General features: G+C 48.4%; 4 protein-coding genes across 7 annotated transcripts; 3 read left to right on the top strand and 1 right to left on the bottom strand.

The window, feature by feature from the left end:
• Positions 1–1,418: 1,418 nt before the first annotated feature.
• On the top strand, positions 1,419–30,112 carry tmem178 (transmembrane protein 178). The gene is made up of 4 exons (XM_038714723.1): positions 1,419–2,132; positions 17,178–17,291; positions 28,949–29,086; positions 29,535–30,112. Exons 1-4 carry the CDS (start codon positions 1,601–1,603, stop codon positions 29,774–29,776), a joined length of 1,026 nt encoding a protein of 341 aa, XP_038570651.1. The 5' UTR covers positions 1,419–1,600; the 3' UTR covers positions 29,777–30,112.
• A 23,004-nt stretch (positions 30,113–53,116) lies between these two features.
• Positions 53,117–111,526, top strand: LOC119899870 (son of sevenless homolog 1-like). Of its 2 annotated transcripts, XM_038714681.1 has the most exons (23): positions 53,117–53,921; positions 56,645–56,674; positions 56,765–56,890; positions 61,430–61,561; positions 61,643–61,807; positions 61,881–62,090; positions 62,183–62,326; positions 67,792–67,902; positions 68,293–68,391; positions 68,963–69,090; positions 72,810–73,471; positions 75,488–75,569; positions 76,086–76,202; positions 79,366–79,469; positions 82,223–82,445; positions 82,529–82,648; positions 82,999–83,161; positions 83,896–84,013; positions 90,332–90,504; positions 90,590–90,706; positions 91,101–91,374; positions 110,288–110,409; positions 110,495–111,526. In XM_038714681.1, the coding sequence occupies exons 1-23, from the start codon at positions 53,835–53,837 to the stop codon at positions 110,966–110,968; spliced, it is 3,981 nt and encodes a 1,326-aa protein (XP_038570609.1). In that variant the 5' UTR covers positions 53,117–53,834; the 3' UTR covers positions 110,969–111,526. The 2 variants fall into 2 exon arrangements, with proteins under 2 accessions (XP_038570609.1, XP_038570610.1); XM_038714682.1 differs by lacking the exons at positions 110,288–110,409; positions 110,495–111,526 and adding an exon at positions 93,051–93,115 and having other exon boundaries at positions 53,118–53,921.
• A 3,927-nt stretch (positions 111,527–115,453) lies between these two features.
• gemin6 (gem (nuclear organelle) associated protein 6) lies at positions 115,454–117,637 on the bottom strand. Its single transcript, XM_038714730.1, has 2 exons — positions 117,474–117,637; positions 115,454–116,143 (listed from the first exon to the last, which is right to left on the bottom strand). Exons 1-2 carry the CDS (start codon positions 117,602–117,604, stop codon positions 115,744–115,746), a joined length of 531 nt encoding a protein of 176 aa, XP_038570658.1. The 5' UTR covers positions 117,605–117,637; the 3' UTR covers positions 115,454–115,743.
• Positions 117,638–117,643: 6 nt separating this feature from the next.
• On the top strand, positions 117,644–135,573 carry LOC119899896 (reticulon-3-B-like). 3 transcript variants are annotated; one of them, XM_038714727.1, is made up of 9 exons: positions 117,661–117,782; positions 120,227–120,470; positions 123,153–123,303; positions 127,723–127,779; positions 129,102–129,240; positions 134,765–134,834; positions 134,911–134,957; positions 135,274–135,332; positions 135,432–135,573. In XM_038714727.1, the coding sequence occupies exons 2-9, from the start codon at positions 120,383–120,385 to the stop codon at positions 135,478–135,480; spliced, it is 660 nt and encodes a 219-aa protein (XP_038570655.1). In that variant the 5' UTR covers positions 117,661–117,782; positions 120,227–120,382; the 3' UTR covers positions 135,481–135,573. The 3 variants fall into 3 exon arrangements, with proteins under 3 accessions (XP_038570657.1, XP_038570655.1, XP_038570656.1); XM_038714729.1 differs by lacking the exon at positions 120,227–120,470 and having other exon boundaries at positions 117,644–117,782; XM_038714728.1 differs by lacking the exon at positions 127,723–127,779.
• Positions 135,574–142,082: the final 6,509 nt, after the last annotated feature.

The following is a 142,082-nucleotide window of genomic DNA, read 5'->3' on the forward strand; positions in this document are numbered from 1 at the left end:
TGCTTTTAATTAAATTTTACACAGTGAGAAATGAGTAGGTAATTGAGTGAAAAGATAATGAGAGTGAGATTGAACAGAGTGAAGGAAGTGGTCTTAAATCTCGCGCCTGAGTGATTTGCAGGAACCTCTGTCCACCTGTAAACAAGTGGGTCCAGAGTATAACTGGATCACAGCGGCCTGCGGACAGACATGTCCTGGTTTCTCTGTAGTGTCCGAGGGTTTTTGGAGTTTCAGTGGACCCAAAGATTGCTCTGGACCTGAGTGCAGACTAGCTAGAGAGAGTAGATTAAGTGTACTTCTCTGTTTATTCTCTTTTCAGAATAATTGTAACTCAATTATTTGCTCAACCCCTCAGCCTGTTTTTATTTTCCATTTAACTCTTTTAACCCTGATTGTACACTGCACTGTAACTTTTATTATTTTTTAAATGTGTGTTTTTTCAATTTCCCTATGCTGCTTTTAAACTTTTTTATATTTCCCTGTTGCCATTATGTTTTATGTAAAGCACTTTGAATTACCTTGTCGTTGAAATGTGCTATACAAATGAACTTGCCTTGATTGATGAGTAAACATTTTTTGTGAGACACAAAGTTATAAAACAAATAATAAACCAACATTAATATTTTGCGTGGTCGGTCACTTATTCTTTCCAGAAGACTCCAGCGCATAGGTGCCATTTACACTGGGCACGGTGGGGACCGCCCCCACACTTTTCAACACTAAGTGACCGCGGGAACACACCGAGAAACTCTACTGGCAGAAACGCTCCACGGTGCAGAGCTTTAAACCTGGAATCAAATTATGAAGGTTAATTATTATATTATTATTGTTGTTGTTGTTGTTGTTACAGGCTTTTATTTTACTTATTAGTAATCAGTGGCTGAGGACAGAGAGACATAGACACCAGAAGGAGAGAGAGAGTCCACGCCCAGCTCGCTGAGGAGGCTCGACACAGTCAAGTCAGCTGCGGTGATGGCACAACCACACTTCCGGTCTCTGATTTCAAAGTAAAACTCACTGATGAAACGTCAGGAATGTGAAGTTGACGTGAAGACCATGGACGGTGTAAAACGTGGACGTCACCTGCAGGGTTCTGAAGAGCCTTGTGAAGCTCAGTGTGGCGGGCGGCTACCGGCCGTGGACTAGTTTTTCTGCATCATTTTTAGACAGGATGTTCCTGATTTTCGCAATATTACGTCGGTGAAAAAAGGCGGTCCTTGAAATTTGCTTAATGTGGGACTTAAACGACATGTCCTGATCAAAGATAACTCCAAGCTTCCTCACAGTGGTGCTGGAGGCCAGGGCGATGCCATCAAGGGACAATAACTTCAGTTTTATCTGCCTTGAAACCAGAGTGAAGTAAAATAGCATGTTTTCATGTTGTTGGGTTCTGTGTCAACATGTCAATCTGTTCTGTTTGTGTTGGAAATGGAGTTATTTCTGAAGGGGAACTCTCTTATTCTGAAGGCCGCCTTGGTGGACTTCCGGTCCTGCGTGCGGTACCTGCCTCCGCCCTGACGCAGCCCCGTCAGTCGGCATGACAACACGGTCCCGGGAGCAGACGGGGAGCGGCTGACGTGCACGAGGATGGCAGCAGAAGATGCTCAGTAACGGAACCAGCGGCAGGAACCGAGAGAACAGCGGCACCGGGACCAGCACCGGCACCTGTCCCGGGAGCGACCCGGTCCATGTCCCGGCCATGGAGAGAGCCCGGCCGGCCACGGTGACGGTGTCCGCGGTGAGCCTCGCGCTCAGCGCGCTGTCCCTGCTGCTGCTGGTCACCGCCATCTCCACCGACCACTGGTACGAGACCGACACCCGCAGACACAAGGACAACTGCGACCGCCACGGGTCCGACTCCAACGACCAGAAGAACCGGGAGATGCCCATCTACCACCTCCCGCTGGTGGACACGAGCAGCGGCGGGGCTCGGCAGCGGGACGTGGCGCTGATGAAGCCCGTGCATGTGGGCAGCAGAGAGGAGGAGCTGCTGGAGAACTGGCGGGCCATCCTGGGGATGGGCATCCTGGAGACCGAGTGCGGCAGGCCGCTGTTCTCCACTCACTCCGGCCTCTGGAGGAAGTGCTACTTCAAGCGCCTGGACCCGGACATCGACAAGCTCATCGACCGGGGTCAGACTGCAGGACAGTACACAGTACATATATGTTTACAGTACATATAGTACAATATGCTGTACAGTATATACTGCATAATAATATATATAAACAGTACCATGCACAAATACAGGCTACAGTAAACATGTAAACAGAACTATAATGTAGTAAAAATATGTCCAGGTGATGCACTTATATAAACATCCTGTATATACTGGTTCTAAAAACATTATCAGTGTATTAATGTGCATCAGCAAGCTCGCCTTCATCGCTCAGACTGCGCGCACTCACACACAGTACATATACGTTGTATAATAACCACATGAATGTATTAATGAAGGTGGAGCGACAGAGGTCAGCGTGCATACTGATACACACTGTACACACAGTGTACTGCTGTTCTAACAGTACAGGTTCTGTGATCAGGTTCTGTGGGACTGAAGGTGGACACAGTGACATCATGGTGGATAATAATATTCTAACAGAAAGAAAAAGTACTGTATTATGTGCTGATACTGCAGTCTAAAGTACTGTTTATTGAAGGTGAAGCCTTGTTGTTGTTGTTGAGCTGTTGTTGAGCTGGAGATGAGAAACTCTGGCTTTCCTGTTTCAGAGACGGAGCTCACATAAACCCTGGATCAATAACTCCAGTAACCTGTGCTGTGAAGTTAACCTGCGCAGGTGTTCCTCTCTGACTCCTCCCCTCCCGCGAGCCACCGGGTCACTTCCTCATTCACTCGGTCGATATCAACAGATGCGTTCATCTGCAGAAGGTTACTGGAAACATTGAAATCCCTGTTACATATTAGTTTGTCACCCGAACACAAAGCTAATTAGCTGTAAGCTGTGTGAAGCTGTAACCGATCGCTGATCAATCAGCTGTCAGCTGCGACCAGTCACACTGATGGAACAGTCCTGTCACAGGGATCAGCTGAAACTGGTTCATATTTCTGTCTCCGCTGGACTCAAATGGAGGCTCCGCCTTTATTGATCCGTTGCCATGGTGAATCGTAGTATCAGCTTTTTTTCATCCTAAACTCAGTTTTACAGGTGGTGGTTCAGTACAGACAGGTGGTGGTTCAGTACAGACAGGTGGTGGTTCAGTACAGACAGGTGAGACAGGTGGTGGTTCAGTACAGACAGGTGGTGGTTCAGTACAGACAGGTGAGACAGGTGGTGGTTCAGTATAGACAGGTGGTGGTTCAGTACAGACAAGTGAGACAGGTGATGGTTCAGTACAGACAGGTGAGAGAGGTGGTGGTTCAGTACAGACAGGTGGTGGTTCAGTACAGACAGGTGAGACAGGTGGTGGTTCAGTACAGACAGGTGGTGGTTCAGTACAGACAGGTGAGACAGGTGGTGGTTCAGTATAGACAGGTGGTGGTTCAGTACAGACAAGTGAGACAGGTGATGGTTCAGTACAGACAGGTGAGAGAGGTGGTGGTTCAGTACAGACAGGTGGTGGTTCAGTACAGACAGGTGAGAAAGGTGGTGGTTCAGTACAGACAGGTGAGAGAGGTGGTGGTTCAGTACAGACAGGTGGTGGTTCAGTACAGACAGGTGAGAGAGGTGGTGGTTCAGTACAGACAGGTGAGACAGGTGGTGGTTCAGTATAGACAGGTGGTGGTTCAGTACAGACAGGTGGTGGTTCAGTACAGACAGGTGAGAGAGGTGGTGGTTCAGTACAGACAGGTGGTGGTTCAGTACAGACAGGTGAGAGAGGTGGTGGTTCAGTTCAGACAGGTGGTGGTTCAGTACAGACAGGTGAGACAGGTGGTGGTTCAGTACAGACAAGTGAGACAGGTGATGGTTCAGTACAGACAGGTGGTGGTTCAGTACAGACAGGTGAGAGAGGTGGTGGTTCAGTACAGACAGGTGGTGGTTCAGTACAGACAGGTGAAACAGGTGGTGGTTCAGTACAGACAGGTGGTGGTTCAGTACAGACAGGTGAGAGAGGTGGTGGTTCAGTACAGACAGGTGAGAAAGGTAGTGGTTCAGTACAGACAGGTGAGAGAGGTGGTGGTTCAGTTCAGACAGGTGGTGGTTCAGTACAGACAGGTGAGACAGGTGGTGGTTCAGTACAGACAAGTGAGACAGGTGATGGTTCAGTACAGACAGGTGGTGGTTCAGTACAGACAGGTGGTGGTTCAGTACAGACAGGTGAAACAGGTGGTGGTTCAGTACAGACAGGTGGTGGTTCAGTACAGACAGGTGAGAGAGGTGGTGGTTCAGTACAGACAGGTGGTGGTTCAGTACAGACAGGTGAGAGAGGTGGTGGTTCAGTACAGACAGGTGAGACAGGTGGTGGTTCAGTACAGACAGGTGAGAAAGGTGGTGGTTCAGTACAGACAGGTGGTGGTTCAGTACAGACAAGTGAGACAGGTGATGGTTCAGTACAGACAGGTGAGAGAGGTGGTGGTTCAGTACAGACAGGTGGTGGTTCAGTACAGACAGGTGGTGGTTCAGTATAGACAAGTGAGACAGGTGGTGGTTCAGTACAGACAGGTGAGAGAGATGGTGGTTCAGTACAGACAAGTGGTGGTTCAGGACAGACAGGTGAGAAAGGTGGTGGTTCAGTACAGACAGGTGAGACAAGTGAGACAGGTGATGGTTCAGTACAGACAAGTGAGAGAGGTGGTGGTTCAGTACAGACAGGTGGTGGTTCAGTACAGACAGGTGAGAGAGGTGGTGGTTCAGTACAGACAGGTGGTGGTTCAGTACAGACAAGTGAGACAGGTGATGGTTCAGTACAGACAGGTGAGAGAGATGGTGGTTCAGTACAGACAAGTGAGACAGGTGGTGGTTCAGTACAGACAAGTGAGACAGGTGATGGTTCAGTACAGACAGGTGAGACAGGTGGAGGTTCAGTACAGACAGGTGGTGGTTCAGTACAGACAGGTGAGAAAGGTGGTGGTTCAGTACAGACAGGTGAGAGAGGTGGTGGTTCAGTACAGACAGGTGAGAAAGGTGGTGGTTCAGTACAGACAAGTGAGACAGGTGATGGTTCAGTACAGACAAGTGAGACAGGTGATGGTTCAGTACAGACAGGTGAGACAGGTGGTGGTTCAGTACAGACAGGTGGTGGTTCAGTACAGACAGGTGAGAAAGGTGGTGGTTCAGTGCAGACAGGTGAGAGAGGTGGTGGTTCAGTACAGACAGGTGGTGGTTCAGTACAGACAGGTGAGACAGGTGGTGGTTCAGTACAGACAGGTGGTGGTTCAGTACAGACAGGTGATGGTTCAGTACAGACAAGTGAGACAGGTGGTGGTTCAGTACAGACAGGTGGTGGTTCAGTACAGACAGGTGAGAAAGGTGGTGGTTCAGTACAGACAGGTGAGAGAGGTGGTGGTTCAGTACAGACAGGTGGTGGTTCAGTACAGACAGGTGAGACAGGTGGTGGTTCAGTATAGACAGGTGGTGGTTCAGTACAGACAGGTGAGAGAGGTGGTAGTTCAGTACAGACAGGTGAGAGAGGTGGTGGTTCAGTACAGACAGGTGAGACAGGTGGTGGTTCAGTACAGACAGGTGGTGGTTCAGTACAGACAGGTGAGAAAGGTGGTGGTTCAGTACAGACAGGTGGTGGTTCAGTACAGACAAGTGAGACAAGTGATGGTTCAGTACAGACAGGTGAGACAGGTGGTGGTTCAGTACAGACAGGTGGTGGTTCAGTACAGACAGGTGAGAGAGGTGGTGGTTCAGTACAGACAGGTGGTGGTTCAGTACAGACAGGTGAGAGAGGTGGTGGTTCAGTACAGACAGGTGAGAAAGGTGGTGGTTCAGTACAGACAGGTGGTGGTTCAGTATAGACAAGTGAGACAGGTGGTGGTTCAGGACAGACAGGTGAGAGAGATGGTGGTTCAGTACAGACAGGTGGTGGTTCAGTATAGACAAGTGAGACAGGTGGTGGTTCAGGACAGACAGGTGAGAGAGATGGGGGTTCAGTACAGACAGGTGGTGGTTCAGTACAGACAAGTGAGACAGGTGGTGGTTCAGTACAGACAGGTGAGAAAGGTGGTGGTTCAGTACAGACAGGTGGTGGTTCAGTACAGACAGGTGGTGGTTCAGTACAGACAAGTGAGACAGGTGATGGTTCAGTACAGACAGGTGAGAGAGATGGTGGTTCAGTACAGACAAGTGGTGGTTCAGGACAGACAGGTGAGAAAGGTGGTGGTTCAGTACAGACAGGTGGTGGTTCAGTACAGACAAGTGAGACAGGTGATGGTTCAGTACAGACAAGTGAGAGAGGTGGTGGTTCAGTACAGACAGGTGGTGGTTCAGTACAGACAGGTGAGAGAGGTGGTGGTTCAGTACAGACAGGTGGTGGTTCAGTACAGACAAGTGAGAGAGATGGTGGTTCAGTACAGACAGGTGGTGGTTCAGTACAGACAGGTGAGAGAGATGGTGGTTCAGTACAGACAAGTGAGACAGGTGGTGGTTCAGTACAGACAAGTGAGACAGGTGGTGGTTCAGTACAGACAGGTGAGAGAGATGGTGGTTCAGTACAGACAGGTGGTGGTTCAGTATAGACAAGTGAGACAGGTGGTGGTTCAGGACAGACAGGTGAGAGAGAGATGGTGGTTCAGTACAGACAGGTGGTGGTTCAGTATAGACAAGTGAGACAGGTGGTGGTTCAGGACAGACAGGTGAGAGAGATGGTGGTTCAGTACAGACAGGTGGTGGTTCAGTACAGACAAGTGAGACAGGTGGTGGTTCAGTACAGACAGGTGAGAGAGGTGGTGGTTCAGTACAGACAGGTGGTGGTTCAGTACAGACAGGTGGTGGTTCAGTACAGACAAGCGAGACAGGTGATGGTTCAGTACAGACAGGTGGTCAAACTGCTAATGCTGGGAGCTGATATCAGTTTTGTGATCTGTTTACTTTGTTGGGAGTTTTTCAGCACGTCTGGTTTTAGGATGTCATCAGGCTGGTTTCTGCAGATTGGTTACAGGCTGGTTTCTGGATGACCTCAGGCTGGTTTCAGGATGACCTCAGGCTGGTTTCTGCAGATTGGTTACAGGCTGGTTTCTGGATGTCATCAGGCTGGTTTCTGCAGATTGGTTACAGGCTGGTTTCTGGATGTCATCAGGCTGGTTTCAGGATGACCTCAGGCTGGTTTCTGCAGACTGGTTATAGGCTGGTTTCTGCAGACTGGTTATAGGCTGGTTTCTGGATGACCTCAGGCTGGTTTCAGGATGACCTCAGGCTGGTTTCTGCAGACTGGTTACAGGCTGGTTTCTGCAGATTGGTTACAGGCTGGTTTCTGGATGACCTCAGGCTGGTTTCTGGATGACATCAGACTGGTTTCAGGATGACCTCAGGCTGGTTTCAGGATGACATCAGGCTGGTTTCAGGATGACATCAGGCTGGTTTCTGGATGTCATCAGGCTGGTTTCTGCAGATTGGTTATAGGCTGGTTTCTGGATGACCTCAGGCTGGTTTCAGGATGACCTCAGGCTGGTTTCAGGATGACATCAGGCTGGTTTCTGGATGACCTCAGACTGGTTTCAGGATGACATCAGGCTGGTTTCTGCAGACTGGTTACAGGCTGGTTTCTGGATGACATCAGGCTGGTTTCTGCAGACTGGTTACAGGCTGGTTTCTGGATGACGTCAGGCTGGTTTCTGGATGACATCAGGCTGGTTTCAGGATGACATCAGGCTGGTTTCTGCAGACTGGTTACAGGCTGGTTTCTGGATGACATCAGGCTGGTTTCTGCAGACTGGTTACAGGCTGGTTTCTGGATGACGTCAGGCTGGTTTCTGGATGACATCAGGCTGGTTTCTGCAGACTGGTTTCTGGATGACCTCAGGCTGGTTTCTGCAGACTGGTTTCTGGATGACGTCAGGCTGGTTTCTGGATGACCTCAGGCTGGTTTCTGCAGACTGGTTTCTGGATGACGTCAGGCTGGTTTCAGGATGACCTCAGGCTGGTTTCTGCAGACTGGTTTCTGGATGACCTCAGGCTGGTTTCTGCAGACTGGTTTCAGGATGACATCAGGCTGGTTTCAGGATGACATCAGGCTGGTTTCTGCAGACTGGTTTCTGGATGACGTGAGGCTGGTTTCTGCAGACTGGTTACAGACTGGTTTCTGGATGACCTCAGGCTGGTTTCTGGATGACGTCAGGCTGGTTTCTGCAGACTGGTTTCTGGATGACGTCAGGCTGGTTTCTGCAGACTGGTTTCTGGATGACCTCAGGCTGGTTTCTGCAGACTGGTTTCTGGATGACCTCAGGCTGGTTTCTGCAGACTGGTTTCTGGATGACCTCAGGCTGGTTTCTGCAGACTGGTTTCAGGATGACATCAGGCTGGTTTCAGGATGACATCAGGCTGGTTTCTGCAGACTGGTTACAGGCTGGTTTCTGGATGACGTCAGGCTGGTTTCTGCAGACTGGTTTCTGGATGACGTCAGGCTGGTTTCAGGATGACCTCAGGCTGGTTTCTGCAGACTGGTTTCTGGATGACCTCAGACTGGTTTCAGGATGACCTCAGGCTGGTTTCTGCAGACTGGTTACAGGCTGGTTTCAGGATGACATCAGGCTGGTTTCAGGATGACGTCAGGCTGGTTTCTGCAGACTGGTTTCTGGATGACGTCAGGCTGGTTTCAGGATGACCTCAGGCTGGTTTCTGGATGACCTCAGACTGGTTTCAGGATGACCTCAGGCTGGTTTCTGCAGACTGGTTACAGGCTGGTTTCAGGATGACGTCAGGCTGGTTTCTGCAGACTGGTTTCTGGATGACGTCAGGCTGGTTTCAGGATGACGTCAGGCTGGTTTCAGGATGACCTCAGGCTGGTTTCTGCAGACTGGTTTCTGGATGACCTCAGACTGGTTTCAGGATGACCTCAGGCTGGTTTCTGCAGACTGGTTACAGGCTGGTTTCAGGATGACATCAGGCTGGTTTCAGGATGACGTCAGGCTGGTTTCAGGATGACCTCAGGCTGGTTTCTGCAGACTGGTTACAGACTGGTTTCTGGATGACCTCAGACTGGTTTCAGGATGACCTCAGACTGGTTTCTGGATGACATCAGGCTGGTTTCTGCAGACTGGTTTCTGGATGACGTCAGGCTGGTTTCAGGATGACCTCAGGCTGGTTTCTGCAGACTGGTTTCTGGATGTCATCAGGCTGGTTTCTGCAGATTGGTTACAGGCTGGTTTCTGGATGACCTCAGGCTGGTTTCAGGATGACCTCAGGCTGGTTTCTGCAGATTGGTTACAGGCTGGTTTCTGGATGTCATCAGGCTGGTTTCTGCAGATTGGTTACAGGCTGGTTTCTGGATGTCATCAGGCTGGTTTCAGGATGACCTCAGGCTGGTTTCTGCAGACTGGTTATAGGCTGGTTTCTGCAGACTGGTTATAGGCTGGTTTCTGGATGACCTCAGGCTGGTTTCAGGATGACCTCAGGCTGGTTTCTGCAGACTGGTTACAGGCTGGTTTCTGCAGATTGGTTACAGGCTGGTTTCTGGATGACCTCAGGCTGGTTTCTGGATGACATCAGACTGGTTTCAGGATGACCTCAGGCTGGTTTCAGGATGACATCAGGCTGGTTTCTGGATGACATCAGACTGGTTTCAGGATGACCTCAGGCTGGTTTCTGCAGACTGGTTATAGGCTGGTTTCTGCAGACTGGTTATAGGCTGGTTTCTGGATGACCTCAGGCTGGTTTCAGGATGACCTCAGGCTGGTTTCTGCAGATGGTTACAGGCTGGTTTCTGCAGATTGGTTACAGGCTGGTTTCTGGATGACCTCAGGCTGGTTTCTGGATGACATCAGACTGGTTTCAGGATGACCTCAGGCTGGTTTCAGGATGACATCAGGCTGGTTTCAGGATGACATCAGGCTGGTTTCTGGATGTCATCAGGCTGGTTTCTGCAGATTGGTTATAGGCTGGTTTCTGGATGACCTCAGGCTGGTTTCAGGATGACCTCAGGCTGGTTTCAGGATGACATCAGGCTGGTTTCTGGATGACCTCAGACTGGTTTCAGGATGACATCAGGCTGGTTTCTGCAGACTGGTTACAGGCTGGTTTCTGGATGACATCAGGCTGGTTTCTGCAGACTGGTTACAGGCTGGTTTCTGGATGACGTCAGGCTGGTTTCTGGATGACATCAGGCTGGTTTCAGGATGACATCAGGCTGGTTTCTGCAGACTGGTTACAGGCTGGTTTCTGGATGACATCAGGCTGGTTTCTGCAGACTGGTTACAGGCTGGTTTCTGGATGACGTCAGGCTGGTTTCTGGATGACATCAGGCTGGTTTCTGCAGACTGGTTTCTGGATGACCTCAGGCTGGTTTCTGCAGACTGGTTTCTGGATGACGTCAGGCTGGTTTCTGGATGACCTCAGGCTGGTTTCTGCAGACTGGTTTCTGGATGACGTCAGGCTGGTTTCAGGATGACCTCAGGCTGGTTTCTGCAGACTGGTTTCTGGATGACCTCAGGCTGGTTTCTGCAGACTGGTTTCAGGATGACATCAGGCTGGTTTCAGGATGACATCAGGCTGGTTTCTGCAGACTGGTTTCTGGATGACGTGAGGCTGGTTTCTGCAGACTGGTTACAGACTGGTTTCTGGATGACCTCAGGCTGGTTTCTGGATGACGTCAGGCTGGTTTCTGCAGACTGGTTTCTGGATGACGTCAGGCTGGTTTCTGCAGACTGGTTTCTGGATGACCTCAGGCTGGTTTCTGCAGACTGGTTTCTGGATGACCTCAGGCTGGTTTCTGCAGACTGGTTTCTGGATGACCTCAGGCTGGTTTCTGCAGACTGGTTTCAGGATGACATCAGGCTGGTTTCAGGATGACATCAGGCTGGTTTCTGCAGACTGGTTACAGGCTGGTTTCTGGATGACGTCAGGCTGGTTTCTGCAGACTGGTTTCTGGATGACGTCAGGCTGGTTTCAGGATGACCTCAGGCTGGTTTCTGCAGACTGGTTTCTGGATGACCTCAGACTGGTTTCAGGATGACCTCAGGCTGGTTTCTGCAGACTGGTTACAGGCTGGTTTCAGGATGACATCAGGCTGGTTTCAGGATGACGTCAGGCTGGTTTCTGCAGACTGGTTTCTGGATGACGTCAGGCTGGTTTCAGGATGACCTCAGGCTGGTTTCTGGATGACCTCAGACTGGTTTCAGGATGACCTCAGGCTGGTTTCTGCAGACTGGTTACAGGCTGGTTTCAGGATGACGTCAGGCTGGTTTCTGCAGACTGGTTTCTGGATGACGTCAGGCTGGTTTCAGGATGACGTCAGGCTGGTTTCAGGATGACCTCAGGCTGGTTTCTGCAGACTGGTTTCTGGATGACCTCAGACTGGTTTCAGGATGACCTCAGGCTGGTTTCTGCAGACTGGTTACAGGCTGGTTTCAGGATGACATCAGGCTGGTTTCAGGATGACGTCAGGCTGGTTTCAGGATGACCTCAGGCTGGTTTCTGCAGACTGGTTACAGACTGGTTTCTGGATGACCTCAGACTGGTTTCAGGATGACCTCAGACTGGTTTCTGGATGACATCAGGCTGGTTTCTGCAGACTGGTTTCTGGATGACGTCAGGCTGGTTTCAGGATGACCTCAGGCTGGTTTCTGCAGACTGGTTTCTGGATGTCATCAGGCTGGTTTCTGCAGATTGGTTACAGGCTGGTTTCTGGATGACCTCAGGCTGGTTTCAGGATGACCTCAGGCTGGTTTCTGCAGATTGGTTACAGGCTGGTTTCTGGATGTCATCAGGCTGGTTTCTGCAGATTGGTTACAGGCTGGTTTCTGGATGTCATCAGGCTGGTTTCAGGATGACCTCAGGCTGGTTTCTGCAGACTGGTTATAGGCTGGTTTCTGCAGACTGGTTATAGGCTGGTTTCTGGATGACCTCAGGCTGGTTTCAGGATGACCTCAGGCTGGTTTCTGCAGACTGGTTACAGGCTGGTTTCTGCAGATTGGTTACAGGCTGGTTTCTGGATGACCTCAGGCTGGTTTCTGGATGACATCAGACTGGTTTCAGGATGACCTCAGGCTGGTTTCAGGATGACATCAGGCTGGTTTCAGGATGACATCAGGCTGGTTTCTGGATGTCATCAGGCTGGTTTCTGCAGATTGGTTATAGGCTGGTTTCTGGATGACCTCAGGCTGGTTTCAGGATGACATCAGGCTGGTTTCTGGATGACCTCAGACTGGTTTCAGGATGACATCAGGCTGGTTTCAGGATGACATCAGGCTGGTTTCTGCAGACTGGTTACAGGCTGGTTTCTGGATGACATCAGGCTGGTTTCTGCAGACTGGTTACAGGCTGGTTTCTGGATGACGTCAGGCTGGTTTCTGGATGACATCAGGCTGGTTTCTGCAGACTGGTTTCTGGATGACCTCAGGCTGGTTTCTGCAGACTGGTTTCTGGATGACGTCAGGCTGGTTTCTGGATGACCTCAGGCTGGTTTCTGCAGACTGGTTTCTGGATGACGTCAGGCTGGTTTCAGGATGACCTCAGGCTGGTTTCTGCAGACTGGTTTCTGGATGACCTCAGGCTGGTTTCTGCAGACTGGTTTCAGGATGACATCAGGCTGGTTTCAGGATGACATCAGGCTGGTTTCTGCAGACTGGTTTCTGGATGACGTGAGGCTGGTTTCTGCAGACTGGTTACAGACTGGTTTCTGGATGACGTCAGGCTGGTTTCTGCAGACTGGTTTCTGGATGACGTCAGGCTGGTTTCAGGATGACCTCAGGCTGGTTTCTGCAGACTGGTTTCTGGATGACCTCAGACTGGTTTCAGGATGACCTCAGGCTGGTTTCTGCAGACTGGTTACAGGCTGGTTTCAGGATGACATCAGGCTGGTTTCAGGATGACGTCAGGCTGGTTTCTGCAGACTGGTTTCTGGATGACGTCAGGCTGGTTTCAGGATGACCTCAGGCTGGTTTCTGGATGACCTCAGACTGGTTTCAGGATGACCTCAGGCTGGTTTCTGCAGACTGGTTACAGGCTGGTTTCAGGATGACGTCAGGCTGGTTTCTGCAGACTGGTTTCTGGATGACGTCAGGCTGGTTTCAGGATGACCTCAGGCTGGTTTCTGCAGACTGGTTTCTGGATGACCTCAGACTGGTTTCAGGATGACCTCAGGCTGGTTTCTGCAGACTGGTTACAGGCTGGTTTCAGGATGACATCAGGCTGGTTTCAGGATGACGTCAGGCTGGTTTCAGGATGACCTCAGGCTGGTTTCTGCAGACTGGTTACAGACTGGTTTCTGGATGACCTCAGACTGGTTTCAGGATGACCTCAGACTGGTTTCTGGATGACATCAGGCTGGTTTCTGCAGACTGGTTTCTGGATGACGTCAGGCTGGTTTCAGGATGACCTCAGGCTGGTTTCTGGATGACATCAGGCTGGTTTCTGCAGACTGGTTTCTGGATGACGTCAGGCTGGTTTCAGGATGACCTCAGACTGGTTTCTGGATGACATCAGGCTGGTTTCTGCAGACTGGTTTCTGGATGACGTCAGGCTGGTTTCAGGATGACCTCAGACTGGTTTCTGGATGACATCAGGCTGGTTTCTGCAGACTGGTTTCTGGATGACGTCAGGCTGGTTTCAGGATGACCTCAGGCTGGTTTCTGCAGACTGGTTTCTGGATGACATCAGGCTGGTTTCTGCAGACTGGTTTCTGGATGACGTCAGGCTGGTTTCAGGATGACCTCAGGCTGGTTTCTGGATGACCTCAGGCTGGTTTCAGGATGACCTCAGGCTGGTTTCTGCAGACTGGTTACAGGCTGGTTTCTGGATGACGTCAGGCTGGTTTCTGCAGACTGGTTTCTGGATGACGTCAGGCTGGTTTCAGGATGACCTCAGGCTGGTTTCTGCAGACTGGTTTCTGGATGACGTCAGGCTGGTTTCAGGATGACCTCAGGCTGGTTTCTGCAGACTGGTTACAGACTGGTTTCTGGATGACGTCAGGCTGGTTTCTGCAGACTGGTTACAGGCTGGTTTCTGCAGACTGGTTACAGACTGGTTTCTGGATGACCTCAGGCTTTTTTCTGCAGACTGGTTTCTGGATGACCTCAGGCTGGTTTCTGCAGACTGGTTACAGACTGGTTTCTGGATGACGTCAGGCTGGTTTCTGCAGACTGGTTACAGGCTGGTTTCTGCAGACTGGTTACAGACTGGTTTCTGGATGACCTCAGGCTTTTTTCTGCAGACTGGTTTCTGGATGACATCAGGCTGGTTTCTGCAGACTGGTTACAGACTGGTTTCTGGATGACCTCATACTGGTTTCTGGATGACCTCAGGCTGGTTTCTGCAGACTGGTTACAGACTGGTTTCTGGATGACCTCATACTGGTTTCTGGATGACCTCAGGCTGGTTTCTGGATGACATCAGGCTGGTTTCTGCAGACTGGTTACAGACTGGTTTCTGGATGACCTCATACTGGTTTCTGGATGACCTCATACTGGTTTCTGGATGACCTCAGACTGGTTTCAGGATGACATCAGGCTGGTTTCTGCAGACTGGTTACAGACTGGTTTCTGGATGACCTCAGACTGGTTTCTGGATGACCTCAGACTGGTTTCTGGATGACATCAGGCTGGTTTCTGCAGACTGGTTACAGACTGGTTTCTGGATGACCTCATACTGGTTTCTGGATGACCTCAGACTGGTTTCTGGATGACCTCATACTGGTTTCTGGATGACCTCATACTTGTTTCTGGATGACCTCAGGCTGGTTTCTGGATGACATCAGGCTGGTTTCTGCAGACTGGTTACAGGCTGGTTTCTGCAGACTGGTTACAGGCTGGTTTCTGCAGACTGGTTACAGACTGGTTTCTGGATGACCTCATACTGGTTTCTGGATGACCTCAGGCTGGTTTCTGGATGACATCAGGCTGGTTTCTGCAGACTGGTTACACACTGGTTTCTGGATGACCTCATACTGGTTTCTGGATGACCTCAGGCTGGTTTCTGGATGACATCAGGCTGGTTTCTGCAGACTGGTTACACACTGGTTTCTGGATGACCTCAGGCTGGTTTCTGGATGACATCAGGCTGGTTTCTGCAGACTGGTTACAGGCTGGTTTCTGCAGACTGGTTACAGGCTGGTTTCTGCAGACTGGTTACAGACTGGTTTCTGGATGACCTCAGGCTGGTTTCTGGATGACCTCAGACTGGTTTCTGCAGACTGGTTACAGACTGGTTTCTGGATGACGTCAGGCTGGTTTCAGCAGACTGGTTACAGGCTGGTTTCTGCAGACTGGTTACAGACTGGTTTCTGGATGACCTCAGGCTTTTTTCTGCAGACTGGTTTCTGGATGACCTCATACTGGTTTCTGGATGACCTCAGACTGGTTTCTGGATGACATCAGGCTGGTTTCTGCAGACTGGTTACAGACTGGTTTCTGGATGACCTCAGACTGGTTTCTGGATGACCTAAGACTGGTTTCTGGATGACGTCAGGCTGGTTTCTGCAGACTGGTTACAGGCTGGTTTCTGGATGACCTAAGACTGGTTTCTGGATGACCTCAGACTGGTTTCTGGATGACCTAAGACTGGTTTCTGGATGACGTCAGGCTGGTTACACACTGGTCCTACAACATTAGATCCTGACCTGAGACCAGCAGACTAACCCCTATAGGAACCCGTCTCTGCAGGACCTGGTCCGTCACCATGACGTGTGCACTTTGTGTCTCTGCAGTCTCTGGCAGCGTGCCGACCCGAGACCTGGAGGTCAGAGTGATGGTGAACAGAGAGGACCTGGACCCCGACAACACTCGGACCGCACATCAGATTACAACACTCCAAATCACATTACACTGCATTATGTTACATATCATTGCAGCGCATTAGGCCGGAGCCTGAGCTCAGATCAGATTAGATCAATCGATCCCACTGGGGAGGATCAGAGTGGAGGAGAGGATCCAGGCACGGTCACAGTGAGCCCTGGTGCGAGGAGTCTCAGACCCTCTGAATAACACCTCGGACCCCCAGAAGATGTCAGAATCTAATTTTCTATTGATCTGTGTAGTGCGATGGATCCTCCGCATGTTGAAATGTGACTGACATCTGGAGTCGGGTAGAAGATTTAAATAATGGATGAAGGTTTGCTGTGTCAGCTCTGTGTAATATTACTGCACCTTTTACTTATTGATCCGTGTATTAGGAACATTTATTTACAGCCGCTCGGAGCCGGTTCAGAACACCTGGCTAACGAGCGTTTTGTGTTAACGGGTCGTGTCCGGCAGAGATTCAGCAGGTAGTGTCAGGGCGGTTCTGATGCTCAGCTCCGCAGGACTCTGCAGAAGATGAAAAAGGTTCTGTTTATTTGTTTATTTGCATTTTTTTGCTGTATATCGTGTGGCTCATGATAAGATACACAACGCACCATACCAGAGATTTAGTCGTCGATCCCTCCTACAGTAACAGGTGCGTCGGACATTCAGTTCTTATCATCTCTGGTGATTCTGAGTTGACACAAACTGTAAACCGTCTGTCTGAATCTCTCAACAACCCAGAACTGGGAGAACTCCAGGCGTTGACGCGGAGCTGCTGAAGGAAACAGAAACTGACTTCACCCGGTTTCCGAACTCTTTTCTGTTGGACGAGCCGAGGCGGAGCCATCACCATCTTCTACGTGTTGGATCTGCGGGACCTTCAGGGAGAATCTGTGAACCAGATGAAAAGAGAGCTGCTGCTGTGCTGGTTCATTATTGCAGCTGAGGCTCCTCACTATTAAATCTGAGCAGCACACGATCCTACATTTCCCATAACGCACCAGGGTAGTGTCTTTCATTAGAGCCTCCTTGCCTGGTAAACAGCCACGTCAACACCTGCGCTTTGTAACTCCAAGCCTGATGACATCAATATGACATCACCAGAAGACATCATACACCCGTTTACAGAGGCTCAGAGGAGCCATCCATTTTCCTGGTCCTGGTTCAGCCTGAGGAGGACTCACTAGGACCAGGAACTGGACTTTGTGTAAAAGTGGTGGACTGTCCCCTCAGACGTGTCTCATACCTGGTGACACAGCAGCTGTAGTTGTGATGGTCAGGTGTAGTTATCAGCTCAGGTACCCGTGTTTACGTGGACTTCTCAACTGTCTCTTCACTGCAGGTATCGCAGATCGATGCACAGCTGTGAAGTATCACTTCTCTCAGCCAATCAGACTGCGGAACATCCCTCTGAACCTGACCAGGACCATCCAACAGGACGAGTGGCACCTGCTGCGTGAGTACTCACAGTGTTTCCAACCACTTCCTGTCAGCAGACTCACGTCCTGTCAGCAGACTTACGTCCTGTCAGTAGGTTCACGTCCTGTCAGCAGACTCACGTCCTGTCAGCAGGTTCACGTCCTGTCAGCAGGTTCACGTCCTGTCAGCAGGTTCACGTCCTGTCAGCAGACTCACGTCCTGTCAGCAGGTTCACGTCCTGTCAGTAGGTTCACTTCCTGTCAGCAGACTCACTTCCTGTCAGCAGACTCACGTCCTGTCAGTAGGTTCACTTCCTGTCAGCAGACTCACGTCCTGTCAGTAGGTTCACTTCCTGTCAGCAGACTCACGTCCTGTCAGTAGGTTCACTTCCTGTCAGTAGGTTCACGTCCTGTCAGCAGGTTCATGTCCTGTCAGTAGACTCACTTCCTGTCAGTAGGTTCACTTCCTGTCAGCAGGTTCACGTCCTGTCAGTAGACTCACTTCCTGTCAGCAGACTCACTTCCCTGTCAGTAGGTTCACTTCCTGTCAGTAGGTTCACTTCCTGTCAGCAGGTTCACGTCCTGTCAGCAGACTCACTTCCCTGTCAGCAGGTTCACGTCCTGTCAGTAGGTTCACGTCCTGTCAGCAGACTCACTTCCTGTCAGTAGGTTCACGTCCTGTCAGCAGACTCACTTCCTGTCAGTAGGTTCACGTCCTGTCAGCAGACTCACTTCCTGTCAGTAGGTTCACTTCCTGTCAGTAGGTTCACGTCCTGTCAGCAGGTTCACATCCTGTCAGCAGACTCACGCCCTGTCAGCAGGTTCACGTCCTGTCAGCAGACTCACTTCCTGTCAGTAGACTCAAGTCCTGTCAGTAGGTTCAAGTCCTGTCAGCAGACTCAAGTCCTGTCAGTAGGTTCAAGTCCTGTCAGCAGGTTCACGTCCTGTCAGCAGACTCAAGTCCTGTCAGTAGGTTCAAGTCCTGTCAGCAGACTCACGTCCTGTCAGCAGGTTCACTTCCTGTCAGCAGACTCACTTCCTGTCAGTAGGTTCACTTCCTTGTCAGCAGGTTCACGTCCTGTCAGTAGGTTCACGTCCTGTCAGCAGGTTCACGTCCTGTCAGCAGGTTCACGTCCTGTCAGCAGACTCAAGTCCTGTCAGCAGACTCAAGTCCTGTCAGCAGACTCACGTCCTGTCAGTAGGTTCACTTCCTGTCAGCAGACTCACTTCCCTGTCAGCAGACTCAAGTCCTGTCAGCAGACTCACGTCCTGTCAGCAGGTTCACGTCCTGTCAGTAGGTTCACGTCCTGTCAGCAGACTCACTTCCTGTCAGTAGGTTCACTTCCTGTCAGCAGACTCACTTCCTGTCAGCAGACTCACGTCCTGTCAGTAGGTTCACGTCCTGTCAGTAGGTTCACGCCCTGTCAGCAGGTTCACGTCCTGTCAGCAGACTCACTTCCTGTCAGTAGGTTCACGTCCTGTCAGTAGGTTCACGTCCTGTCAGCAGACTCAAGTCCTGTCAGTAGGTTCAAGTCCTGTCAGCAGACTCACTTCCTGTCAGCAGACTCACTTCCTGTCAGTAGGTTCACTTCCTGTCAGTAGGTTCACGTCCTGTCAGTAGACTCAAGTCCTGTCAGTAGGTTCAAGTCCTGTCAGCAGACTCAAGTCCTGTCAGTAGGTTCAAGTCCTGTCAGCAGGTTCACGTCCTGTCAGCAGACTCAAGTCCTGTCAGTAGGTTCAAGTCCTGTCAGCAGACTCACGTCCTGTCAGCAGGTTCACGTCCTGTCAGCAGACTCACTTCCTGTCAGCAGGTTCACGTCCTGTCAGCAGGTTCACGTCCTGTCAGCAGACTCAAGTCCTGTCAGCAGACTCAAGTCCTGTCAGCAGACTCACGTCCTGTCAGTAGGTTCACTTCCCTGTCAGCAGGTTCATGTCCTGTCAGTAGGTTCACGTCCTGTCAGCAGGTTCACGTCCTGTCAGCAGGTTCACGTCCTGTCAGTAGGTTCACGTCCTGTCAGCAGACTCAAGTCCTGTCAGTAGGTTCAAGTCCTGTCAGTAGGTTCAAGTCCTGTCAGCAGACTCACGTCCTGTCAGCAGGTTCACGTCCTGTCAGCAGGTTCACGTCCTGTCAGCAGACTCAAGTCCTGTCAGTAGGTTCAAGTCCTGTCAGCAGACTCACGTCCTGTCAGCAGACTCACGTCCTGTCAGCAGACTCAAGTCCTGTCAGCAGACTCACGTCCTGTCAGCAGGTTCACGTCCTGTCAGTAGGTTCACTTCCTGTCAGCAGACTCACTTCCTGTCAGCAGACTCACGTCCTGTCAGTAGGTTCACTTCCCTGTCAGCAGGTTCATGTCCTGTCAGTAGGTTCACGTCCTGTCAGCAGGTTCACGTCCTGTCTGTAGGTTCACGTCCTGTCAGCAGACTCAAGTCCTGTCAGTAGGTTCACGTCCTGTCAGTAGGTTCACTTCCTGTCAGCAGACTCACGTCCTGTCAGCAGACTCAAGTCCTGTCAGTAGGTTCAAGTCCTGTCAGTAGGTTCACGTCCTGTCAGCAGACTCAAGTCCTGTCAGTAGGTTCACGTCCTGTCAGCAGACTCACGTCCTGTCAGCAGACTCACGTCCTGTCAGCAGGTTCACGTCCTGTCAGCAGACTCACTTCCTGTCAGCAGACTCACTTCCTGTCAGCAGACTCACTTCCTGTCGGTAGGTTCACTTCCCTGTCAGCAGGTTCACGTCCTGTCAGCAGGTTCACGTCCTGTCAGCAGACTCACTTCCTGTCAGCAGACTCACTTCCTGTCAGTAGGTTCACTTCCTGTCAGCAGGTTCACTTCCTGTCAGCAGGTTCACGTCCTGTCAGTAGGTTCACTTCCTGTCAGCAGACTCACTTCCTGTCAGTAGGTTCACTTCCTGTCAGCAGGTTCACGTCCTGTCAGTAGGTTCACTTCCTGTCAGCAGACTCAAGTCCTGTCATTAGGTTCACTTCCCTGTCAGCAGGTTCACGTCCTGTCAGCAGACTCACTTCCTGTCAGTAGGTTCACTTCCTGTCAGCAGGTTCACGTCCTGTCAGTAGGTTCACTTCCTGTCAGCAGACTCAAGTCCTGTCAGCAGACTCACTTCCTGTCAGTAGGTTCACTTCCTGTCAGTAGGTTCACTTCCTGTCAGCAGACTCACTTCCTGTCAGTAGGTTCACTTCCTGTCAGTAGGTTCACTTCCTGTCAGCAGACTCACTTCCTGTCAGTAGGTTCACGTCCTGTCAGTAGGTTCACTTCCTGTCAGCAGACTCACTTCCTGTCAGTAGGTTCACGTCCTGTCAGCAGGTTCACGTCCTGTCAGTAGGTTCACGTCCTGTCAGTAGGTTCACGTCCTGTCAGCAGGTTCACTTCCATGTTACAGTAGTGTTACAGTAATATATTACAGTAGTATTACAGTAATATATTACAGTAGTATTACAATAATATATTACAGTAGTATTACAGTAGTTGACCTACCACCATCTGTGGTTGACTGTGTTTATGTATTTCAACATGGCCGCGCCAGGTACAGCAGGGGTAGTTACAGCTCTCTTCATACATGTACTTCTCATGAGTCTTTCTGCCTTTTCCGACACCGGTCAAATACTGACAGATTCCTATGATTTGAAATCGTCATCCTCACACATGTTAATAACAAAGCAAGCAAACAAGCACTTTGGATTTGGAAAACATGCCCTGGCTGCCACGTTCATTCATCCGCACCTCTTCGGCCGTCCCTCAACACATACCAAAACTACGCTTAAACCACAACAAACCCTCGCATTTATCATCGCAATCTGCCTCCTGCTATCCGGGGACATCCACCAATGTCCAGGCCCGCTGAACTGCCCAACAGATGAAAACCATGTCAACACCACTGCTAACAACAGGAGCATCATCGACAACTTACAGGTATTCTCACCTTGTTCATTTCACACTGCACTACAACAATCTCATCTCCGTCCTTGTGTTCCTCCTGTGAGCGATGCGGTGTCACCGGAATCCAGGACAGACGAGGCGGTCAACAGGACGGAGCCATTGGAGCCCGGGAGCGGCGTGTCTACCTGGGACAGACCGCGCACGCCAGCCTCGCTGCAGCGACATCCCGGACCATCACATCACATCCGCGTAGTGGAAAGCAGGCCCCACCGCCGTCGACCCCAACCTGTATGCAGACCGTCCAGATTCGAAAAACTCGGAGACTCCATCAGCTCGTCTCCACCTGGACCTCACCCTCACCGGCTGCATCTCCGCGGCGCTCACCAAACGCGTCACTGGCAATTACGTCATCAGAACACGACAAACACAAGGACCAATAAAGGGCTGCGTCAGAACGGGCAACACCGGAGACATGGAAAACGTGGAGTGGATTTCCGCCTTCTCCGCACTCTTCCCAAATGTAAGATCATCTCAGAAATAAAAATAGACCTTTTCAATACCCAGTCACTGACAAACAAAACCGGTTTAATATCTGAACATATTCTTGAAAAACAAATAGACATGATGTGCCTCACTGAAACTTGGCACAAACAAAATTCATATCTCGCACTAAATGAAGCCTGCCCCCCAGGATACACATACCTGGAGAAGGCCAGAACCACCGGCCGGGGTGGAGGTCTTGCTGTCATCCATCGCAAAGACCTAATTGCCACCCCCCTTCCACTGCCAGAGCTGACCACATTTGAGTGTCTTCCATTCAAACTCAGATCACATAAAGAAGTAATAACAATACTCCTCATCTATCGCCCCCCAAAACCACACCCTGGATTCATCACTGAGCTGCAAGATCTACTCACATCTTTCTGTGCAATTACCCATAACACACTCATTATGGGAGATTTCAACCTTCATGTTGACTCCCCCACAAAACGCCCTGCTGCAGAGTTCCTTGAACTCCTGGACTGCTTATATCTCACACAACATGTCACAGTACCCACACACACAGAAGGCCACACTCTTGACTTAGTCATAACAGACACCGCCACCATCACCAACATGAGAGTCTATGACTTGGGCGTGTCTGATCATAAGGTTATCTCCCTGGAAGTGCCCCTAGCAAGTCCCTACCATAAAACAAAACGTCAAATCCGGTTCAGAAATTTAAAAGCAATAGACACCACCCTCTTCAACCAAGACATACAGCAAATTTCACTAGTCACACAGTTCGCATCAGTTAATGGCTCTGTTGACCACTATAATTCCAGCCTCTACAATATTCTTGATTTACATGCACCAATCAAAACGAAAACAGTTACTTTTTCCAGGTCAGCCCCTTGGTACACAACAGAGCTCCGGAGGATGAAAACGGCTGGCCGTGCCCTGGAACGGAAATTCACCTCCAGTGGCCTACATGTACATCAACAGGCCTACCGTGAACACCAAAAATCATACTGAAAGCACTCACCACAGCCAGGTCTCAATACTTCTCTCAAAAAATCTCAAAGTGCTCTGGAAATTCAAAACAGCTGTTTGCATCAATAAATTCTCTTCTCAAACCTCCCACATATGCACATTTTGACACCAGTACAGACCAGTGCAATAGGTTCATGGACTTTTTCACCAACAAGGTAGCTTCAATCCGATCCAACCTTTCTGCCACAGTTTCACCCTCCTCAAAATTAGTCCCACAAACCCATTAAAGACATTTTCTGTTTTCTCAGGCATTTCTCAGACAGAGGTGGAGAGGATCATAAGGTGCATGAAATCCACCACATGCTCACTGGACCCTCTCCCCACATCATTATTAAAATCCAACATTACAGCCATCAGTCCATTGATCACAGCAATCCTCAACCAGTCACTCAAATCCGGTCAGGTTCCTCCAGCTCTCAAAACTGCAGTTGTCCGCCCCCATCTGAAAAAGCCGTCACTTGACCCCGACATCCTGGCTCATTACAGACCCATTTCAAACCTGCCGTTTTTGTCCAAAGTCCTGGAACAAGTTGTTGCAGCCCAACTCCACAATCACCTTCACATCCATAACATATATGAAAAATTTCAGTCCGGTTTTTGAGCAGCACACAGCACGGAGACAGCCCTGGTCCGCGTCACAAATGACCTACTTATGACTGCAGACCAGGGCTTACCATCTCTCCTCCTCCTACTGGACCTGTCGGCCGCCTTTGACACTGTGGATCACAACATCCTGCTTCACCGTCTCCAGTCTATGGTAGGACTTTCTGGGACCACACTAGGCTGGTTCCAGTCTTATCTCACAGCCAGGATGGAGTATGTGGCTCTAGGACAGTCCCAATCATCACCCCACACAGTCAGCTGTGGAGTGCCACAAGGGTCCGTCCTTGGTCCAACCCTTTTTACCATCTACTTACTACCCCTCGGTCACATCATCCATAAACACAAAGTTTCATTCCATTGTTACGCAGATGATACACAACTATACATAAAAATGGACTCCACACTCCCCTCAGCTCTGCCATCTGCACTTCAGGTTTGCCTGGAGGAGATAAGGGCATGGATGGCTGACAACTTTCTTCAACTAAATAGCAGCAAAACCGAAGCCATCCTGATCGGTACCCCACATCAAACCCAGTCCTCCTCCCTCAGCAGTATATCCATTTTTGGTCATCACATTCCCCAGTCTACCTCTGTTACAAACCTTGGAGTCAGACTTGACTCAAATCTCACATTCGACACTCACATCCGTCACCTCTGTAAGGTCTCCTTCCTCCACCTCAAAAACATCGCCAAACTCCGCCCCTCCCTCTCACAACTAGATGCTGAGAAGTTGATCCATGCCTTTATCTCCTCCAGGTTGGACTACTGTAATGCCCTCCTCGTCGGGATCCCTGGCAGGAGACTGCAAAAGCTCCAGCATATTCAGAACTGCGCTGCCCGGGTCCTGACGAGGAGGCGCAAATATGACCATATCACTCCAGTCCTGAAATCCCTCCACTGGCTGCCCATTCAATACAGAATTCAATATAAAATCTGTCTCCTTACCCACCAGTGCATACATGGAACTGCCCCTGCCTACCTCAGTGAACTCCTCACCCCACTCACCACCTTAAGAAACCTCCGCTCTTCCACCTCTACCCACTGCCTCCACCAACCAAGGACTAAACTCTCCACCATGGGAGACAGGGCCTTCCAGGCAGTCGCCCCACGGCTCTGGAATGCCCTCCCAGAGCCCCTAAGGGCCCCACAAACTCTGGAGGTTTTTAAGAAGGGCCTAAAGACTTTTCTATTTCAAAAGGCCTTTTAACAGTCATGGTTTTAAATCTTTGTTACGGTGTTTTATTGCGATTGTTATTTTCTGGAACTGTTTTTAACCCCTTGTTGCTGTAGCACTTTGAGATTTCCCTGAAATGTAAAGTGCATTATAAATAAAATTTATTATTATTATTATTATTGTTTTAGAGTAGTTTTACAGTAATATATTACAGTAGTACTACGTTAGTATTACAGTAGTACAGCAGTAGTATTTTACAATAGTATTACAGTAGTGTTACAGTGGTATAACAGTAGTATTACAGTAGCGTTACACTAATTTATTACAGTAGAATTACAGTAGCATTACAGTAATATATTACAGTAGTATTACAGTAGTACTACAGTAGTATTACAGTAATGTATTACAGTAGTGTTAAAGTAGTTTTACAGTAATATATTTCAGTAGTACTACATTAGTATTACAGTGGTACAACAGTAATACCTTACAATAGTACTACAGTAGTATTACAGTAGTGTTACAGTAACATTACAGTAATATATTACAGTAATATTACAGTAATATATTACAGTATCTTTACAGTAATATATTACAGTATCTTTACAGTAATATATTACAGTAATATTACAGTAGCATTACAGTAATATATTACAGTAATATTACAGTAATCTATTACAGTAGCATTACAGTAATATATTACAGTAATATTACAGTAATCTATTACAGTAGTGTTACAGTAGTTTTACAGTAATATAATACAGTAGTACTACAATAACATATTACAGTAGTATTACAGCAGTACTACAATAACATATTACAGTAGTATTACAGTAGTACTACAGTAGTATTACAATAACATATTACAGTAGTATTACAGTAGTGTTACAGTAACATTACAATAATTTATTACCGTAGCATTACAGTAATATATTACAGTAATATTACAGTAATATATTACAGTAGCTTTACAGTAATATATTACAGTTATATACATTAATCTATTACAGTAGCTTTACAGTAATATATTACAGTAATATTACAGTAATATATTACAGTAGCATTACAGTAATATATTACAGTATCTTTACAGTAATATATTACAGTAATATTACAGTAGCATTACAGTAATATTACAGTAATCTATTACAGTAGCATTACAGTAATATATTACAGTAATATTACAGTAATCTATTACAGTAGTGTTACAGTAGTTTTACAGTAATATAATACAGTAGTACTACAATAACATATTACAGTAGTATTACAGCAGTACTACAATAACATATTACAGTAGTATTACAGTAGTACTACAGTAGTATTACAATAACATATTACAGTAGTATTACAGTAGTGTTACAGTAACATTACAGTAATTTATTACCGTAGCATTACAGTAATATATTACAGTAATATTACAGTAATATATTACAGTAGCTTTACAGTAATATATTACAGTAATATTACAGTAGCATTACAGTAATATATTACAGTTATATTACATTAAGCTATTACAGTAGCTTTACAGTAATATATTACAGTAATATTACAGTAATATATTACAGTAGCATTACAGTAATATATTACAGTAATATTACAGTAATATATTACAGTAGCATTACAGTAATATATTACAGTATCTTTACAGTAATATATTACAGTAATATTACAGTAGCATTACAGTAATATATTACAGTAATATTACAGTAATCTATTACAGTAGCATTACAGTAATATATTACAGTAATATTACAGTAATCTATTACAGTAGTGTTACAGTAGTTTTACAGTAATATAATACAGTAGTACTACAATAACATATTACAGTAGTATTACAGCAGTACTACAATAACATATTACAGTAGTATTACAGTAGTACTACAGTAGTATTACAATAACATATTACAGTAGTATTACAGTAGTGTTACAGTAACATTACAGTAATTTATTACCGTAGCATTACAGTAATATATTACAGTAATATTACAGTAATATATTACAGTAGCTTTACAGTAATATATTACAGTAGCATTACAGTAGCATTACAGTAATATATTACAGTTATATTACATTAAGCTATTACAGTAGCTTTACAGTAATATATTACAGTAATATTACAGTAATATATTACAGTAGCATTACAGTAATATATTACAGTATCTTTACAGTAATATATTACAGTAATATTACAGTAGCATTACAGTAATATATACAGTAATATTACAGTAATCTATTACAGTAGCATTACAGTAATATATTACAGTAATATTACAGTAATCTATTACAGTAGTGTTACAGTAGTTTTACAGTAATATAATACAGTAGTACTACAATAACATATTACAGTAGTATTACAGCAGTACTACAATAACATATTACAGTGGTATTACAGTAGTACTACAGTAGTATTACAATAACATATTACAGTAGTATTACAGTAGTGTTACAGTAACATTACAGTAATTTATTACCGTAGCATTACAGTAATATATTACAGTAATATTACAGTAGCATTACAGTAATGTATTACAGTAATCTATTACAGTAGTTTTACAGTAATATAATACAGTAGTACTACAATAACATATTACAGTAGTATTACAGTAGTACTACAATAACATATTACAGTAGTATTACAGTAGTACTACAGTAGTATTACAATAAAATATTACAGTAGTATTACAGTAGTACTACAGTAGTATTACAGTAATGTATTACAGTAGTGTTACAGTGGTATTACAGTAGTATTACACTAATTTATTACAGTAGAATTACAGTAACATTACAGTAATATATTACAGTAGTATTACAATAACATATTACAGTAGTATTACAGTAGTATTACAGTAGTACTACAGTAGTATTACAATAACATATTACAGTAGTATTACAGTAGTACTACAGTAGTATTACACTAATTTATTACAGTAGAATTACAGTAACATTACAGTAATATATTACAGTAGTATTACAATAACATATTACAGTAGTATTACAGTAGTATTACAGTAGTACTACAGTAGTATTACAATAACATATTACAGTAGTATTACAGTAGTACTACAGTAGTATTACAGTAATGTATTACAATAGTGTTACAGTAGTTTTGCAGTAATATATTACAGTAGTATTACAATAACATATTACAATAGTATTATAGTAGTACTACAGTAGTATTACAGTAATGCATTACAGTAGTGTTACAGTAGTTTTACAGTAATATATTTCAGTAGTATTACAGTTGTATTACAGTAGTATTACAGTAGTACTACAGTAGTATTACAATAATATATTACAGTAGTATTGCAGTAGTATTACAATAGTACTACAGTAGTGTTACAATAACATATTACAATAGTATTACAGTAGTACTACAGTAGTATTACAGTAATGCATTACAGTAGTGTTACAGTAGTTTTACAGTAATATATTTCAGTAGTATTACAATAACATATTACAATAGTATTACAGTAGTACTACAGTAGTATTACAATAACATATTACAATAGTATTACAGTAGTACTACAGTAGTACTACAGTAGTATTACAGTAATGCATTACAGTAGTATTGCAGTAGTATTACAATAGTACTACAGTAGTATTACAATAACATATTACAGTAGTATTGCAGTAGTATTTCAGTAGTATTACAGTAATGCATTACAGTAGTTACAGTAGTTTTACAGTAATATATTACAGTAGTACTACATTAGTATTACAGTAGTACAACAGCAGTATTTTACAATAGTACTACAGTAGTATTACAATAACATATTACAGTAGTATTGCAGTAGTATTTCAGTAGTATTACAGTAATGCATTACAGTAGTTTTACAGTAGTTTACAGTAATATATTTCAGTAGTATTACAATAATATATTACAGTAGTATTGCAGTAGTATTACAATAGTACTACAGTAGTATTACAATAACATATTACAGTAGTATTGCAGTAGTATTTCAGTAGTATTACAGTAATGCATTACAGTAGTGTTACAGTAGTTTTACAGTAATATATTACAGTAGTACTACATTAGTATTACAGTAGTACAACAGTAGTATTTTACAATAGTACTACAGTAGTATTACAGTAGTGTTACAGTAGTATTACAGTAATGTATTACAATATTACGGTAGTATTACAGTAGTATTTCAGTAATATTTTACAGTAATATTACACTAATATATTACAGTAGAATTACAGTAGTGTTACAGTGGTATTACAGTAGTAATTTACAGTAGTACCACAGTAGTACTTCAGTCTGAAGGCGGCCTCCTGACAGTTCCAGATGATGGATTATTGATTATTGATTTTTTCCCTGCTGATCTGATATCAATATTATTTTCTGGCTGCTTGTCATTGGGTGCCATGGAAACGGCGTGATAGCGTTATGTAACAGTACAGTGTGGGGGGGAGTCGCTACGGTAACACTCTGTGTGTTTCCTCCTTTAGTTTAATTTAATACAGTTGTGTGTGTGTGTGTGTGTGTGTGCGTGTAGACCTGCGGCGCATCACAGCGGGGTTTCTGGGCATGGCGGCGGCCGTCCTGCTGTGTGGGAGCATCGTGGCGTCGGTCGGATTCTTCTGGGAGGAGAGTCTGACTCAGCACGTCTCCGGCCTGCTGTTCCTGATGGCAGGTAACTCACCTGTGTGTGTGTGCTGGATCTGTAGACCTGAGTCTCCCCCTGCTGGTCAGCACTCACAACAACATGAAGGACACTATGACACAGAGTCTCTGATGACAAACTGAAACAGAACAGCCTCTGACCTGGTCGCTGGTCTCTGATCTGATCTCAGGTCTCTGACCTGGTCTCTGGTCTGATCTCAGGTCTCTGACCTCGTCTCTGGTCTGATCTCAGGTTTCTGACCTCGTCTCTAGTCTCTGGTCTGATCTCAGGTCTCTGGTCTCTGATCTGATCTCAGGTCTTTGATATGGTCTCTGGTCTGATCTCAGGTCTCTGACCTGGTCTCTAGTCTCTGGTCTGATCTCAGGTCTCTGGTCTCTGATCTGATCTCAGGTCTTTGATATGGTCTCTGATCTCTGGTCTGATCTCCGGTCTCTGATGTGGTCTCTGGTCTCTTTAGGGATCTTCTGCACCATCTCTCTGTGTACGTATGCAGCCAGCGTGACCTACGACCTCGCCAGAAACCCTCCCTTCATCTACGGTCTGCCGGCCGACGTGGATCATGGTTACGGCTGGTCCATCTGCTGCGCCTGGGCCAGCCTGGGTCTGACCGTGGCCGCCGGTTGCCTCGGTACCACCTTCCCCTTCCTGAGCCGGGGTGGAGCTCTGCGATCCAAAACCGCCCGCGAGTCCTCTGTCTGAGCTGCCGGCTGTTCGTCAGACAGAGGAGGAGCGCGAGGGGTTAACGACAGAACCCTCAGTGTTTGGTGAACCAGCTTTATGTGACGTGGTTCTGGACGGACTTCCAGTTCAGTACCTGTTTCTAAAATGTGTTCGATGAGTTCCACTTTTATTCTGAAGCAAAGTGTTTGTAGGACGGACGAGTGCAGCCAAGCGCCCCCTGCTGCCGGACTGCTGTCCATGATGCACACAGTTACACACTGTAACACACACTAACACACAGTTACACACAGTAACACACTGTAACACACAGTAACACACTGTAACACACACTGTAACAGAGTTACACACAGTAACACATAGTAACACACTGTAACACATAGTTACACACAGTTACACACAGTTACACACAGTAACACACAGTTACACACAGTAACACACTGTAACACACAGTAACACACAGTAACACACTGTAACACACACTGTAACAGAGTTACACACAGTAACACATAGTAACACACAGTTACACACAGTAACACACTGTAACACACAGTAACACACAGTAACACACAGTAACACACAGTTACACACAGTTACACACAGTAACACACAGTTACACATAGTTACACACAGTAACACACAGTTACACACAGTAACACACTGTAACACACAGTAACACACAGTAACACACAGTAACACACAGTTACACACAGTAACACACTGTAACACACAGTAACACACAGTAACATACTGTAACACACACTGTAACAGAGTTACACACAGTAACACACAGTAACACACAGTAACACACAGTTACACACAGTAACACACAGTTACACATAGTTACACACAGTTACACACAGTTACACACAGTAACACACAGTTACACACAGTAACATACTGTAACACACACTGTAACAGAGTTACACACAGTAACACATAGTAACACACTGTAACACACAGTAACATACTGTAACACACACTGTAACAGAGTTACACACAGTAACACATAGTAACACACTGTAACACATAGTTACACACAGTTACACACAGTTACACACAGTAACACACAGTTACACACAGTAACACACTGTAACACACACTGTAACAGAGTTACACACAGTAACACATAGTAACACACTGTAACACATAGTTACACACAGTTACACACAGTTACACACAGTAACACAGTAACACACAGTAACACATAGTAACACACTGTAACACACTGTAACACATAGTTACACACAGTTACACACAGTTACACACTGTAACACACACTAACACACAGTTACACACAGTAACACACTGTAACACACAGTAACACACAGTTACAAAGTTACACACAGTAACACACTGTAACACACACTAACACACAGTTACACACAGTAACACACAGTTACACACAGTTACACACTGTAACACACACTAACACACAGTTACACACAGTAACACACTGTAACACACAGTTACACACTGTAACACACACTAACACACAGTTACACACAGTAACACACTGTAACACACACTGTAACAGAGTTACACACTGTAACACACATACAGTTACACAAAGTAACACACACTAACACACAGTTACAAAGTTACACACAGTTACACAATGTAACACACACTAACACACAGTTACATACAGTAACACACTGTAACACACAGTTACACACAGTAACACACTGTAACACACAGTAACACATAGTTACACACAGTTACACACAGTTACACACAGTAACATACTGTAACAGAGTTACACACTGTAACACACAGTTACACAAAGTAACACACACTAACACACAGTTACACACAGTAACATACTGTAACACACACTGTAACAGAGTTACACACTGTAACACACAGTTACACAAAGTAACACACACTAACACACAGTTACAAAGTTACACACAGTTACACAATGTAACACACACTAACACACAGTTACATACAGTAACACACTGTAACACACAGTTACACACAGTAACACACTGTAACACACACTGTAACAGAGTTACACACTGTAACACACAGTTACACAAAGTAACACACACTAACACACAGTTACAAAGTTACACACAGTTACACAATGTAACACACACTAACACACAGTTACATACAGTAACACACTGTAACACACAGTTACACACAGTAACACACTGTAACACACAGTAACATACTGTAACACACACTGTAACAGAGTTACACACAGTAACACATAGTAACACACTGTAACACATAGTTACACACAGTTACACACAGTTACACACAGTAACATACTGTAACACACACTGTAACAGAGTTACACACTGTAACACACAGTTACACAAAGTAACACACACTAACACACAGTTACACACAGTAACATACTGTAACACACACTGTAACAGAGTTACACACTGTAACACACAGTTACACAAAGTAACACACACTAACACACAGTTACAAAGTTACACACAGTTACACAATGTAACACACACTAACACACAGTTACATACAGTAACACACTGTAACACACAGTTACACACAGTAACACACTGTAACACACAGTAACATACTGTAACACACACTGTAACAGAGTTACACACAGTAACACATAGTAACACACTGTAACACATAGTTACACACAGTTACACACAGTTACACACAGTAACACACAGTTACACACAGTAACACACTGTAACACACAGTAACATACTGTAACACACACTGTAACAGAGTTACACACAGTAACACATAGTAACACACTGTAACACATAGTTACACACAGTTACACACAGTTACACACAGTAACACACAGTTACACACAGTAACACACTGTAACACACACTAACACACAGTTACACACAGTAACACACTGTAACACACAGTTACACACAGTAACACACAGTTACAAAGTTACACACAGTAACACGCTGTAACACACACTAACACACAGTTACACACAGTAACACACAGTTACACACAGTTACACACTGTAACACACACTAACACACAGTTATACACAGTAACACACTGTAACACACAGTTACACACTGTAACACACACTAACACACAGTTACACACAGTAACACACTGTAACACACAGTAACATACTGTAACACACACTGTAACAGAGTTACACACTGTAACACACAGTTACACAAAGTAACACACACTAACACACAGTTACAAAGTTACACACAGTTACACAATGTAACACACACTAACACACAGTTACATACAGTAACACACTGTAACACACAGTTACACACAGTAACACACTGTAACACACAGTAACATACTGTAACACACACTGTAACAGAGTTACACACAGTAACACATAGTAACACACTGTAACACATAGTTACACACAGTTACACACAGTTACACACAGTAACATACTGTAACACACACTGTAACAGAGTTACACACTGTAACACACAGTTACACAAAGTAACACACACTAACACACAGTTACACACAGTAACATACTGTAACACACACTGTAACAGAGTTACACACTGTAACACACAGTTACAAAAGTAACACACACTAACACACAGTTACAAAGTTACACACAGTTACACAATGTAACACACACTAACACACAGTTACATACAGTAACACACTGTAACACACAGTTACACACAGTAACACACTGTAACACACAGTAACATACTGTAACACACACTGTAACAGAGTTACACACAGTAACACATAGTAACACACTGTAACACATAGTTACACACAGTTACACACAGTTACACACAGTAACACACAGTTACACACAGTAACACACTGTAACACACTGTAACACACAGTAACACACAGTAACACACTGTAACACACAGTAACATACTGTAACACACACTGTAACAGAGTTACACACAGTAACACATAGTAACACACTGTAACACATAGTTACACACAGTTACACACAGTTACACACAGTAACACACAGTTACACACAGTAACACACTGTAACACACAGTAACATACTGTAACACACACTGTAACAGAGTTACACACAGTAACACATAGTAACACACTGTAACACATAGTTACACACAGTTACACACAGTTACACACAGTAACACACAGTTACACACAGTAACACACTGTAACACACAGTTACACACAGTAACACACAGTTACAAAGTTACACACAGTAACACGCTGTAACACACACTAACACACAGTTACACACAGTAACACACAGTTACACACAGTAACACACTGTAACACACAGTTACACACAGTAACACACAGTTACAAAGTTACACACAGTTACACACAGTAACACACAGTTACACACAGTTACACACTGTAACACACACTAACACACAGTTATACACAGTAACACACTGTAACACACAGTTACACACTGTAACACACACTAACACACAGTTACACACAGTAACACACTGTAACACACAGTAACATACTGTAACACACACTGTAACAGAGTTACACACTGTAACACACAGTTACACAAAGTAACACACACTAACACACAGTTACAAAGTTACACACAGTTACACAATGTAACACACACTAACACACAGTTACATACAGTAACACACTGTAACACACAGTTACACAATGTAACACACACTAACACACAGTTACATACAGTAACACACTGTAACACACAGTTACACACTGTAACACACTGTAACACACTGTAACACACTGTAACACACACTAACATACTGTACCACAGAGTTACACACTGTAACACACAGTAACACAGTAACACACACATACAGTTACACACAGTTACACACCGTTACACACACAGTAACACACAGTTACACACAGTAACACACTGTAACACACAGTTACAAAGTTACACACAGTTACACAATGTAACACGCAGTAACACACAGTTACACACTGTAACACATAGTTACACACAGTTACACACACTGTAACACAGTAACACACAGTAACACATAGTAACACACAGTTACACACTGTAACACACACAGTAACACACAGTTACACACAGTAACACACTGTAACACACAGTTACAAAGTTACACACAGTTACAAAATGTAACACGCAGTAACACACAGTTACACACTGTAGCACACAGTTACACACTGTAACACACACTGTAACACACACTGTAACACACAGTAACACACTGTAACACACACAGTAACACAGTAACACACAGTAACACATAGTAACACACTGTAACACACTGTAACACATAGTTACACACAGTTACACACAGTTACATACAGTAACACACAGTTACACACAGTTACATACAGTAACACACTGTAACACAGTAACACACAGTAACACACAGTTACACACTGCAACACACAGTTACATACAGTAACACACTGTAACACAGAGTTACACACTGTAACACAGTAACACACAGTAACACACTGTAGCACACAGTTTTACAGTTACATACAGTAACACACTGTTACACACAGTTACACACTGTAACACACAGTTACACAATGTAACACACAGTAACACAGTTACATACAGTTACACACAGTAACACACAGTTACACACTGTAACACACAGTAACACACAGTTTTACAGTTACATACAGTAACACACAGTTACACACTGTAACACACAGTTACACAATGTAACACACAGCAACACACAGTTACACACTGTAACACACAGTTACACACTGTAACACACAGTTTTACAGTTACATACAGTAACACACAGTTACACACTGTAACACACAGTTACACAATGTAACACACAGCAACACACAGTTACACAGTTACACACTGTAACACACAGTAACACACAGTAACACACAGTAACACACAGTTTTACAGTTACATACAGTAACACACAGTTACACACTGTAACACACAGTTACACAATGTAACACACAGTAACACACAGTTTTACAGTTACATACAGTAACACACAGTTACACACCGTTACACACAGTAACACACCGTTACACACAGTAACACACAGTTACACACAGTAACACTCTGTAACACACAGTAACACACAGTTTCACACAGTAACACACAGTTACACACAGTAACACACCGTTACATACAGTTACACACCGTTACACACAGTTACACACAGTTACACACCGTTACACACAGCTACACACAGTAACACACAGTTACACACAGTAACACACCGTTACATACAGTAACACACCGTTACACACCGTTACACACAGTTACACACAGTAACACACAGTAACACACCGTTACATACAGTTACACACCGTTACACACAGTTACACACAGTAACACACAGTAACACACCGTTACATACAGTTACACACCGTTACACACCGTTACACACAGCTACACAGAGTAACACACAGTTACACACAGTAACACACAGTTACACACAGTAACACACCGTTACACACAGTTACACACCGTTACACACAGTTACACACAGTAACACACAGTTACACACAGTAATACACCGTTACACACAGTTACACACCGTTACACACAGTTACACACAGTTACACACAGTTACATACCGTTACACACAGTTACACACCGTTACACACCGTTACACACAGTAACACACAGTTCCACACTAACACAAACAGTAACACACAGTTACACACACAGTAACGCACAGTTACACACACAGTTACACACTGTAACACAAACAGTCACACACAGTTACACACTGTAACACACACTGTAACACACAGTTACACACTGTAACACACAGTAACACACATTTACACACAGTTACACACCGTTACACACAGTTACACTCTGTAACACACAGTTACACACAGTAACACACAGTAACACACCGTTACATACAGTTACACACTGTAACACACAGTTACACACAGTTACACACTGTAACACAAACAGTAACACACAGTAACACACAGTTACACACAGTTACACACAGTTCCACACTGTAACACAAACAGTAACACACAGCTACACACTAACACAAACAGTAACACACAGTTACACACAGTTACACACAGTAACACATAGTTACACACTGCAACACACATACAGTTACAGTAACACACAGTTACAGTTACACACTGTAACACACAGTTACAAAGTTACACACAGTTACACACACAGTAACGCACAATTACACACAGTTACACACACATTTACACACTGTAACACACACTGTAACACACAGTTACACACTGTAACACACAGTTACACACTGTAACACACACAGTAACACACAGTTACACACTGTATCACAAACAGTCACACACAGTTACACACTGTAACACAAACAGTAACACACAGTTACACACAGTTACATACAGTAACACACAGTTACATACAGTTACACACAATAACACACAGTTACACACTACAACACATAGTTACACACAGTTACATACAGTTACAGTTACCCACTGCAACACAGAGTAACACACTTACAACCAGTTACATACAGTAACACACAGTAACACACAGTTACACACAGTTATATACAGTCACACACAGTTACACAGTAACACACTGTAACACACAGTTACACACTGTAACACAAACAGTAACACAAACAGTAAGACACAGTTACACACAGTTACACACTGTAACACACAGTTACAAAGTTACACACAGTTACACACACAGTAACGCACAATTACACACACAGTTACACACTGTAACACACTGTAACACACACTGTAACACACAGTTACACACAGTTACACACAGTAACACATAGTTACACACTGCAACACACATACAGTTACAGTAACACACAGTTACAGTTACACACTGTAACACACAGTTACAAAGTTACACACAGTTACACACACAGTAACGCACAATTACACACAGTTACACACACATTTACACACTGTAACACACACTGTAACACACAGTTACACACTGTAACACACAGTTACACACTGTAACACACACAGTAACACACAGTTACACACTGTATCACAAACAGTCACACACAGTTACACACTGTAACACAAACAGTAACACACAGTTACACACAGTTACATACAGTAACACACAGTTACATACAGTTACACACAATAACACACAGTTACACACTACAACACATAGTTACACACAGTTACATACAGTTACAGTTACCCACTGCAACACAGAGTAACACACTTACAACCAGTTACATACAGTAACACACAGTAACACACAGTTACACACAGTTATATACAGTCACACACAGTTACACAGTAACACACTGTAACACACAGTTACACACTGTAACACAAACAGTAACACAAACAGTAAGACACAGTTACACACAGTTACACACTGTAACACACAGTTACAAAGTTACACACAGTTACACACACAGTAACGCACAATTACACACACAGTTACACACTGTAACACACTGTAACACACACTGTAACACACAGTTACACACATTTACACACTGTTACACACCGTTACACACCGTTACACACAGTTACACTCTGTAACACACAATTACACACAGTAACACACCGTTACATACAGTTACACACTGTAACACACAGTTCCACACAGTAACACACAGTTCCACACTGTAACACAAACAGTAACACACAGCTACACACAGTAACACACAGTTACACACAGTTACATACCGTTACACACAGTTCCACACAGTTCCACACCGTTACACACCGTTACACACAGTTACACACTGTAACACAAACAGTCACACACAGTTACACACTGTAACACAAACAGTAACACACAGTTACACACAGTTACATACAGTAACACACAGTTACATACAGTTACACACAGTAACACACAGTTACACACTATAACACATAGTTACACACAGTTACATACAGTTACATACAGTTACATACAGTTACAGTTACACACTGCAACACAGAGTAACACACTTACAACCAGTTACATACAGTAACACACAATAACACACAGTTACACACTGTAACACACAGTTACAAAGTTACACACAGTTACACACATAGTAACGCACAATTACACACAGTTACACACACATTTACACACTGTAACACACTGTAACACACACTGTAACACACAGTTACACACTGTAACACACACAGTAACACACAGTTACACACAGTTACACACTGTAACACAAATAGTCACACACAGTTACACACTGTAACACAAACAGTAACACACAGTTACACACAGTTACATACAGTAACACACAGTTACATACAGTTACACACAGTAACACACAGTTACACACTATAACACATAGTTACACACAGTTACATACAGTTACATACAGTTACATACAGTTACATACAGTTACAGTTACACACTGCAACACAGAGTAACACACTTACAACCAGTTACATACAGTAACACACAGTAACACACAGTTACACACAGTTACATACAGTCACACACACTAACACACAGTAACACACAGTTACATTATGTAACACACTGTAACACATAGTCACACACAGTTACACAGTAACACACTGTAACACACAGTTACACACTGTAACACACAGTAACACACAGTTACACACAGTAACACACAGCTACACACAGTTACACACAGTAACACACTGTAACACACACGCACACTGTAACACACACAGTAACAGTACTTGTATAGATTTGAGGACCCGTTGTGACAGAACCGGTTCCTTGAGACCCTGATTCTACTCTAACCCTTAACACCAAGTCTGAACCTTCAAGCAGCTCTGAAGTCGTGAAGAAAAATGTCTTCAGTCTGTTGGTTAACCCTGCAGGAAGTACACAAACACACACACACACACACACACACATTGTAAAGGTAAAGCAGGAGTCGAGTCCGAGTCAGACTGAGACCAGCACAGTTTGATTATTGACCAGCTGATTATCAGTATTTCCTGCATGAGGTCAGTTTCCGCCGCGCTCTCTGATTGGCTGAACATGGTCAGAGTTCAATCAGAGAGGAAGGGAAGGAGATGCTGGTCACACCGATGTGAACTGTACAGAGTTTACACCAGAATCAGGACCAGAATCAGTGCCCTTTTGGATTCAGACACTGAGAGGACCAGGTCCAGAACTTTTAAAACCAGAATTGGTAATGAAGTCAGACTGGAGCATACACGCCACAGACCTAAAAGTGAAAGTACACATCACACACAGTACTGAGATGATTCTGACAATCTCTCAGCTGGTCCAGGTCCTGCTCTGATCTGTCTTTGAGGTCCATGGAGCTCTGAACCAGAACCACACAATAAACAGAACAAGGTCTTCAGACTGAGCTCAGACTCAACTGCTGCATCAACCACCCTGAACCTGTTGATCCAAACCTGCAGGTCCACGTCTCTCAGTACAAGCACTGCCCGTCTGAGGCACAGAACCAGATTTATAATAGAATCAGATAGACCGTCTTTACAAGTTTGTTTCTTTTGTGTTCGTAGTTTTCTCTCGTTTCACTCTTTTCAGAGCAGTAGAAGAAATCTTCAGTCCGGTCTTCAGAGAAATCAGATGTAATTTTTAATTGCAGGTTCAGGCCATGTGATCTTTTCTTTGTTCAGTTGCTGTTTGATCCTGACAGCCAATCAATGCAAACTAATTGTCCTCAGCAGCAGTTAACTTAATTTGAGATATATATACATTTTTAGTGAACAAAATACGTTAAAGTTGTTAAACGAAGCAGCTGAACGTGAAAACAGTCAGTCCTAAAGTGGAGTAATGATTATCAGTCCAGTCCAGGAACTGGTTCTGCAGATGTTCAGACCTGTATGAGAAGATGTTTCATTACCAGCTGGTTTGGATCCACACAATGAGCTCTCTCACAGATGTGTAAATAGATCCAGAGTTTTTTACTTGATCGGAGAACATGTGGATGAAGCAGTGTTGTGTAGAAGTTGGTGTTTGTCTTACGCTGGCCTGCGAGCTGAGCCAGACTAACTCTGACCTGGAGTTTAACCATCTTCGCTGAATGAGGAACACCGTGTATATCTGGAGAACATGTGGGACATTTACTAAAGAACATCTGGACCAGGTGAAACCAGTACTCATCAAATAAAGTCAACCAACACTGGACCTGATCACCATTCGGCTGGTCTAAGATCAGACTGACGTGTTCTCTGCCGTGTCATCTTCTCACACACAGGAAGTCCAGGTGTGTGCAGGTGGTCCAGGTGTATAAACTGAATGCTGCTGCTTGGTGCTTTATTATTTATTGAACTTGAATTGAAGGCAGAGAAACTCCTTCAGTCATCTTCAGCTCGGTCTCTGATACTGCAGCAGGCTGGATGCCACGTCTTTACCATTTCATGTATTTACCCCCTTCTGGTACCCATGTATCTGATCAGATGTGAGAATCTAACTGATATGCCTCTTAAACACTCTGATACCCACATCACACCCCTCTATACCCTCTTAGACCCTATCAAGCCCTCGGATACCCCTCCTGTACCCTCTGATGCCCCATCATACCCCTCCTATAACCTCTCAAACCCTATCAAACCCTCGGATACCCCTCCTATACCCTCTTAAACCCTATCAAATCCTGGGATACCCCTCCTGTACCCTCTGATACCCCATCATACCTCTCCTATAACCTCTCAAACCCTATCAAACCCTCGGATACCCCTCCTGTACCCTCTGATGCCCCATCATACCTCTCCTATAACCTCTCAAACCCTATCAAACCCTCGGATACCCCTCCTATACCCTCTTAAACCCTATCAAATCCTGGGATACCCCTCCTGTACCCTCTGATGCCCTATCATACCTCTCCTATAACCTCTCAAACCCTATCAAACCCTCGGATACCCCTCCTGTACCCTATGATGCCCCATCATACCCCTCCTATACCCTCTTAAACCCTATCAAATCCTGGGATACCCCTCCTGTACCTTCTGATGCCCAGCAGTCCCTCCTACACCCTCTTAAACACCCTGATACCCTCTTTGAGTTTCTCTTCTGATACCCCCATGATGCACCATCATACCTTTGTGTACTCTCCTAAACCCTCTCATATCGTTGTGTATATATTCCTGTACCCTTTGTTACCCTTTGGTACCCCAATATTCAATTAAATTATTTATTTATTTGAATTCATTTTTATGACAGAAGTAATCCCATTGCACTCTTGGGGGGGAGGGGCAGTAGAATAAATAGTAATGGTGTTTTGGTGAATTTAGTGAACCCAGGAGCGAGACACAGAGAGCCAGGAGGCTGGGGCTATAATTTCAATGGTGACTTTTTCAGAGAGCTTAAAAAATATGGACCGGGACTGAGCTTGACCCAGAAGGTGGTCTGAGGTGTGACGTTCCGAACAGGAGGGTCCAAAAGCTGGGTAGTATCAGAGTGGAGCACTGGAACTGCTGGGAGAACAGGAACACTGTTAGGTTGGATTCAACAGGCAGTGGTCAGAAGTTCATGAAAATAGTACTGGACTCAGCAGATACTACGATCTGGCAAGGTGAGTGTGGCAGAGCCAGGTAGTTTCAGGAGACTTCACTGCAGAATGGGAGGCAGCAGGTGAGGCTCAACTCTGAGTCCTGCTCCGGAGCCAGAAACAGGAGAGAGGAGAGGGACAAGAAAGCACAAGACTGCGGGAAAGGGAAGAAGTGGAGTTAATAACATGCAGAGAGAGAGAGGAGCTCAGTGCATCATGGGAAGTCCCCCGGCAGTCTAGGCCTCTAGCACCATAACTAAGGGATGGTTCAGGACTCACCCGAGCCAGCCCTAACTATAAGCTTTATCAAAGAGGAAAGTCTTAAGCCTACTCTTAAATGTGGAGATGGTGTCTGCCTCCTGAACCCAAACTGGAACCTGGTTCCACAGGAGAGGAGATTGATAGCTGAACACTCTGGCTCCTAGTCTACTTTTGAAGACTCTAAGAACCACAAGTAACCCTGCATTCTGGGAGCACAGTGCTCTGGTGGGGTAGTAAGGTACTATGAGCTCTTTAAGATAAGATGGTGCCTGAACATTAAGAGCTTTGTAGGTAAGAAGAATGATTTTAAATTCTGTTCTGGATTTTACTGGAAGCCAATGCAAAGAAGCTAAGACAGGAGAAATGTGATCTCTTTTCCTGGTTCCTGTCAGAACACGTGCTGCAGCATTCTGGATCAGCTGAAGAGTCTTAATAGACTTTTTCGAGCAGCCTGATAATAAGGAATTGCAGTAATTCAGCCTAGAAGTAACAAATGCATGGACTAGTTTTTCTGCATCATTTTTAGACAGGATGTTCCTGATTTTCGCAATATTACGTAGGTGAAAAAAGGCGGTCCTTGAAATTTGCTTAATGTGAGACTTAAACGACATGTCCTGATCAAAGATAACTCCAAGATTCCTCACAGTGGTGCTGGAGGCCAGGGCGATGCCATCAAGGGAAACTATATCTTTAGATAATGCGTCAAGGAGGTGCTTAGGCCCCAGAACAATAACTTCAGTTTTATCTGAGTTTAACATTAGAAAATTACAGGTCATCCAGGTTTTAACATCTTGAAGGCACATTTGAAGTTTAGCTAACTGATGAGTTTTATCTGGCTTTATCGATAGATATAACTGAGTATCATCTGCATAACAATGAAAGTTTATGGAATATTTCCTTATAATATTGCCTAAAGGAAGCATATATAAAGTGAAGAGGATTGGTCCGAGGACAGATCCTTGAGGAACTCCATGACTAACTTTGGCATGCCTGGAGGACTCATCGTTAACATGTACAAACTGAAATCGATCTGATAAATAGGACTTAAACCAGCTTAGAGCGGTTCCTTTAATCCCAATGAAATGTTCCAGTCTCTGCAATAGGATCTGATGGTCAATGGTATCAAATGCAGCACTAAGATCTAATAAAACCAGTACAGAGACAAGTCCTTTGTCTGATGCAATAAGGAGGTCGTTAGTAATTTTCACCAGTGCTGTCTCTGTGCTATGATGAGCTCTAAATCCTGACTGAAAATCCTCAAATAAACTATTGCTCTGTAGAAAGTCACACAGCTGTTTAGCAACTGCTTTCTCCAGAACCTTAGAGAGAAATGGAAGGTTAGATATAGGTCTATAGTTGGCTAAAACATCTGGATCAAGTTTGGGCTTTTTCAGAAGAGGTTTAATTACAGCTACTTTAAAGTACTGTGGTACATAGCCTGTTGATAGAGATAGATTTATCATATCTAGTATAGAAGTGCTGACTAAGGGTAAAACATCTTTAAGCAGCCTAGTCGGGATGGGGTCTAAGAGGCAGGTTGATGGTTTAGATGAAGAAATTATTGAAGTTAGTTGGTAAAGACTAAGGGAAGCAAAACAGTCTAAACATATATCTGGTTTTACAGCTGTTTCTAAGGTTCCTGAGTTTAGAGATAAGTTGGTGCCAGTTGAGACCAGGTCTTTGTGAATTTTGTCTCTATTAATTATTATTTTATCATCAAAGAAGCTCATGAAGTCGTAATTACTGAGAGCTATGGGAATACTTGGCTCAATAGAGCTGTGACTCTCTGTCAGCCTGGCTGAAAAGAAAACTTGGTTGTGCTGACTTTGACAATCCAGCTGTGGACATTAACATAGCTGTCTTTGTTAGCTAGGCTCTTTACATGCTCGCTAATCACTTTTTTTAAGGTGGATCTCCACACTGACAGCTTTACGTTATGTGCAGCAGTGTTCATGAGAGAGAGAGGGAGCAAGCAAGGTGCTGAGCGAATATGTGCTCTGCAATCAAATTTGATTTTATATAGGCCTAGTAAAAATCAAATGTGGTGGTCAGCGCTGGTACTGTGGCGGGCCGCCGCAAGTAATGAATGTATGGGAAACACTGGAGTGATGACGTAAACGTGGTCCAGCTCGGATCGTTTAGGCGCAGTGTGAGCGCAGGCCAGCGGGGGAGGGGGGTACAAGGCAACCGGACCTAGTGTGAGTACGCCCCTTAGAAACACAGACCATCCCAAAATAAGACAAGGAAACAAGGATCAGAAAACACAAAGCAGAAATAGTCAGACCGTGACAGGGGCTTATACCACGGAGCTAACCTTCCTTGTTTTATTATCATCTGTAAAGGGGCAACAGAGTCAAGCGTCATTCACAGTGAGCCTGCAGCACTCTCAACAAGATGATCATTTTACTTTGTAATCCCATCCGATACCCTCTGATATCCCTGTTACCTTATGAAACCCCTCCTGTACCCTGTAATACCTTGTGATGCCCCTCATTCTCTCAGATACCCTTATAGTCTCTGATTTATCTGAAATCTGTTCTCCTACACCCTCCTGAATCCCTGTGCTGCCCTCTGCTGGACGCTCAAAGTGTCTCTAGAGTTTTCTGCTGTACAGCTGTAAATAAACCATGTAAACATCATCAGACTGATTCTCTAATGCATTTTTCATATTTGTTTGATATAATTTCAGTGAAGCATTAAATACTTTTGAAATGTGTTCCCAGTGTTCTGTAGTCCATAAGGAACTGTAAGTCACATCATTGGGACATAAAACAGTAACAGGAATCATATTCTAGATCTGGAGTCTGAGATACACACAGTTTCAGCAGGTTTTAGGGTTAGCTCAGCAGCTTGAGTTTTATTTTCACACAGTTGGTCACATGACAGCAGCTGTGAGTTCAGCTCGACGCCTTCAGCCTGCAGACGTGTGAATTACTGTCAGTGTGAGTTCATGGAAACTCCAGTTAGATGCTTCAGCTGCAGTGAACTGTAGGTGACAGTGAATGCCTCAGAGTTCTTTTTCTTTTCTTTCCAGCAGCTCCTCCACCTGTCACCTGTGATTTAGATCAACTCAAACTAAACAATCTAATGTCTAATACTGTCAGGCAACTTATGTTTCAGTCTAAATCAGCTGCTGTTTCTGGAAGAAATCCTGTATCTAAGATTTAAACCCGCATTAACTGATCTTCATTCTGTAAACTCAACATATGCATAAACATCTGCTTCACTGCACCTGATGAAGGTATGTAGAAAATAAACTCCTGAGCTAATGGAAGTAGGACTGAAGCGGAGCTGGTAGACCTCAGGCAGGCGGCCTCAAAGTAGGACTGAAGCGGAGCTGGTAGACCTCAGGCAGGCAGCCTCAAAGTAGGACTGAAGCTGGAGACCTCAGGCAGGCAGCCTCAAAGTAGGACTGAAGCTGGAGACCTCAGGCAGGTGGCCTCAAAGTAGGACTCAAAGTAGGACTGAAGCTGGAGACCTCAGGCAGGTGGCCTCAAAGTAGGACTGAAGCGGAGCTGGTAGACCTCAGGCAGGCGGCCTCAAAGTAGGACTGAAGCGGAGCTGGTAGACCTCAGGCAGGCGGCCTCAAAGTAGGACTGAAGCGGAGCTGGTAGACCTCAGGCAGGCGGCCTCAAAGTAAGTCCGAAGCTGGAGACCTCAGGCAGGCGGCCTAAAGTAGGACTGAAGCGGAGCTGGTAGACCTCAGGCAGGCGGCCTCAAAGAAGGACTGAAGCTGGAGACCTCAGGCAGGTGGCCTCAAAGTAGGACTGAAGCGGAGCTGGTAGACCTCAGGCAGGCGGCCTCAAAGTAGGACTGAAGCTGGAGACCTCAGGCAGGTGGCCTCAAAGTAGGACTGAAGCTGGAGACCTCAGGCAGGTGGCCTCAAAGTAGGACTGAAGCGGAGCTGGTAGACCTCAGGCAGGCGGCCTCAAAGTAAGTCCGAAGCTGGAGACCTCAGGCAGGCGGCCTAAAGTAGGACTGAAGCGGAGCTGGTAGACCTCAGGCAGGCGGCCTCAAAGAAGGACTGAAGCTGGAGACCTCAGGCAGGTGGCCTCAAAGTAGGACTGAAGCGGAGCTGGTAGACCTCAGGCAGGCGGCCTCAAAGTAGGACTGAAGCGGAGCTGGTAGACCTCAGGCAGGCGGCCTCAAAGTAGGACTGAAGCTGGAGACCTCAGGCAGGTGGCCTCAAAGTAGGACTGAAGCGGAGCTGGTAGACCTCAGGCAGGCGGCCTCAAAGTAAGTCCGAAGCTGGAGACCTCAGGCAGGCGGCCTAAAGTAGGACTGAAGCGGAGCTGGTAGACCTCAGGCAGGCGGCCTCAAAGAAGGACTGAAGCTGGAGACCTCAGGCAGGTGGCCTCAAAGTAGGACTGAAGCGGAGCTGGTAGACCTCAGGCAGGCGGCCTCAAAGTAGGACTGAAGCGGAGCTGGTAGACCTCAGGCAGGCGGCCTCAAAGTAGGACTGAAGCTGGAGACCTCAGGCAGGTGGCCTCAAAGTAGGACTGAAGCGGAGCTGGTAGACCTCAGGCAGGCGGCCTCAAAGTAGGACTGAAGCGGAGCTGGTAGACCTCAGGCAGGCGGCCTCAAAGTAGGACTGAAGCTGGAGACCTCAGGCAGGTGGCCTCAAAGTAGGACTGAAGCGGAGCTGGTAGACCTCAGGCAGGCAGCCTCAAAGTAGGACTGAAGCTGGAGACCTCAGGCAGGTGGCCTCAAAGTAGGACTGAAGCGGAGCTGGTAGACCTCAGGCAGGCGGCCTCAAAGTAGGACTGAAGCGGAGCTGGTAGACCTCAGGCAGGCGGCCTCAAAGAAGGACTGAAGCTGGAGACCTCAGGCAGGTGGCCTCAAAGTAGGACTGAAGCGGAGCTGGTAGACCTCAGGCAGGCGGCCTCAAAGTAGGACTGAAGCGGAGCTGGTAGACCTCAGGCAGGCAGCCTCAAAGTAGGACTGAAGCGGACCTGGTAGACCTCAGGCAGGCGGCCTCAAAGTAAGTCCGAAGCTGGAGACCTCAGGCAGGCGGCCTCAAAGAAGGACTGAAGCTGGAGACCTCAGGCAGGTGGCCTCAAAGTAGGACTGAAGCGGAGCTGGTAGACCTCAGGCAGGCGGCCTCAAAGTAGGACTGAAGCGGAGCTGGTAGACCTCAGGCAGGCGGCCTCAAAGTAGGACTGAAGCTGGAGACCTCAGGCAGGTGGCCTCAAAGTAGGACTGAAGCGGAGCTGGTAGACCTCAGGCAGGTGGCCTCAAAGTAGGACTGAAGCTGGAGACCTCAGGCAGGTGGCCTCAAAGTAGGACTGAAGCGGAGCTGGTAGACCTCAGGCAGGCGGCCTCAAAGTAGGACTGAAGCTGGAGACCTCAGGCAGGCGGCCTCAAAGTAGGACTGAAGCGGAGCTGGTAGACCTCAGGCAGGTGGCCTCAAAGTAGGACTGAAGCTGGAGACCTCAGGCAGGCAGCCTCAAAGTAGGACTGAAGCGGAGCTGGTAGACCTCAGGCAGGCGGCCTCAAAGTAGGACTGAAGCTGGAGACCTCAGGCAGGTGGCCTCAAAGTAGGACTGAAGCGGAGCTGGTAGACCTCAGGCAGGCGGCCTCAAAGTAGGACTGAAGCTGGAGACCTCAGGCAGGTGGCCTCAAAGTAGGACTGAAGCGGAGCTGGTAGACCTCAGGCAGGCGGCCTCAAAGTAGGACTGAAGCGGAGCTGGTAGACCTCAGGCAGGCGGCCTCAAAGTAGGACTGAAGCTGGAGACCTCAGGCAGGTGGCCTCAAAGTAGGACTGAAGCGGAGCTGGTAGACCTCAGGCAGGCAGCCTCAAAGTAGGACTGAAGCGGAGCTGGTAGACCTCAGGCAGGCGGCCTCAAAGTAAGTCCGAAGCTGGAGACCTCAGGCAGGCGGCCTAAAGTAGGACTGAAGCGGAGCTGGTAGACCTCAGGCAGGCGGCCTCAAAGTAGGACTGAAGCGGAGCTGGTAGACCTCAGGCAGGCGGCCTCAAAGTAAGTCCGAAGCTGGAGACCTCAGGCAGGCGGCCTAAAGTAGGACTGAAGCGGAGCTGGTAGACCTCAGGCAGGCGGCCTCAAAGAAGGACTGAAGCTGGAGACCTCAGGCAGGTGGCCTCAAAGTAGGACTGAAGCGGAGCTGGTAGACCTCAGGCAGGCGGCCTCAAAGTAGGACTGAAGCGGAGCTGGTAGACCTCAGGCAGGCGGCCTCAAAGTAGGACTGAAGCTGGAGACCTCAGGCAGGTGGCCTCAAAGTAGGACTGAAGCGGAGCTGGTAGACCTCAGGCAGGCGGCCTCAAAGTAAGTCCGAAGCTGGAGACCTCAGGCAGGCGGCCTAAAGTAGGACTGAAGCGGAGCTGGTAGACCTCAGGCAGGCGGCCTCAAAGAAGGACTGAAGCTGGAGACCTCAGGCAGGTGGCCTCAAAGTAGGACTGAAGCGGAGCTGGTAGACCTCAGGCAGGCGGCCTCAAAGTAGGACTGAAGCGGAGCTGGTAGACCTCAGGCAGGCGGCCTCAAAGTAGGACTGAAGCTGGAGACCTCAGGCAGGTGGCCTCAAAGTAGGACTGAAGCGGAGCTGGTAGACCTCAGGCAGGCGGCCTCAAAGTAAGTCCGAAGCTGGAGACCTCAGGCAGGCGGCCTAAAGTAGGACTGAAGCGGAGCTGGTAGACCTCAGGCAGGCGGCCTCAAAGAAGGACTGAAGCTGGAGACCTCAGGCAGGTGGCCTCAAAGTAGGACTGAAGCGGAGCTGGTAGACCTCAGGCAGGCGGCCTCAAAGTAGGACTGAAGCGGAGCTGGTAGACCTCAGGCAGGCGGCCTCAAAGTAGGACTGAAGCTGGAGACCTCAGGCAGGTGGCCTCAAAGTAGGACTGAAGCGGAGCTGGTAGACCTCAGGCAGGCGGCCTCAAAGTAGGACTGAAGCTGGAGACCTCAGGCAGGTGGCCTCAAAGTAGGACTGAAGCGGAGCTGGTAGACCTCAGGCAGGCGGCCTCAAAGTAGGACTGAAGCTGGAGACCTCAGGCAGGTGGCCTCAAAGTAGGACTGAAGCGGAGCTGGTAGACCTCAGGCAGGTGGCCTCAAAGTAGGACTGAAGCTGGAGACCTCAGGCAGGTGGCCTCAAAGTAGGACTGAAGCGGAGCTGGTAGACCTCAGGCAGGCGGCCTCAAAGTAGGACTGAAGCGGAGCTGGTAGACCTCAGGCAGGCGGCCTCAAAGAAGGACTGAAGCTGGAGACCTCAGGCAGGTGGCCTCAAAGTAGGACTGAAGCGGAGCTGGTAGACCTCAGGCAGGCGGCCTCAAAGAAGGACTGAAGCTGGAGACCTCAGGCAGGTGGCCTCAAAGTAGGACTGAAGCGGAGCTGGTAGACCTCAGGCAGGCGGCCTCAAAGTAGGACTGAAGCGGAGCTGGTAGACCTCAGGCAGGCGGCCTCAAAGTAGGACTGAAGCTGGAGACCTCAGGCAGGTGGCCTCAAAGTAGGACTGAAGCGGAGCTGGTAGACCTCAGGCAGGCAGCCTCAAAGTAGGACTGAAGCTGGAGACCTCAGGCAGGTGGCCTCAAAGTAGGACTGAAGCGGAGCTGGTAGACCTCAGGCAGGCGGCCTCAAAGTAGGACTGAAGCGGAGCTGGTAGACCTCAGGCAGGCGGCCTCAAAGAAGGACTGAAGCTGGAGACCTCAGGCAGGTGGCCTCAAAGTAGGACTGAAGCGGAGCTGGTAGACCTCAGGCAGGCGGCCTCAAAGTAGGACTGAAGCGGAGCTGGTAGACCTCAGGCAGGCAGCCTCAAAGTAGGACTGAAGCGGAGCTGGTAGACCTCAGGCAGGCGGCCTCAAAGTAAGTCCGAAGCTGGAGACCTCAGGCAGGCGGCCTAAAGTAGGACTGAAGCGGAGCTGGTAGACCTCAGGCAGGCGGCCTCAAAGAAGGACTGAAGCTGGAGACCTCAGGCAGGTGGCCTCAAAGTAGGACTGAAGCGGAGCTGGTAGACCTCAGGCAGGCGGCCTCAAAGTAGGACTGAAGCGGAGCTGGTAGACCTCAGGCAGGCGGCCTCAAAGTAGGACTGAAGCTGGAGACCTCAGGCAGGTGGCCTCAAAGTAGGACTGAAGCGGAGCTGGTAGACCTCAGGCAGGTGGCCTCAAAGTAGGACTGAAGCTGGAGACCTCAGGCAGGTGGCCTCAAAGTAGGACTGAAGCGGAGCTGGTAGACCTCAGGCAGGCGGCCTCAAAGTAGGACTGAAGCTGGAGACCTCAGGCAGGCGGCCTCAAAGTAGGACTGAAGCGGAGCTGGTAGACCTCAGGCAGGTGGCCTCAAAGTAGGACTGAAGCTGGAGACCTCAGGCAGGCAGCCTCAAAGTAGGACTGAAGCGGAGCTGGTAGACCTCAGGCAGGCGGCCTCAAAGTAGGACTGAAGCTGGAGACCTCAGGCAGGTGGCCTCAAAGTAGGACTGAAGCGGAGCTGGTAGACCTCAGGCAGGCGGCCTCAAAGTAGGACTGAAGCTGGAGACCTCAGGCAGGTGGCCTCAAAGTAGGACTGAAGCGGAGCTGGTAGACCTCAGGCAGGCGGCCTCAAAGTAGGACTGAAGCGGAGCTGGTAGACCTCAGGCAGGCGGCCTCAAAGTAGGACTGAAGCTGGAGACCTCAGGCAGGTGGCCTCAAAGTAGGACTGAAGCGGAGCTGGTAGACCTCAGGCAGGCAGCCTCAAAGTAGGACTGAAGCGGAGCTGGTAGACCTCAGGCAGGCGGCCTCAAAGTAAGTCCGAAGCTGGAGACCTCAGGCAGGCGGCCTAAAGTAGGACTGAAGCGGAGCTGGTAGACCTCAGGCAGGCGGCCTCAAAGAAGGACTGAAGCTGGAGACCTCAGGCAGGTGGCCTCAAAGTAGGACTGAAGCGGAGCTGGTAGACCTCAGGCAGGCGGCCTCAAAGTAGGACTGAAGCGGAGCTGGTAGACCTCAGGCAGGCGGCCTCAAAGTAGGACTGAAGCTGGAGACCTCAGGCAGGTGGCCTCAAAGTAGGACTGAAGCGGAGCTGGTAGACCTCAGGCAGGTGGCCTCAAAGTAGGACTGAAGCTGGAGACCTCAGGCAGGCGGCCTCAAAGTAGGACTGAAGCGGAGCTGGTAGACCTCAGGCAGGCGGCCTCAAAGTAGGACTGAAGCTGGAGACCTCAGGCAGGCGGCCTCAAAGTAGGACTGAAGCGGAGCTGGTAGACCTCAGGCAGGCGGCCTCAAAGTAGGACTGAAGCTGGAGACCTCAGGCAGGTGGCCTCAAAGTAGGACTGAAGCAGAGCTGGTAGACCTCAGGCAGGCGGCCTCAAAGTAGGACTGAAGCGGAGCTGGAGACCTCAGGCAGGCAGCCTCAAAGTAGGACTGAAGCGGAGCTGGTAGACCTCAGGCAGGCAGCCTCAAAGTAGGACTGAAGCGGAGCTGGTAGACCTCAGGCAGGCGGCCTCAAAGTAGGACTGAAGCGGAGCTGGTAGACCTCAGGCAGGTGGCCTCAAAGTAGGACCGAAGCTGGAAACCTCAGGCAGGAGGCCTAAGCAGCACCTGAGCACCACAGGGGAAGGTGCTCTCTCCCGTCCTCTTCACCTTATACAAAGCTGACTTCCAGTATAACACTGGGCTTTGCCACATGCAGAAATACTCAGACGTACTGTGGTAGTTGGCTGTATCAAGGATGGACAGGAGGGGGAGTACAGGAGCCTGGTAGAGGACTTCGTGAGGTGGTGCAGCACCAACCATCTGCAGCTGAACACCTCCAAGACCAAGGAGATGATGGTGGACATTTCCAGTCTGTGTCCATCGAGGGGGTTGATGTGGAGGTGGTCAGGACTTACAAATATCTGGGTCTGCCGCTGGATGACAAGCTGGACTGGACAGCAAATATGGACACTCTCCACAAGAAAAGGCAGAGCCGTCTGTACTTCCTGAGAAGGCTGGGGTCCTTCAACATCTGCAAAAAACTGCTGCAGATGTTTCACCAGTCTGTGGTGGCCAGCGTCCTCTTTTATGCAGTAGTTACACTACATTTATTCATTTAGCTGAAAGTGACTTACAATTGCTATACATATCAGAGGTCGCACGCCTCGGGAGCAACTAGGGGTTAAGTGTCTTGCTCAGGGACGCAGCAAGAAGAGAGACGCCGGTCGACTGGACAGACTGGTGAGAAGAGCTGGCTCAGTGGTGGGCACAGAGCTGGACTCTCTGGTAACAGTGGCAGAAAGAAGGACCCTGGACAAACTGCTCTGCACACCACCTTCTTCGGGCAGAGGTTCAGTGACTGCTGTACCAGCCCAGCTCCACCAACATACTTAAAAACTCTTTTGTCCCCCCGGACATCAGACTGTACAACAGCTCCTAGTCATGGCAGGGAGGACAACAGACAAAAGAACAATTTCTACCTTCATCTGTACTCCATTTACACTATTTACTGTTTTGCACTGTTTTACTGTGGCCACTGTGTTATAAGTTATATTTATTTTAATTTTAATGTAGGTTTAATGTAGGTTTAATGTATGTATGTTTTTTATGCTACTGGATGCTGAATTTCCCTCGGGATAAATAAAGTATATATCTATCTAGAACCGAAGCTGGAGAACTCAGGCAGGCGGAGCTGCTAGATCCCAGGCTGGCATTTGTTCTAACATTTCTGTCTCAGTCTTGATTAATAGTTTTATATCTTCATGCTTTTTAGTTGCAGTACCGCTGGTGACCTACGTCACTCTGCCACGCGCCGTCTCCACTGTGGATGACGTAGCACGCACTCCCACTCAGGAGCCCCGCCCATGTACGTCAGTACCTGTCCGCTGCGCATGTCCAGCCACTCCACAGTCTACGGTACCTCACACAGGAGTCAAAACAACCGAGTCCGGCCGCCGTTGACCGACCGGCCGCTAGCTCGGTGACTGTCCGCAAGTCAGGAGGCCGGGCCGGGGCTGCTGCCTGAGAGAGTCCGGGGGACACAGCCGGAGGAGCGGGGTACACTAACGGAGCCGAACCGCCGGAGAGTCGCTGTGGTCGGATAGAATGTTAGCAGCGCAGCGGAGCAGAGACCGAACAGCCCGCTGATTCACGCAGTCTGCCCGCACACACACACACGCACACTGCCGTTAACTAGCTCCCGGTAATGTGTCTGCCCGTTAAACCGCCCAGCTGCTGATGGTCCGTCCGTGCTAACATTAGCGAGGCTACATGCTAACAGGCTAACTCAGCCAGCTCAGCAGCGTTATCTAGAGGTCCGTCTGTCACGGACCGTCCCGGAACTGTCCCGGTACTGGTGGTATGGCACGGTGAACGGTCAGCATGCTCTCATCCCGGTAAACAGAGCAACGCCTATCCGTTAGCTGCTAGCCGCGGAGCTAACCGTTAGCCGTGAACATCTGGCCGCAGCGGCCGAGGATGGTCACGGTGACAGCGGCTGTTCTGGAGGACCGGCCTGCCCCCCCCGCTGGACTTTCAGCCTTCATGTAAACCGGAGAACCGGAGTCCGGACCCCGCGGCGGCAGCAGCCATGCAGGCGGCGCAGCTGCAGTACGACTTCTTCAACGAGGAGAACGCACCGAAATGGAGAGGCCTGCTGGTTCCGTCCCTGGAGAAGGTACCACACACAGAACCCCAAACACAGAACCCCACATTAACAAACAGGCCTGCTGGTTCCATCCCTGGAGAAGGTACCACACACACACACACACACACACACACACACCGAACCCCAAACACAGAACCCCAAACACAGAACCCCACATTAACAAACAGACCTGCTGGTTCCATCCCTGGAGAAGGTACCACACACACACACACACACACACACCGAACCCCAAACACAGAACCCCAAACACAGAACCCCACATTAACAAACAGACCTGCTGGTTCCGTCCCTGGAGAAGGTACCACACACACACACACACACACCGAACCCCAAACACAGAACCCCAAACACAGAACCCCACATTAACAAACAGACCTGCTGGTTCCATCCCTGGAGAAGGTACCACACACACACACACACACACACACACACACACACACACACACACAGAACCCCAAACACAGAACCCCAAACACAGAACCCCACATTAACAAACAGACCTGCTGGTTCCATCCTTGGAGAAGGTACCACACACACACACACACACAGAACCCCAAACACAGAACCCCAAACACAGAACCCCACATTAACAAACAGACCTGCTGGTTCCATCCCTGGAGAAGGTACCACACACAGAACCCCAAACACAGAACCCCACATTAACAAACAGACCTGCTGGTTCCATCCCTGGAGAAGGTACCACACACAGAACCCCAAACACAGAACCCCACATTAACAAACAGGCCTGCTGGTTCCTTACCTGCAGAAGGTACCACACACACACACACACACACACACAGAACCCCAAACACAGAACCCCACATTAACAAACAGGCCTGCTGGTTCCATCCCTGGAGAAGGTACCACACACACACACACAGAACCCCAAACACAGAACCCCACATTAACAAACAGGCCTGCTGGTTCCATCCCTGGAAAAAGGTACCACACACACACACACACACAGAACCCCAAACACAGAACCCCACATTAACAAACAGGCCTGCTGGTTCCGTCCCTGGAGAAGGTACCACACACACACACACAGAACCCCAAACACAGAACCCCACATTAACAAACAGACCTGCTGGTTCCATCCCTGGAGAAGGTACCACACACAGAACCCCAAACACAGAACCCCACATTAACAAACAGGCCTGCTGGTTCCTTACCTGCAGAAGGTACCCCACACACACACACACACACACACAGAACCCCAAACACAGAACCCCACATTAACAAACAGGCCTGCTGGTTCCATCCCTGGAGAAGGTACCACACACACAGAACCCCAAACACAGAACCCCACATTAACAAACAGGCCTGCTGGTTCCGTCCCTGGAAAAGGTACCACACACACACACACACACACACACACACACACACACACACACACACACACACACACACACACACACACACACAGAACCCCAAACACACAGAACCCCACATTAACAAACAGGCCTGCTGGTTCCGTCCCTGGAGAAGGTACCACACACACAGAACCCCAAACACACAGAACCCCACATTAACAAACAGGCCTGCTGGTTCCGTCCCTGGAGAAGGTACCACACACACAGAACCCCAAACACACAGAACCCCACATTAACAAACAGGCCTGCTGGTTCCGTCCCTGGAGAAGGTACCACACACACACACACACAGAACCCCAAACACAGAACCCCACATTAACAAACAGGCCTGCTGGTTCCGTCCCTGGAGAAGGTATCACACACACACACACACACAGAACCCCAAACACACAGAACCCCACATTAACAAACAGGCCTGCTGGTTCCATCCCTGGAGAAGGTACCACACACACAGAACCCCAAACACAGAACCCCACATTAACAAACAGGCCTGCTGGTTCCGTCCCTGGAAAAGGTACCACACACACACACACACACACACACACACACACACACACACACACACACACACACACACACACACACACACACACACAGAACCCCAAACACACAGAACCCCACATTAACAAACAGGCCTGCTGGTTCCGTCCCTGGAGAAGGTACCACACACACAGAACCCCAAACACACAGAACCCCACATTAACAAACAGGCCTGCTGGTTCCGTCCCTGGAGAAGGTACCACACACACAGAACCCCAAACACAGAACCCCACATTAACAAACAGGCCTGCTGGTTCCGTCCCTGGAGAAGGTATCACACACACACACACACACACAGAACCCCAAACACACAGAACCCCACATTAACAAACAGGCCTGCTGGTTCCGTCCCTGCAGAAGGTACCACACACACACACACAGAACCCCACAGTAATACACACATAGGCCTGCTGGTTCCGTCCCTGGAGAAGGTACCACACACACAGAACCCCAAACACACAGAACCCCACATTAACAAACAGGCCTGCTGGTTCTGTCCCTGGAGAAGGTACCACACACACACACACACACACAGAACCCCAAACACACACACACAGAACCCCAAACACACAGAACCCCACATTAACAAACAGGCCTGCTGGTTCCGTCCCTGGAGAAGGTACCACACACACAGAACCCCAAACACACAGAACCCCACATTAACAAACAGGCCTGCTGGTTCCGTCCCTGGAGAAGGTACCACACACACAGAACCCCAAACACACAGAACCACACATTAACAAACAGGCCTGCTGGTTCACTGACAGGCTGCACGTGATTCTGTCAGCGGGTCATCAGGCTGATGTGCTTCTTCTTCAGGATCTACTTTGTCTCTCCGTGATGAAGAGGGTGGGAAACCTTGTGATGACCAACTGAGCCCGATTGGCTGCTGGTGCGGTAGGTAGGGGCCTCAGATAAACGTTGTTCCGTGTTTTGCAGGTACTGAACCAGGTGCACCCTAACCTGGTGTCCCAGCAGGAGGCGCTGCAGTACATCGAGGAGCTGATCCTGCTGCTGCTCAGCATGCTGTGTCAGGCTCAGCCACGCACTGTGCAGGACGTGGAGGTAACGCACACACTGGGGGAGAGACCGGCCTATCATGGGACGGCACAGCGGGAGGCCGCAGTGTCCGATAAAATCCTCATATGTGCTGAAGGAAAGCTTTGAAGGGTTAACGGCTGATCTGAAGAGGTGAAGGACAGCCATCAGAACATCAGAGGTCTTTCAATAGATTACAACAGGCGTAATGACGAGGTCACTAACAGTCCTGCTCCTGCATTCATCAGGAGCTAGTCAACGCTACGCCTGTAATCACTTACCCCGGCTGGTTAATACCGGGTTCTCTCCGTTCTTGCTCCTCGATGATCTGCCTGTTCACACAGATCTGCCCTCACACCTCCACTGAGCTGGGCCCTCAAGTGTGGTGTATCAGTGATTAGGACAGTGGTGCAGGCTAATCTCCAATCTGTTATAGGAGCTTCTTTCACATAACTGGTGCAAACAGAATATGTCACTATTTGTTAAGGTTAACTTAATGAAAATGATAATCATGCCGAACTCTAAACACTATACTGACAGCAGGGGACTCCCTCTTCCTACATTAACTCTTTGCCATTTCATAAAGCGCTGTGGTTAGTAATCCCGTCTCAAACATCAGTATGGTTGAACTGGGCAGTCAGAAGAGCCAAAGAGCCGTCTGCAGTCTTTCTGCAGCTGATTGGCTACATTAACAAGATGTAGAATTATTCTGAGCCAATAGAAAGCAGTCACAGCTTCTTCATTAGAGCAACGGATCGATTAATACTGACATAGCAGGCGATGAACGAGTCGTATCCAGATGTCCTGAAAACATGGAGTCCATCTCTGGACCTCATCAACACCTGCTGCTGCTCGTTATCACCACTCTGGATCATTACTGTCGCTATGGAGATACAGGCTGGGGGGGCAGGATATGAAAATGTCTTATAAACTTCAGTGATGTGTTTGTTTAAATACGGAGGAGTGCAGCTGCGTCGTTTGTTTCCAACAATGAATCATCTTTCAGCCGTTTGTTTTTGAAACACCTGGATTAAATAAAAACACATTCTGTGTTTTCTGTTGTTATTTGTATAATGCTGTGAAACATGCCGGGCAGGACAGGTACCATGAGCGGCACTGACCGGGTACTGACCAGCTCCTTTATTTGTAGAACTATCGGATGTCACCTGTAGTTTAAACGTCTCTCCTTGATGACATCACTGTGAGGCTGAAGGTGATTGGTCTGGTTTGCTTCTTGTTTCCAGCTGATGGAGGCTGCAGTGAGATAACGAGGTGCTCTCTGGTAAAATACCACATACTGCTGGTGTTTTACCACCCTCCTCCCCCACCCCTCCACCTTTGACCTCTGAACCCCTGACCTCTGACCCCCCCACTGCTCCTCAGGCTCAGATCATGTGTGTGTGCAGTGTTCCTGTTTGGTGTCGAGTCAGTTGATCACACGAGTCAAACACCTGTACTTAGACAGGAAATTCTGGTGTTTTCCGTGTCTCTGTGACTAACAGGGACAACAGTTTTTGAAACTGGTCCAGTAGTGAGCGAACGCGCTGCAGTCTGCAACGTATCCCTGATGGCCTGCAGAGAGAGTCGGATCATTTCTCTGTCACTATATCGCTCTCGTCAAAGTTCACCAGACTCATCGACAATCACAAACACAGGAGCTGCTGGTCTGCAGCACTGGACCTGGAGTATCTGTTGTCCCCGTTAGTCATAGACACAAAAACATGGGAAACAGGGTTGAGCAATTCCAAAGGTACTCTTTAACAAGCAATCAGAGCTGGTCTCCTGACCTGCAGGTGTTCCCCACAGGATCCAGCTGTGTCTGGTTGTGGCTCCGGTGTCAAAGCCGGGTCACCAAACCAACAAAGAAAAGAATCAGATCACCTTCACAGCTTAGTAACTATCAGTTATCAGAGGGACAGAGGACAGATGACAGACAGTCCTCAGCCCATCAGATAGCGGCACCTGTACGTTCACCCTCCTGGACCCTTGCAGACACCTTGTCCACCTTCAGTACCTGTGTCTCAGGTAAACTCTGGATCCACCTGTTCTGGTCCAGAACCATGTCGTTTAGGACAGACAGATGTGAACCTGTCCTTAATAATGACAACAGCTGGACCGACGCTTAAACTCACACAGGAAGTTATAGAAGACAGAAGTACACTACGTGGACTAAAGCTGATGATACACGGGGCAACTTTTTGAGTAATGTTGCTGGGCAATCTTGCTAGTGGCAAGTCAGACTATGTTTTGAACGGATAGCGGCGGTGCGGGGAGTGTGACGGAGTGGTGGGGGGAGGGGATTATGATAGTAATCTTTACTCATTACCATTGATGGCAACGTTGCCCTGCATGATCGCTCTAAAAGTTGCTCCGTGTATCATCAGCTTAAGTGCTGGGACACAGCTCCACATTAGACCTGCAGGAGCTTCTATGCTATGGGCTTGGTCCCCCTTTGCAGTGTCTGAGGGAAGTTTGGCCGTTCATCCAGAGGAGCGTTTGTGAGGTCAGGCACTGATGTTGGACGAGAGGACCCTGCTCGCAGTCTCCACCCCAAAGGTGATGGATAGGGTTGAGGTCTGGGCTCTGAGCAGGGCTTCTTCCGCACTAAAGTCATCCAGCCACGCCTTTATGGACCTGGCTTTGTGCACGGGGGCACAGTCAGAACAGAAAAAGGTCTTCCCCAAACTGCTCCCTCAGAGTTGGAGGCGCAGAATTTTCCAGAATGTCTCGGTAAGCTGAGGCCGACCACAGAAAACAGCCCCAGAGCATTATCCCTCCTCCACCCAGCAGGCAGGCAGGTAACGTCCTCTGCGGTGACTGAGTCAGCAGAGCGTTGGCCACTTTTACACACTGTGCGCGTCGGGACTCGGTGACCCTGCTCCGGAACGTGGTCTGCCACCTCATGGTGCTGTGGTTCCTAAACGCTTCCACGTTGCTGAAATACAACTTACACAGCTGATTGGCTGAGGGAACACCTGGACGCAGGCAGGGTTCTGTAGTTTAATCTGCAGAAACCTGTTCAAAGGGTCCAATCAGAGCAGAGGACAGGTGTGTCCTGCAGTGTGATCAACGGCACTCATCTTCACACAGATGTGTCTGCTGGGTGCTCAGCAGTGCAGATCTTTAGACCAGTACAGTCCAGATCTTTAGACCAGTACAGTCCAGATCTTTAGACCAGATGGGTCCAGATGTTTAGGAGCAGATGGGTCTAGATCTTTAGAGCAGTACAGTCCAGATCTATAGAGCAGATGGGTCTAGATCTTTAGACCAGTACAGTCCAGATCTTTAGACCAGATGGGTCCAGAAGTTTAAACCAGTACAGTCCAGATGTTTAGAGCAGATGGGTCCAGATGTTTAGAGTAGATGGGTCTAGATCTTTAGAGCAGATGGGTCCAGATGTTTAGACCAGTACAGTCCAGATGTTTAGACCAGTACAGTCCTGATCTTTTGACCAGATGGGTCCAGAAGTTTAAACCAGTACAGTCGAGATATTTAGAGCAGATGGGTCTAGATCTTTAGACCAGTACAGTCCAGATCTTTAGACCAGATGGGTCCAGATGTTTAAACCAGTACAGTCCAGATGTTTAGAGCAGATGGGTCTAGATCTTTAGACCAGTGCAGTCCAGATGTTTAGACCAGTGCAGTCCAGATGTTTAGACCAGTGCAGTCCAGATCTTTAGAGCAGATGGGTCCAGATCTTTAGACCAGTACAGTCCAGATGTTTAGGTGTAGATGGGTCCAGAAGTTTAGGTGTAGATGGGTCCAGAAGTTTAGGAGTAGATGGGTCCAGAAGTTTAGAGCAGTACCGTCCAGAAGTTTAGACCAGTACCGTCCAGAAATTTAGAGCCAATGGGTCCAGATCTTTAGACCAGTACAGTCCAGATGTTTAGACCAGATGGGTCCAGATGTTTAGACCAGTACAGTCCAGAAGTTTAGACCAGTACCGTCCAGATATTTAGAGCCGATGGGTCCAGATCTTTAGACCAGTACAGTCCAGAAGTTTAGACCAGTACCGACAAGATATTTAGAGCAGATGGGTCTAGATATTTAGACCAGTACAGTCCAGATGTTTAGGAGTAGATGGGTCCAGATGTTTAGGAGTAGATGGGTCCAGATGTTTAGGAGTAGATGGGTCTAGATCTTTAGAGCAGTACAGTCCAGATCTTTAGAGCAGTACAGTCCAGAGCTGTAGGTGCAGATGGGTCCAGATCTGTAGGTGCAGATGGGTCCAGATCTGTAGGTGCAGATGGGTCCAGATCTGTAGGTGCAGATGGGTCCAGATGTTTAAGAGCAGATGGGTCCAGATGTTTAAGAGCAGATGGGTCCAGATGTTTAGACCAGTGCAGTCCAGATGTTTAGACCAGTGCAGTCCAGAAGTTTAGACCAGTGCAGTCCAGAAGTTTAGACCAGTGCAGTCGGGCCCAGATGTTTAGGAGCAGATGGGCCCAGATGTTTAGGAGCAGATGGGCCCAGATGTTTAGACCAGTACAGTCCAGATCTTTAGAGCAGATGGGTCCAGATGACTCTGGTTCCTGTCCTCACCCGTGCTCCCCCTGTTCCTCTCAGGAGCGAGTTCAGAAGAGTTTTCCTCACCCGATCGATAAGTGGGCGATCGCTGACGCTCAGGCCGCCATTGAAAAGAGGAAGAGGAGGAACCCGCTGGCTCTACCTGTGGACAAGATCCACCCCCTGCTCAAGGTACACCTGTCGCTATCATCACTGCCATCATCCTCATCATCAGACTCTAACGCTGTTTCCCATGATGCCTTGTGTTGTCAGGAGGTGCTGGGGTATAAGATTGACCACCAGGTGTCGGTCTACATGGTCGCCGTGTTGGAGTACATCTCTGCCGACATCCTGAAGCTGGCAGGAAACTACGTCAGGAACATCCGGCACTACGAGATCTCGCAGCAGGACATCACCGTGGCCATGTGTGCAGACAAGGTACGGAGAAGCCAGGAGGTCAGTGCGTCTCTCGGTGTCACCTGGCTCTTTCTCACCTGTCTGTCTGCCGCAGGTGCTGATGGACATGTTCCACCAGGACGAGGAGGACATCAGCGGCTTCCCTCTGATGGACGAGGAGCCGTCAGCCAGTGAGGAGCAGAGTTACTACGAGCTGGTGAGGAGCTTCATGTCGGACGGCCGGCAGTACCTGAGACAGCTCAACCTGCTCATCAAGGTGTTCAGAGAGCCCTTCAGCTCCAGCCACATGCTCTTCTCTCAGCACGTACGTACCTGATCACCTGACCCCCTGCCTGACCCCCCCGCAGCCTAACCCCCCCCCCCCACCCGCAGTCTGACCCCCTGTCTGTGTGTTAGGATGTGGACAGTATCTTCAGTCGGATAGTTGACATCCATGAGGTGACTGTGAAGCTGCTGGGTTTGGTGGAGGACACGGTGGAGATGACCGATGAAGGCAGTCCTCATCCTCTGGTGGGAAGCTGCTTCGAGGACCTGGCTGAGGTTTGTACCAGCGTGTGAGATATTTTTATTGTCTTTGAATTTGACCCTTTACTCTACTGATTTTTGAAAATAAGATATAAAACTATGAAGGTGTAGGAAGAATGAAAATGGGGCACGTTCAGCTCCGTTGGTAGAGCGCGCCTCACGTAGAGGAATGAGTCCCTGTGGCGCAGGTTCGAGTCCAGCCTGAGCCCCTTTGCTGCATGTCCCCCCCATCTCTTTCCTCACTCTGTCCACTGCTCTGTCAAATAAAGGCACACACTGGATAAATAATAGAATAGTGGTTATTATTACTATAATTTAACCTCGGGGCCCCACTCTCCCTCTCAGAGAACTGGTTAATCACCTCAATCAGTCTCTTTAAATATACTAAACTATCAATTTGGAATCTGATTAATTATTAAATTAATAAAGATAATTAATGGCTTGTGGGATTTCGTAGCAGAGGTTGGCAGGTCCCTCGTGGATGGAGCCAGGCGGAGCAAAATTCTGGTTCTGTGGCTGTGTGGTGATACAGGTGAGGGGGACGGGTGAGTCCCTGCCAGAGCTGGACCGTTAATTGAAAAGTAATCGAAACTGAAATTCAGAGCCTCTAACCGACGTAATTTCTCCATGTCGGTTATTTACTCTAGGTAATATTGTGTGTGGGTTCATGTTCTTTCCCCTTGAAACACCGCGTGTGGTCACGTGACTCCACCCCATCCAGTCTTGCGCTGACCGCCTTCACTTTCCTGCAGATGTGGAAACAACAGACAGACTTTTATAAACAACACACAGTGACCTACTCTGTAAATTCACTGCTGACTGACAGCTTATCACTCGCTCTCTCTCTCTGTCATTCGCTCGTCCACTCACTCACTATGCAAACACACTGCAGTTGAAGACCTGACGTTAACGCCGCTGCCTGATACCAGCACCTGTCAGGTAGACATCCTTTGATGAATGATGAAAGCGTGTTTTCCCGAGCTCACAGTGTACAGCTGAAAATCATTTGTTCCACTTTAATTTTTTTGAACTGTGAAAGTTTAGTAGCAGCGCTCATAATTCAATTTTAATACATTTATGAGAATACCCAATTATGAATTTTAATATTCAGAAATTAATCTATAAATCTCTCGTTTCGTGGGGCACCACCGGAGTTGTTATTAACCTAGAGTCTCCGGACCTCTAGGTAGCTTTTAATAATTATACAATTATATACCAGTGATCAGTTAATAATCACTCAATTATCTTAAATCAATCAATCAGTCTCATATCCAAAGGGTAAATTCTCTTGGCAGGGATTCAGAAGTAGGCAATACACACAATTCCTTGGTTACAGTGAATTTATTAACTCACTAAGGTGATAGAAGGTGAGAGAAATAAACAATGAGAATGGAGGTTCAATTGTGGGAGGACTTGACTATACAGCAACTAATGAAAGTAAGCTATGAGTTTAGGAGTTAAAAAGACAATATTAACACTATGGGACATCCCCGACCACAGAAAGCTGTTTTGGTCTTACTGCTTGTCGGCGGCCTTCCTTGGCCTGTTGCACGGGTCCCACGCTAGCTGCCCGATCCCTGGCTTTTTGCTAGGGATTTCTCCAGGGTTCTCCGTGTCTGAAGAAAACCCCTCAAGGGTTGGCCGTCCTCCATCTGGCAATTCGGCTGTTGTCCTTGGTTGCCGCTGGCGAGACCACGTGGCTTGGTCTGACCTCGGTGAAGTTAGCTCGACGAAAAAACTAAAGAAAAAGAAAATCTATTTGCGCGTATTATAATCAATATTTCCCACAATCAAACCTCACTGGTCAAACGGTTGTACCGTTCTAAGTTTAAGCATTTGGTAACGGGAAAACACTTGTCAAATTATTTGGTCAAGATAAATAATAAGTGACATTTATACATTAACGGCATTTCCGACAATGGCATGTAATACTTATTTCGTCCACTTGAGGGAGCTCAGGTTACATGAGGAAAGCTTAGATTAATCCAAAACAATCCTCTCAGGAGCTGGAAAATTTAGTTATTTAGCCTTAAATTCAAGCTGGCAATTAATAGCGTGTAGTATGACATTTATCATCATTTCTAAAGGAATTGTGTGAGAAAGTATTGTGAACAAGCATTGGTTACACATAAAATAAAGGAGTGTCCTTAATCTTGCTGAAAATTAAAACACTGCAAAAGTAACTTATTTAGATTCTTTTCAGCAATAATAGCAACAACATGGTAACGTAACTACTCAAATAGAGGCAAACGTAATCAAGTAACTAAAAGATTATTTCATTAAACAGGTAATGCTTTGAGTCTTTGGAGACTGCAGTCTTTGTTCACATAAAGTTCAGGGCTGTCCTTGGTGTCCTGGATTTTGTCACACCTGGGTGAGAAGGAGTATCCCTTTGAGGTAATGAAACGCAGAGCAATGTCAGTTGCCACGGTTACGTGTGTGTGTGTGGGGGGGTAGTTTAGGGTTTCCTGTCCCCTTTTAAGGAGAGTTCTGATAGGCTGTTCGGGGAAACTGTAATCGCTGGTTAATGTCCCTTTTGTCAGTTTAACAATCAGGCAACGCATTATCAGGCTGCGGAATCAAAGGTGCCCGTTTTACGATCAGGCTGCTCAGGAATAGTACTTAGGGAAAGCGACCTTTCCACCCCCCTTCTGTTGGGGTCTCTTCAGCCGTCAACAAATGCACAAATCCACACTGTTGTTCACTACATGTGCACGCCAACACAGTAATTAACGTTTAGATGATGACTCTGAATCTGTGAATGAACCCAGCTTTAATAGTTTATTTACAGCACAAACCTTGTCACTGAAACATGAGGGCAAAAAAACAACATTCAAAAACAAAATAATCGTTGAGTAATCGAGGAGAAATGTTCGGTGAATCGTCATCTTGGTTTTAGGTGAAATCGTCGGGCCCTAGTCCGTGGCTAGCTGGGCTGGCTGCAGCAATCTGCAAAGCTAAGGACCACACAGCTGTTTATGTAGCCTCCTCGTTTCTCCTCAGGTGCTGTGATGATTAGGGCTGAACGATTAATTGCATTTGAGATATTATCACGATGTGATAAAACGAGAGTTTCTAATCGCAAAGGCTGCGATTACACTCTGGTCACATGACACGTAAAAGTAAAGCAGTCTGTTACTTACTTTGCAAGTTACGCTGTACCTTGACTTGTTGTTCAATGGCCTTATGCTTGACAGAAGCTGACAAGACAGAAACTTTAGTGGGTAACTTGATGGTGGTGGGTGAAATCGTCAGGCCATCCGCCGCTTTGATGGACAGGAAAAATGCACAACAGAAAGACACGTGTAGTAAAATAACCGGATTGTGGTGATCGGCGCCTGCGTCACACACACAGCCACCAGTCAGCTCAGGAAATATCTTAAGTTTAAAACTAAACGCACAAGCCCGAGTTACAACCAGTGCGCTGTTTACCAGTATCGGAGGCTGAGTGGGGAACTCCGGTGTTGACGGAGAATTACTAATCACAACAACAGTTATCTCTGAGCGCTTTTCATAAAGAGCAGGTCTAGACCGTACTCTGTGATGTTATTTACAGAAGCCCAACAGTTCCCACCTAGAGCAGCACTAGGCGACAGAGGCAAGGAAAAACTTCCTTTTAGAGAGGGGAGGGAGGCAGCCTACACAATATCCACACAGAGGTACAGACAGTAAAGGTGATGTTGCTATAGACTAAATGAAAAATGGTACAGATATTTATAGCAATGTTAATGATAATAATCGTAATGTTAATGATTATAATAACAATAATAACAATAGGACTGGTAACAATAATTGTAGCAGAGGGTGTCGAGCAGGAACACAGGGGCAGCAGGTGACCCGCAACCACAGATCCAGACTCCACAGCTCCAGAGCCAGAAGCACCTGCAGGAAGTGATAGGAGGAGAGAGGAGAGGGACGAGAAAGCACAAGACTACCAGAAAGTAAGAAGTAACATGCAATAATGGGATGAGGTTGCATACAGAGGGAGAGAAAGTAGAGGAGAGAGGTTCATAAGTGCATTCTGGGAGCGCAGTGCTCTGGTGGGGTAGTAAGGGCGGCTGTGGCTCAGGAGGTAGAGCGGGTTGACCGTTAATCGGAAGGTCGGCAGTTCAATCCTGGCTCCCCCAGGCTGCTTGTCGAAGTGTCCTTGGGCAAGATACTGAACCCTGAATTGCCCCTGGCTGCTGTTCCTGATTTTCGCAATATTATGTAGGTGAAAAAAGGCGGTCCTTGATATTTGCTTAATGTGAGACTTAAACAACATGTCCTGATCAAAGATAACTCCAAGATTCCTCACAGTGGTGCTGGAGGCCAGGGCGATGCCATCAAGGGAAACTATATCTTTAGATAATGTGTCACGGAGGTGCTTAGGCCCCAGAGCAATAACTTCAGTTTTATCTGAGATTAACATTAGTTAATTACAAGTCATCCAGATTTTAACATCCTGAAGGCACATTTGAAGTTTAACTAACTGATGAGTATCATCTGCATAACAATGAAAGTTTATGGAATATTTCCTTATAATATTGCCTAAAGGAAGCATATATAAAGTGAAGAGGATTTCTCCGAGGACAGATCCTTGTTAAGGACTCATCGTTTTGATAAATAGGACTTAAACCAGCTTAGAGCGGTTCCTTTAATGCCAATGAAATATTCCAGTCTCTGCAATAGGATCTGATGGTCAATGGTATCAAATGCAGCACTAAGATCTAATAAAACCAGTACAGAGACAAGTCCTTTGTCTGATGCAATAAGGAGGTCGTTAGTAATTTTCACCAGTGCTGTCTCTGTGCTATGATGAGCACTAAATCCTGACTGAAAATCCTCAAATATACTATTGCTCTGTAGAAAGTCACACAGCTGTTTGGTGATTGATTGAATTGAACCTCAAACTGAGTATTTTTTGTTTGCTTACTGGGATAGAGAAAGATGGACTCCAAGGAGATTAGAACTGGGATAAGAATTCATTCATTGGTGGTTGAACTGGATTTTGTATTGAGCGCTTACTGTATAACACACTGTGGTGAACTTAGTTCTTGTGATCTGTAGGTAGGCCGACCTGATGATATTAGGTCTTTATCATATAAATTGAATGCCATGACTTGACTCTCATATTATCTTTCTCATATTATTAAAATTTGATATTTCTTCTCCACCAGAGCTTATTATAATAATTCATGCAATTAATGCATCACCTAATTTCATCGTAACACAGGCCTGACCCACAAGAAAGAACAGTGTATGTTGAATCTAGCTAATATTGTGTTGGTCAGACTATACACTGATTTACTGCTTGTCCATTTTGAATAATACAGAAGGTAAAGAGCTTAAAAATTAATCGCTTATTAAATTGCAATCGCAATGTTGGTAAAAACAAATTGCAATTAGATTATTTTCCAAAATGGTTCAACCCTATTGATGATAATGCATCTTAGGTGTGTGTGGTTGACTGACTGGCTGCTGTGTGAATTGATTGACAGGAGCTGGCCTTTGACCCCTATGAGACGTACGCTCAGGACATCCTGCGCTCTGGTTTCCATGAACACTTCCTGAGTCAGGTGTCCAAACCAGGAGCTGCCTTCCACCTCCAGGTAAGCCGCCCCCCCCCCCCCCCTCCCCTCTGAAATCACAGGTGTTCAGGCTCCACCTCTTTACTACTTTATTATCAGGGCGCTACTTTGACTGAATACCTCCCAGAATTCCCTGTTCTGTGATCACCTCTCATGTTTGAACATTATATAATCCATCATAAATCCATGTCATAAGACATTTTCATTTTCTAAAAAAGAAAGTCGACTACAACTCCGAGGGTGCATTTCACCAACACGCTGCCGGTCACAGAGCTTTCGGGTCCGATCGAACATTTAGATTCTGGCTCCTCCTCAGAAACAGCAGCTGAGGCTCATGGGTACTGTAGTATTTATACCGAGATGTCAGAATTGCAAATAATGTGGTGGTGATGATGATGTCTCTGTCTTCAGTCCATCTGTGAAGGTTTCAAAGAGGCGGTTCAGTACGTTCTGCCCAGACTGCTGCTCACTCCGGTCTACCACTGTCTGCATCTGTTCGAGATCCTCAAGGTGAGACTACTGCACCCGCACACACTACCGCACCTGCATCACCGCACATGCATCACCGCACCTGCACGCATCACCGCACCTGCACGCATCACCGCACATGCATCACCGCACATGCATCACCACACCTGCAAGCATCACCACACCTGCACACACTACCGCACCTGCATCACCACATCTGTACACACTACCGCACCTGCATCACCACATCTGTACACACTACCGCACCTGCATCACCGCACCTGCATCACCACACCTGCACACACTACCGCACCTGCACACACTACCGCACCTGCATCACCACACCTGCACACACTACCGCACCTGCATCACCGCACCTGCATCACCACACCTGCACGCATCACCATACCTGCACGCATCACCACACCTGCACATACCGCCACATCTGCATCACCGCACCTGTGATTTGTTAGTTCAGTTCTGGTCTGCCCTGGTCCACAGTTGGTCCTGAAACCCTTTCTGTGTGGAGTGTTTGGTGCTTCTGGTCTGTTAGACGGAGAATACCTGCCCAGGTACTGATCAGGAGCATAATGTTCTGACTGTGTTTCCATAGCAACTGGAGGAGAAGAGTGAAGAAGAGGAGGACAAAGAGTGTCTGAAACAGGCCATCACAGCGCTGCTGAACCTGCAGAGCAGCATGGAGAGGATCTGCTCCAGGAGCCTCGCCAAGAGGAGGCTCAGGTGGGTCGCCTGCACACACCAGGGTACACACACGCACACACCAGGGTACACACACACACACACACCTGGATATACACACCAGGGTACACACACACACACCTGGATATACACACAGAGAAGGAGACTGACTTAAGCTCTGTGTAAAAACCTCCTGACTGATGAAAACCTAAAACATCTCTGAACTCCATCAGCTGTTCGCTGTAAACACACCACAGCAAGCTGGCTGCTGTTTCCCAGCAACGCATTTAATGCTGATGTTCGATCTCAAGCGATGTCTGCGAGACTCTCTGACTGTTGGTTGTGATTTATTGGTTTGCAAACAAAGGTGGAAAAGAAACGAGCAGTCGTAGAAAAACAGCCGACATGCTCCAGTTAAAGCCAGTAGCCTCTACTGTCCATTCAGTAATTCACTGCAAGGCAAGGCATTTATGCCAAATCCACTGTAACGGCCCAGAGCGAGCTGACAGGCAGGTTAGTGACTTTATCCTGTCTCTCTTTAGTATGAGAGTCCTACCTGAAGAGAGGCTGTGAAGTCTTCATGTTACGCCGTACGAGAACCACATACAACATTATTTTTCAAATTAGGTTGGACTTGACTTTAGCGTGAGGACACGTGACAACGCTCGGTTTTCAAAAGAAGGCGTCTATACAGTATTGAGATTAATTGGATCTTATTCACAGAAAGTATAAAACATATTACATGTGTCCATTGAAAGTAAAATGTTAGGGAAGTTATTTTACTACATGTGCAGATGGCCCGACGATTTCACCCACCACCACCAAGTTACCCACTAAAGTTTGTCTTGTCAGCTTCTGTCAAGCATAAGGCCGTTGTACAACAAGTCAAGGTACAGCGTAACATGCAAAATTACATTTTCTATTCTTTGATTTAGGGTTTTTGGGAAAACAATCTAATAAAAATAAATTTGTTGACTTTTGTTGCTGTTTCATCAGTATTTATAGCTATACAATGGGTTTATGGTTAAATAATTTACTAGAGCACAACATTGTTTACAAGTGTACCATTTAACTTTAAAATTTGTAAAATCTTTCTTCCGAACAGGGCCACTCAATATAGTCTCTTAAGATCCTGTGGGAAACACTGCCTGACCTTAGACAGAGTCCTCACCCTGAAAGGCCTGATGTTGCAGCGACTTGTATGGCGAGCGTTAGGGGGACTTGCGCGTTAGGGGGACTTGCGCATTAGGGGGACTTGCGTGTTACGGGGACTTGCGTGTTACGGGGACTTGCGTGTTAGGGGGACTTGCGCGTTAGTGGGACTTGCGCGTTAGTGGGACTTGCGCGTTAGTGGGACTTGCGCGTTAGTGGGACTTGCGCGTTAGTGGGACTTGTGTGTTACGGGGACTTGCGTTAGGGGCACTTTTGGTCCCCACAGTGAGACTGTAAACAGATTCACGTTCCCACACACACCAGTCCAGTCTGTGGACTCCTCCCATCCTCTCGGTTTCCCTGTGGACATAAATAGAGCTTGTCGGCAGGGTCGGAGGTCGGAGGGTGGAGGGGGGGTCAGAGCGGTGTTGTTAGAAGGAAGTGTCGTCAGGATCTGGGCGGCGCTGCTCTGCTGCTTATTGTTCTCTGTTAGAAAGAAAAGATCGCAGAGGAGAGAGAGGAAAACTCCTGCTGCTGTTTGTTCAGTAAAGTTTGAGCTTCTCAACGCTGAAGAAGAAGACAACGACGTTATTGGCTGGTGGATGATTGGCAGGTGGCTATGAGGACGTAGGTGACTTGAGTTTCTACTTTCTTTGTGTTTGTGGACGGAGGCAGACGGAGGCTGTTGTTGTGAAACTGTGTTAACATACCTCAGGGGTTTATGTTGTAAACTGATTAGTGAGCTGAAGCGTCTCAGCTGTTAAAGGAACAGAACGTCTCAGACCGGCGTGCTCCAGAAATCAGCCTGCAGCAGGTCCTCGCCACTGTTTAAAGTTCAAACCAACTCTGCTGCTGCTGTGTTCAAGGACACCCTGACAGCGCCGAGAGCCGGTTGCTCTGTGATATATCAAACCAATAAATACACAGTACCTGTACTAATACTGCAGTACTGTGTCCTGTGGTGTGATTAGTACAGGAAAGAGTTGTATAACTAACATCCACTGTTACAGCGCGCTCCAGAATAATATGACTGTGTTATAATACGAGTAATAATAGCTTTTTCTAAGGGTGTGTGTGTGTGTGTGTGTGTGTGTGTGTGTGTATATAATATATATATGTTCGGAGCTGTAACTCACCTGGGAGAGCGCCTACCTTTAAGGCGGAGTCCTAACCCTTTGCCGCATGTCTTCCCTCAGTCCCTCCCGCCTTTCCTGTCTGTCTGCAGCTGTCACATCTAACCGAGGCTAAACGCCAAAAAGACATCTAATATAGATTTATGAACATTTATGAACGCTATGGCGCTATATAAATAAAACTGAACAGATAAGATCTCATATTACAGTATAAAATACATGGTGTTTAGTACAATGAATAACTTTGACCTCAGCTGTAATTAGTTTTTACAGCTAATTAGCACATGTTAGCATGCTAACACGCTAACTTAGACAGTTAACATCACACCTGCTGAACATCAGCATGTTAGCATTGTCATTGTTAGCATGTTAGCCTGCTGATGTTACGTTGTGAACCTTTAGCTCTTTGCATTAAAAGCCGTAATAGTTCAGTTGATAGTTCAGACTGTTTTGACCATCTGGACACAAACACACTCGCAGTGACGCTGTTCACCTGTGGAAGGACACCTGAGCTGCAGAGAGGTGAGCTCACTGTTCATCACTTACTGAAAGATTTCATGTCTGATGGAAGTAGACAAAAGTAAAAGAGAGCATACGTGTCGTAGCCGTTAGCCCACAGCTCTGCACGCCTCGCACCCGTGAGCCTGAACAGCGGCTGCTGCTGCGTGCTGCGAGTTGAGCAGCTGCAGGAGGAGACGGCGTAACATGTAGGCGGGAGGGAAAGAAGCCGGTCCGATGGTCGGAAATCAAAAGCTGATTTCCATCGAGTTTCAAATCAGTAGTGTACGTGCTGATGTCACAGTGCTGATGTCACTGTCTTTGTGTAACAGTCCAGCTGTTTGTGCGAGCTGAAGTTGGAGGTCTTCCTGCTGTGATCTCACTTCCTTTCTTGGAGCGTGCCGGGCGCCACTGCAGCCTCTCCGGTTTGTACAGACTCCGACCACGCCGTCCAATCACAACTCACTCTGCTGTCATATGATAACCGTGTAGAAAACCAACCCAATGATGAGATCACAAGCTCTAAAAGTAAACAACAACAACAAACAGGAAGTGTTTCCACTTCCTCTTCAGGTGTGGGTTCATGCAACAATTCCAACTCAAGGCCCACTAATAAGCTTCGGTCAGGTGATCAGACAGTAAGGGGACTTTGAGTTGGATTCTTTTGTTAACACTTAGTTAAACGCTTCATGTGAATGTAATTTTCAATGAATCCAGAAAACAAAGAACCCGGTTGTTCCGTCATAACATGAATTATTAGTGGTAGTTTCACTGACCCTTCATGATCAATAACTGCCTCGTCTGTGATCCATGAAACTAAATCAGAAGCTCTTTAACTGCAGAGGTTTCTGAGGCTGTCGCCTCGGGATCCAGGTTCAGGTCTTGGCACTAACACAGAACTCCGGTCAGACGGGTCTCCTCCCTGACTAACTCTGTGTCCTTCTTCTTCTGCGCTCACTCTTCTTCTGTGGTGTGCAGCGAGTCGGCGTGTCGTTTCTACAGCCATCAGATGAAGGGGAAGCACCTGGCCATCAAGAAGATGAACGAGATCCAGAAGAACATTGACGGCTGGGAGGGGAAGGACATCGGCCAGTGCTGCAACGAGTTCATCATGGAGGGCACACTGACCCGCGTGGGCGCCAAACACGAGCGCCACATCTTCCTGTTCGACGGCCTGATGATCTGCTGCAAGTCCAACCACGGCCCGGCGCGACTGCCCGGCGCCGGCTCCACCGCAGAGTACCGGCTGAAGGAAAAGTTCTTCATGCGCAAAGTTCAGATCAATGACAAGGACGATAAGGAGGGCGAGTACCGGCATGCCTTCGAGATCATCCTGAAGGATGGGAACAGCGTGGTGTTCGCCGCCAAGTCTGCCGAGGAAAAGAACGGTTGGATGGCTGCGCTGATCTCGCTGCAGTACCGCAGCACGCTGGAGCGCATGCTGGACTCGGCCATGCTGCAGGAGGAGAAGGAGGAGCAGATGAGGCTACCGGGAGCCGAGGTGTACCGCTTCGCTGAGCCGGACTCCGAGGAGAATGTAGTGTTCGAGGAGAATGTCCAGTCCAAGTCCGGGATCCCCATCGTCAAAGCTGGGACAGTCCTGAAACTGATCGAGAGGCTCACCTTCCACATGTATGCAGGTGAGGCATGATGTCACTCAGGTGTTTATTAACGGGACTAGGTGAGGCGTGATGTCACTCAGGTGTTTATTAAGAGGACCAGGTGAGGCGTGATGTCATTCAGGTGTTTATTAACGGGACCAGGTGAGGCGTGATGTCACTCAGGTGTTTATTAACGGGACCAGGTGAGGCGTGATGTCACTCAGGTGTTTATTAAGAGGACCAGGTGAGGCGTGATGTCACTCAGGTGTTTATTAACGGGACCAGGTGAGGCGTGATGTCACTCAGGTGTTTATTAAGAGGACCAGGTGAGGCGTGATGTCATTCAGGTGTTTATTAAGAGGACCAGGTGATGCGTGATGTCGTTCAGGTGTTTATTAACGGGACCAGGTGAGGCGTGATGTCACTCAGGTGTTTATTAACGGGACCAGGTGAGGCGTGATGTCACTCAGGTGTTTATTAAGAGGACCAGGTGAGGCGTGATGTCACTCAGGTGTTTATTAACGGGACCAGGTGAGGCGTGATGTCACTCAGGTGTTTATTAAGAGGACCAGGTGAGGCGTGATGTCATTCAGGTGTTTATTAACGGGGCCAGGTGAGGCGTGATGTCACTCAGGTGTTTATTAAGAGGACCAGGTGATGCGTGATGTCGTTCAGGTGTTTATTAAGAGGACCAGGTGAGGCGTGATGTCATTCAGGTGTTTATTAACGGGACCAGGTGAGGCGTGATGTCACTCAGGTGTTTATTAACGGGACCAGGTGAGGCGTGATGTCACTCAGGTGTTTATTAACGGGACCAGGTGAGGCGTGATGTCATTCAGGTGTTTATTAACGGGACCAGGTGAGGCGTGATGTCACTCAGGTGTTTATTAAGAGGACCAGGTGAGGCGTGATGTCATTCAGGTGTTTATTAAGAGGACCAGGTGAGGCGTGATGTCATTCAGGTGTTTATTAAGAGGACCAGGTGAGAAGTGATGTCACTCAGGTGTTTATTAAGAGGACTAGGTGAGGCGTGATGTCATTCAGGTGTTTATTAAGAGGACTAGGTGAGAAGTGATGTCATTCAGGTGTTTAGTAAGAGGACCAGGTGAGGCATGATGTTACTCAGGTGTTTATTAAGAGGACCAGGTGAGGCGTGATGTCACTCAGGTGTTTAGTAAGAGGACCAGGTGAGAAGTGATGTCACTCAGGTGTTTATTAAGAAGACTAGGTGAGAAGTGATGTCACTCAGGTGTTTATTAAGAGGACCAGGTGAGGTGCGATGTTACTCAGGTGTTTATTAAGAGGACTAGGTGAGAAGTGATGTCACTCAGGTGTTTAGTAAGAGGACCAGGTGAGAAGTGATGTCACTCAGGTGTTTAGTAAGAGGACCAGGTGAGGTGCGATGTCACTCAGGTGTTTAGTAAGAGGACCAGGTGAGAAGTGATGTCACTCAGGTGTTTATTAAGAGGACTAGGTGAGAAGTGATGTCACTCAGGTGTTTAGTAAGAGGACCAGGTGAGGTGCGATGTCACTCAGGTGTTTATTAAGAGGACTAGGTGAGAAGTGATGTCACTCAGGTGTTTAGTAAGAGGACCAGGTGAGAAGTGATGTCACTCAGGTGTTTATTAAGAGGACTAGGTGAGAAGTGATGTCACTCAGGTGTTTAGTAAGAGGACCAGGTGAGGTGCGATGTCACTCAGGTGTTTATTAAGAGGACTAGGTGAGAAGTGATGTCACTCAGGTGTTTAGTAAGAGGACTAGGTGAGAAGTGATGTCACTCAGGTGTTTATTAAGAGGACTAGGTGAGAAGTGATGTCACTCAGGTGTTTATTAACGGGGCCAGGTGAGGCGTGATGTCACTCTGGTGTTTAGTAAGAGGACTAGGTGAGACTTGATATGCTCCTTCTGTCTTTCAGAAGGACATTTTAATCTGGCTCATATGAAATCAGTGATGATCCTCATCGGAAATAAATCCTTCGTGTTTTTGTTGTCCTCTTTTGTCTGATCACAGTGATTATTGACCGTCAGTCTGCTTCCTGTTTCTGTTTCCTCCAGATCCAAACTTTGTCCGAACATTTCTGACCACCTATAGGTCTTTCTGTAAACCTCAGGAGCTGCTGGACCTGCTCATGGAGAGGTGAGCTCACCTGTCGGACAACACAAGGACCAATCAGACCGCTTCAATACAGTTTTAGAGGATTTAGACCAGAAATCCAATTTTTTAATACTTTGATTTTATTTCTTCACATAATAATTCACTGATAGGCTGTGTAACTGTTATCATGGAGGTCACACAGTTTTCCCAGAATCAGCTGATAAACAAAGAGAAAGGCCAGACAGGTAAGGAGGAGCCAGTCCAGGAAGTGCTTTGTAGACCAACTGTAAGGTTTTAAATGACGCGGACAAAGCATGGAGGATTCATGATAAGAGGGTTTAACAAGCATGAAACATGAAGATGTGGTGCCCACAAGGAGACGCTGCTCTGTTCCTGTCTGCTGTGAGTCTTCCGGTTCATAAATCCTGTAGAAGAGTAGTTTTCCTGTCCCAGCTCCTCCTGGGCAGGACCAGTCTGACATCCCTTCATCTCTTCTCTGTCTCTGCTGAAGCTGTGAGCCAAGTGCTGATCCCAGGTCTGCCATGTTGTTGTGTTCAGATTCGAGATCCCGGAGCCGAGGCCCAGCGAGGCGGATCAGATGGAGGGAGGAGAGCAGCCGCTCAGTGCTGAACTCAAACGCTTCCGGAAAGAGTTTGTTCAGCCGGTACAGCTCAGGTAGAGACTGCTAACTGACTGACCCAGGACCTGATGTCCCACTCGGTTTCCTCTGACATCATGGTGACATCACGGGCCATGAATGGCCCTACTCACTACGTCAACTAGGGGTGTAACGGTACACAGAATTCACTGTCGGTACGTTTTGGGTACAGCAGAAAGACGGAACAGCGACTCTAGAACATGGACGTTAGATTGCGGATTTGGTCTCTGTTTCTGAACCGTTACACCCCTGTGATTGGCTGAGAGGTGACCTGTCAGACAAAATGTCATCAACAGACTTCATTAGAAATATTTTCTAAACCTGAAGAGTCCTAATTACCAGGACCTAACAGGAGTCCTTGACTTCTCTCAGACCAGGACCTAACAGGAGTCCTTGACTTCTCTCAGACCAGGACCTAACAGGAGTCCTTGACTTCTCTCAGACCAGGACCTGATGAGTTTTTAACGTCTTTCAGACCAGGACTTGACGTCTCTCAGACCAGGATCTGACGAGTTCTAAACGTCTTTCAGACCAAGACCTGACAAGTCCTAAACATCTTTCAGACCAGGACTTGACGTCTCTCAGACCAGGACCTGATGAGTGTTAAACGTCTCTCAGACCAGGACTTGAATTCTCTCAGACCAGGACCTGATGAGTCTTAAACGTCTCTAAGACTAGGACCTGACGAGTCCTTGACTTCTCTCAGACTAGGACCTGACGAGTCCTAAACGTCTCTCAGACTAGGACCTGACGAGTCCTAAACGTCTCTCAGACTAGGACCTGATGAGTGTTAAACGTCTCTTAGACCAGGACCTGACGAGTCCTAAACGTCTCTCAGACCAGGACCTGATGAGTGTTAAACGTCTCTTAGACCAGGACCTGACGAGTCCTAAACGTCTCTCAGACCAGGACTTGACTTCTCTCAGACCAGGACCTGATGAGTCTTAAACGTCTCTAAGACTAGGACCTGACGAGTCCTTGACTTCTCTCAGACTAGGACCTGACGAGTCCTAAACGTCTCTCAGACCAGGACCTGATGAGTGTTAAACGTCTCTTAGACCAGGACCTGACGAGTCCTTGACTTCTCTCAGACCAGGACCTGACGAGTCCTTGACTTCTCTCAGACCAGGACCTGACGTGTCTTAAACGTCTCTCAGACCAGGACTTGATGAGTCTTAAACGTCTCTTAGACCAGGACCTGACGAGTCCTTGACTTCTCTCAGACCAGGACCTGACGTGTCTTAAACGTCTCTCAGACCAGGACTTGATGAGTCTTAAACGTCTCTTAGACAAGGACCTGATGAGTCTTAAACGTCTCTTAGACCAGGACCTGATGAGTCTTAAACGTCTCTTAGACCAGGACCTGACGAGTCCTTGACTTCTCTCAGACCAGGACCTGACGTGTCTTAAACGTCTCTCAGACCAGGACTTGACGTCTCCCAGACCAGGACCTGACGAGTCCTAAACGTCTCTCACACCAGGGCCTGACGAGTCCTAAATGTCTCTTAGACCAGGACCTAACACGTTTTTGACTTCTCTTAGACCAGGACCTAACACGTCTTTGACTTCTCTTAGACCAGGACCTGACGAGTCCTTGACTTCTCTCAGACCAGGACTTGACGTCTCTCAGACCAGGATCTGACGTGTTCTAAACGTCTTTCAGACCAAGACCTGACGAGTCTTAAACGTCTTTCAGACCAGGACTTGATGTCTCTCAGACCAGGATCTGACAAGTCCTAAACATCTTTCAGACCAGGACCTGACGAGTCTTAAAAGTCTCTTAGACCAGGACCTAACACGTATTTGACTTCTCTTAGACCAGGACCTAACAGGAGTCCTTGACTTCTCTCAGACCAGGACCTAACAGGAGTCCTTGACGTCTCTCAGACCAGGACCTGATGAGTCTTAAACGTCTCTCAGACCAGGACTTGACGTCTCCCAGACCAGGACCTGACGAGTCCTAAACATCTCTTAGACCAGGACCTGACGAGTCCTTGACTTCTCTCAGACCAGGACTTGACGTCTCTCAGACCAGGACCTAGCAGGAGTTCTTGACGTCTCTCAGACCAGGACCTGACGAGTCCTAAACGTCTCTTAGACCAGGACCTGACGAGTCCTTGACTTCTCTCAGACCAGGACTTGACGTCTCTCAGACCAAGACCTAAAACGTCTTTGAGTTCTTTTAAACCAGGCCCTGACTAGTCTTAAATGTCTCTCAGACCAGGACCGGATGAGTCTTAAACGTCTCTCAGACCAGGACCTGACGAGTCTTTGACTTCTCTTACACCAGGACCTGACGAGTCTCAAACGTCTCTCAGACCAGGACCTGATGAGTCTTAAACATCTCTTAGACCAGGACCTGACGAGTCCTTGACTTCTCTCAGACCAGGACTTGACGTCTCTCAGACCAAGACCTAAAACGTCTTTGAGTTCTTTTAAACCAGGCCCTGACTAGTCTTAAATGTCTCTCAGACCAGGACCTGATGAGTCCTAAACATCTTTCAGACCAGGACCTGACGAGTCTTTGACTTCTCTTACACCAGGACCTGATGAGTCCTAAACGTCTCTCAGACTAGGACCTGATGAGTGTTAAATGTCTCTCAGACCAGTACCTGACGAGTCCTAAACGTCTCTCAGACCAGGACCTTATGAGTCTTAAACGTCTCTCAGACCAGGACCTTATGAGTCTTAAACGTCTCTCAGACCAGGACTTGACTTCTCTTAGACCAGGACCTGACGAGTCTTTGACTTCTCTTAGACCAGGACCTGACGAGTCTTTGACTTCTCTCAGACCAGGACCTAATACGTCTTTGACTTCTCTTAAACCAGTACCTGACGAGTCCTAAACGTCTCTCAGACCAGGACCTGACGAGTCCTAAACATCTCTCAGACCAGGACCTAACACGTCTTTGACTACTCTGAGACGTTTAGGACTCGTCAGGACGAGTCTTGGAGTTAAACTGGTTGTGTTTCCTGGTTTCGACTTTCAAGTTGTTTGAGCTTTGACACAGTGTTTTTAATCAGTCTTCAGTTTCCTGGAAAGAATTCGCTCGTCTGGTTCCAGTTAGAGAGAAAATCCAGGTTTCAGTTCCTAGCGACGATTTTTTAAACTCAACATCAAGTTAGACTGATGATGTCGTTGATCCATGTGACCTGTGATAACTCCTCCCCCTCCTGCAGAGTGCTGAATGTGTGTCGTCACTGGGTGGAGCATCACTTCTACGACTTCGAGAGAGACGCTCACCTGCTGGGACGACTGGAGGAGTTCATCGCCTCAGTCAGAGGTACGCGCCCGTCAGTACGCCTGTCAGTCAGAGGTACGCGCCCGTCAGTATGCCTGTCAGTCATCAGTCAGAGGTGTACGCCTGTCAGTACGCCTGTCAGTCAGAGGTACGCGCCCGTCAGTATGCCTGTCAGTCATCAGTCAGAGGTACTCGCCTGTCAGGCGTCAGTCAGAGGAACGCGCCTGTCAGTACGCCTGTCAGGCGTCAGTCAGAGGTACGCGCCTGTCAGGCATCAGTCAGAGGTACGCGCCTGTCAGGCGTCAGTCAGAGGTACGTGCCTGTCAGTACGCCTGTCAGTCAGAGGAACGTGCCTGTTAGTACGCCTGTCAGGCGTCAGTCAGAGGTACGCGCCTGTCAGGCGTCAGTCAGAGGAACGCGCCTGTCAGTACGCCTGTCAGGCGTCAGTCAGAGGTACGCGCCTGTCAGGCATCAGTCAGAGGTACGCGCCTGTCAGGCATCAGTCAGAGGTACGCGCCTGTCAGGCGTCAGTCAGAGGTACGCGCCTGTCAGTACGCCTGTCAGTCAGAGGAACGTGCCTGTTAGTACGCCTGTCAGGCGTCAGTCAGAGGTACGCGCCTGTCAGGCGTCAGTCAGAGGTACGCGCCTGTCAGAACGCCTGTCAGGCGTCAGTCAGAGGTACGCGCCTGTCAGGCGTCAGTCAGAAGTATGCGCCTTTCAGTACGCCTGTCAGTCGTCAGTCAGATGTGTACGCGCCTGTCAGTCGTCAGTCAGATGTGTACGCGCCTGTCAGTCATCAGTCAGATGTGTACGCGCCTGTCTGAATTCCTGTCTGAACGCCTGTCAGTCAGAGGAACGCGCCTGTCAGGCGTCAGTCAGAGGAACGCGCCTGTCAGTACGCCTGTCAGGTGTCAGTCAGAGGTACGCGCCTGTCTGAATTCCTGTCTGAACGCCTGACAGTCAGAGGTACGCGCCCGCCAGTCAGAGGTGTACACGCTTGTCAGTCGTCAGTCAGAGGTATGCGCCTGTCAGTCGTCAGTCAGAGGTATGCGCCTGTCAGTCGTCAGTCAGAGGTATGCGCCTGTCAGTCGTCAGTCAGAGGTATGCGCCTGTCAGTAAGCCTGTCAGTCAGAGGTATGCGCCTGTCAGTAAGCCTGTCAGTCAGGGGTATGCGCCTGTCAGTAAGCCTGTCAGTCAGGGGTATGCGCCTGTCAGTAAGCCTGTCAGTCAGGGGTATGCGCCTGTCAGTAAGCCTGTGAGTCAGAGGTATGCGCCTGTCAGTAAGCCTGTCAGTCAGGGGTATGCGCCTGTCAGTAAGCCTGTCAGTCAGAGGAACGCACCTGTCAGTAAGCCTGTCAGTCGTCAGTCAGAGGAACGCACCTGTCAGTACGCCTGTCAGTCGTCAGTCAGAGGAACGCACCTGTCAGAACGCCTGTCAGTCGTCAGTCAGATGTGTACGCGCCTGTCAGTCGTCAGTCAGATGTGTACGCGCCTGTCAGTCGTCAGTCAGATGTGTACGCGCCTGTCAGTCGTCAGTCAGATGTGTACGCGCCTGTCTGAATTCCTGTCTGAACGCCTGTCAGTCAGAGGAACGCGCCTGTCAGGCGTCAGTCAGAGGTACGCGCCTGTCAGAACGCCTGTCAGGCGTCAGTCAGAAGTATGCGCCTTTCAGTACGCCTGTCAGTTGTCAGTCAGAGGAACGCACCTGTCAGAACGCCTGTCAGTCGTCAGTCAGATGTGTACGCGCCTGTCAGTCGTCAGTCAGATGTGTACGCGCCTGTCAGTCGTCAGTCAGATGTGTACGCGCCTGTCAGTCGTCAGTCAGATGTGTACGCGCCTGTCAGTCATCAGTCAGATGTGTACGCGCCTGTCAGTCATCAGTCAGATGTGTACGCGCCTGTCAGTCATCAGTCAGAGGTACGCGCCTGTCTGAATTCCTGTCTGAACGCCTGTCAGTCAGAGGAACGCGCCTGTCAGGCGTCAGTCAGAGGAATGCGCCTGTCAGGCGTCAGTCAGAGGTGTACGCGCCTGTCAGGCGTCAGTCAGAGGTACGCGCCTGTCAGGCGTCAGTCAGAGGTACGTGCCTGTCTGAATTCCTGTCTGAACGCCTGACAGTCAGAGGTACGCGCCCGCCAGTCAGAGGTGTACACGCTTGTCAGTCGTCAGTCAGAGGTATGCGCCTGTCAGTAAGCCTGTCAGTCAGAGGTATGCGCCTGTCAGTAAGCCTGTCAGTCAGTAAGCCTGTGAGTCAGAGGTATGCGCCTGTCAGTAAGCCTGTCAGTCAGGGGTATGCGCCTGTCAGTAAGCCTGTCAGTCAGGGGTATGCGCCTGTCAGTCGTCAGTCAGAGGTATCCGCCTGTCAGTCGTCAGTCAGAGGTATCCGCCTGTCAGTCGTCAGTCAGAGGTATGCGCCTGTCAGTAAGCCTGTCAGTCGTCAGTCAGAGGTATCCGCCTGTCAGTCGTCAGTCAGAGGTATCCGCCTGTCAGTCGTCAGTCAGAGGTATGCGCCTGTCAGTAAGCCTGTCAGTCGTTAGTCAGAGGTATGCGCCTGTCAGTCGTCAGTCAGAGGTACGCGCCCGCCAGTCAGAGGTGTACACGCTTGTCAGTCGTCAGTCAGAGGTATGCGCCTTTCAGTCGTCAGTCAGGGGTATGCGCCTGTCCATACTCTGTTATTACTGCTATCATTAAAAACCTGATGGACCTGTACCTGGTTTAAACTCAACATGGTCCCTGGTCCAGGACCAGTCCCTGCTTACTAGCTGGGTTTGTAACCTCATTTATGTCGTGTGCTGCAGGTAAGGCGATGAGGAAGTGGGTGGAGTCAATCACTAAAATCATCCAGAGGAAGAAGCAGGTTCAGGTGAGCGTGCCCAGTCACAGCATCACCTTCCAGAACTCTCCTCCTCCTTTTGAGTGGCACATCTGTAAACCAGGAAACATAGACCAGTTCGACCTCATGACTCTGCACCCCATTGAGATCGCCCGCCAGCTCACCCTGCTCGAGTCAGACTTCTACAGGTAACACACTGGAGGTCACACACCTGCCACACACCTGCCACACACTCCCATCTGACCTGTGTTGTGTATCTGGTGTCCTGCAGGGCGGTGCAGCCGTCGGAGCTGGTCGGCAGCGTCTGGACCAAAGAGGACAAAGAGATTCACTCACCCAACCTGCTGAGGATGATCCGACACACCACCAACCTCACCCTGTGGTTTGAAAAGTAAGACCTGGTTCTGACCCACAAACCATCACAGACAGAGCACCAACCAATAAACCTAGTGTATTCACTGAGAGATGTACGGGTAAACCCGGCTCACCCGAAGTCCAGGTCCCTCTTCTATCTTTATTTAACCAGCTGAAACTCTCATTAAGACGACAGTAAATACAGCATCACAGACTACAGATGTTTCCTTACACAGATCAGAAGGATCCGGTCCAGGGACAGGGTTCTTTGTGAAAGCCAGCCGTGGTGGACTTACAGAGAAATCTGCAGGGGTTTTAACCTGCTTCACCTGCCTGACCTGGTTCAGACCTAGTTCTGAGGTGTGTGTGTGTGTGTGTTCTCTGCAGGTGTATCGTAGAAACGGAGAACCTGGAGGAACGAGTTGCTGTTGTATCCCGGATCATTGAGATCCTGCAGGTTTTTCAGGAACTCAACAACTTCAACGGCGTTCTGGAGGTGGTCAGTGCCATGAACTCATCTCCGGTCTACAGACTGGACCACACCTTTGAGGTAACATTTGTGACTTCAGCTTCTGGTTTAATAGATGTTCAGGTCCAGGGACCAGTCCTGTAGACCGTAGAGCAGCTGTGACCTGGACCTCCCAGCTGTATTCTAACATGAATGCTTCCTAGGCTACTCACACGCGGGCAGCTTGCTGTTTTTTTTGTTGTGTTAAGAGATCCCAGAATAAACGCTTATCCGCCAGTAAACAGCATCTGCTCATTCTTCCAGGCTTCTGAACCAACGTATGCCGCATAATCATGCAACCATGTGTTCTTTCACGTGGCGACATGGCTTTCTGGAACCAGCGGCGTTGAAAAAGGCCGTTACATGTAACGTTAACGCGACACCAGCAGCCACACATACATCAACCCTTTCTGGCTCCTTACCTTTACAGCACAGCGAGCCGCCATATTATACGGCAGCGTAAAAGCGGCTAATGTTTGTGATGGAGGGAGGGAGCGAGCGATGGGAGGGGCCGAGCGAATCTTTAAATTTTTGATTCTGATACATAGTAAAAAAATCAATGTGTGGTGGTCAGCGGCGATGGTGTGGCGGGTCGCCGCAAATGAATCAATGCATGGGAAACACTGTGCTGAAAGGAACGCATGAGGTGAGGGACTGATGTCACTCAAGTAAACACCAATCTCCCTGTCCTCTCTGTTTCATCATCTCAAACAGTTCTTTATTCACAGGAATTTACTCTGCTAGAGCAGAACACTAACTGAGTCTTCTGTTTCCAGCAAATCCCGAGTCGACAGAGAAAGATCCTGGAGGAAGCCCACGAGCTGAGCGAAGACCACTACAAGAAGTACCTGGCCAAGCTGCGCTCCATCAACCCCCCCTGTGTGCCCTTCTTCGGTACGCTCCACCAGTCTGCTGTCACCTGTCTGCTGTCACCTGTCTGCTGTCACCTGTCACCTGTTACCTGTCACCTGTTACCTGTCCCCTTTTACCTGTCTGCTGTCACCTGTTACCTGTCACCTGTCTGCTGTCACCTGTCTACTGTCACTTGTCTGCTGTCACCTGTCTACTGTCACTTATCTGCTGTCACCTGTTACCTGTCTGCTGTCACCTGTCTGCTGTCACCTGTTACCTGTCACCTGTCACCTGTCTGCTGTCACCTGTCTACTGTCACTTATCTGCTGTCACCTGTTTGCTGTCTGCTGTCACCTGTCTGCTGTCACCTGTCTACTGTCACTTATCTGCTGTCACCTGTTTGCTGTCTGCTGTCACCTGTTACCTGTCTGCTGTCACCTGTCTGCTGTCACCTGTTACCTGTCACCTGTCACCTGTCTGCTGTCACTTGTCTGCTGTCACCTGTTTGCTGTCTGCTGTCACCTGTTACCTGTCTGCTGTCACTTATCTGCTGTCACCTGTCACCTGTCTGCTGTCACCTGTTACCTGTCACCTGTTACCTGTCACCTGTCACCTGTCACCTGTCTGCTGTCACTTGTCTGCTGTCACCTGTTTGCTGTCTGCTGTCACCTGTCTTCTGTCACCTGTTTGCTGTCACCTGTTACCTGTTTGCTGTTACCTGTCTGCTGTCACCTGTTACCTGTTTGCTGTTACCTGTCTGCTGTCACCTGTCACCTGTTTGCTGTCACCTGTTACCTGTTTGCTGTTACCTGTCTGCTGTCACCTGTTACCTGTCTGCTGTCACCTGTCTTCTGTCACCTGTTTGCTGTCACCTGTTACCTGTTTGCTGTTACCTGTCTGCTGTCACCTGTCACCTGTTTGCTGTTACCTGTCTGCTGTCACTTGTCTGCTGTCACTTGTCTGCTGTCACTTGTCTGCTGTCACCTGTTACCTGTCTGCTGTTACCTGTCTGCTGTTACCTGTCTGCTGTTACCTGTTTGCTGTCACCTGTTTGCTGTCACCTGTCTGCTGTCACTTGTCTGCTGTCACTTGTCTGCTGTCACCTGTTACCTGTCTGCTGTTACCTGTCTGCTGTTACCTGTCTGCTGTTACCTGTCTGCTGTCACCTGTTTGCTGTCACCTGTCTGCTGTCACCTGTCTGCTGTCACCTGTTACCTGTCACCTGTCACCTGTCTGCTGTCACTTGTCTGCTGTCACCTGTTTGCTGTCTGCTGTCACCTGTTACCTGTCTGCTGTCACTTATCTGCTGTCACCTGTCACCTGTCTGCTGTCACCTGTTACCTGTCACCTGTTACCTGTCACCTGTCACCTGTCTGCTGTCACTTGTCTGCTGTCACCTGTTTGCTGTCTGCTGTCACCTGTCTTCTGTCACCTGTTTGCTGTCACCTGTTACCTGTTTGCTGTTACCTGTCTGCTGTCACCTGTTACCTGTTTGCTGTTACCTGTCTGCTGTCACCTGTCACCTGTTTGCTGTTACCTGTCACCTGTTTGCTGTTACCTGTCTGCTGTCACTTGTCTGCTGTCACCTGTTACCTGTCTGCTGTTACCTGTCTGCTGTTACCTGTCTGCTGTTACCTGTCTGCTGTTACCTGTCTGCTGTCACCTGTTTGCTGTCACCTGTCTGCTGTCACCTGTCACCTGTCTGCTGTCACCTGTCTGCTGTCACCTGTCTGCTGTCACCTGTTACCTGTCTGCTGTCACCTGTCTGCTGTCACCTGTTACCTGTTTGCTGTCACCTGTCTGCTGTCACTTATCTGCTGTTACCTGTTTGCTGTTACCTGTCTGCTGTCACTTATCCCCGTCACCTGTTACCTGTCTGCTGTCACCTGTTTGCTGTTACCTGTCTGCTGTCACCTGTTTGCTGTTACCTGTCTGCTGTCACCTGTTTGCTGTTACCTGTCTGCTGTCACCTGTCACCTGTCTGCTGTCACCTGTTACCTGTCTGCTGTCACCTGTCTGCTGTCACCTGTTACCTGTTTGCTGTCACCTGTCTGCTGTCACTTATCTGCTGTTACCTTTTTGCTGTTACCTGTCTGCTGTCACTTATCCCCCGTCACCTGTTACCTGTCTGCTGTCACCTGTTTGCTGTTACCTGTCTGCTGTCACCTGTTTGCTGTTACCTGTCTGCTGTCACCTGTTTGCTGTCACCTGTCTGCTGTCACCTGTTACCTGTCACCTGTCACCTGTCTGCTGTCACTTGTCTGCTGTCACCTGTTTGCTGTCTGCTGTCACCTGTTACCTGTCTGCTGTCACTTATCTGCTGTCACCTGTCACCTGTCTGCTGTCACCTGTTACCTGTTACCTGTCACCTGTTACCTGTCACCTGTCACCTGTCTGCTGTCACTTGTCTGCTGTCACCTGTTTGCTGTCTGCTGTCACCTGTCTGCTGTCACCTGTCACCTGTTTGCTGTCACCTGTTATCTGTTTGCTGTCACCTGTCTGCTGTCACCTGTTACCTGTTTGCTGTTACCTGTCTGCTGTCACCTGTCACCTGTTTGCTGTTACCTGTCTGCTGTCACCTGTCACATGTTTGCTGTTACCTGTCTGCTGTCACCTGTTACCTGTCTGCTGTTACCTGTCTGCTGTTACCTGTTTGCTGTTACCTGTTTGCTGTTACCTGTTTGCTGTTACCTGTTTGCTGTTACCTGTTTGCTGTCACCTGTCTGCTGTCACCTGTTTGCTGTCACCTGTCTGCTGTCACCTGTCACCTGTCTGCTGTCACCTGTCTGCTGTCACCTGTCTGCTGTCACCTGTCACCTGTCTGCTGTCACCTGTTACCTGTCTGCTGTCACCTGTCTGCTGTCACTTATCTGCTGTTACCTGTTTGCTGTTACCTGTCTGCTGTCACCTGTTACCTGTCTGCTGTCACCTGTTTGCTGTTACCTGTCTGCTGTCACCTGTCACCTGTTTGCTGTCACCTGTCACCTGTTTGCTGTCACCTGTTACCTGTTTGCTGTTACCTGTCTGCTGTCACCTGTTACCTGTCTGCTGTCACCTGTCTTCTGTCACCTGTTTGCTGTCACCTGTTACCTGTTTGCTGTTACCTGTCTGCTGTCACCTGTTACCTGTTTGCTGTTACCTGTCTGCTGTCACCTGTCACCTGTTTGCTGTTACCTGTCACCTGTTTGCTGTTACCTGTCTGCTGTCACTTGTCTGCTGTCACTTGTCTGCTGTCACCTGTTACCTGTCTGCTGTTACCTGTCTGCTGTTACCTGTCTGCTGTTACCTGTCTGCTGTCACCTGTCTGCTGTCACCTGTCTGCTGTCACTTGTCTGCTGTCACTTGTCTGCTGTCACCTGTTACCTGTCTGCTGTTACCTGTCTGCTGTTACCTGTCTGCTGTTACCTGTCTGCTGTCACCTGTTTGCTGTCACCTGTCTGCTGTCACCTGTCTGCTGTCACCTGTTACCTGTCACCTGTCACCTGTCTGCTGTCACTTGTCTGCTGTCACCTGTTTGCTGTCTGCTGTCACCTGTTACCTGTCTGCTGTCACTTATCTGCTGTCACCTCTCACCTGTCTGCTGTCACCTGTTACCTGTCACCTGTTACCTGTCACCTGTCACCTGTCTGCTGTCACTTGTCTGCTGTCACCTGTTTGCTGTCTGCTGTCACCTGTCTTCTGTCACCTGTTTGCTGTCACCTGTTACCTGTTTGCTGTTACCTGTCTGCTGTCACCTGTTACCTGTTTGCTGTTACCTGTCTGCTGTCACCTGTCACCTGTTTGCTGTTACCTGTCACCTGTTTGCTGTTACCTGTCTGCTGTCACTTGTCTGCTGTCACCTGTTACCTGTCTGCTGTTACCTGTCTGCTGTTACCTGTCTGCTGTTACCTGTCTGCTGTTACCTGTCTGCTGTCACCTGTTTGCTGTCACCTGTCTGCTGTCACCTGTCACCTGTCTGCTGTCACCTGTCTGCTGTCACCTGTCTGCTGTCACCTGTTACCTGTCTGCTGTCACCTGTCTGCTGTCACCTGTTACCTGTTTGCTGTCACCTGTCTGCTGTCACTTATCTGCTGTTACCTGTTTGCTGTTACCTGTCTGCTGTCACTTATCCCCCGTCACCTGTTACCTGTCTGCTGTCACCTGTTTGCTGTTACCTGTCTGCTGTCACCTGTTTGCTGTTACCTGTCTGCTGTCACCTGTTTGCTGTTACCTGTCTGCTGTCACCTGTCACCTGTCTGCTGTCACCTGTTACCTGTCTGCTGTCACCTGTCTGCTGTCACCTGTTACCTGTTTGCTGTCACCTGTCTGCTGTCACTTATCTGCTGTTACCTTTTTGCTGTTACCTGTCTGCTGTCACTTATCCCCCGTCACCTGTTACCTGTCTGCTGTCACCTGTTTGCTGTTACCTGTCTGCTGTCACCTGTTTGCTGTTACCTGTCTGCTGTCACCTGTTTGCTGTCACCTGTCTGCTGTCACCTGTTACCTGTTACCTGTCACCTGTCACCTGTCTGCTGTCACTTGTCTGCTGTCACCTGTTTGCTGTCTGCTGTCACCTGTTACCTGTCTGCTGTCACTTATCTGCTGTCACCTGTCACCTGTCTGCTGTCACCTGTTACCTGTTACCTGTCACCTGTTACCTGTCACCTGTCACCTGTCTGCTGTCACTTGTCTGCTGTCACCTGTTTGCTGTCTGCTGTCACCTGTCTGCTGTCACCTGTCACCTGTTTGCTGTCACCTGTTACCTGTTTGCTGTCACCTGTCTGCTGTCACCTGTTACCTGTTTGCTGTTACCTGTCTGCTGTCACCTGTCACCTGTTTGCTGTTACCTGTCTGCTGTCACCTGTCACATGTTTGCTGTTACCTGTCTGCTGTCACCTGTTACCTGTCTGCTGTTACCTGTCTGCTGTTACCTGTTTGCTGTTACCTGTTTGCTGTTACCTGTTTGCTGTTACCTGTTTGCTGTTACCTGTTTGCTGTCACCTGTCTGCTGTCACCTGTTTGCTGTCACCTGTCTGCTGTCACCTGTCACCTGTCTGCTGTCACCTGTCTGCTGTCACCTGTCTGCTGTCACCTGTCACCTGTCTGCTGTCACCTGTTACCTGTCTGCTGTCACCTGTCTGCTGTCACTTATCTGCTGTTACCTGTTTGCTGTTACCTGTCTGCTGTCACCTGTTACCTGTCTGCTGTCACCTGTTTGCTGTTACCTGTCTGCTGTCACCTGTCACCTGTTTGCTGTCACCTGTCACCTGTTTGCTGTCACCTGTCACCTGTTTGCTGTTACCTGTCTGCTGTCACCTGTTACCTGTCTGCTGTCACTTATCTGCTGTTACCTGTTTGCTGTTACCTGTCTGCTGTCACTTATCCCCCGTCACCTTTTACCTGTCTGCTGTCACCTGTTACCTGTCTGCTGTCACCTGTCTGCTGTCACTTATCTGCTGTCACCTGTTACCTGTCTGCTGTCACCTATCTGCTGTCACCTGTCACCTGTTTGCTGTTACCTGTCTGCTGTCACCTGTTACCTGTCTGCTGTCACCTGTCTGCTGTCACCTGTTACCTGTCTGCTGTCACCTATCTGCTGTCACCTGTCACCTGTTTGCTGTTACCTGTCTGCTGTCACCTGTTACCTGTCTGCTGTTACCTGTCTGCTGTCACCTGTTACCTGTTTGCTGTCACCTGTTACCTGTTTGCTGTTACCTGTCTGCTGTCACCTGTCACCTGTCTGCTGTTACCTGTTTGCTGTCACCTATCTGCTGTCACCTGTCACCTGTTTGCGGTTACCTGTCTGCTGTCACTTGTCTGCTGTCTGCTGTCACCCTTCTGCTGTCACCTGTTACCTGTCTGCTGTCACTTATCTGCTGTTACCTGTTTGCTGTTACCTGTCTGCTTTCACTTATCCCCCGTCACCTGTTACCTGTCTGCTGTCACCTGTTTGCGGTTACCTGTCTGCTGTCACCTGTCTGCTGTCACCCTTCTGCTGTCACCTGTTACCTGTCTGCTGTCACTTATCTGCTGTTACCTGTTTGCTGTTACCTGTCTGCTGTCACTTATCCCCCGTCACCTGTCACCTGTCTGCTGTCACCTGTCTGCTGTCACCTGTTACCTGTTTGCTGTCACCTGTCTGCTGTTACCTGTCTGCTGTCACCTGTTACCTGTCACCTGTTAACTGTCTGCCGCCACCTGTCTGCTGTCACCTGTTACCTGTTTGCTGTCTGCTGTCACCTGTTACCTGTCACCTGTTAACTGTCTGCTGTCACCTGTCTGCCTTCACTGTCACCTGTCACCTGTCACCTGTCTGCTGTCTGTTCGTGAAGGTTAGACAGGAAATGTCAAAGGTTAAAGGTGCCTCTGTCTGTTTGCCAGGAATCTACCTGACCAACATCCTGAAGACGGAGGAGGGAAACCCCGACTTCCTGCGCCGGCACGGAAAAGACCTGATCAACTTCAGCAAGAGACGGAAAGTGGCTGAAATCACCGGAGAGATCCAACAGTACCAGAACCAGCCGTACTGTCTGAGAGTGGAAAGCGACATCAGGGTCTGTCTGATGGTTATGTCACTTCCTGTTTACATTGGCATGTGGAGTCAGAGGTGTGACGGTGTTCTCTGTGTTTCTGGAGCAGAAGTTCTTTGAAAACCTTAACCCAATGGAGGACATGTCCGAGAAGGACTTCGCTGATCACCTGTTCAACAAGTCTCTGGAGATCGAACCTCGAAATGCCCGATCGTTACCTCGATTTGTAAGTATCACCATGGTAACACAAACACCTGAACTCGGTCTAAACATCAGTCCTGAGTTTACAAAAACCCGAACCTCCTGCTGAGACCTGAATCAGTAAAGAACCTCCTGCTGAGACCTGAATCAGTATAGAACCTCTTGAAGCCCATAAAGGAACCCTGATGAACCCGTAATAAACTCCTGAAAACACCAAACATCAGTCCCAGTGTTCAGGTTCAGGGATTCTGGTCTACGTTATCTAACTGGTTTTCATGGACCGGGATAAATCAGGGGCTGATTTCCTTTTAATATTAAATTTGATACAGTCCACCTTAATGTGCACCCAAATAAAAACAGAAAATGAACTGTATTAATATTTAATATATAGTATCTATTACCCCTCCCGCCGTGTCCAGGTGAAGAAGTACACCTGTCCTCTGAAGTCTCCGGGGATCCGGCCTACCTCGGCAAGGCTCGGCACCATGCGACACCCGACGCCGCTGCAGAACGAGCCCAGGAAGATCAGTTACAGCCGCATCCCTGATAACGAGGCAGAAGGCGGGGCCGTCTCTGCCCCCAACTCCCCCCGCACCCCACTGACTCCTCCACCTGCCTCCGGCGCCTCCAGCTCCACAGATGTAGGCAGCGTGTTCGACTCGCCGCAGGGTCCCAGCAGCCCCTTCCACTCAAGTAAGACCCGCCCACTGAACACAATCCTACAAATCACAGGTCTAACAGAAGCCCGGCCTTTGAACTCTTGCAGATGTTAGCACAGCTTGTATAACAGCTTGTAAATTTGTTGTCCCCTCAAAATAACACATCACACAGCCATTACTGTCTAAACAGCTGGCAACAAAAGGGAGTACAACCCTAAGACTTCGAGCTTCTGGTGTTACTCTTTCTCGCTGTCGCCGTCTCTTGGCATCACTCAATCTATCACTGCACCCTTCTTCTGCTGTTTGTCGATCAACACGATATCTGGTTGGTTAGCCATCACCAGTTTGTCAGTCTGGATCTTGAAGTTCCACAGGATCTTAGCTCGGTCATTCTCAGCCTCCTTAGGAGGGGTCTTCCATTTTGACCTGATTCACTCAGCCCTTTATCTTTGGGGGCCATCTTCCTGATGTCCCCCTGGATCTTCGTCGTTTCATCCTGGACAGTGGTCTTGACACTCAGTATCCCTCGGCCCCCCTCGCTACGCTTGGTGTACAGTCGCAGGGTGCTGGATTTGGGGTGAAACCCTCCACAGCCCCATTGAGTTCTTGATGAAGGCTATTGTGTCCTGTTGATCTTGTACATTTCCAAGCATTCCACTATCCATGAATGTGGCATTGAGTCGTAGGCTTTCTTGTAGTCAATCCAGGCGGTGCACAGATTGGTCTGCCTGGTCTTGCAGTCTTGAGTGACTGCTCTATCAACCAGTAGCTGTTGCTTGGCTCCCCTGGTATTACTGCCCCATTCCCTTCTGGGCTCTGTCCACGTATTGAGCCATGTGCCTACTCATCTTAGCCGCTATGATGCCTGACAGGAGCTTCCATGTTGTGCAGAGGCAGGTGGTTGGCTGGTAGTTGGATGGGATTGTTCCCTTCTGGGTCCTTCATGGTCAGGACTGTCTGTCCTCAGTTGCCTTGGTAACTAATGCTGAACGGCAGGTTATATTTGAGTAAGAGAAAAAAAAGTGTTCTCAGGTCGATGTCCAATCACAGAACTGAACATGGAAATGGTTTCCTGTCTCGGACACTAACCACTCACACTAACCTCCTTTGCTGTGCATGTCGTCCAGCTGCTGATCATCAGTGAACGAGCTGAACGAGCAGAGTGGAGATCAATCAGCCAGCTGATCAGAAGTCCGTCATTATCTTTCCGCTTCATTGATCAGTCAGAGACAGAGAGCAGGTTCACCTTATTAAAACGTGTTTCTGTGGGGGGAACAGGGGGAACAGGTGTTTCTGTGGGACACAGCGAGAGTTGAACATGGGAATGAATATGCTGCCTGGCCTCAGAGCTAACAGGTCCCAACACCTGTCGTCCAGGGGACCTGCTGACTGGACGACAGCTTTTTTTATCACTGAAATACATCAAGCTAAAGTTTGTCTTTCAACTGAAATCTTAGCTTAGCATAAAGACTGGAAAGGGGGAAACGGCTATCTTAGTTTATTCCTCCTGCTCTTCCATCTCCTCTCCTCCTGCTCTTCTCTTTCCTCCTTCCTGCTTCTCCTCCTCCTGCTTCTCCTCCTCCTGCTTCTCCTCCCACTCCTGATCCTCCTCCCTTCTCCTGCACCTCTCTTTCCTCCTCCTTTCTCGCTTCTTCTCCGTCCGGCCACTCCTCCTGCTCCTCACAGTGTTTTCTCCTCTTCCCTCTGCAGCCTGCGACAGCATCTTCTCTGTGGTCTCTTTGCCTCACGGTCCACGTTAGTATTGATCCTCCCATCTCTCTGTACCTCCTCCCGTCCATCACACTCAGCTGTGTCTCTGTTGGTCACCGACATCGCGCTCAACTGTGTCTCTGTCCTTCACCGTCATCGCGCTCAGCTGTGTCTCTGTTGGTCACCGTCATCGCGCTCAGCTGTGTCTCTGTTGGTCACCGTCATCGCGCTCAGCTGTGTCTCTGTTGGTCACCGTCATCGCGCTCAGCTGTGTCTCTGTCCTTCAATGTCATCGCGCTCAGCCGTGTCTCTGTTGGTTACTGTCATCGCGCTCAGCTGTGTCTCTGTCCTTCAATGTCATCGCGCTCAGCTGTATCTCTGTTGATTACCGTCATCGCGCTCACCTTTGTCTCTGTCGGTCACCGACATCGCGCTCAGCTATGTCTCTGTTGGCCACCGACATCGCGCTCAGCTGTGTCTCTGTTGGTCACCGACATCGCGCTCAGGTCTGTCTCTGTTCTTCACCGACATCGCGCTCAGGTCTGTCTCTGTTGGTCACCGTCATCGCGCTCAGCTGTGTCTCTGTTGGTTACTGTCATCGCCCTCACCTGTGTCTCTGTTGGTCACTGTCATCGCGCTCACCTTTGTCTCTGTTGGTCACCGTCATCGCGCTCAGCTGTGTCTCTGTCCTTCACCGTCATCGCGCTCAGCTGTGTCTCTGTTGGTCACCGTCACCGCGCTCAGCTGTGTCTCTGTCGGTCACCGTCATCGCGCTCAGCTGTGTCTCTGTCCTTCAATGTCATCGCGCTCAGCTGTATCTCTGTTGATTACCGTCATCGCGCTCAGCTGTGTCTCTGTCCTTCACCGTCATCGCGCTCAGCTGTGTCTCTGTCCTTCAATGTCATCGCGCTCAGCTGTGTCTCTGTCCTTCACCGTCATCGCGCTCAGCCGTGTCTCTGTCCTTCACCGTCATCGCGCTCAGCCGTGTCTCTGTCCTTCACCGTCATCGCGCTCAGCCGTGTCTCTGTTGGTTACCGACATCGCGCTCAGGTCTGTCTCTGTTGGTCACCGTCATCGCGCTCACCTGTGTCTCTGTCCTTCACTGTCATCGCGCTCACCTGTGTCTCTGTCCTTCACTGTCATCGCGCTCACCTGTGTCTCTGTCCTTCACCGTCATCGCCCTCAGCTGTGTCTCTGTTGGTCACCGTCATCGCGCTCAGCTGTGTCTCTATTGATTACTGTCATCGCGCTCAGCTGTGTCTCTGTTGGTCACCGTCATCGCGCTCAGCTGTGTCTCTATTGATTACTGTCATCGCGCTCAGCTGTGTCTCTGTTGGCCACCGACATCGCGCTCAGCTGTGTCTCTGTTGGTCACCGACATCGCGCTCAGGTCTGTCTCTGTCCTTCACCGTCATCGCGCTCAGCTGTGTCTCTGTCCTTCACCGTCATCGTGCTCAGCTGTGTCTCTGTCCTTCACCGTCATCGCGCTCAGCCGTGTCTCTGTTGGCCACCGACATCGCGCTCAGCTGTGTCTCTGTCGGTCACCGACATCGCGCTCAGGTCTGTCTCTGTCCTTCACCGTCATCGCGCTCAGCTGTGTCTTTGTCCTTCACCGTCATCGCGCTCAGCTGTGTCTCTGTTGGTCACCGTCACCGCGCTCAGCTGTGTCTCTGTCCTTCACCGTCATCGCGCTCAGCCGTGTCTCTGTTGGTCACCGTCATCGCGCTCAGCCGTGTCTCTGTTGGTCACCGTCATCGCGCTCAGCCGTGTCTCTGTTGGCCACCGTCATCGCGCTCAGCCGTGTCTCTGTTGGCCACCGTCATCGCGCTCAGCTGTGTCTCTGTCCTTCACCGTCATCGCGCTCAGCCGTGTCTCTGTTGGCCACCGACATCGCGCTCAGCTGTGTCTCTGTTGGTCACCGACATCGCGCTCAGCTGTGTCTCTGTTGGTTACTGTCATCGCCCTCACCTGTGTCTCTGTTGGTTACTGTCATCGCCCTCACCTGTGTCTCTGTTGGTCACCGTCATCGCGCTCAGCTGTGTCTCTGTCGGTCACCGTCATCGCGCTCAGCTGTGTCTCTGTCCTTCAATGTCATCGCGCTCAGCTGTATCTCTGTTGATTACCGTCATCGCGCTCAGCTGTGTCTCTGTTGGTCACCGTCATCGCGCTCAGCTGTGTCTCTGTCCTTCAATGTCATCGCGCTCAGCTGTGTCTCTGTCCTTCAATGTCATCGCGCTCAGCTGTGTCTCTGTCCTTCAATGTCATCGCGCTCAGCTGTGTCTCTGTCCTTCAATGTCATCGCGCTCAGCTGTGTCTCTGTCCTTCAATGTCATCGCGCTCAGCTGTGTCTCTGTCCTTCAATGTCATCGCGCTCACCTTTGTCTCTGTTGGTCACCGACATCGCGCTCAGCTGTGTCTCTGTTGGCCACCGACATCGCGCTCAGCTGTGTCTCTGTTGGTCACCGACATCGCGCTCAGGTCTGTCTCTGTTCTTCACCGACATCGCGCTCAGGTCTGTCTCTGTTCTTCACCGACATCGCGCTCAGGTCTGTCTCTGTTGGTCACCGTCATCGCGCTCAGCTGTGTCTCTGTTGGTTACCGTCATCGCCCTCACCTGTGTCTCTGTTGGTCACCGTCATCGCCCTCACCTGTGTCTCTGTTGGTCACCGTCATCGCGCTCAGCTGTGTCTCTGTCCTTCACTGTCATCGCGCTCACCTGTGTCTCTGTTGGTTACTGTCATCGCCCTCACCTGTGTCTCTGTCCTTCACCGTCATCGCGCTCAGCCGTGTCTCTGTCGGTCACCGCCATCGCGCTCAGCCGTGTCTCTGTCGGTCACCGCCATCGCGCTCAGCCGTGTCTCTGTCGGTCACCGCCATCGCGCTCAGCCGTGTCTCTGTCCTTCACCGTCATCGCGCTCAGCCGTGTCTCTGTCCTTCACCGTCATCGCGCTCAGCCGTGTCTCTGTCCTTCACCGTCACCGTGCTCAGCCGTGTCTCTGTCCTTCACCGTCACCGCGCTCAGCCATGTCTCTGTCCTTCACCGTCACCGCGCTCAGCTGTGTCTCTGTTGGCCACCGTCATCACCCTCACCTGTGTCTCTGTTGGCCACCGACATCGCCCTCACCTGTGTCTCTGTCCTTCACCGACATCGCCCTCACCTGTGTCTCTGTCCTTCACCGACATCGCGCTCACCTGTGTCTCTGTCCTTCACCGACATCGCGCTCACCTGTGTCTCTGTCGGTCACCGTCATCGCGCTCAGCTGTGTCTCTGTTGATTACCGTCATCGCGCTCAGCCGTGTCTCTGTTGGTCACCGTCATCGCGCTCAGCTGTCTCTGTTGGTCACCGTCATCGCGCTCAGCTGTGTCTCTGTTGGTCACCGTCATCGCGCTCAGCTGTGTCTCTGTCCTTCACTGTCATCGCGCTCAGCTGTGTCTCTGTCCTTCAATGTCATCGCGCTCAGCTGTGTCTCTGTCCTTCAATGTCATCGCGCTCAGCTGTGTCTCTGTCCTTCAATGTCATCGCGCTCACCTTTGTCTCTGTTGGTCACCGACATTGTGCCCAGCTGTGTCTCTGTTGGCCACCGACATCGCGCTCAGCTGTGTCTCTGTTGGTCACCGACATCGCGCTCAGGTCTGTCTCTGTTCTTCACCGACATCGCGCTCAGGTCTGTCTCTGTTGGTCACCGTCATCGCGCTCAGCTGTTGGTTACTATCATCGCCCTCACCTGTGTCTCTGTTGGTCACTGTCATCGCGCTCACCTTTGTCTCTGTCCTTCACCGACATCGCGCTCAGCTGTGTCTCTGTCCTTCACCGACATCGCGCTCAGCTGTGTCTCTGTCCTTCACTGTCATCGCGCTCACCTGTGTCTCTGTTGGTTACCGTCATCGCCCTCAGCCGTGTCTCTGTCCTTCACCGTCATCGCGCTCAGCCGTGTCTGTCCTTCACCGTCATCGCGCTCAGCTGTGTCTCTGTCCTTCACCGTCATCGCGCTCAGCCGTGTCTCTGTCGGTCACCGTCATCGCGCTCAGCCGTGTCTCTGTCGGTCACCGTCATCGCGCTCAGCTGTGTCTCTGTCCTTCAATGTCATCGCGCTCAGCTGTGTCTCTGTCCTTCAATGTCATCGCGCTCAGCTGTGTCTCTGTCCTTCAATGTCATCGCGCTCACCTTTGTCTCTGTTGGCCACCGACATCGCGCTCAGCTGTGTCTCTGTTGGCCACCGACATCGCGCTCAGGTCTGTCTCTGTTGGTCACCGACATCGCGCTCAGGTCTGTCTCTGTTCTTCACCGACATCGCGCTCAGGTCTGTCTCTGTTGGTCACAGTCATCGCGCTCAGCTGTGTCTCTGTTGGTTACCGTCATCGCCCTCACCTGTGTCTCTGTTGGTCACGTCATCGCGCTCAGCTGTGTCTCTGTCCTTCACCGACATCGCGCTCAGCTGTGTCTCTGTCCTTCACTGTCATCGCGCTCACCTGTGTCTCTTTTGGTTACTGTCATCGCCCTCACCTGTGTCTCTGTCCTTCACCGTCATCGCGCTCAGCCGTGTCTCTGTCGGTCACCGCCATCGCGCTCAGCCGTGTCTCTGTCGGTCACCGCCATCGCGCTCAGCCGTGTCTCTGTCCTTCACCGTCATCGCGCTCAGCCGTGTCTCTGTCCTTCACCGTCACCGCGCTCAGCCGTGTCTCTGTCCTTCACCGTCACCGCGCTCAGCCGTGTCTCTGTCCTTCACCGTCACCGCGCTCAGCTGTGTCTCTGTTGGCCACCGTCATCGCCCTCACCTGTGTCTCTGTTGGCCACCGTCATCGCCCTCACCTGTGTCTCTGTCCTTCACCGACATCGCGCTCACCTGTGTCTCTGTCCTTCACCGACATCGCGCTCACCTGTGTCTCTGTCGGTCACCGTCATCGCGCTCAGCTGTGTCTCTGTTGATTACCGTCATCGCGCTCAGCTGTGTCTCTGTTGGTCACCGTCATCGCGCTCAGCTGTGTCTCTGTCCTTCACTGTCATCGCGCTCAGCTGTGTCTCTGTCCTTCAATGTCATCGCGCTCAGCTGTGTCTCTGTCCTTCAATGTCATCGCGCTCACCTTTGTCTCTGTTGGTCACCGACATTGTGCCCAGCTGTGTCTCTGTTGGCCACCGACATCGCGCTCAGCTGTGTCTCTGTTGGTCACCGACATCGCGCTCAGGTCTGTCTCTGTTCTTCACCGACATCGCGCTCAGGTCTGTCTCTGTTGGTCACCGTCATCGCGCTCAGCTGTTGGTTACTATCATCGCCCTCACCTGTGTCTCTGTTGGTCACTGTCATCGCGCTCACCTTTGTCTCTGTCCTTCACCGACATCGCGCTCAGCTGTGTCTCTGTCCTTCACCGACATCGCGCTCAGCTGTGTCTCTGTCCTTCACTGTCATCGCGCTCACCTGTGTCTCTGTTGGTTACCGTCATCGCCCTCAGCCGTGTCTCTGTCCTTCACCGTCATCGCGCTCAGCTGTGTCTCTGTCCTTCACCGTCATCGCGCTCAGCCGTGTCTGTCCTTCACCGTCATCGCGCTCAGCTGTCCTTCACCGTCATCGCGCTCAGCTGTGTCTCTGTCCTTCACCGTCATCGCGCTCAGCCGTGTCTCTGTCGGTCACCGTCATCGCGCTCAGCCGTGTCTCTGTCGGTCACCGTCATCGCGCTCAGCCGTGTCTCTGTCGGTCACCGTCATCGCGCTCAGCTGTGTCTCTGTCCTTCAATGTCATCGCGCTCAGCTGTGTCTCTGTCCTTCAATGTCATCGCGCTCAGCTGTGTCTCTGTCCTTCAATGTCATCGCGCTCACCTTTGTCTCTGTTGGCCACCGACATCGCGCTCAGCTGTGTCTCTGTTGGCCACCGACATCGCGCTCAGGTCTGTCTCTGTTGGTCACCGACATCGCGCTCAGGTCTGTCTCTGTTCTTCACCGACATCGCGCTCAGGTCTGTCTCTGTTGGTCACAGTCATCGCGCTCAGCTGTGTCTCTGTTGGTTACCGTCATCGCCCTCACCTGTGTCTCTGTTGGTCACCGTCATCGCGCTCAGCTGTGTCTCTGTCCTTCACCGACATCGCGCTCAGCTGTGTCTCTGTCCTTCACTGTCATCGCCCTCACCTGTGTCTCTGTTAGTTACTGTCATCGCCCTCACCTGTGTCTCTGTCCTTCACCGTCATCGCGCTCAGCTGTGTCTCTGTCGGTCACCGTCATCGCGCTCAGCTGTGTCTCTGTCGGTCACCGTCATCGCGCTCAGCTGTGTCTCTGTCGGTTACTGTCATCGCGCTCAGCCGTGTCTCTGTTGGTTACTGTCATCGCGCTCAGCCGTGTCTCTGTTGGTCACTGTCACCGCGCTCAGCCGTGTCTCTGTTGGTCACTGTCACCGCGCTCAGCCGTGTCTCTGTCCTTCACCGTCATCGCGCTCAGCCGTGTCTCTGTCCTTCACCGTCATCGCGCTCAGCCGTGTCTCTGTCCTTCACCGTCATCGCGCTCAGCCGTGTCTCTGTCCTTCACCGTCACCGCGCTCAGCCGTGTCTCTGTCCTTCACCGTCACCGCGCTCAGCTGTGTCTCTGTTGGTTACCGTCACCGCGCTCAGCTGTGTCTCTGTTGGTTACTGTCATCGCGCTCAGCTGTGTCTCTGTTGGTTACCGTCATCGCGCTCAGCTGTGTCTCTGTTGGTTACCGTCATCGCGCTCAGCTGTGTCTCTGTCCTTCACCGTCATCGCGCTCAGCTGTGTCTCTGTCGGTTACCGTCATCGCGCTCAGCCGTGTCTCTGCAGGTCACCGTCACCGCGCTCAGCCGTGTCTCTGCAGGTCACCGTCACCGCGCTCAGCCGTGTCTCTGTTGGTCACCGTCATCGCGCTCAGCCGTGTCTCTGTTGGTCACCGTCATCGCGCTCAGCTGTGTCTCTGTCCTTCAATGTCATCGCGCTCAGCTGTGTCTCTGTCCTTCAATGTCATCGCGCTCAGCTGTGTCTCTGTTGATTACCGTCATCGCGCTCAGCTGTGTCTCTGTTGGTCACCGTCATCGCGCTCAGCTGTGTCTCTGTCCTTCACTGTCATCGCGCTCAGCTGTGTCTCTGTCCTTCAATGTCATCGCGCTCAGCTGTGTCTCCGTCCTTCAATGTCATCGCGCTCAGCTGTGTCTCTGTTGGTCACCGACATCGTGCTCAGCTGTGTCTCTTTTGGCCACCGACATCGCGCTCAGGTCTGTCTCTGTTCTTCACCGACATCGCGCTCAGGTCTGTCTCTGTTGGTCACCGTCATCGCGCTCAGCTGTGTCTCTGTTGGTTACTGTCATCGCCCTCACCTGTGTCTCTGTTGGTCACCGTCATCGCGCTCAGCTGTGTCTCTGTCGGTCACCGTCATCGCGCTCAGCTGTGTCTCTGTCCTTCAATGTCATCGCGCTCAGCTGTATCTCTGTTGATTACCGTCATCGCGCTCAGCTGTGTCTCTGTTGGTCACCGTCATCGCGCTCAGCTGTGTCTCTGTCCTTCAATGTCATCGCGCTCAGCTGTGTCTCTGTCCTTCAATGTCATCGCGCTCAGCTGTGTCTCTGTCCTTCAATGTCATCGCGCTCAGCTGTGTCTCTGTCCTTCAATGTCATCGCGCTCAGCTGTGTCTCTGTCCTTCAATGTCATCGCGCTCAGCTGTGTCTCTGTCCTTCAATGTCATCGCGCTCACCTTTGTCTCTGTTGGTCACCGACATCGCGCTCAGCTGTGTCTCTGTTGGCCACCGACATCGCGCTCAGCTGTGTCTCTGTTGGTCACCGACATCGCGCTCAGGTCTGTCTCTGTTCTTCACCGACATCGCGCTCAGGTCTGTCTCTGTTCTTCACCGACATCGCGCTCAGGTCTGTCTCTGTTGGTCACCGTCATCGCGCTCAGCTGTGTCTCTGTTGGTTACCGTCATCGCCCTCACCTGTGTCTCTGTTGGTCACCGTCATCGCCCTCACCTGTGTCTCTGTTGGTCACCGTCATCGCGCTCAGCTGTGTCTCTGTCCTTCACTGTCATCGCGCTCACCTGTGTCTCTGTTGGTTACTGTCATCGCCCTCACCTGTGTCTCTGTCCTTCACCGTCATCGCGCTCAGCCGTGTCTCTGTCGGTCACCGCCATCGCGCTCAGCCGTGTCTCTGTCGGTCACCGCCATCGCGCTCAGCCGTGTCTCTGTCGGTCACCGCCATCGCGCTCAGCCGTGTCTCTGTCCTTCACCGTCATCGCGCTCAGCCGTGTCTCTGTCCTTCACCGTCATCGCGCTCAGCCGTGTCTCTGTCCTTCACCGTCACCGCGCTCAGCCGTGTCTCTGTCCTTCACCGTCACCGCGCTCAGCCATGTCTCTGTCCTTCACCGTCACCGCGCTCAGCTGTGTCTCTGTTGGCCACCGTCATCACCCTCACCTGTGTCTCTGTTGGCCACCGACATCGCCCTCACCTGTGTCTCTGTCCTTCACCGACATCGCCCTCACCTGTGTCTCTGTCCTTCACCGACATCGCGCTCACCTGTGTCTCTGTCCTTCACCGACATCGCGCTCACCTGTGTCTCTGTCGGTCACCGTCATCGCGCTCAGCTGTGTCTCTGTTGATTACCGTCATCGCGCTCAGCTGTGTCTCTGTTGGTCACCGTCATCGCGCTCAGCTGTGTCTCTGTTGGTCACCGTCATCGCGCTCAGCTGTGTCTCTGTCCTTCACTGTCATCGCGCTCAGCTGTGTCTCTGTCCTTCAATGTCATCGCGCTCAGCTGTGTCTCTGTCCTTCAATGTCATCGCGCTCAGCTGTGTCTCTGTCCTTCAATGTCATCGCGCTCACCTTTGTCTCTGTTGGTCACCGACATTGTGCCCAGCTGTGTCTCTGTTGGCCACCGACATCGCGCTCAGCTGTGTCTCTGTTGGTCACCGACATCGCGCTCAGGTCTGTCTCTGTTCTTCACCGACATCGCGCTCAGGTCTGTCTCTGTTGGTCACCGTCATCGCGCTCAGCTGTTGGTTACTATCATCGCCCTCACCTGTGTCTCTGTTGGTCACTGTCATCGCGCTCACCTTTGTCTCTGTCCTTCACCGACATCGCGCTCAGCTGTGTCTCTGTCCTTCACCGACATCGCGCTCAGCTGTGTCTCTGTCCTTCACTGTCATCGCGCTCACCTGTGTCTCTGTTGGTTACCGTCATCGCCCTCAGCCGTGTCTCTGTCCTTCACCGTCATCGCGCTCAGCCGTGTCTGTCCTTCACCGTCATCGCGCTCAGCTGTGTCTCTGTCCTTCACCGTCATCGCGCTCAGCCGTGTCTCTGTCGGTCACCGTCATCGCGCTCAGCCGTGTCTCTGTCGGTCACCGTCATCGCGCTCAGCTGTGTCTCTGTCCTTCAATGTCATCGCGCTCAGCTGTGTCTCTGTCCTTCAATGTCATCGCGCTCAGCTGTGTCTCTGTCCTTCAATGTCATCGCGCTCACCTTTGTCTCTGTTGGCCACCGACATCGCGCTCAGCTGTGTCTCTGTTGGCCACCGACATCGCGCTCAGGTCTGTCTCTGTTGGTCACCGACATCGCGCTCAGGTCTGTCTCTGTTCTTCACCGACATCGCGCTCAGGTCTGTCTCTGTTGGTCACAGTCATCGCGCTCAGCTGTGTCTCTGTTGGTTACCGTCATCGCCCTCACCTGTGTCTCTGTTGGTCACGTCATCGCGCTCAGCTGTGTCTCTGTCCTTCACCGACATCGCGCTCAGCTGTGTCTCTGTCCTTCACTGTCATCGCGCTCACCTGTGTCTCTTTTGGTTACTGTCATCGCCCTCACCTGTGTCTCTGTCCTTCACCGTCATCGCGCTCAGCCGTGTCTCTGTCGGTCACCGCCATCGCGCTCAGCCGTGTCTCTGTCGGTCACCGCCATCGCGCTCAGCCGTGTCTCTGTCCTTCACCGTCATCGCGCTCAGCCGTGTCTCTGTCCTTCACCGTCACCGCGCTCAGCCGTGTCTCTGTCCTTCACCGTCACCGCGCTCAGCCGTGTCTCTGTCCTTCACCGTCACCGCGCTCAGCTGTGTCTCTGTTGGCCACCGTCATCGCCCTCACCTGTGTCTCTGTTGGCCACCGTCATCGCCCTCACCTGTGTCTCTGTCCTTCACCGACATCGCGCTCACCTGTGTCTCTGTCCTTCACCGACATCGCGCTCACCTGTGTCTCTGTCGGTCACCGTCATCGCGCTCAGCTGTGTCTCTGTTGGTCACCGTCATCGCGCTCAGCTGTGTCTCTGTTGGTCACCGTCATCGCGCTCAGCTGTGTCTCTGTCCTTCACTGTCATCGCGCTCAGCTGTGTCTCTGTCCTTCAATGTCATCGCGCTCAGCTGTGTCTCTGTCCTTCAATGTCATCGCGCTCACCTTTGTCTCTGTTGGTCACCGACATTGTGCCCAGCTGTGTCTCTGTTGGCCACCGACATCGCGCTCAGCTGTGTCTCTGTTGGTCACCGACATCGCGCTCAGGTCTGTCTCTGTTCTTCACCGACATCGCGCTCAGGTCTGTCTCTGTTGGTCACCGTCATCGCGCTCAGCTGTTGGTTACTATCATCGCCCTCACCTGTGTCTCTGTTGGTCACTGTCATCGCGCTCACCTTTGTCTCTGTCCTTCACCGACATCGCGCTCAGCTGTGTCTCTGTCCTTCACCGACATCGCGCTCAGCTGTGTCTCTGTCCTTCACTGTCATCGCGCTCACCTGTGTCTCTGTTGGTTACCGTCATCGCCCTCAGCCGTGTCTCTGTCCTTCACCGTCATCGCGCTCAGCTGTGTCTCTGTCCTTCACCGTCATCGCGCTCAGCCGTGTCTGTCCTTCACCGTCATCGCGCTCAGCTGTGTCTCTGTCCTTCACCGTCATCGCGCTCAGCCGTGTCTCTGTCGGTCACCGTCATCGCGCTCAGCCGTGTCTCTGTCGGTCACCGTCATCGCGCTCAGCCGTGTCTCTGTCGGTCACCGTCATCGCGCTCAGCTGTGTCTCTGTCCTTCAATGTCATCGCGCTCAGCTGTGTCTCTGTCCTTCAATGTCATCGCGCTCAGCTGTGTCTCTGTCCTTCAATGTCATCGCGCTCACCTTTGTCTCTGTTGGCCACCGACATCGCGCTCAGCTGTGTCTCTGTTGGCCACCGACATCGCGCTCAGGTCTGTCTCTGTTGGTCACCGACATCGCGCTCAGGTCTGTCTCTGTTCTTCACCGACATCGCGCTCAGGTCTGTCTCTGTTGGTCACAGTCATCGCGCTCAGCTGTGTCTCTGTTGGTTACCGTCATCGCCCTCACCTGTGTCTCTGTTGGTCACCGTCATCGCGCTCAGCTGTGTCTCTGTCCTTCACCGACATCGCGCTCAGCTGTGTCTCTGTCCTTCACTGTCATCGCCCTCACCTGTGTCTCTGTTAGTTACTGTCATCGCCCTCACCTGTGTCTCTGTCCTTCACCGTCATCGCGCTCAGCTGTGTCTCTGTCGGTCACCGTCATCGCGCTCAGCTGTGTCTCTGTCGGTCACCGTCATCGCGCTCAGCTGTGTCTCTGTCGGTTACTGTCATCGCGCTCAGCCGTGTCTCTGTTGGTTACTGTCATCGCGCTCAGCCGTGTCTCTGTTGGTCACTGTCACCGCGCTCAGCCGTGTCTCTGTTGGTCACTGTCACCGCGCTCAGCCGTGTCTCTGTCCTTCACCGTCATCGCGCTCAGCCGTGTCTCTGTCCTTCACCGTCATCGCGCTCAGCCGTGTCTCTGTCCTTCACCGTCATCGCGCTCAGCCGTGTCTCTGTCCTTCACCGTCACCGCGCTCAGCCGTGTCTCTGTCCTTCACCGTCACCGCGCTCAGCTGTGTCTCTGTTGGTTACCGTCACCGCGCTCAGCTGTGTCTCTGTTGGTTACTGTCATCGCGCTCAGCTGTGTCTCTGTTGGTTACCGTCATCGCGCTCAGCTGTGTCTCTGTTGGTTACCGTCATCGCGCTCAGCTGTGTCTCTGTCCTTCACCGTCATCGCGCTCAGCTGTGTCTCTGTCGGTTACCGTCATCGCGCTCAGCCATGTCTCTGTCGGTTACCGTCATCGCGCTCAGCCGTGTCTCTGCAGGTCACCGTCACCGCGCTCAGCCGTGTCTCTGCAGGTCACCGTCACCGCGCTCAGCCGTGTCTCTGTTGGTCACCGTCATCGCGCTCAGCCGTGTCTCTGTTGGTCACCGTCATCGCGCTCAGCTGTGTCTCTTCCTTCAATGTCATCGCGCTCAGCTGTGTCTCTGTCCTTCAATGTCATCGCGCTCAGCTGTGTCTCTGTTGATTACCGTCATCGCGCTCAGCTGTGTCTCTGTTGGTCACCGTCATCGCGCTCAGCTGTGTCTCTGTCCTTCACTGTCATCGCGCTCAGCTGTGTCTCTGTCCTTCAATGTCATCGCGCTCAGCTGTGTCTCCGTCCTTCAATGTCATCGCGCTCAGCTGTGTCTCTGTTGGTCACCGACATCGTGCTCAGCTGTGTCTCTTTTGGCCACCGACATCGCGCTCAGGTCTGTCTCTGTTCTTCACCGACATCGCGCTCAGGTCTGTCTCTGTTGGTCACCGTCATCGCGCTCAGCTGTGTCTCTGTTGGTTACTGTCATCGCCCTCACCTGTGTCTCTGTTGGTCACTGTCATCGCGCTCACCTTTGTCTCTGTCCTTCACCGACATCGCGCTCAGCTGTGTCTCTGTCCTTCACCGACATCGCGCTCAGCTGTGTCTGTCCTTCACCGACATCGCGCTCAGCTGTGTCTCTGTCCTTCACTGTCATTGCGCTCACCTGTGTCTCTGTTGGTTACCGTCATCGCCCTCACCTGTGTCTCTGTCCTTCACCGTCATCGCGCTCAGCCGTGTCTCTGTCGGTCACCGTCATCGCGCTCAGCTGTGTCTCTGTCCTTCACTGTCATTGCGCTCACCTGTGTCTCTGTTGGTTACCGTCATCGCCCTCACCTGTGTCTCTGTCCTTCACCGTCATCGCGCTCAGCCGTGTCTCTGTCGGTCACCGTCATCGCGCTCAGCCGTGTCTCTGTCGGTCACCGTCATCGCGCTCAGCCGTGTCTCTGTCGGTCACCGTCATCGCGCTCAGCTGTGTCTCTGTCGGTCACCGTCATCGCGCTCAGCTGTGTCTCTGTCGGTCACCGTCATCGCGCTCAGCTGTGTCTCTGTCGGTCACCGTCATCGCGCTCAGCTGTGTCTCTGTCCTTCAATGTCATCGCGCTCAGCTGTGTCTCTGTCCTTCAATGTCATCGCGCTCAGCTGTGTCTCTGTCCTTCAATGTCATCGCGCTCACCTTTGTCTCTGTTGGCCACCGACATCGCGCTCAGCTGTGTCTCTGTTGGCCACCGACATCGCGCTCAGCTGTGTCTCTGTTCTTCACCGACATCGCGCTCAGGTCTGTCTCTGTTCTTCACCGACATCGCGCTCAGGTCTGTCTCTGTTGGTCACCGATATCGCGCTCAGGTCTGTCTCTGTTGGTCACCGTCATCGCGCTCAGCTGTGTCTCTGTTGGTTACCGTCATCGCCCTCAGCTGTGTCTCTGTTGGTTACCGTCATCGCCCTCACCTGTGTCTCTGTTGGTCACCGTCATCGCGCTCAGCTGTGTCTCTGTCCTTCACTGTCATCGCGCTCAGCTGTGTCTCTGTCCTTCACTGTCATCGCCCTCACCTGTGTCTCTGTTAGTTACTGTCATCGCCCTCACCTGTGTCTCTGTCCTTCACCGTCATCGCGCTCAGCTGTGTCTCTGTCCTTCACCGTCATCGCGCTCAGCTGTGTCTCTGTCGGTCACCGTCACCGCGCTCAGCCGTGTCTCTGTTGGCCACCGACATCGCGCTCAGCTGTGTCTCTGTCCTTCACTGTCATCGCGCTCACCTGTGTCTCTGTTGGTTACCGTCATCGCCCTCAGCCGTGTCTCTGTCCTTCACCGTCATCGCGCTCAGCTGTGTCTCTGTCCTTCACCGTCATCGCGCTCAGCCGTGTCTCTGTCGGTCACCGTCATCGCGCTCAGCCGTGTCTCTGTCGGTCACCGTCATCGCGCTCAGCTGTGTCTCTGTCCTTCAATGTCATCGCGCTCAGCTGTGTCTCTGTCCTTCAATGTCATCGCGCTCACCTTTGTCTCTGTTGGCCACCGACATCGCGCTCAGCTGTGTCTCTGTTGGCCACCGACATCGCGCTCAGGTCTGTCTCTGTTGGTCACCGACATCGCGCTCAGGTCTGTCTCTGTTCTTCACCGACATCGCGCTCAGGTCTGTCTCTGTTGGTCACAGTCATCGCGCTCAGCTGTGTCTCTGTTGGTCACCGTCATCGCGCTCAGCTGTGTCTCTGTCCTTCACCGACATCGCGCTCAGCTGTGTCTCTGTCCTTCACTGTCATCGCCCTCACCTGTGTCTCTGTTAGTTACTGTCATCGCCCTCACCTGTGTCTCTGTCCTTCACCGTCATCGCGCTCAGCTGTGTCTCTGTCGGTCACCGTCATCGCGCTCAGCTGTGTCTCTGTCGGTCACCGTCATCGCGCTCAGCTGTGTCTCTGTCGGTTACTGTCATCGCGCTCAGCTGTGTCTCTGTCGGTTACTGTCATCGCGCTCAGCCGTGTCTCTGTCGGTTACTGTCATCGCGCTCAGCCGTGTCTCTGTCGGTTACTGTCATCGCGCTCAGCCGTGTCTCTGTTGGTTACTGTCATCGCGCTCAGCCGTGTCTCTGTTGGTCACCGTCACCGCGCTCAGCTGTGTCTCTGTCCTTCACCGTCATCGCGCTCAGCTGTGTCTCTGTCCTTCACCGTCATCGCGCTCAGCCGTGTCTCTGTCCTTCACCGTCATCGCGCTCAGCCGTGTCTCTGTCCTTCACCGTCATCGCGCTCAGCCGTGTCTCTGTCCTTCACCGTCATCGCGCTCAGCCGTGTCTCTGTCCTTCACCGTCACCGCGCTCAGCCGTTTCTCTGTCCTTCACCGTCACCGCGCTCAGCCGTGTCTCTGTCCTTCACCGTCACCGCGCTCAGCCGTGTCTCTGTTGGTTACCGTCATCGCGCTCAGCTGTGTCTCTGTTGGTTACTGTCATCGCGCTCAGCTGTGTCTCTGTTGGTTACCGTCATCGCGCTCAGCTGTGTCTCTGTTGGTTACCGTCATCGCGCTCAGCTGTGTCTCTGTCCTTCACCGTCATCGCGCTCAGCTGTGTCTCTGTCCTTCACCGTCATCGCGCTCAGCTGTGTCTCTGTTGGTTACCGTCATCGCGCTCAGCCGTGTCTCTGTCGGTTACCGTCATCGCGCTCAGCCGTGTCTCTGCAGGTCACCGTCACCGCGCTCAGCCGTGTCTCTGCAGGTCACCGTCATCGCGCTCAGCTGTGTCTCTGTTGGTCACCGACATCGTGCTCAGCTGTGTCTCTTTTGGCCACCGACATCGCGCTCAGGTCTGTCTCTGTTCTTCACCGACATCGCGCTCAGGTCTGTCTCTGTTGGTCACCGTCATCGCGCTCAGCTGTGTCTCTGTTGGTTACTGTCATCGACCTCACCTGTGTCTCTGTTGGTCACTGTCATCGCGCTCACCTTTGTCTCTGTCCTTCACCGACATCGCGCTCAGCTGTGTCTCTGTCCTTCACCGACATCGCGCTCAGCTGTGTCTCTGTCCTTCACCGACATCGCGCTCAGCTGTGTCTCTGTCCTTCACTGTCATTGCGCTCACCTGTGTCTCTGTTGGTTACCGTCATCGCCCTCACCTGTGTCTCTGTCCTTCACCGTCATCGCGCTCAGCCGTGTCTCTGTCGGTCACCGTCATCGCGCTCAGCCGTGTCTCTGTCGGTCACCGTCATCGCGCTCAGCCGTGTCTCTGTCGGTCACCGTCATCGCGCTCAGCCGTGTCTCTGTCGGTCACCGTCATCGCGCTCAGCTGTGTCTCTGTCCTTCAATGTCATCGCGCTCAGCTGTGTCTCTGTCCTTCAATGTCATCGCGCTCACCTTTGTCTCTGTTGGCCACCGACATCGCGCTCAGCTGTGTCTCTGTTGGCCACCGACATCGCGCTCAGCTGTGTCTCTGTTCTTCACCGACATCGCGCTCAGGTCTGTCTCTGTTGGTCACCGATATCGCGCTCAGGTCTGTCTCTGTTGGTCACCGTCATCGCGCTCAGCTGTGTCTCTGTTGGTTACCGTCATCGCCCTCAGCTGTGTCTCTGTTGGTTACCGTCATCGCCCTCACCTGTGTCTCTGTTGGTCACCGTCATCGCGCTCAGCTGTGTCTCTGTCCTTCACTGTCATCGCGCTCAGCTGTGTCTCTGTCCTTCACTGTCATCGCCCTCACCTGTGTCTCTGTTAGTTACTGTCATCGCCCTCAGCTGTGTCTCTGTCCTTCACCGTCATCGCGCTCAGCTGTGTCTCTGTCCTTCACCGTCATCGCGCTCAGCTGTGTCTCTGTCGGTCACCGTCATCGCGCTCAGCTGTGTCTCTGTCGGTCACCGTCACCGCGCTCAGCCGTGTCTCTGTTGGCCACCGACATCGCGCTCCCCTGTGTCTCTGTTGGTCACCGACATCGCGCTCCCCTGTGTCTCTGTTGGTCACCGACATCGCGCTCAGGTCTGTCTCTGTTCTTCACCGTCATGCGCTCAGGTCTGTCTCTGTTCTTCACCGTCATCGCGCTCAGCTGTGTCTCTGTTCGTCACGTTACTTGCTTATCTGATCTGGGATCAGGTTTCTGTAAGATGAGGTCGGAGATGATTGAATTTCCTGATAAACTGTAAAAAACTGATCAGATATTAGTTATGACATCATAGCTGATACCTGATCAGTTTACAGCTCAAAGCAGATATGCGGATATCCATCAGACTCCACTGTCTAAGCGATAACCTGTACTCCACCTCCTGCCTCATTGCTTCCATAATGAGTCTGTCTCCATGGAAACCATCAGCTGACAGCTCACTGTTTTGTGATATTGTACAGAACCAATCAGATACAGGCAGGGTTAACCGGTTCTATCAGGTTCTGCTACTGTTCTATTGATTATCTCAGTGTCCACTTTATTAGGAACACCTGTAGTCTGAGGCAACATCTACCTGTGTTTACCTGTGTGTTACTGCGCTCACAATTAAAGCTGCTGCTGTTTACATGGGGCGGTCAGAATATTAGGAACCCCTCTGAATTGTAATGCAGTCCAGTACAACACCAGCACAGAACCTCCTGGGGGAACGGCTGAACACTACAGGTGTGCAGGCATTCCTAATAAACTGACCACAGTGTGTCGTTGGTGTTGCGTGGTTCTAACTGGTTCTCTCTGGACTCAGGGTCGTCCTCGGTTTCCTCCATGATGAGTTTCAGTCGTGGTTCTGAGGACGTTCCGGTTCCACCTCCGGTTCCTCCTCGCAGACGGCCAGAGTCTGCTCCGGCCGAGTCGTCTCCATCTAAGGTGAGAACATTTCTGTGTCTGTATGAACGTTCTGTCGATCCACCGACAGATAACCTTCCAGTTCTGTTCTCTCTCTCTCTCTCAGATGATGTCGAAGTTGGACAGCCCCCCTGCTGTCCCCCCTCGTCAGCCCACCTGTAAGCTCCTCCCCCCTCGTTACTCCTCATCGCTGTCGTCGTCGTCCCCCCCCGACAGCCCCCCCTCCCTGCCGCCTCGTGAGCCCCTCAGCTCTCCCCTGCACCTCCTCCCTCCCCCCCAGGGCCGCCCCTGCTGTGACCTGCTGCCTCAGGCCTTCTTCCCCGCCACCACCTCCTCCTCCCCTTCCATATGCTCCGCCCCCGCCGCCTCCTCCTCCTCACCCCCGCTCCCTCCCCCCACCCCTATAACCCCCACCTCCATCTCCAGGAAGATGCCTCTCCCCTCCCCACCCCTCTCCCTCCTCCCACTTGATGGGCCCCCGGTCCCACCCCGACATGGCGTCCCCAAACTCCCCCCCAAGACATACAAGAGGGAGTCTCTGAGCCACCCCCCCCTACTGGACATGCCCCCCGCACTGTGATTGGATAGTCTGGACTTCCTGGAGGGGACGTGGCAGCTGATTGGGCAGCCTGTGGAGGAGGCGGGGCTAGATGAGCTAACACTACAGCTGATAGGCTCAGAACAGACCAAATGATGGATTTAAAGACATAAAACATCTGATTGACCAATAAGAATGTTCTGAACCGATCCGGACTGAGACCAGATAAAATAAAGATCACGTGCCCTTATTCTGAAGACCCGATTATGGCCTCCAGCTGCAGAACGTCGGAGAACATTCGTCTGTTTGACTGTTCTGTGAGCTCAGACCTCATTGGACCAACTCGTGTTGAATAGGGACTCTTGACAGAGAGGATTGTGGGTAAGGATTGTAGTGCGCCACAGCTGAAGTGGACTCTTGGTCTGAGGTGTAGATGTGTCAGGAGCCTTCAGGTATCGGAACCAGAACCACAGAGGTACTGTATTGGTTCTGGTGGACCTGATGATTGATTGTTTATGATGTAAACTAACATGATGATTGCCTTCTTCAAAACAAGGGAATAAACATGTTTCTGCCGTCGAGCTGGACGGACACCCAGAACCTGTGTCTTACCTGGAAGCTGGTCCACTGCACCTTCCATCTTCACCTCACCCTGACCTCACCTGACCTCACTCGATCAATGACCTGACTTCACCTCACCTGACCAATGACCTCACCTGACCAATGACCTCACCTCACTTGACCTCACTTGACCAATGACCTCACCTCACTTGACCAATGACCTCACCTGACCAATGACCTCACCTCACTTGACCTCACCTGACCAATGACCTCACCTCACTTGACCAATGACCTCACCTCACTTGACCAATGACCTCACCTCACTTGACCTCACCTCACTTGACCTCACTTGACCAATGACCTCACCTGACCTCACTTGACCTCACCTGACCTCACTTGACCAATGACCTCACCTCACTTGACCTCACCTGACCAATGACCTCACCTGACCTCACTTGACCTCACCTGACCTCACTTGACCAATGATCTGACCTCACCTGACCAATGACCTCACCTCATCTCACCTGACCAATGACCTCACCTCACTTGACCTCACCTGACCAATGACCTCACCTCACTTGACCTCACCTGACCAATGACCTCACCTCACTTGACCTCACCTGACCAATGACCTCACCTCACTTGACCTCACCTGACCAATGACCTCACCTCACTTGACCTCACTTGACCTCACCTGACCAATGACCTCACCTCATCTCACCTGACCTCACTTGACCTCACCTCACCTGACCTCACTTGACCTCACCTGACCTCACTTGACCAATGATCTGACCTCACCTGACCAATGACCTGACTTCACCTCACCTGACCAATGACCTCACCTCATCTCACCTGACCAATGACCTCACCTCACCTGACCTCACTTGACCTCACCTGACCTCACTTGACCAATGATCTGACCTCACCTGACCAATGACCTGACTTCACCTGACCAATGACCTCACCTCATCTCACCTGACCAATGACCTCACCTCATCTCACCTGACCAATGACCTCACCTCACTTCACTTGTAATTGTTCACGCAGTGGGGAAAGGGCAGCAGGAAGTAGACCACAGCAGTAGACCTGCGATTCAACACAGATGTAAAGTGGTGGTTATAATACACAGAACGGTTATAGCTCAGCAGCTGACCCCAACACGACCGGGGACACCTGCGCTTCAGTCTGAAATGGCGACTTAAAGATTTATTATTTAAAACCTAACGGCGGCGGGGGGTCGCGATCCGCTGCACCACATTTTGACAACGCATTGAGGGAACTTTATGGTGAATTCATCAAACGCGAGCAGCGTCGTGGTCGCCCCCGTGGATACACAGGAAGTGTCCGTCTCGCAGCACGGGGTAAGAAGCTGAAAACAGTCTAAGCGTAGACGTGACCTGCTATTTTTCTGGTGGGGGATAAAACTCGTCAGCTGGTCTGACACCTCTGCGCACCGCTGACCCCCATCTACTACAGGTAGTACACGGACTGTGTAGAAGTACCTCATACAGCCACTCGAACCCTTTAAATTGACTTTCTTTGCGGACTCCGCCCTCCACCTCGCGTCTTCACTTCTCCGTTAACGTCACTTTACTCTTGAACTGAGGGACTGTGGTGAACCTACGCTGGGTTCAGGTTGTCCCTCTGCGGGGGGTGTGGCCAACGGTGGGAGGTCACCTTTCTTTGTCTCTCCAGGTTTCTAGTAATGTCTCAGAAACAAGTTTAATCAGACATCTTCCAACCCTAGAAGTGCTAACCGACAGTTAAACGATCCTTAATGGAAAAACGGGTAAACTAATAAACGCTGACGGTAAACACAGATGGACCTGAACCTGTGATCTTCTTGCTCTCAACATCGCTCCCACTGGTGAACAACAGTAAGGTCAGCAAAGACTGAGGAGAACAAACAGAGGGCTGGTTCACAAAACCAAGATGGCGGATTAAGCCGGGATGAATTAAGCCGTGACTCTGTTTCACGAAAGCAGCAGCACCTAAATTACCACGGCGTGTTTTTTTCAGTTATTCCATGTTGTCCTGTGCGTTTTGCATATTTTTCATCAGCCTGCATTAAAATAGCAGTTTGTGGTTATTAGGTTTCAAAACTGGAGAAGACTCGTGCACCAAACTTTGCACCAACGAGCAGGTTTACGTGGAAGGAAAGCACATGTAAAGAAAAATGATAAAGAAAAAGTAAAAGCGTGGCAGCCAGCAGCTGAATGTGTCACTGAAACTGTCATAGTGTTATATTGTGCCTTAAGGTGAGCGCCGGACACACACACCATGTGGGAGAGAAATATACAAGCCTATATCTTTTTCATTAGGTTTCATAACTGTGTAAAACTCACACTTCTTATTCCTGAAACAACGAGGAGAAGACGCCACAATGATTCTCTCCCTGGGATCATCTGCTGCAGCTCCGGAGAGGAAATTAATACATCGTGTCATAGTCGTGCTCACGCGGTGCACTGCAGCCATCGCTTCTGTTTCCTCAGCGCCTCTTTTTATCTCCACATGTCGGTCCAAGTCCTGCCGGGGTTTTTATTCTATGTTGTTAAATTCAGTTCAGACATCTGCCAGTTTGTAAAACACTTACCATCGCGCAGCAGGAAGTGTTCACCTGTGGACGTCCTTCAGGTAATACTGACCGGCTGTCAGACCTCAGAGATGCTACAGGATTTTCTTTGAGCACCACATCACTGACTTCTTAGCAAATTCAAATCAGCTTTATTGGCATGAATGTATAACAACAATGTGGCCAAAGCTACAAATAAATGACATAAGAACAATAGATTCATACATTTGATTAAATAAGTGACTTCTCTATTCTCCATATTGACTAATCAAGTAAACCGTCGTCACACAGAACTGACGGACGTCCAGCCGCTCTGCCAAGCCTACTAGAGATATACGCTTTAAAAGCATTTGTTGAAAATGTTGAATCACTGAAAATGCTTTAAGAAAGGTTTATTTGCACAATAAGAAAACAGGCTGACGTGAGAACAGAAGAACTTCGACCGGTGTCTGTGTGGGGGCCTCAGTTTTTATGGGCCCTTAATAGTCCTCGGGTAACACGGCAGGAGCTTTACAAAATGAAGATTAACCTTCGAGAACTCACGAGAACTGATGAATCATTCTCATCAGTAGAACTTTGGTTTGTCCTTGGCAGCCTCGCCTCTTGGTTTTTCTAAAAACCATCCCCCGTTTAGAGACCAGCACGGCCCCCCTCGGCCCACGAGAGGACTCCACCAGAGTTCTGCACCGTAAATCAGCAGCTGTGATGTCAAACAGGACGCCGGCGTGTTCCTTCCCTCCAGTTTATTTAAAGCTGTGCCAGAAGAAGTTATCAGAATGTAAAGAAAGACCAGTAACCTGCTGGAGAGCGAATTAGGGACAGGGTCTTTGCCGTCGGGACCGTCTTAGCTGCACCTCTTCTTCTGTTACAGGACTCGAGGATCTGTGCTGCTGAACGAGCTGATCTGGGGTTAGGGTTACTAACCCACATGAGCTGGCCGGTGCCAGAGGGACTAAGAACAGGCCCTTGTGTTAATACAGCCCCCTTAAAACCACTCCTGGTCCAACCTAAGCCACCTGGAAGACTTGGTTCTCTACGTGACCCGGCCAACACAGTGACATCATCAGCACAGGCTGGCCAATGAGAAACCTCCTTACACCGATGGGTTTCTCCAGAACCGCCTAATCCTCCTGTTGGAGTTCAAAGATGGACTCAGTCTTAGGGTACCGGGGTGATCCGTCAAACCTGATTTAACTGGAAATGAGATTTTTACCACAGAACGTTACCGTTTACACCGTGACTGTGAAACTGACCTCAGATCAGCCAGAAATACATTTATTAAAACATGAAACTCATGATTTAAATGTTACAGGAAATATTTTTATTATTTACTGAACATTAAGATTTTATATTTACATTTCCTGTGTTTGTTTGTGGAGGAAACAGCAGCCAGGAAGTGTTGAATCCAACTTTTATTTTGATGAAACAGGAAGTTAAAGAACATTTTGTCAGGTTGCTTCCTGTTCCACACATCAGGCCTCTTCATCTGGAGGAAGAGACGAAGAGTTTGTCTTCTCTGATTTTATCAAAACATTTAGGGACAACGACTTTTATTTTGAAGTTCCCCATTTCCTTCAGCTGTTGAGGGGGCGGGGCTTCTGCCTTCAGTCATTCTGATTGGACAAAGTGGTTCCAGACCAGCTGTCAGTCAGAGATTTAACCGCCCTGAGAGGTTGTGTCGTGTTCAGGGACAGTCTGGACCAGACTCTGGATCAGGTGGTTGGAGCTGGATTGGACTCTGGATCAGTTTCTGAATGCGGTCCAGGATGATCTGGTTGGAGCTGCAGCAGTCTTCAGGTCCGTAGGGGGCTGTGATGGTCAGGACCCCCGCCACCCTTAGCTCATCCCCCTCCTCCTCCACCGGGACCCGGTTCTTCTCCAGCCACCTCCGGACCCCTGCCTTCCTCCTCTTCAGCTCATCCGGGTCCAGCTTGCAGGTCCTAGGGGGGAGGAAGGAGGTCTGGAGACGCTCCGTGGTCTCCTCGTCAGCCTCCTGCAGGACCTCCACCTCCTCCACAGCGTGACCCATCACCACTTGCACTGAAGCCCCACCCTCCTCGTCTCTGAAGTTCACCAGGACCAGGCTGCAGGGGAGACAGCAACACAGAGTCAGACCAGATCCAGATCAGTGCTGGATCAGCATCACAGCCAGCCTCAGAGTCCAGCAGCAGGAAAACTAAAACCCTGTCCTGAAGCTTTTCCCAGAATCCTCTGAAACATCTGGATCAGTAAAGTCTTTGGTTCTGGTCTGATTCAGGATCAGGAGGGTTTTACACTGAATCCAGGACCTGGAGCGGTTTCTGTCCCAACCTGAGGCCAGGACTTCACATCTACTGATCCAGGTGTTCCAAAGAGGATTCTGGGAAAAGCTTCAGGACGGGAAGTGATGCTGAGCTGGGAGACACATTACCTTCACTTCCTGTCGACCCCTGACCTCAAATCGGGGCTCACCTGAATCTAACGATTCACCGGTCTCCTACATCCTGGCCCAATCCCAGTGTCCCCCCTCACAGACCCACAGACTCCGAGGAGTGTTCCCGGGAAGTCCGGCAGGGCTCAGGGCCGTCACGCTGTCAAACCGTCAGGTGCGCGAGGGCTCTGTCGTGGACATGTTGAGCCTCTTTAGACCCTTTTCATAAGTCCGCATTTCTGCAGACTTTGTCTGAGGGAACTGCCCACAGTTCATAGCGGTATGACGTGAAACACGGGGGTTACCGCGTCATAAGAGAAGAAGAAAACAGTAAACAAACAAGCATTGACACCAACGCAGAGGTCAAAATAGTTTCAGTTTTCTTAAGATGCTGCACAGAACACATGAAGTCAGAGGAAAGCAGTCACCTCATCACACACTGAGTTTATTCAACTATTTCCTTTAGTTTTTGCTTGATGAGGCTGTTTGACCAACAATAGTTTGATTAATTACAAATATATATATATATTGACATTTAGGCTTCCTCTCCTCCACTCTGCAGGGCGAGAGCCTGCAGGACTTTAAAACACCAAATAAAAAGTGTGCAACCCGTTTCAGCGTCGTCACGGTGATAAAACGCGGCCCCCTGTTTGCAGCATTTTCAGCCTCACGGCCTCTCAAACTCAGTCACTTTGCAAGTGACGTCAGTAAAGTCTGTGAGGGTTCAGGACTCACGGGGGACATTGGGATTGGGCCCCTGACTACATGACGGACGGAGCCTCGTGGAGCCGGACCGGTCTCCGAAACCGTTTATTAACCCTCCTCCCTGCAGAACCCTGACAGCTAGATCTAGATTGTCTGTCCTGGGCCCGCAGGACCAGAAGGACCCGGCTTTACCTGAAACAGCGAAGTTTCCCTTTAACCGCCGCACCGGAACTTTCCGGTTTCCTCAGAACCTTTAACTGAACCGTGTCATTCGGCTGAACTGCGCGTGCGTCGGTTACCTGGCGGACACCGGGTCCACGGTGAGCAGCCAGCCGCGGTGCTCCTCATCTTTTCCCGCCTTCACCTTCACCTGCTTGTTGACGTAGCGGATCCACTGCAGCGGACCCAGCAGGGTCCAGTCGCGCTGCATCGGTATCACCGGTAATAATCAGTCCACCACACAACCGCCGTCCTCCGACCGCTGCGCGAGCCTCAAACCCCTCCGGAGGAAACACGAGCCCGAGGTAAAGGTTCCGCTTCCGCCCAGCTGTGAGCCGCTGCTGCCCCCTGCAGGCGGACCCGAAACTCTGCAGCACCTCATTCATCACGTAAAACCTTTTTCTTTTTTAAGTTCTTCATTGCAAATCCAAAACGGAAAATAAAAAGGTTTACGATGAAAAAATGCACATAACATAAAAAAAAAGAAAGAAGTGGGCCGCATGGATATTATTATGGCAAAACTTTTTAGTTAGAAATAAATTAATTGATTTTCCAGTCCCTGTCTGGGGTCCAGGTCAATCAGGATCAGCTTTATTTGCCAGGTATGTGTGCACATATGAGGAATTTGACTCTGGATTGTACACTGCTCACGATGTGCTTACTCATACAAAAATACAATAATAAAGTCAGACACAGGCTGCAGTGTAGACTACACAAAAATACACACTATGAACAAAAACAATATACACAGATTGACACAATAGTGCAAAGGAGGCAGGAGTAAAATATTATCATTATTATATACATGTCGGAGCTGAATGTGACATACATGTATACAGTGCGATGAAGCATAGTGCAAAGGATGCTGGAATAAATAAGTATAAGTATTTTGTGCAGGAGTAATGACTTGAGGTAGGTGGATTGGTATACAGTATCTGATGTCTATGAAGATTCTCAGTCATCCAGGTCATAGTTATCCAACGAAGGTTGCCCTTCATTTTAACCTTCGTTGGATATACAGTATCTACAATATGAACAGCACTGAAATAGAGAATGGTGAATAAATAATAGGTGTTAGCCAGTAAACAGGTGGCTGATATAGACAGAGTTACTGGGTTATTGCACAGGAATTGTTCCTGACACTGTGAGTCAGGAATCAGCTGTTCATCAGAGTGATGGCTTGTGGGAAGAAACTGCTTCTGTGTCTGTTGGTTTTGGCGTACAGTGCTCTGTAGCGCCTCCCGGGGTGAGATGGATCTGCATCAGTCCTGAATGGAGGGCAGGTTGACACCGATTATTTTTTCTGCAGTCCTGACTGTCCGTTGTAGTCTGCTCCTGTCCTTTTTGGTGGCAGATCCAGACAGTGACGGAGGTGCAGAGGACAGACTGGATGATGGCTGTGTAGAACTGGATCAGCAGCTCCTTAGGCAGGTTGAGCTTCCTGAGCTGACGCAGGAACTACGTCCTCTGCTGGGCCTTCTTGATGATGGTGTCAGTGTTGGGCTCACACTTCAGGTCCTGGGATTTAGTGGATCCCAGAAACCTGAAGGATTCCACAGCAGACACAGGGCTGTTGAGTATGGTGATGGGGGCAGAGTGGGGGGGGGGCTCCTCCTGAAGTCCACGATCATCTCCAGTTTTGAGCGTGTTAAGCTCCAGGTTGTTCTGACCGCACCAGAGAGACAGCTGATCAACCTCCCTTCTGTAGACCGACTCGTCACCATCCCGGATGAGGCCGATGACCGTTGTGTCGTCAGTGAACTTCAGGAGTTGGCAGATGGGTCTCCTGAGGTGCAGTCGTTGGTGTAGAGGGAGAAGAGCAGCGGGAAGAGCACACACCCCTGGGGGGCGCCAGTGCTGATAGTCTGGGTGCTGGATGTGATGTTGCCCAGCCTCACCTGCTGACTCCTGTCAGTCAGGAAGTCTGTGATCCACTGACAGGTGGAGGCTGGCACAGTGAGCTGGGTGAGTTTGGTGCTGAGGATGTCCGGGATGATGGTGTTGAACGCCGAGCTGAAGTCCACGAACAGGATCCTTGCATATGTCCCCGGAGAGTCGAGGCGTTGCAGGATGTGATGCAATCCTAAGTTGACTGCATCATCCACTGACCTGTTAGCCCTGTAGGCAAACTGCAGGGGGTCCAGCAGGGGGCCTGTAATGTCCTTCAGGTGGGCCAACACCAGTCTTTAAAAGGACTTCATGACTACAGATGTCAGGGCGACAGGCCTGTAGTCATTTAGTCCAGAGATGGATGTTTTTTTTGGGACCGGGATGAGTGTGAAGCAGGAGGAAACTTCACACAGCTCCAGTGATCTGTTGAAGATCAGTGTGAAGATGGGGGCCAGCTGGTCTGCACAGATTTTCAGGCAGGATGGAGACACAGCGTAGGTCCAGGAGCCTTCCTGATCTTCTGCCTCTGGAGTCCTCTTCACAGATCATGAGTGCAGGTGAGGGATCAGAGAGAGGGGCAGACTTTGAAAGCTCTGAGAGACATTGGATCTAGATCTGTAATGAAATAATCTACAGCACTGCCAAGAGCTGAGCTATAAGTGCAGCGACCCAGAGTCCCCTTTTAGCCTGCCATTGACTATGTACAGACCCAGAGTACGGCAGAGCTGTAAAAGCTGCATACTGCTTGTATTAGGAAACTCTTCCTCTCTCTGTAGGTCACTTTACTTCCTGTTAGTGATCATACTGATCAGCATGGCATATTGCCGTATTTTAGTGAAACAAATCCACCATCAGACTGTGGGAGAACAAAGTCCTGGATCTGAAACAAACACAGGTTCACATGGAAATATGGACGCTAAGCTCCTTTGAATTCTTTACACAGTCACATGTTTAAAGTGACAACAGAGCTCTGACAGAAGACACGCCCACTGGCTATAAGCCCTGCCCCCACAGTGATGCCATCACTTGGCCCAGCAGCAGCAGCAGCTCAGACTGAGAGAGACTGAGGAACCCAACCCACTAGAAGAAGAAGAAGAAGATGGCCGACTCGACCAGCAGCAGCTGCTCAGACTCTTCATCATCATCCAACTCCTCCTCTTCCTCACTCAGAGACCTCTCACACTCAGGTACGATTCACCTGTTGTACATTGACTTTAAAGTGGGAAGGTCATGTGTCAGTCAAGAGTTCCAGAACAGCTACTAAATGGACCTTTAGGTGGGCCATAATCCCAAAGATGTTCTGTTGTCATGGAGACAGCTGAGCAAACACACATTGTGTTGCTATTTTGACAGCTGATAGACGAGCTCACAGGGCACGCTTCCCGGTCGAGTCCTGAACCACTAGATTATCAGGACGTCCTGCTAACATGCTAACTATTTCTACAGTTAGTTGTCCTGCAGGTGTTGTAGCCTGTTAGCTGGCGTGCTAATGAAGCTAAGCTCACACATAAAGCTGTGCTGTCCTGCAGTTGCTGACCTGCTCAGCTGATTCATTGTGTTTCTGGAACAAGCTGCTTACGGCTGCTGAGGACTTTAATCCCTCTGTGACATTCCTGAGAGTTAAATATGTGAGTTCTGCTCTGCTGACCTGTTCGCTACAAGTCCTTATTATGATGATGGTGAACCTTCACTGACTGACCTGTTCACTACAAGTCCTTATTGTGATGATGGTGAACCTTCACTGACTGACCTGTTCGCTACAAGTCCTTAACGTGATGATGGTGAACCTTCACTGACTGACCTGTTCGCTACAAGTCCTTATTGTGATGATGGTGAACCTTCACTGACTGACCTGTTCGCTACAAGTCCTTATTGTGATGATGGTGAACCTTCACTGACTGACCTGTTCACTACAAGTCCTTATTGTGATGATGGTGAACCTTCACTGACTGACCTGTTCGCTACAAGTCCTTATTGTGATGATGGTGAACCTTCACTGACTGACCTGTTCGCTACAAGTCCTTATTGTGATGATGGTGAACCTTCACTGACTGACCTGTTCGCTACAAGTCCTTATTGTGATGATGGTGAACCTTCACTGACTGACCTGTTCGCTACAAGTCCTTATTGTGATGATGGTGAACCTTCACTGACTGACCTGTTCGCTACAAGTCCTTATTGTGATGATGGTGAACCTTCACTGACTGACCTGTTCGCTACAAGTCCTTAACGTGATGATGGTGAACCTTCACTGACTGACCTGTTCGCTACAAGTCCTTAACGTGATGATGGTGAACCTTCACTGACTGACCTGTTCGCTACAAGTCCTTAACGTGATGATGGTGAACCTTCACTGACTGACCTGTTCGCTACAAGTCCTTAACGTGATGATGGTGAACCTTCACTGACTGACCTGTTCGCTACAAGTCCTTAACGTGATGATGGTGAACCTTCACTGACTGACCTGTTCGCTACAAGTCCTTAACGTGATGATGGTGAACCTTCACTGACTGACCTGTTCACTACAAGTCCTTATTATGATGATGGTGAACCTTCACTGACTGACCTGTTCACTACAAGCCCTTATTGTGATGATGGTGAACCTTCACTGACTGACCTGTTCACTACAAGTCCTTAACGTGATGATGGTGAACCTTCACTGACAGACCTGTTAACTAGAAGTCCTTAACGTGATGATGGTGAACCTTCACTGACTGACCTGTTCGCTACAAGTCCTTAACGTGATGATGGTGAACCTTCACTGACTGACCTGTTCGCTACAAGTCCTTAACGTGATGATGGTGAACCTTCACTGACTGACCTGTTCGCTACAAGTCCTTATTATGATGATGGTGAACCTTCACTGACTGACCTGTTCACTACAAGTCCTTATTGTGATGATGGTGAACCTTCACTGACTGACCTGTTCACTACAAGTCCTTAACGTGATGATGGTGAACCTTCACTGACAGACCTGTTAACTAGAAGTCCTTAACGTGATGAAGGTGAACCTTCACTGACTGACCTGTTCACTACAAGTCCTTAACGTGATGATGGTGAACCTTCACTGACTGACCTGTTAACTAGAAGTCCTTAACGTGATGAAGGTGAACCTTCACTGACTGACCTGTTCACTACAAGTCCTTAACGTGATGATGGTGAACCTTCACTGACTGACCTGTTAACTAGAAGTCCTTAACGTGATGAAGGTGAACCTTCACTGACTGACCTGTTCACTACAAGTCCTTAACGTGATGATGGTGAACCTTCACTGACTGACCTGTTAACTAGAAGTCCTTAACGTGATGAAGGTGAACCTTCACTGACTGACCTGTTCACTACAAGTCCTTAACGTGATGATGGTGACCCTTCACTGACTGACCTGTTCACTACAAGTTCTTAACGTGATGATGGTGAACCTTCACTGACTGACCTGTTCACTACAAGTCTTTAAAGTGATGATGGCTGGCGGCATGTTTTAAAGGCTGGTGGCGTGTTACTGACAGCATGTTACTGATGGCATGTTATACAGGCTGGCGGCATGTTTTCCAGGCTGGTGGCGTGTTTTCCAGGCTGGCGGCATAGTAAATTATAAAAACACATTAAAGCTGTGGTCATTAATTTCATTTTGTTCTATTTTTTGAAATTCTCTTTACATCCTGACAGCAATCAACAAATCCGTCTAAATCTGGTTCTCTTGTCAGTTTTGCGAGTGGAAACAGGTGGAGGTGACTTTGGATCAAGTATCTTTAAATTACCGTTTCAATAATCGAGTCTACTGCGATTACCCATCAGCCTCTGCACAGCGATTACCTATCAGCCACTGTGACATGTTCATGTCTCTATGTGATCTCTGCCGCCCCACCCAGCCTTACAGCTGACTCAATGGAAAGACCCGAGGAAATCGGCGGTGGCGTTCGGCTTGTCGATGCTGGTTCTTGTCTCCTTGGCAACGCTTTCTGTCATCAGCGTGGTGTCCTACATGCTGCTGACTCTACTCTGTGTCACCATCACTTTCAGGTGAGGGGGGGGGGTCACCTGATCTGTGAGTGGATTAATGTTTGGATTAATGTTTGGATTAATGTTTAGATTAATGTTTGGATTAATGGTTGGATTTATGAGTGGATTAATGGTTGGATTGATGTTTAGATTAATGAGTGGATTAATGTTTAGATTAATGAGTGGATTAATGTTTGGATTAATAAATGAATTAATGAGTGGATTAATGGTTGGATTTATGAGTGGATTAATGGTTGGATTAATGTTTGGATTAATGAGTGGATTAATGTTTAGATTAATGAGTGGATTAATGTTTGGATTAATGAGTGGATTAATGTTTGGATAAATAAGTGGATTAATAAATGGATTAATGAGTGGATTAATGGTTGGATTTATGAGTGGATTAATGGTTGGATTTATGAGTGGATTAATGTTTGGATTAATGAGTGGATTAATGTTTGGATTAATAAATGGATTAATGAGTGGATTAATGGTTGGATTTATGAGTGGATTAATGGTTGTATTTATGAGTGGATTAATGTTTAGATTAATGAGTGGATTAATGTTTAGATTAATGAGTGGATTAATGTTTGGATTAATGTTTGGATTAATAAATGGATTAATGAGTGGATTAATGTTTGGATTAATGAGTGGATTAATGAGTGGATTAATAAATGGATTAATGAGTGGATTAATGGTTGGATTTATGAGTGGATTAATGGTTGGATTTATGAGTGGATTAATGGTTGGATTTATGATTGGATTAATGGTTGGATTTATGAGTGGATTTATGAGTGGATTAATGTTTAGATTAATGAGTGGATTAATGTTTGGATTAATGTTTGGATTAATAAATGGATTAATGAGTGGATTAATGGTTGGATTTATGAGTGGATCAATGGTTGGATTTATGAGTGGATTAATGAGTGGATTAACATTTAGATTAATATTTGGATTTATGAGTGGATTAATGTTTGGATTAATGTTTAGATTAATGAGTGGATTAATGTTTGGATCAATGAGTGGATTAATGTTTGGATTAATGAGTGGATTAATTTTTGGATTAATGTTTAGATTAATGAGTGGATTAATGTTTAGATCAATGCTTGATTAATGAGTGGATTAATGAGTGAATTAATGTTTGGATTAATGAGTGGATTAATTTATGGATTAATGCGCTGATTAATGAGTGGATTAATGTTTGGATTAATGAGTGGATTAATGTTTAGATTAATAAGTGGATTAATGTTTGGATTAATGAGTGGATTAATGGTTGGATTTATGAGTGTATTAATGTTTGGATTAATGAGTGTATTAATGAGTGGATTAATGTTTGGATTAATGTTTGGATTAATGAGTGGATTAATGTTTGGATTAATGTTTAGATTAATAAGTGGATTAATGTTTGGATAATTGCGTTGAATAATGAGTGGATTAATGTTTGGATTAATGAGTTGATTAATGTTTGGATTAATGCTTGGATTAATTCTTGGATTAATGAGTGGATTAATGTTTGGATTAATGTTTGGATTAATGAGTGGATTAATTTATGGATTAATGCGCTGATTAATGAGTGGATTAATGCTTGGATTAATGAGTGGATTAATGCGCTGATTAATGAGTGGATTAATGCTTGGATTAATGAGTGGATTAATGTTTGGATTAATGAGTGGATTAATGTTTAGATTAATGAGTGGATTAATGTTTGGATTAATGAGTGGATTAATGGTTGGATTTATGAGTGGATTAATGGTTGGATTTATGAGTGGATTATTGAGTGGATTAATGTTTGGATTAATGAGTGGATTAATGTTTGGATTAATGAGTGGATTAATGTTTGGATTAATGAGTGGATTAATGTTTGGATTAATGCTTGGATATTAATGTTTGGATTAATGAATGGATTAATGAGTGGATTAATGAGTGGATTAATGTTTGGATTAATGAGTGGATTAATGAGTGGATTAATGTTTGGATTAATGAGTGGGTTAACGTTTAGATTAATGTTTGGATTAATGGTTGGATTTATGAGTGGATTAATGTTTGGATTAAGGTTTGGATTAATATTTAGATTAATGAGTGTATTAATGTTTGGATTAAAAAATGAATTAATGAGTGGATTAATGGATGGATTTATGAGTTGATTAATGGTTGGATTTATGAGTGGATTATTGAGTGGATTAATGTTTGGATTAATGAGTGGATTAATGTTTAGATTAATGAGTGGATTAATGTTTGGATTAATAAATGGATTAATGAGTGGATTAATGGTTGGATTTATGAGTGGATTTATGAGTGGATTAATGAGTGGATTAATGTTTGGATTAATGCTTGGATTAATGAGTGGATTAATGTTTGGATTAATGAGTAGATTAATGTTTGGTTTAATGTTTAGATTAATGAGTGGATTAATGTTTGGATAATTGCGTTGAATAATGAGTGGATTAATGTTTGGATTAATGAGTGGATTAATGTTTGTATTAATGTTTAGGTTAATGAGTGGATTAATGTTTAGATTAATGAGTGGATTAATGTTTGGATTAATAAATGGATTAATGAGTGGATTAATGTTTGGATTAATAAATGGATTAATGAGTGGATTAATGGTTGGATTTATGAGTGGATTTATGAGTGTATTAATGTTTGGATTAATGCTTGGATTAATGAGTGGATTAATGTTTGGATTAATGAGTAGATTAATGTTTGGATTAATGTTTAGATTAATGAGTGGATTAATGTTTCGATTAATGTTTGGAATAATGCTTGGATATTAATGAGTGGATTAATGAGTGGATTAATGTTTAGATTAATGTTTGGATTAATGAGTGGATTAATGAGTGGATTAATGTTTGGATTAATGTTTGGATTAATGTTTGGAATAATGCTTGGATATTAATGTTTGGATTAATGAGTGGATTAATGTTTAGATTAATGAGTGGATTAATGTTTGGATTAATAAATGGATTAATGAGTGGATTAATGGTTGGATTTATGAGTGGATTAATGAGTGGATTAATGTTTGGATTAATGAGTGGATTAATGTTTGGATTAATGCTTGGATTAATGAGTGGATTAATGTTTGGATTAATGAGTGGATTAATGAGTGGATTAATAAATGGATTAATGTTTAGATTAATGAGTGGATTAATGTTTGGATAATTGCGTTGAATAATGAGTGGATTAATGTTTGAATTAATGAGTGGATTAATGTTTGGATTAATGTTTGGATTAATGTTTAGATTAATGAGTGGATTAATGTTTGGATAATTGCGTTGAATAATGAGTGGATTAATGTTTAGATTAATGAGTGGATTAATGTTTAGATTTATGAGTGGATTAATGTTTACATCAATGCTTGATTAATGAATGGATTAATGAGTGGATTAATGTTTGGATTAATGAGTGGATTAATGTTTGGATTAATGAGTGGATTAATGTTTAGATTAATGAGTTGATTAATGTTTGGATTAATGCGTGGAATAATGAGTGGATTAATGTTTGGGTTAATGAGTGGATTAATGTTTAGATTTATGAATAGATTAATGCTTGGACTAATGAGTGGATTAATGTTTGGATTAATGAGTGTGTTAATGTTTAGATTAATGAGTGGATTAATGAGTGGATTAATTTTTAGATTAATGAGTGGATTAATGTTTAGATTAATGTTTGGATTAATGAGTGGATTAATGCTTGGATTTATGAGTGGATTAATGCTTGGATTTATGAGTGGATTAATGGTTGGATTTATGAGTGGATTAATTTTTGGATTAATGCTTGGATATTAATGTTTGGATTAATGAGTGGATTAATGTTTAGATTAATGAGTGGATTAATGAGTGGATTAATGTTTGAATTAATGTTTGGATTAATGTTTAGATTAATGAGTGGATTAATGTTTAGATTAATGAGTGGATTAATGAGTGGATTAATGTTTCGATTAATGTTCCGATTAATGTTTGGAATAATGCTTGGAATAATGCTTGGATATTAATGAGTGGATTAATGAGTGGATTAATGTTTAGATTAATGAGTGGATTAATGTTTAGATTAATGTTTGGATTAATGAGTGGATTAATGTTTGGATTAATGTTTCGATTAATGTTTGGAATAATGCTTGGATATTAATGTTTGGATTAATGAGTGGATTAATGTTTAGATTAATGAGTGGATTAATGTTTAGATTAATGAGTGGATTAATGTTTGGATTAATGTTTGGATTCATGTTTAGATTAATGAGTGGATTAATGTTTGGATTAATGAGTGGATTAATGTATGTATTAATGGTTTATCATTTTTACACTGAGACAAACCGACACTTTCTGTGTTCGTATGAACAGAAACACTTAGGAACTTCACACGTCTCAGTGTCTGTCAGGAAACTTAAAACATCGAAACAGGAAGTGGTGTTATCCTAAACAGCCGTCTGCTTCTTGTCTGTAGGGTTTATAAATCAGTGATCCATGCTGTCCAGAAATCAGACGAAGGTCATCCATTCAGGTAACTTGCACACACGCACCTTTTTTTATGGGGGGGTTTAAAGTTCAGTCTCTCAGGTGATTCATTCAGTCAAGTTTTAAAAATAAAACATTGCAAACAAAAACAGACTTCAGGTGGTGAAGCGTGTCCTTGACAGGTGTAGCATGTCTAAACTACATATGAATTGAAGCGTGTCCTCGGCAGGTGAAGCGTGTCCTCGGCAGGTGAAGCGTGTCCTCGGCAGGTGAAAAATGTCTTCAGAAGGTGAAGCGTGTCTTCAGAAGGTGAAGCGTGTCCTCGGCAGGTGAAGCGTGTCCTCGGCAGGTGAAAAATGTCTTCAGAAGGTGAAGCGTGTCCTCGGCAGGTGAAGCGTGTCATCGGCAGGTGAAAAATGTCTTCAGAAGGTGAAGCGTGTCCTCAGCAGGTGAAGCGCGTCTTCAGAAGGTAAAGCGTGTCTTCGGCATGTGAAGCGTGTCTTTGGCAGGTGAAGCGCGTCTTCAGAAGGTAAAGCGTGTCATCGGCATGTGAAGCGTGTCTTTGGCAGGTGAAGCGTGTCTTCAGAAGGTGAAGCGCGTCTTTGGCAGGTGAAGCGTGTCCTCGGCAGGTGAAGCGTGTCTTTGGCAGGTGAAGCGTGTCTTCAGAAGGTGAAGCGCGTCTTTGGCAGGTGAAGCGTGTCCTCGGCAGGTGAAGCGTGTCTTTGGCAGGTGAAGCGTGTCTTCAGAAGGTGAAGCGTGTCCTCGGCAGGTGAAGCGTGTCTTTGGCAGGTGAAAAATGTCTTTGGCAGGTGAAGCGTGTCCTCAGCAGGTGAAGCGTGTCATCGGCAGGTGAAGCGTGTCCTCGGCAGGTGAAGCGTGTCATCGGCAGGTGAAGCGTGTCATCGGCAGGTGAAGCGTGTCTTTGGCAGGTGAAGCGTGTCTTCAGAAGGTGAAGCGTGTCATCGGCAGGTGAAGCGTGTCTTTGGCAGGTGAAGCGTGTCTTCGGAAGGTGAAGCGTGTCCTCGGCAGGTGAAGCGCGTCTTTGGCAGGTGAAGCGTGTCTTCAGAAGGTGAAGCGTGTCCTCGGCAGGTGAAGCGTGTCCTTGTGTCCTCACAGAGCAGCTGCAGTAATCAATAGATTCTGGTTCTGGTGATTCATTAGCTGTAAACAAAGTTCTGTCCTGTGGTCTTCCATCATTTTACACAGTTCACTTTAAGCAGCAGGTCCAGTTTGTTCACACAGACCCTGCTGGTCCTGGTCCTGGTCCTGGTAGTAGTCCTGGTCTCCAGCACAGGGAAAGCTTTACGAGCTCTAACGCGCAGACAGCACTCTGAAACCCTGTCCTCTGAAACCTCTGTCCCCTGTCAGGTCCCTGTTGGAAAGGGACATCTCGGTGTCCTCGGAGGTGGTCCGGCAGCTGGCTGATCAGTCTCTGATCTACCTGAACTGGTTCAGCAGTCAGACCAGGAGGCTGCTGCTGGTTGAAGACCTGGTGGACTCTCTGAAGGTGAGATTTCCACAGAACATGTTGGCAGGCTGGCTAATGCTACTTCAGGTAGACCCAGGGTCTGCTTCAGACCCGGGGTCTGCTGAGGTGCAGCTGCTTGCCTTCAGAGCGCTGCATTGTGGTTAAAAGAGGAGTTACACGGGACGTCCTCCTTTAACTACTGAACCATGCCTCAGAGGGCAGCTGGAGGAAACTTATCCAGGTACATCAGCTGTTCTGTGGTCTCCAGTCCTACCTGGGGGGGCGGTGTTGAGGGACAGGACCCAGGAGAGACTGCTCCATGATGTCCTGCTGTCCTCGCTGATAAGGCTGCTAAGTTAATGAAGCTGTTGTGGTGGTGGAGAGCCTGGTCAGCAGACAGGAAACCCATTGGTCAGTCCTCTGTGTTGTGCTGACATCACAGCTGGACAGAGAGGTCAACCAATAAGAATCCACAATATCTGGAGTGATGCCTTTGATAAAAACACATTTATTCGTTTATCGCAGCCTGAATGTAAAAGCAATAAGAGATTAATCCACTGTCTGAAGATGAAACGGTTAAACAGCAGTGAGTTCATAAAACTGGTCCAGAAACGTCTGACTGACCTTTGAAAACTTCAACAGCTGTTGGTGTTGTTATTATTAGGGGTCCAAGCCAGAGTGCGGCTGGGAACCCACGATTGCAAGGCAAGAACGATACGGTTCCCAGCCCCGCTGGTACTGGGATCTGGCGTTGCCTTCATTAGTAAAGATTTTAACCTGAAAACCGTGAACCAAGACTTCTGTGCTGGTTTCACATTTATGTCCTGTGTTAAAGGCAGACTGCCTCATCCATCCATGAGGACCTTTTGGCCGATCTGCTAAGAAGGGCAGGTGCGGTGGACTCATGAGGGCTGATGCGTATGCTGGGGAAAGGAAGAACATGTTTATAAAATATAACACACCATCACAGCAACCTCTCAGCTTCCATCGTGGTTGAAATGCAGAACTACTGAGAGAAACCTGTGGAAAAGGAAGATCATGCAGTTCGCAAGTTCACAAAAAAACCAGAAGTAAAAACAACATATAGAACACTTGTATGACCAAATTCTTCTTGTATTGTGAGCCAACGCTGCCGTGACTAAAAAGTGGCCTTAGCTTTTGTTTGCACAGAATATCCATGTACTTTAAAGAGGTGGTATTCTGCTTTTTGCCTTTTCCCCTCTGCTTTATTGAGTTCTCTCTTTTTTGTGCATGTAACAGGTTTGCAAAGTGAAAAAGCCCAAAGTCCAGTCCAAAGGGAGTTCCCATCTCCCACAGAAAACTCTGCTCTGAACTGAAAACAGCTGGTTTGTAGTCCAGCCCTTCACTTCCTTTACTTGTGACATCACAATGAAAACGCGTCATAAAGCTTGCCAAGCGGCTAGCGGGGCCAGGCCCTTAAACCAAACTAGACTGAGCGGAGGCCCTTTGGCTCCACTCGCCTTTGTTTGGTTTTCCATTGTAGAAATGTTGTACCTGTACCTGCTGCCAGGTACTTTTTTTCATATCACCTCCGTCGAGGTTCCAAGCGAGCTGAGCGATACTAAAATGTAACGTTAAAACAGACAGACTGCTGATTGGTCAGAGAGAATATTCACTATTCACTGCATCATCATTGCTGCAGCAGACAGAGACCAGCAACAGAAAGTTTTATATTTTACAGTTTTCGTACGTTATTTCATCACTAAATCCACTTCTGAGAAGTTTTGAGGTGAGAAATCAACTGTGTAGATTTCCAAAATTGACAGTTTTACGAGAAGTGATGGCTTGAGAGTAACTTACCATCTGCTTGGTTACGGTCGCAGTCTGAAGCGGCTTTGATTTGGATCACACTACCTTGTTTCTTACGACCTGCCCTTTTCTGCTTCTGATTGGCTAGTAGTCCTTATCTGGGAACCGCATGTGCAACTCCCAACAAAAATTTTTTACAAGTAAGATGCATCACTCTGTAGCTCAAGAGCGGAGCGTACAACACACAGGGTGAAAAGAGGAGCTGCAGCAATGTGCAGTATGAGAAAATGAAACCATGTAAACCTGTTCTGGTACAACCCCTAATTAAGATCTTGAACCTGAAAATGAGCAGAATACCACCACTTTAAATACTAGTTTCTGTTAATGAGGTACACCAACCTAAAACGGTTGCAGTCCAGTTAATCAGCCCTGCAATAAATTATATCTTCATGAAGCTAGTAATATTTTTTGTAATTTGTAAAATGTCTTGTTCATGTGTTTTTACTCTTAAACTCCAAAATCTTTACTCTACAGAATTAGCTGTGATTTACTTCAGTACAAATGTTGGTGTGATGCATTTCCATTTATAAAATTATTCTAACTCTTTGCACAATCTGGGAAATTTACCTCCACAATATTTTATTTCTGGAGGCACTGAAATCAAATTAAACCAGGCACCAACCAGCACCACTGAAGACTGGACCACTAATCATTTTAACCACAACCCGTATGTCGTAACTGGTTCCTGCGTGCTGTGTTCATGGATGTTCTGAACATGGTTCGCCATCACATCTCAGTTAGAGTGGAAGAAGCTGCAGTCGAGTACAGATGTTTAATAATGACTGGCCTCCACAGATTCAGATCCTTCCTTTCTGTAAAGAAGAAAATGTAATTATAACAAAAGCCAAACAGAAGAACCACCAGCCCCGCCATGAGATCGACCTGTACAAAGCTTATAATGTTCTGTCTCTGCTGATCTTCAGTCTCAGATGTGTTAAATAATATGTATGTATAATGTGTCTTCTTAAGTTTCAGTGTGCTCAGGACCTCCATATTAATGAGCTGCTAGTTGACAAAAACAAGCAGAGAAGCCACACACCAGTGCTCATTATTGAAAATTTACCAACAGTTTTGATACAGTATGCAAGTTTTCATCATCAGAGTAGCTACGACCTGATTGTGCAGCTGCTCTTGTCACTTCTTTGCCTCTTGCTTGGCCAAAGCCATGAGGCTCCCTTTAAAAACTAATTAACTTACACGTCTACAAAACTCAGTACAAATTTAGAAATATCACATTATACACTGAAACACACATAAACACAGGAAAAACATGCAAACTCCAGAGCCCATGGCGGCCGTGGCTCAGGAGGTAGAGCAGGCTGCCCGTTGATCGGAAGGTCAACGGTTCTATCCAGGCTGCATGTCGAAGTGTCCTTGGGCAAGATACTGAACCCCGAATTGCACTTAGCAATAGCGCCTGTTCCACCAGTGTGTGAATGTTACTTTCTGTTTGGGCTCAGTGTATGAATGTGTGTGAATGCAGATGTAGTGTAAAAGCGCTTTGAGTGGTCGAAAAGACTAGAAAGGCGCTATACAAATACAAAACATTTACGTTTACATGGCTGGATTCAAACCTGCCTCATGAATTGAAATTAATTAATTATTAGGACGTAATACTCACTCACACACAGGCAACATGCAGTGTTAATTAATAAACGTTTTTACTTTGTCAACTAACATTAGTTCGCTAGTGTGAATAAATCATTTGAGTGCACAACATACCGTTTCAGCAACGCTGATGGCGTCGCTCCTCAGCTCCAGACTTCTGATACCATTGCCTCCGCCAATGCATCAGTGAAACGGCCGTCAGTAAAATGCGTGTTGCAGACTGTGTATAAGATGGTGGCAGGTGAAAGTGCGACGCATTTTCTGTCATCTGTCCTCCAGCCCAAGACGCCTCGCCACTGATTACAGACACCGCACACACAGATGCCATAATGAAACTAAACAGCACATTAAACCAAGAGGAGGAAACTAAAAAATTAATTTGATATACGCCTTTGTAGGCAGGAGTTCCAAGCCCAAACGCATTGACCTTGCTTATAGCGCCCCATAGTGGTAGAAGTGTGCGGATTTTTGCGCCTGAGTTACTTGCAGGGGCTGGTACCTACCCTACGAGTTTCGCGTCCCTAGCAGTTACCATCTAGGCTGCAGTAGTGGAATTAGCGGCGGAAGAATAAAAAAAAAAAAAAAACGAGAACGATTACAAAAACCTTATATCCACGTGTTAGGGGGATCGAGCTGAATCTCGTGGTATAGGCCATGCCCATTTCTGCCTCGACACCAAACTTGGCACGGATAACCTCTGGACCAAGCTGATGAAAGTTTGTAGGAAATTTGGATCCGACAAAAAATGTCGCAATTATATGCTGGCAAACATTTGCAAAAAACACTACTAACAGTTGCTTTGGAATGGCCAATCGACACCAAATTTGGAGTGTTAATGTGGGACACCCCCCTGAGGGCCTGTGCAAAATTTGGTGCAACTCGCCCCTAGGGGGTGCTATTTAATCCAAGAAAATTGTTCCTCTATAACCACAAGTCACACTGACATGAAACCAGTGCCGAATTGTTCAGCATGGTCCCCTTACTACAGGCACCAAACTTCACCCAAATATGCCCATAGGTGGCGCTGTTATTGCACATTAAAGACGTCAAAAAAAATCCCATTGACTTACATGCATTTTATATCTCCATAACCACAAGTCCGATTCACACCAAATTTGGGTCAATTGTTCCCCATGGGGCCCCGATGACACGTGCAATTCGGCCAAAAGGTGGCGCTATAATCGAAGCTCAAATACCCCATTCATTTCAATGGGATTTTCAACCAAAGGACATTTTGCGGGATAACGGCTCGCTTCATTGCACATTCATAAACCTTATGTCTACGTGTTTAGGGGATGCTGCCGATTCCGATGGTATAGCACACGCCTCTGTGCGATGACGTTTTCATTTCGCAAAATCGCGAAATCGCGAAAACTCCTACGAAACTGCAAGTCCAATCGGCACGAAACTTGTAACGGACAATCTCTGGACTGAGCCGACAAAAGTTTGTAGAGGGAATTTTGATCTGACAAAAAATGTCCCAATTGCAAGCTAACAAATATTTGCGAAAACGCTAAAAACAGGAAATATAACATATCTCAGGCTTGGAAAGGCCGATCAACACAAAACTTCAGGACCGGGGGGGCCTGCGCCGGGAGGCTTGGACCCTTCTTATAACTGCTTGCAGTTCTAGTTATTATTATTATTATTATTATTATAAAATTGAACCTTTTACTGTTAGAAACTCTGTGTACGTTCGTTGTTAGCTAACCAACTTTAAAAGTCCCCGTGCAGGGTTCAGCTGCTCATCACATAACGTTAACGTTAGCTAACATGTCAGCTGTTAGTGTTTACGTTGGTGAGTAAAGTCTCGCACTACTGATGTCCAGCCTGATGACAGAGACACTGGGACACGTCGCATCTGGTTTGAAGTGAAGAAATCTTTCTTTCAGGGCACCGTGGCCAGTCCGGACCAAGACCTGCCAGATGGACCCTGAAGGGTCGCTCACGGCTCTGTAGATGTAAAGTCAGGACAGGACAGGGAGAGAAGCTCAGAGGAGAAGCTTCATGTTGAAGAAGATCTGGGCTCTGCTGGGTGTGAGAGTTTAAACAGCCCTCGTCTCTGCCCTCAGGCCCTCAGGGCCTCGCACAGATAAACAGTTTCTTTGTCTTCTGAACGTTGCAGCTGGCTGCGGTCATGTGGATGATGACGTACGTCGGAGCCATCTTTAACGGGGTCACCATCCTCATCATCGGTGAGCCTTCTTCTTCTTCTTCTTCCTCTTTTCAGTCCAAACTCGGCTTCAGACTGACTAATCTTCTCTTTCCCAGCTGACATTGTGTTCTTCACCACGCCGCTGATCTACCAGAAGAAAAAGGTGCGTATTATTAGATTTGTTGTTTGACACCCAGTGTAATTATCCTTTATATAACTCCATCAGATGCTCTAATGATACAGTGTGTGCTGGAACATGAACTTCCTGATGTGGGTCAGTAAAGTCTAGAATCCAGAGGATCTGACAACAGAACCTGCTTCATTTTTGCCATTTTACGGCTTTCGCTGCCGTTGCCTAGGCTACCAACGAGGTGTGCAGGTTCTGCCGCAGGCGTTGTTTCTGCAGATTAGTTAATGTTTAAAACGAAGTCGTCGCGCGAAGTGCTCATTCTGAAGTCGTCTTGAATGTGTGTGTTCAGACGCAGATTGATCAGCTGATCGAGCTGATTGGCTCCAGAGTGGAGGCGACGCTGCACAGGTGAGCTGACATCACAGCAGGTTGAGTAAGATCCTGTTTCACTGTAAACCCACCGTGTGTGTGTGTGTGTGTGTGTGTGTGTGTGTGTGTGTGTTTCAGGCTGCAGGACCGCTTACCTGGAGCTGTGAAAAGAACCAAACCTGAGTGACACCTGACCTGCACCCCTCCTCCTCTGATTGGTCTGTTTGTCAGTGACTCACCTGCTGAATTAATTCATGTAATAAAATCCTGACTGAAATGACTCCAAGCGTTTTTTCTGTAACAAACATCTGGTCCTTCTGGGGTTAGGGTTCCTCATCATCAGGCTGAATGAGTCCATCAAGACTCTCCAGCTGATCCAGAATGCTACAGCACGTCTTCTGACAGGAACCAGGACCAGAGATCGTATTTCTCCGGTTTTAAGTTCTCCTGTAAAATCCTTCTGCTCACCTCCAGAGCTCCCAGTACTCAGGCTCCATCTCACCTAACAGAGGACCTCAGCACCCACCAGAGCTCTGTGCGCCCACATGAATCCAGATTCAGTAGCAGCACAGTTTGAGATTTGAGTTGGCTGAAATTGATTGAAAGGTGCTCATGGAAACGTTCTGGCTCCGAGCGGCTGGTCACACCGCTGCTTTAAAAGTGGGAGACCAGGGTTTAATTCCTGAGTAGCTGTAAGTCGCTTTGGATAAAAGCGTCAGCTAAATGAATAAATGTATAAATACCATCATGCATTGTGCTGATAGAAAGAACAGATTGTCCGACAGCAATGACCTGATTAGCAGCGGTGAGATAATGAGATGCGTCGTGCTCTCTAGAGACGGGAGAGTGAAAGAAGTGTTCAGAGGGAATGTGGAGCTTCATCATTCATGTTCCTGGGATCAGCTTTGGTTTATCTGCTGCTGGAGGGCCACAGGAGGGCCACAGTAACTCAGAGATCAGTCGTTGAATCCATCTGCTGTTGTTGGTCTGATTTAACGTCTACCTTTTTAATTTAATTGAATTACATCAGTGAACAAAGATCCTCAGTGTTGTAGAGACAAAGCTCTTCCTCACATCTTTAGTGCATCTCACGCCGGTTTCACGCACAACGCACATTTTAAATTCCCACCGTATTTATCACGTGAGTCTGACTGCTGGACTGCTCGCACCACTCTTAAAATGCTTGTTTTCTGAATGGAGCTTGGCTCGATCAGCGCTGTGCTAACGAGTTTCATTATAAAGTTCAGTATCATTAACAGACTCATTTTCTGAAGTCACGGGTGTTTCAGCTTCCTCTTTTTTCCCTGCAGCCTCCTGTTTCTCTCTGTATGAACATGAAGCCACCTCTCAGGCCCCTCAGGCCCCTCAGATCTCCCTAACAGCGTATCAGAATGAACTGGTCTCCTGGTATTACTAACACTGCCCCCCCCCCCCAGTTTTATTACCCTTTACACAAATGAATGTAGGAGCAACACTTCTGATCAGGTTACTATTAAAGATGCTTCTTTTCTATCCAGTCATGACTCTGCAGCTGTTTCCAAAAAAAAAATCGCAGATTGTTGATTTTACAGCATTTTACACATTTGTGGATCCATTTTCACACATGAAACGGGTTATATGTGTGTACAGTGTATATACAGTATATATAGCCTCTGTATTTATACGTGTGTACAGTGTATATACAGTATATATAGGCTCTGTATTTATACATGTGTTTACAGTGTATATACAGTATATATAGCCTCTGTATTTATACATGTGTGTACAGTGTATATACAGTATATATAGCCTCTGTATTTATACATGTGTGTACAGTGTATATACAGTATATATAGCCTCTGTATTTATACATGTGTGTACAGTGTATATACAGTATATATAGCCTCTGTATTTATACGTGTGTACAGTGTATATACAGTATATATAGGCTCTGTATTTATACATGTGTTTACAGTGTATATACAGTATATAGCCTCTGTATTTATACATGTGTGTACAGTGTATATACAGTATATATAGGCTCTGTATTTATACATGTGTGTACAGTGTATATACAGTATATATAGGCTCTGTATTTATACATGTGTTTACAGTGTATATACAGTATATATAGGCTCTGTATTTATACATGTGTGTACAGTGTATATACAGTATATATAGGCTCTGTATTTATACATGTGTTTACAGTGTATATACAGTATATATAGGCTCTGTATTTATACATGTGTGTACAGTGTATATACAGTATATATAGCCTCTGTATTTATACGTGTGTACAGTGTATATACAGTATATATAGGCTCTGTATTTATACATGTGTTTACAGTGTATATACAGTATATAGCCTCTGTATTTATACATGTGTGTACAGTGTATATACAGTATATATAGGCTCTGTATTTATACATGTGTGTACAGTGTATATACAGTATATATAGGCTCTGTATTTATACATGTGTTTACAGTGTATATACTGTATATATAGGCTCTGTATTTATACATGTGTGTACAGTGTATATACAGTATATATAGGCTCTGTATTTATACATGTGTGTACAGTGTATATACAGTATATATAGGCTCTGTATTTATACATGTGTGTACAGTGTATATACAGTATATATAGGCTCTGTATTTATACATGTGTTTACAGTGTATATACAGTATATATAGCCTCTGTATTTATACATGTGTGTACAGTGTATATACAGTATATATAGGCTCTGTATTTATACATGTGTTTACAGTGTATATACAGTATATATAGGCTCTGTATTTATACATGTGTTTACAGTGTATATACAGTATATATAGGCTCTGTATTTATACATGTGTGTACAGTGTATATACAGTATATATAGGCTCTGTATTTATACATGTGTGTACAGTGTATATACAGTATATATAGCCTCTGTATTTATACATGTGTGTACAGTGTATATACAGTATATATAGCCTCTGTATTTATACATGTGTGTACAGTGTATATACAGTATATATAGGCTCTGTATTTATACATGTGTTTACAGTGTATATACAGTATATATAGGCTCTGTATTTATACATGTGTGTACAGTGTATATACAGTATATATAGGCTCTGTATTTATACATGTGTTTACAGTGTATATACAGTATATATAGGCTCTGTATTTATACATGTGTTTACAGTGTATATACAGTATATATAGCCTCTGTATTTATACATGTGTGTACAGTGTATATACAGTATATATAGCCTCTGTATTTATACATGTGTGTACAGTGTATATACAGTATATATAGGCTCTGTATTTATACATGTGTGTACAGTGTATATACAGTATATATAGGCTCTGTATTTATACATGTGTTTACAGTGTATATACAGTATATATAGGCTCTGTATTTATACATGTGTTTACAGTGTATATACAGTATATATAGCCTCTGTATTTATACATGTGTGTACAGTGTATATACATTATATATAGGCTCTGTATTTATACATGTGTGTACAGTGTATATACAGTATATATAGGCTCTGTATTTATACATGTGTTTACAGTGTATATACAGTATATATAGGCTCTGTATTTATACATGTGTTTACAGTGTATATACAGTATATATAGCCTCTGTATTTATACATGTGTGTACAGTGTATATACAGTATATATAGCCTCTGTATTTATACATGTGTGTACAGTGTATATACAGTATATATAGCCTCTGTATTTATGCATGAGTGTACAGTGTATATACAGTATATATAGCCTCTGTATTTATACATGTGTGTACAGTGTCACGATCGTGGTGTGGAGGCAGGTTGGAGAACCCAAACGCAGGACACAGAGCGGGGCAGGTATGGTACACGAAGGGTTTTAATAAACAAACAAAAGCGAGCACACTTACAGGTGAGTGGCTGAATAACTGAAATCCAAAGGTACCGGGAGACGAGACAAGACAAGACGAGACGAGACGAGACGAGCAAGGCTGGTTACAGGCAGAGAGTACACACACGACAGACTGGGGGTAACATGAACAATGACTGGACAAGGACAAGACAGAAACACCAGGTATATATACACACAGGGACTAACGAGCAGGGCGGGAGCAACACAGGTGAAAGACATGAGACTAACGAGGCAGAGAGAGAGAGCAGAGGAAAACAGAGACTAGACATGACAAGCAGACTATATAACAGATACTGGACACTAGACAGGACAGAACCCAAAACTCAACATACCAAGGCAGATACCAAACTCAAAAGTAAACACAAAGGATGGCCAACCGGCAGAGCGTGACAGTACCCCCCCACCGACGAGCGTCTCCAGACGGTCAACAAAACCCAAAACAGCCCAAAAACAAGGCACAGGCCGGCCCAGGGTGGGCGGAGGGAGGACAGGAGGAGGGCAAGTCGAGCCAGGGTGGGCGGAGGGAGGACAGGAGGAGGGCCAGACCAGGAACTCTCAGGAGGGTGGCCAGTGGGCAAGGCAAGGGAGCGACAGAGTTCGGGAGGTCGCACAAGCAGGCCAAGGGGACAAAACAGTCCGGGGGAACCACCCAACAGGCAGATCATGCCCAGGAAACAGGGCAGGTAAGGCACTTGGCCTAACATGCAGGGCAGGGCAGAGGGGCAGAACAGTTCAGGAGGCCGTCCCGGAGGGCGACCCAGGAGGCCGTGCAGACCAAAGGGGTCACGGAGTTCAGGAGGTCGTCCCGGGGGATGACAAGACAGGCCGAGCAAATCAGGGGGAAAACACAGTTCAGGAGGCCGTCCCGGAGGTCGACCGAGTAGACCAGGAGAGCAAAACAGTTCAGGTGGGTGTCCCGTGGGACGACCCATGAGGCCGGGCAGAACCGGGGGCCACAGAGTTCGGGAGGCCGCGCCGGAGGTCGACTCAACAGGCCGGGCAGAACAGGGGGGCCACAGAGTTCGGGAGGTTGGCAGGACGGCCAACAGTGAGGCAGCAAACCCACTGGGGGCCGAGCAGGAGGCCGACGGCAAGACCTCTTCGGAGGTCGGCACCCAAAGCTTGGGTGCTCTGGAGGCACAGCTGGGCTGAGGACCATGGACCGGACACGAGGAGCTGGAGTCGGCCTGACCACCGACTGGGTAGCAGGGCTGGGGACCATGGACCGGACACGAGGAGCTGGAGTCGGCCTGACCACCGACTGGACAGCAGGGCAGGGGACCATGGACCGGACACGAGGAGCTGGAGTCGGCCTGACCACCGACTGGACAGCAGGGCAGGGGACCATGGACCGGACACGAGGAGCTGGAGTCGGCCTGACCACCGACTGGACAGCAGGGCTGGAGGCCATGGACCGGACACGAGGAGCTGGAGTCGGCCTGACCACCGACTGAGCACTAGGAACAGGAGTCGGCTGGGCCACCAACGGAGCTGGTGTTTGTCGGACCACCGACGGGAGAACAGGAGTCAGCTGGGCCACCGGCGAAGCAGGTGCCGGTCGGACCACCAACGGAGCATGAGGAACAGGAGTCGGCTGGGCCACCAACGAAGCTGGTGTTGGTCGGACCACCGACGAGGGAACAGGAGTCAGCTGGGCCACCGGCGAAGCAGGTGCCGGTCGGACCACCGACGGGGCACGGGGAGCGGGAACCGGTCTGGCCACTGACGGAGACCTAGGAACTGGTGTCAGTCGGACCTTCGATGAGGGACCAGTAACAGGTGTCGGTAGGACGACCGAGTGAGATCTGGGAGCAGGAGTAGGCCAGGGATCAGGCAGGCGGGCAGGCACAAAGCTAGTAGCACTAGCTGGCCTGGGATCACGCTGGTTGCAGACCGGTCGCTGCTGGTGACCTGGTCGCCTCCGATGACCACCACGGGAACCCGAAAAGATGGCCAGGCAACTTCCCTCGAAGGAGGACTCCGGGGGGAGCCTAGCCTCCAGGCTATCAGGCCATAGGCTAGCTGGTCGACTCCGAGCTGGGTGGCTGACTGGTTGGGAACTAGCAATCCTAGGACTCTCTGGTTCTAACGGCAAGTCCATCAAAAAAGAGACCAGAGAGCTAGATGTCCAGGAGTCCCCAACCAGTCCGGATGATGGAGCCAACACAGGAGGGAGATGACCAGGCGGGCGGCTAGCAGGCTGGGTGCTAGAAGGCCGGGAGAGGAAGAAGCCTCCCACCATGCAGCTAGCAGGCCGGGAACAAGCCCTGGAGCTAGCAGTACCGGGGACAGGCTGAGGACTAACAACGCTAGCCGAGCTGGAGACTGGCGGATCAGGCTGGTGACTGGCAGCGCCAGTCGGGCAGGACGAGTGGATGCTTCCCTGCGTGCAGCCGGCAGGCCGGGGCTCGGGGCTAGCAGGCTTAGCAGTCACACACTGGGGGGTTGCAGAGCAAAGTCTCGACACAGTCTCAAATTCAAAAGACCTTCTCCATCGGGAGGAGGCAACGAGCAGGGCCATTTCTGGGTCCGTTCTCCACATATTAGAGAGTAACTCAAAAAACTGCGGCTCCTCGGCTGTTAGCTCCTCTTTAGGCACCCCCAGTTCCTCCCAGGTGCTGGGCAATTTAACAATGTCCGCTGGGTCCATATTTGGTCCGGTCATTCTGTCACGATCGTGGTGTGGAGGCAGGTTGGAGAACCCAAACGCAGGACACAGAGCGGGGCAGGTATGGTACACGAAGGGTTTTAATAAACAAACAAAAGCGAGCACACTTACAGGTGAGTGGCTGAATAACTGAAATCCAAAGGTACCGGGAGACGAGACAAGACGAGACGAGACGAGCAAGGCTGGTTACAGGCAGAGAGTACACACACGACAGACTGGGGGGTAA

Source organism: Micropterus salmoides, unplaced genomic scaffold, assembly GCF_014851395.1.
Source record: "Micropterus salmoides isolate LMB-PRFRI ecotype aquatic unplaced genomic scaffold, ASM1485139v1 Ms_hic_scaffold_12, whole genome shotgun sequence".
Taxonomy (NCBI): domain Eukaryota; kingdom Metazoa; phylum Chordata; class Actinopteri; order Centrarchiformes; family Centrarchidae; genus Micropterus; species Micropterus salmoides.

Coding starts and splice junctions, on each gene's coding strand:
- tmem178 (XM_038714723.1), top strand. CDS start 1,601: ATGCTCAGTAACGGAACCAGCGGCAGGAACCGAGAGAACAGCGGCACC. Junction 2,133..17,177: donor CGACAAGCTCATCGACCGGG/GTCAGACTGCAG, acceptor TCTTCACTGCAG/GTATCGCAGATCGATGCACA. Junction 29,087..29,534: donor CCTGCTGTTCCTGATGGCAG/GTAACTCACCTG, acceptor TGGTCTCTTTAG/GGATCTTCTGCACCATCTCT.
- LOC119899870 (XM_038714681.1), top strand. CDS start 53,835: ATGCAGGCGGCGCAGCTGCAGTACGACTTCTTCAACGAGGAGAACGCA. Junction 56,675..56,764: donor GTCTCTCCGTGATGAAGAGG/GTGGGAAACCTT, acceptor CGTGTTTTGCAG/GTACTGAACCAGGTGCACCC. Junction 83,162..83,895: donor GACTGGACCACACCTTTGAG/GTAACATTTGTG, acceptor TTCTGTTTCCAG/CAAATCCCGAGTCGACAGAG.
- gemin6 (XM_038714730.1), bottom strand. CDS start 117,604: ATGCAGCGCGACTGGACCCTGCTGGGTCCGCTGCAGTGGATCCGCTAC. Junction 116,144..117,473: donor GTGGACCCGGTGTCCGCCAG/GTAACCGACGCA, acceptor TCTCCCCTGCAG/CCTGGTCCTGGTGAACTTCA.
- LOC119899896 (XM_038714727.1), top strand. CDS start 120,383: ATGGCCGACTCGACCAGCAGCAGCTGCTCAGACTCTTCATCATCATCC. Junction 127,780..129,101: donor GACGAAGGTCATCCATTCAG/GTAACTTGCACA, acceptor GTCCCCTGTCAG/GTCCCTGTTGGAAAGGGACA. Junction 135,333..135,431: donor GTGGAGGCGACGCTGCACAG/GTGAGCTGACAT, acceptor TGTGTGTTTCAG/GCTGCAGGACCGCTTACCTG.